At 38.7% G+C, this 144,179-nt stretch overlaps 6 protein-coding genes and 1 long non-coding RNA gene across 12 annotated transcripts in view; 3 read left to right on the plus strand and 4 right to left on the minus strand.

Moving 5' to 3' along the window:
- The first annotated feature begins 1,383 nt into the window (after positions 1–1,383).
- Positions 1,384–23,844, plus strand: LOC125228798 (G1/S-specific cyclin-D3). Its single transcript, XM_048133480.1, has 5 exons — positions 1,384–1,727; positions 4,240–4,461; positions 16,646–16,808; positions 20,870–20,991; positions 21,115–23,844. Exons 1-5 carry the CDS (start codon positions 1,503–1,505, stop codon positions 21,295–21,297), a joined length of 915 nt encoding a protein of 304 aa, XP_047989437.1. The 5' UTR covers positions 1,384–1,502; the 3' UTR covers positions 21,298–23,844.
- Positions 23,845–25,994: 2,150 nt separating this feature from the next.
- On the minus strand, positions 25,995–39,325 carry LOC125228556 (protein lava lamp-like). The gene is made up of 10 exons (XM_048133165.1): positions 39,035–39,325; positions 38,544–38,685; positions 37,509–37,625; positions 36,622–36,779; positions 36,231–36,429; positions 34,966–36,129; positions 34,742–34,849; positions 27,939–34,506; positions 27,482–27,636; positions 25,995–26,631 (listed from the first exon to the last, which is right to left on the minus strand). Exons 1-10 carry the CDS (start codon positions 39,155–39,157, stop codon positions 26,552–26,554), a joined length of 8,814 nt encoding a protein of 2,937 aa, XP_047989122.1. The 5' UTR covers positions 39,158–39,325; the 3' UTR covers positions 25,995–26,551.
- A 303-nt stretch (positions 39,326–39,628) lies between these two features.
- On the plus strand, positions 39,629–41,832 carry LOC125228618 (39S ribosomal protein L28, mitochondrial). The gene is made up of 5 exons (XM_048133267.1): positions 39,629–39,789; positions 39,865–40,132; positions 40,256–40,575; positions 40,767–40,948; positions 41,329–41,832. Exons 1-5 carry the CDS (start codon positions 39,769–39,771, stop codon positions 41,387–41,389), a joined length of 852 nt encoding a protein of 283 aa, XP_047989224.1. The 5' UTR covers positions 39,629–39,768; the 3' UTR covers positions 41,390–41,832.
- A 1,088-nt stretch (positions 41,833–42,920) lies between these two features.
- Positions 42,921–61,434, minus strand: LOC125228617 (probable phosphorylase b kinase regulatory subunit alpha). Of its 6 annotated transcripts, none has more exons than XM_048133261.1 (19): positions 60,926–61,434; positions 59,561–60,549; positions 59,097–59,310; positions 58,575–58,684; positions 58,003–58,150; positions 55,625–55,789; positions 55,233–55,400; positions 54,482–54,611; positions 53,928–54,016; positions 53,446–53,631; positions 50,885–51,141; positions 49,968–50,006; positions 49,251–49,379; positions 48,621–48,759; positions 47,437–47,481; positions 46,536–46,643; positions 45,237–45,355; positions 44,507–44,764; positions 42,921–44,103 (listed from the first exon to the last, which is right to left on the minus strand). In XM_048133261.1, the coding sequence occupies exons 1-19, from the start codon at positions 61,182–61,184 to the stop codon at positions 43,882–43,884; spliced, it is 3,774 nt and encodes a 1,257-aa protein (XP_047989218.1). In that variant the 5' UTR covers positions 61,185–61,434; the 3' UTR covers positions 42,921–43,881. The 6 variants fall into 6 exon arrangements, with proteins under 6 accessions (XP_047989218.1, XP_047989217.1, XP_047989219.1 ...); XM_048133260.1 differs by lacking the exon at positions 58,003–58,150 and adding an exon at positions 57,357–57,504 and having other exon boundaries at positions 60,926–61,433; XM_048133262.1 differs by lacking the exons at positions 49,968–50,006; positions 58,003–58,150 and adding an exon at positions 57,357–57,504 and having other exon boundaries at positions 60,926–61,432.
- Positions 61,435–65,107: 3,673 nt separating this feature from the next.
- On the plus strand, positions 65,108–81,043 carry LOC125228627 (adenylate cyclase type 9). Its single transcript, XM_048133283.1, is given in 10 exon segments — positions 65,108–65,193; positions 65,750–66,108; positions 66,238–66,499; positions 66,502–67,252; positions 69,161–69,415; positions 72,922–73,263; positions 75,188–75,564; positions 77,022–77,035; positions 77,037–77,232; positions 78,638–81,043. Coding segments are annotated over 9 exon segments (4,302 nt in total). The 5' UTR covers positions 65,108–65,193; positions 65,750–65,821; the 3' UTR covers positions 80,456–81,043.
- An 11,459-nt stretch (positions 81,044–92,502) lies between these two features.
- LOC125228484 (gamma-aminobutyric acid receptor alpha-like) overlaps positions 92,503–144,179 on the minus strand; it is a 73,630-nt gene continuing 21,953 nt past the window's right edge. Inside the window, exons 2-12 of the mRNA XM_048133059.1 lie at positions 140,295–140,638; positions 140,060–140,127; positions 138,434–138,654; positions 135,529–135,611; positions 129,877–130,011; positions 119,127–119,254; positions 109,209–109,394; positions 96,364–96,495; positions 95,348–95,519; positions 93,919–94,182; positions 92,503–93,209 (exon numbers count right to left, since the gene is read on the minus strand). Coding sequence (XP_047989016.1) covers positions 94,019–94,182; positions 95,348–95,519; positions 96,364–96,495; positions 109,209–109,394; positions 119,127–119,254; positions 129,877–130,011; positions 135,529–135,611; positions 138,434–138,654; positions 140,060–140,127; positions 140,295–140,638 — 1,633 coding nt within the window. The 3' untranslated portion in view covers positions 92,503–93,209; positions 93,919–94,018. The remainder of the gene's footprint in view (positions 93,210–93,918; positions 94,183–95,347; positions 95,520–96,363; positions 96,496–109,208; positions 109,395–119,126; positions 119,255–129,876; positions 130,012–135,528; positions 135,612–138,433; positions 138,655–140,059; positions 140,128–140,294; positions 140,639–144,179) is intronic.
- On the minus strand, positions 101,716–103,700 carry LOC125228492. Its single transcript, XR_007177291.1, has 5 exons — positions 103,643–103,700; positions 103,242–103,344; positions 102,823–102,943; positions 102,500–102,569; positions 101,716–102,070 (listed from the first exon to the last, which is right to left on the minus strand). It is a non-coding gene; the product is annotated as an uncharacterized LOC125228492 (long non-coding RNA).

The following is a 144,179-nucleotide window of genomic DNA, read 5'->3' on the forward strand; positions in this document are numbered from 1 at the left end:
TAATATTCAACTTCCTCCCCTTGTTGCACAATGTACTATTATCCCTTTCTATCACACCAATACGTCGGAAAGGGACAAACGAACTTTATCGGCCTGATAACTTTAGTGTACGTTTATGAATAAGGAGGTAAGTATCTCTAATTTACCTAACTATAGGTACCTATTTTCTAGCTTTTTTAACATACCGAGTTCGTCTAAGCTAAGTCTGCACTGAACCATGTTTGTAAGCACAGAGTGCGGAAGTGTTGTTTAAAACGTCAAAAATGTGTAAAATAGCACTTTAACATTCTGCGTCTTCCTATCCATTCCATCGCTGCAGTATAACTATATAACTTAGACGAACTCTTAAGTCTAAGGTCTATGTTAAGAATTTCAACAACCTAATTAAAGATTGACCAGAAATATATAAATACGCGCCATGTTGCGGAATTTCATAAGAATCATTTTCTTCATACTAAACTGAACTGACCCCGTATCCTGACAATCCATACTAATATTATAAATGCGAAAGTGTGTGTGTCTGTTTGTTTGTCCGTTTTTCAAAGACAAACGTTCAAAGTGACCAATTGACGAGATTTTTCTAGGAGGGGAAATAGTTTAAGAGATAGAAAGTAACATAGGCTACTTTTAGTCTCTTTTTAACCCCCACTTCCCTTAAGGAGGTGGAATCTTGTATGGAGCATCCGCAATTTTCGAATATAACCCGAGCGAAGCCGGGGGCAAAAGCTAGTAATATATTTCTGGTCAGGCTTTAACTTATTAAAGAAGGCAAATGGCACCGAAATTCGTTATTTTACCGTCAATAGTAAAGTAGGTAGGTACCTACATTAGTTAAAGTGAAAACTCACAACATGCTAAGATTGCTAAACTACTATACTTCAATAAATATCATATGTAAAAGTTTGACATTTAAAATGTCGCTTGTAGTGTAAACTTAGCTCGTCTACCTATACCTTTGTCGTAAGTACTGCTAAGTCGTCAATGTTGCCAATTTTTCATTCGTATGGATAAAATAATCGTACTGCTATGTTTAGGAATTTAGTTTCGACTAATACTTTTGGTTAACATATTTTTTAATTTACGTTTGCTACTAAAAATACAAAATACTACTAAATCTATGTTGTATACTTATGTAAAAAGGTTGACATTCGCTTGTAAATATTTGTATGCTAAGCGTGAATGAGAAATAATAAGTAATCCTCCGAAAGAGCGGGTGGGAAAACAATGTAGGTATTCGATTTGAACAGCAATGAAACGAAGTCGAGTCGAGTCGGGCGGGAGAAACCTGCGTGCGGGCCTCACGGGCCCCGCCCCTGCCCCGCTCCCCGCCGATCATATGTTCGGCGCGCCGGCGCGCAGCGACCGCTCACTGCGACTCGGGCACTCGCCGTCGTCGCAACGTCACGAGCTCCACACAGACGCCCGCGCAGGATCAGCTGTCGCAACTGATACGCACCGCACGGCGAGGCGAAGCCCTGTAATAAGCCGCAGTGCGGTGTGCCATGGAGCTGCTTTGTGCGGAACGCGTGAGCCCGAGCACCGAGGGCGCGGCGCCGGCGCCGGGCCCGCGGGCCGCCGTGCCGGACCCGGTGCTGCTGCGGCGCCGCGTGCTCGACAACCTGCTGCGCACGGAGGAGCGCTACGCCGTCACCGCCAACTACTTCGGGACCGTGCAGACGGAGATCACGCCTCACATGCGCCGCCTCGTCGCCGAGTGGATGTTAGAGGTGAGCGCGACGACCATGCCGCACCCACACCCCGTTCGCCATCTTGTCGCGCTCGCCGGCCACGTGTGTTCCTGGCGGTGCCGGCGGCACCAGTGGCCCTCGTATGCCCTCCCCACTGTCTGCCTCCGGCCGCCGTCTCCGACCTTCGAACCCCCAACTCCTCGTCGGCGATCATGTGTTCTATTTCCAGCTCGGTGACGTTGACATGGTAAAGATATCACGAATGCTCGCAACCGCAAGCTGGCTCGCTTCTGTTGCAAACTAAATTTAGTGAGTTTGTTTACACGATCAGCTGACTATTGTTTTCGTAGATGTGATAGAATCTTATTAGAATATCTTTGAATATATTTCGTCTTTTCTATACGAATTTGTTACGTTTCAGTTTTAATTTAACGTTATATGAATAGATAGGAATTATTAGTGTCGGTAACAAGTGCGCGAGAGGCCCCGCGCGGCGTCGACATTCTATTTGAATAATCAGCTGATTTTGACACGCACGCACACAGCTGACGCCGGCCGGACGCGCTTTTATCATTTACGCGCATTACATAGACATAATTGCTATCTCGCGTACAATACAAGCGCGGGTGAGGTCAGTGGCCTCGTATGACGTGATTTTAGAGCCCTTTTGCATGCTCCAGCGTGCTAGCTAATTACGAATTAAATGTTGGAAGCCCGTCACGGATTAGTTAAAAGAGCCGGTGGTAATTAAGTAGGAAGTGTAGTGTGTGAGGCTGGGAGTCTGACGAGCATAACCAACGAGTCGTTAGTTGGATGGGGAAGGCAGTCAGCTGTGAAGCGGCCACGTGGTGGCGCGGCGCGACGTTGGCGGTGACGTCACGGAGTGCGATGCGCTGCGCCGGCGCCGCCCGCCCGCCCCCCGTCCTCCCCACAATCCGTATATATACATAATACAGGTTATTTTAAATACCAACTTATTTTTAAATAGGTGTATCGTAAATAAACATAAAAACACCCCAATGTCGTTGCTTCTTAATTTTTGACTGGCAACATAAACGAATATAGTTCGTTGGTCGTCGTGGTGTCGATGGAATCTGACGTAAAATTAGGCCAATTTGTATTATTTCGAACGAATAGGTACAGAGGTCAATGACTTTATTATGCGATACCTACCAACTTGCTCCAAAATTGGGCATTGGTAGGTAATTAATATCAGCATGTAACTATGTAGGCAGTAGGCACACGGATTATCAAAATTGGTACTTATCTAAAAAATGGAACATGTTTTAGATACTATTTTTTTAACCTAGGAATTACCTACTTATTTCATCACTTGGACTTCATTCCGATATGCAAGTTTCCAACTTAAATACAGTACATTCCAATACCAACATAATTAACATTTTAATTATAAGGAAAACATGCTCACATCTTTTTTCACCATACCTACATTTAGTTGAGCCTAGGTAGGTTTCCTGTAAGATATCGTCTCGAAAATTAATTCATTTTGAACCTTGAGTGTTCAGTATGTATTGCATTTAAATGCCACCTAGTTTTATTTCCTCGGTTGGAATAAGGCAACTGTATTTCCAAGAATTATGCCCCAAGAAGAATCAGCTGACGATCTCGAGCGTGGGACAGTCGCAGGCAGTCAGCTGTGACACGTATGTAACGTCTCGGTGTCATAGCTCGATACCGCCCGGCATTCGTTAGGCCGAGTCGAGCTCCCGGTCAACCACTGTTTCTTGACCCCTTGCCCATAACATGAGATCTAACATCATATATTTGTTCGGCCGAATCATCGACTTGGCCCTCACTTGGCTAGCAATGGAAATGTCGCCTCCGGACGGACGCCTCACGTTACACCGTGCGAAACTATGCGGGCACGATCCCGGCTCTCATGACACTCGCTTCATTAAACGTGTCATCCGCTTTCGCTTTCCCTGCTTTTCATTTCTCAATCCTCAGTCAATCTTTCCATAAAACCGATTCCCACCGCCCGGGTACACGCTACTTTCCTGTGGGAACTGAATTTAATTGAAATAAATACTTCTACAGTTATTAGATAATGACATCTAATGATATTAGATAATGATTCCGTTTAACAATAAAACTTAATGTTTTTTCTCATAGGAATCTTAGCAGTCACAATAATGAGTTCTACATTGGATGGTTCGGTTTCATTCATAGTTAACACCGATAAGGAGTAGGTGTAGGTATAATATATGTGCGTACATTGTAGGTGAACTGTTTAACTCGATTTTATCGCTGCGCGTATTTCCATTTTAAATATAGGTTATCAGGAATTCCGTATGATAAACAAGAAGCTCGGGTGCGTTGTTACTTCCTTCCAATGAAGTGGCTCGGTAGCCTATAAGTTGCTTATTATTATTTCCTTTGAGACCTTTGTTAGCCATCCTGTCTGTATATTATCTAAGTAGAATAGGGTGGAATTCTCTAATCCAGAGAAAGAAATATATTAATTGCTCAAGAAATATAAAAGATATTTTTTTTTGATATACAGATGTACTAACAACTCCTTTGTTGTCAGGTATGTGAAGACCAAGGATGCCAAGAGGAGGTGTTCCCCCTAGCGGTGTCGTACCTGGACCGCTTCCTGAGCATCTGCCCAGTGGGTAAGAGCCAGGTGCAGCTGTTGGGCACGGCGTGCCTGCTGCTGGCGTCGAAGCTGCGAGAGCCCGGCTCGCGCTGTCTGCCCGCCGATCTGCTCGTCTTCTACACCGCCAATAGCATCACCCTCGCCGACCTATGCGTGAGTCTTTTACTTTTTATCACATGATGGATGTCGAAATAAGTTTATCACTTACCCACTTAAACATCTACGGTAATTTCGCCAGTTACAAAGGTTCAATTCAAATAACCTAACCACAAAATTAAAATTTTGAAAAAACCCCCGACCGCGATTTAGTGACCGACTAACTCAGCTTTCAAACAAAAAAAGACTAAATCTAAATCGGTAAATCCGTTCGGGAGCTGCGATGCCTCAGACAGACACAGACAGACACGTCAAACTTATAACACCCCGTCGTTTTTGCGTCGGGGGTTAAAAACTAGTTTAACGTGTTTTTAGTTAGACTGGCTCGTAATCTATTGATGCGCTTTTCTTGTATCATTCATTACGATGTTCCATTTGCAGTTATTGCTTATTGTATACATAATGAAGTAATGAGAAGACAATTAACTTTCTTCCTCTGTGGAAACAGCTGATCTCGTTAGTCATACGGTGCCGCTTTTTGTCGTGCTTACGCGCACTGATTTGCTCGGACGAGGCAACTAGCACGAGACTTTCGTGTCGCTAGCGTTGTTTTCTCGAGCCATGTACCGTTCGAACATCCGCGAGAGATTCAAAGTAGTGATTTCAGAATGTCCATATTATTTGACTTAAGTAACCAAATTATTGTATCCAAATACATACCTACCTTAGACATTTCGCTTTTCGTGGACCATCGTCAATCGTGGCTAAAATACAAATCTGCCGTTACTGTCATTGTTTTTAAGTTTCAGAGGTCTTAACCTCCGAGATAGGATGACACATGACGTTGTTAAAATTGTCTAGATTATACAATTACTTATAAACAAAAGCTGTTAAACTGTTGTTAGGCTTCTGTCTCATTCTTCAGTTTTATATATATAATTAAGATCTTATATTTCATTTCAAGCTAGATTCCTCAATCGTATACATTGTTTTCTAAACGCATATATTATTGCTTTGAACAGAGGAACATAGGAATTCCGCACAGTCCTCAAATCTTGGCTTGTGTGATCTTTAAATCTCAGAATACATAAACCTAGGATGGTAGCATATTATCTATCAATAATTAATGAATCATATCATGAATCATATCTATGAAAATTCTGGGCTTGTTATACCATTCACTATCTCTAATACTTTTAAGTAGGTAAGTATATACTTACACATTTGTAGGCATGGTAATGTGAGTAAGGTGACCTGGCAAGCAATCAAGGGACGGCCTGATGTTTTATCGTTTATCGCGCGACCATAATAACAATAATAAAGACGTTTATATACAGGTACATTATAAAAGTACACAGGCATGCTTACAAACTAATTGAAAAGGTAAGTGGCTCAGCTAATGTCTGTCCCAGAGGGCCTCGAGACGCAGCGGCCCCAAGGACTGCCAGCAACGGACGCTGTTATTCTGCCACCACCAGATTTATAGCTAGCTAACTAATCACTAACAGTAAAAACATTAACGCCATTTCGGACAGGATAGCATAAACTGAACAAATGCAAGGTGTGTGGAATTAGGTAACATGCTATCGGTGCTGCGCTGCGCTTACTATTTGGGTAGGTTAGGTCTTTCCTAGGTATGAATTTATAGTTAGACGCTCGAATGCTCTTGATGCCACAGCTTTTTCTATTTCCGTTGCGGACATTTTCTCACTACTTACTCCCACGACGAATCAGCATTCAGGAATAGTCAGAATTATACATATACTACATAAAATCGTAGTCTTACCTACAGCTGTATTATACTAGGGAGGTTTATCTAGGCTGAGTTTATCTGTACCTGTAGATTTAGCTTACACCGTTATCATGACTAACACACGATGCACTTGATGTGCACTAAAGTTAAGGCGGTTTTTAAAATGTGTAGGTGGTAATTGTAATTATTAATGATAATTTCTCGAAGTAAACAGACGAACACTGGTGTTACATGAAACCGGTAAGGGGCATTAGAAGGTCAGACATCAGACAGTGTTCGAAACGCCTGCACTACACAGACACACGTACATAGCTGTAGGCTATTGGATATCTAAAGTAAAGCTGTCTTAATAATAATTAATATTCCATGTTAATGTATGCTTAAGGTAGGCACACTGCAAAGGAAATTACAATCAAAGTAGAATTAAGTAGATACTATATGTAGGTATATTTTTGCTTCCAATTTTTATTTTCTTAATAAGTCCTTTTAAATTATAACATCTTTTTAATAATATTGTCTTCGGTTGCCGCGATAGTTACTCATGAAACGAAACTATGGAAACGGATTAAATCCCGTATAATGAATTTAAGTCACCCGTTGACCACGAACGCTGTAAAGTGTTCGAAACGTCGGGATGAATTGTAAATTCATCATACGCAATTTAATCCGTTTCCATAGTTTTATTTCATGATCTTTTAATAAATAACCCTAATTCACCGGAATTCATGAACTGTTTCAACTCTCCTTGACGTCTGTTTCAAATTACCTCGGTATTAGGGGAATTGAAACAAAATGACTTTTATCGTTTAAGTTAATTTTTCGTAAAAGTATTTACACTTACACTTTTATTATTCATCTAATATAAAAGTGAAAGAAATGAGCTGATAAGTTGGTACTAAATAATTATGTACGATTCTACGAATTAGATTTTTGTGTATACGATACAAAATGTCAAAATTGTTTCAACTCCCCTCGGTCTCCCCTACAATGTAGGTAGTGCGAAAAGATTTGCCTTCGTATTGTTTTATTTAATCGTATGGCTATAAACTGGTCGCTTACTAACAAACTATTATCAACTTAAGGACTACAATTTTATATCTAGCTTCTTCACCCAACGGGCTGCGTTCACATCAGGGCTGAGCAAGTCCAGGGAGTGGCCAGTGTATTTCCTCTTTGGGCAGTCATGAATTATGTGATGTATTGTCTGGGCAGAGGCTCCGCAGTCACATGTCGGAGAGTTTCTCCAGCCACACTTAAACATGTACATAAAATAATTATACCTTCTACAAAATGTATAATTCATAATATTAAGGGAAGAGCGGTGCCTCCCAACACAGGCATTTATTTGCTTACCGGGTGGCTCCATCCCCCGTATCATGTAGTATGTACGTTTCACAAATAAATAATTTTTGCTTTTTTTTGATTTTGATTTTGAAACATGTAGTCTCCGCAATGTAGTATTGTTACGGGAACGCACGAGCTTGTCATGCTATCGGTACTGGTGACATGTTTTTGTGAGTGATTCGATAAGTATACAAGTAGGTAATTCAGTTTAATACATGAGTAGGTATTCGGCGGCGGTGCATGCCGCGCGCCACCCGCGGGGCCCCGCCGGCCCGTAGATAATGAGCGAGGAGCGAGGCTCTCTGTCATGCATGGCGACCTGCTTTACCTACAAGTGCACAAAGTGCATTCCGCATGCAACGCTCCACACAATGACGGAAGCGTTACCGGCTTTACGGCATACCTTGACGTGTGAATAGGCACTGAGATTAGACAAACACTTGACAGTTACAACTAGGACAGTTAGGAACGTAAAATTAGTGAACATTTTCACACGCATTTTTTTTTCCTTGTTAGGTCATTAGAGTTGATTACTGTGGAGGGAATACGAGTAATTATGGGTTGCTTTTTGCGCTATTAGTTTAAGAATAATCGATGATGTATGTGGAGTTGCAAGGGTCTCGGAATGCGGCACGAGGGCTGGTAGTCGCTGCCGCCGGTGAGTTCATCGCCTTCAACTAGTATTGTGCGAGCTGTCGGTCTGTAGCGCCACTGTTGTGGCGAGATCTCGAGAAGTGGTCGCGGCGTCGCGCGCACGGCGGACAGTGTCCCCTGTTCTGGGAAGCCGAACGAGCCCCGCGTTTCAATCAGACCAATTACAGACGAAGCACGCCGCATATTTTTTCTCACGCCGCGACCGCCTTGACCTTGCCGAACGCCATATCGCGAAGTGCGGAATCTTGCATGGGAAACGTGACCGTTTAGTTTGGTAATCATCTCCATCTCCATTCTCCATTAAACTATTTTGCTCATTTTTGTCCATACATACCTAAACTAATTACCTATTCATGTGCCGTGCTCTCATGCCACTGCAGGCTTCCGGACAGCTTACCTACATACCTTGATATTTAATTAAGTATCTATAGTAATATACCTCTTAAATATATAGGGTGCATTGGGGTAATTTCGAATTACAGAAATGCCCGGGTTTCTTAAGGGGAATCTTAATATGATGGAAATAATGGTGATTTTTATGTGACTTTCGAAATTAGACGACTTTCGAAATTACCCCCAATGCACCCTAGATACTAACTTAACTTTTAACTGTTTAATTAGCCTATATAACTTATCTGAAATCTTCTCGAGGCTGAGGCGTAGGGTTAGAGCCGGCGTAGCTTTATTTGACGTTCATATGCGCATTGTATTGTAATATGCCTACTTGAAAAATAAATATTTCATTTTCATTTTTAATTTTTTTTTCATTTCGATTTCGCGATAACTTACATTTTTTTCCGTTTGCAATTCCTATCAACAAAGTTTAAAACCGGCGATAAAAACATTTTTGCTAACATTGCGATAAATATAAGATAATATCTTACTGTAGTGAAACTTTACATGTGAACAATATTTACGTAACGTTGGTTGTACGTGTGAAATAATTTTAGCCTTATTATTAAGAAGACGTTTAAGAAAAAGTATCCGTCTCGTAGCAATCTCGTAGCAGATCTACGAAACCCGTAGACGTTCAGACAACCGATTAATAATGATCTACGTTTTTTTTCTTTGAACAGATATTTTTCATGGTGCCATACTCAACTTTTATGAGAATTTGTATTAAATATTATTCCAATCGTACCAGATGTTACTTAAGTGTCTTAATAATCCTGCTACCGTGTAAATTGATTCGATTTTTAACCGTCAGGCCACTATAGTACGAATTTCCACTAGATATTTAATCCCCCGCCTGGCATAGCCTGTCTAGTCTCAGGAGGCGTAACAATCAATCAATCAATCAATCAAAATATTTATTCGTAATAAACTTAAAAACTACACATTATGCATTAAGTATGACTAAAACTACAAATGTACATGGGATGTAACGGCACCGTCTCGCTCAATGCTTAATAAACTAATTTTTGCAACGACCCATTCAAGTGTAACGAATATTAAACACACGCTTTAGTATTGCCAGGAATACTTTATAACTCACTAGGGTATGGAAATGGAAGCCTTCCCCCTGACTGATAAATGATGAGTCTGAAATACTTTGGTAATAAAATTATTACTATTAAGTATGAATGTGATTGTGCTCTGCCTACCCCTTTATGTGATACAGGCGTGATTGTATGTATGTATGTATGTGATTGTGGAAAAGGCAGGCGAATCCGGTTGTTCGCTGACCGAACGAAAGGCAAGCAAAAAGGGTGCATACCTACTTAGGCACTATCGGCCCTGTGCTGCTCACGGCCAGTCCACGAAGACCCCGCTGCCCACCAATATTACAATAAAAAGTGCCTTCCCAAGTCTTAAACCACTCGAGCCTCACAAAGCGACGAATGTAATCTTACCTACTTGGAATGTTCTTACTGTAGATTAGATACATGACGAGGTAACGGCAACTTGTCTCACTCATATGTATATGAATTCCGTGCTACTACGAGTAGGTCTACCGTCAAACACTAGAACATGCCCGTAAACGTTATCGGCGTCGGGTTCCACTTCCGAAGAAATCCGTGCCACGGCGTCCCTTTTATCTTTCTCGGTCGATTCCGATAAACTGCGGTGTTTGTATGGGACCTACTCCTTGCAGTATCGGATTTACAACAACGACTCGATTGGAAACACGTTCCTACAATTGCTAACAGCGCGAATTCGTAATAGAAACTGTAGAAACTATATTGATAAGGAAAAAGCGTTTGAATATGTATGTGCCCGTGCTTGTTCTTGCCTTTACTAACGATGCGTGAACTCAGCAAATGCGGAGAGAGGTAAAGCTCGCGGCTCGAGTTTAAATAAATTGGCTCAAATGTTTGCAGATCTCACGCGAGAACGCCTTTTCCGTTTATACAAAATTCATAGCTTAAACTAAACTGCAAATACTTAGCAAGATATTTTTGAATGCTCTCTCGTATAGTCTTCGCATGTTCCATCGGCTTATTGTTTCCCACGAGTGTACCGAATTGGCTCGCTTGGAGGGCGAGGGAGGCAGGATTGGAACCAGTCGCATTCCATTCGGCGGCCTTCTTGTCTGAGCCTGCGCCCGCGCGCCGGCGCGCCGCTATCTCATCTCGTGCCCTCATGCCTCATGATAAACATACCCATGTATATCATGTGCGTTGGTTTCGACAAATCTCATTTCATAGCTAATATATTTCATTTTCACCAGCTGGTAAAGGCTCTCTTGATTGTCCAAGAAGCTGTATTTTCTCCACATACGGCGGAGAAGTAATCAAATGCTTATTTTGAGTCGGTTCCTTTGTTGGCTGGTAGACTTGTCTTTATGATGATGATTTTAAATGATGAATCTTTTTTTTTTAACATCGAAACATAACACCTACATAAATTTATTAGCGCATAATTATTATGTATGCGTATTTAATAACATCTTGTCAAAATATATTATTAAAAATTAAATAAAAAAAGGGTGAAAAAAACTAAAAGTGCGAGCTTTCAAAAAGTAATAAAATAACTAAATAAGTAGCTCTAGGAATACCTACCTTCCTTCTTACGAAATACCTACTTTCTTCTTCTTAGGAATATCTACCTACCTTCTACCTTCTTACGAAATACGTAAGATGAAAACCTAACTACGAAATTCTTGAACGTAAAAATTTTGGTACTTAAACATAAAATTACTTGAATTCTTAAACACAAGAAATATGACAAAATAAATTATTAATTATTATTCTCTTTATTGATTTCCATTATTAATTAATGGTAAAGTGTTGTCGCGTCGGGGGACCGCTCTCAATATTAGCGCGAGGGCAGACGTCGTTGACGGTTGTGTTTCCGATGCAGTCTTTAGAGTCTTATTTTAAGATTGGGTGTTGAAATTTTTGCTCAGCACTTATCTAGTTTGTTTGGTTGTAAACATATACGTTACTTGTAATTCTAATACTTCCTTTGACATTTTGGTTGTATAGTTACATTGTTCATGTTCAGGTAGTTAGTTTAATGTATGTACCTAGTGAATTTTTTGTTAAACATTTATTAAGTTAGTTTAGCTGTGTAAATATTTAGTTTTTAAGTTTCAAGTTAGACAGGCAAAGAGCGGTCCCCCGACGCGACAACACTTTACCATTAATTAATAATGGAAATCAATAAAGAGAATAATAATTAATAATTTATTTTGTCATATTTCTTGTGTTTAAGAATTCAAGTAATTTTATGTTTAAGTACCAAAATTTTTACGTTCAAGAATTTCGTAGTTAGGTTTTCATCTTACGTATTTCGTAAGAAGGTAGAAGGTAGGTAGATATTCCTAAGAAGAAGAAGGTAGGTATTTCGTAAGAAGGAAGGTAGGTATTCCTAGAGCTACTTATTTAGTTATTTTATTACTTTTTGAAAGCTCGCACTTTTAGTTTTTTTCACCCTTTTTTTATTTAATTTTTAATTTAATTCACCTTTTTTTGTGTCGGGGGTTTTTTAAATTTATAATTTAAGGTTTTTATTTCTTTCTTTTTGTAGGGGCTCTTTCTTTTGTCATATTTCTTGCGTTTTGGAATTCAAGTACCGAATTGTATGTTAAGTACTTACCTACATTTTTTACGTTCAAGATGTTCTAGCATGCGGTAAGTGCATGCTGTTTTTATAAAAATACTAAAGTCACTATAAGCGTGCCGTTCAGATCTGAGGAGTTCCGTTCTGACCAACATCAGGAGTTCCACTGCACCAAATGTCACTGTTCTGGACGTAAGTGCATGCTGTTCTTATAAAAATACCAAAGTCACTATAAGCGTGCCGTTCAAATTTGAGGAGTTCCGTTCTGACCATCATCAGAAGTTCCAGTGCACCAAATGTCACTGTTCTGGACGTAAGGGCATGCTGATCTTATAAAAATACCAAAGTCACTATAAGCGTGCCGTTCAGATTTGAGGAGTTCCGTTCTGACCATCATCAGCAGTTCCACTGCACCAAATGTCACTGTTCCGTAAGTAAATGCATGCCATTCCTTTAAAAACACAAAAATCACCATATGTATGCCTTTCAGATTTGAGAAGTTCTCTCGATTTCTCCAGGATCCCATCATCAGAACTGGGTTCTGAGAAAAATGGGACCAATCTGTATTCATATACTATCAAAAAAAAATTCAAAATCGGTCCAGTAGCGACGGAGATATCGAGGAACAAACATAAAAAATAAAATACAGACGAATTGAGAACCCCTTCCTTTGAGATTTGAGGCGGCGGTTAAAAATCAGCACCGATAGCATGGTCGCGCCAGGCCGTCCTTTTCGCACTTACTAATAGTACGAATATCACAGAATATAATAGTACAAATACTGAAGGCTCACTCCTTTGATGTTCATAAAATGCCGCCATTCTAAATTCTTACCTACATTAATAAACAGACCGCACGCGAGCAGCCGACATAGAATTCTATTGCGCCGCGTGAAGGTCGTCACCAGTGAACGGGCCGCGAAACTCGCGGCCGCCGCCATGTACATGTAGCGCGGCGATAGAATCGCAGAATGAGCCGCCCCTTTAGGCCTAGCACATGATTGCCGCGAGAGTATGTCGCCGCGAGATAGATGAGATGACACGTCTTTGTCGTAATTGTATTAATGACATAAGAACCGGTAGTCTATCTCGCGGTGACATACTCTCGCGGCAATCATGTGCTAACCCTGCTGGTTTTATCATTTATCGCGCGATCATGCTTGCCTCTGTAATCCATAATAAATAAATAAATAAATTTTTTTGTGGCGGCGACCATCTTGGACCGGCGGCCATCACCTACAGCTACATATACATACAATCACGCCTGTGTCCCATGAAGGGGTAGGCAGAGCACATGAAACTACTCAGGTTTCAGTGCCACTGTTGGCAAATAAGGAGTTGAAAGAAAACGAAACTGTGACATTGCAGTGACAGGTTGCCAGCCTCTCGCCTACGCCACAATTTAACCCACATCCCACAGTCGCCTTCTCCCACGGGAAGAAAGGCCCTCACCTACAGCTAATATAAATAAAAACACTCGACTAATTCACCTTTTTTAAACAAAAAAATACACACACACACACACACACACACACACACACACACACACACACACACACACACACACACACACACAGACAGATAGACACGTCAAACTTATAACACCTCATCGTTTTACGTCGAAACACAACTTTCTACGATAATTGGTCAAGTGCGAGTCGGATTTCGACTCTTCCATACAATTTAGTCATGAGCGCCTGATGGAATGTGATAGCAACGATTTCACAAACAAATAGTAGAAGTTTAGTACATTTCGTACTTTCAAGACGTTATATCTCGGAAACGATAAGAGATAGACCAAAATGGACTTCAGATTTGGGCTTTCGGTGGCACAATAGTGCCACACGAATTTTATATTTTCGTATATATAGACATTTTTTTGGACCGATTTGGATAATTTTTTTTTCAAAAAAATCTAACCCGGAGTGTAAAATCTTTATTTTTTGAGCTAGAAGGCTGAAAAAAATAGTATTTAGGTGTTTTTGTAATACATTTCGGGCCGCTGAGAATCAGCCACATACCATTGTAATTTTTTTTTATTAAAAAAAAAACTAATTAAAATTTTGAAAAACCTCCGACATAGTGGACCGATTACCATCAAACATGGCTAAGAACACTCCCGACTAATTCAGCTTTCAAACAAAAAAAACTAAATCAAAATCGGTTCATCCGTTCGAGAGCTACGATGCCACAGACAGACACACACACAGACAAACAGACAGACAGACAGACAGACAGACAGACAGACAGACAGACAGACAGACACGTCAAACTTATAACACCCCGTCGTTTTTGCGTCGGGGGTTAAAAATGGCTGTGTACCTAACGAAAGTACATAAGGTACACAGCATATAAAAATGCCATAAAAACTACATTCATGGTTAAACATCTACCTGTTCTAGTACCTGTTAAATTGGCCTTTTATTGCTCTTTTGTATAATTGAACAATTCGATGCTAAATATGTTCAACGGTAATAAAATTGCTTCGATACCTGTCTGACAAGTTGACATGCGGGCGGCGACCCTGAGTGTAGGAAAAATGAAAATTTTGTGGTGAAGTGAAGCCACTTGCAATGTCTACACATGGACGGTAATGTCGATCATAACCTTTATAATGCACACACTTACACTTGCATGTTATACGACGTACGCTTGCAGGAATCCGCTGATGGCACTAATATTGGATCTTTACGTAAGATTGAATTTGGAATGCGTGTCACGTTGTTTTTCGCTCGTGGTAATTTTACTATGCAGCACTACCAACTGAGCTCTTGATGCTTAAAATTATCATTATTCATTGTGGTAAATTTTCTTTCTATATTGATGGAAGCGACTAAATTCACTACTTTGCCACGGTGCCTGCTACTAGTGGCCTATTCGGAAAATTCCGTAGTTTAGTCTCAGGAGTCACGCGACACCGAGCTCATTGTTCGAATCAAGCTCGCTGCCACACCGTTGGATGAAATTGGATAAAGCATGGGAACCGAGCGAGGAATTTCACAATGACCATCAAAAAGGGGCTTATGTGCTTTGGAAATAGTTATAAATATGGGTCTTTTCGATTTGCCGCTGAAGGATTAAGCGGACCGTCGGCAAGGGCTGTTTGCATAGCTCGCTTTATTGACTGTAACGTTCTCACAAGTACTCGCGCCTTCACGCTTCTCCCGCCTCGCCTGCACTACATCCTCTAATGAACACCCGTCAGGGCTAGCGCGTTTACGACCCGGCATTCCATCAACTCCGGTTTGCCCTAAACTTATGCCAGTATCAGAAATTCAGAATTCGACGTTTAATTATTTGCGAAGATTTATTTACGATCCGCAGAGCCGCTGTTACGAACGGCTGTGCGTTCTGAAATAACAATATGTGTACATACGCGCGTAGAAGCCTCGCCAGCGAACACACGCATAAAGCGCCCCGGTCTGCGGTGTGGTGAATGCTTTATGGGCACATTGTTCCGAAAACCTTATCTGGCTACTCGACGAGAGGCTCAATCTTTCCATTTCGTGGTCGACCCGCATATCGTCCACAGGCACGACCGCCACTTCGTAAAATAGACTCCAACAAAAAAGAAAGAATGAACAAAGACAATCATTTAAAAATATTTAGCGATCTTAGTTTCCAACTTTAGACGAATATATCTACAATGTGTACTTACTGTTCACTCTTCTATCCACTCACAAACATTCTCATTTCGAATTCCTGTGATGAAACTCATTCATTCACAAATCTCTCTATGAAGATCTAATAAGGCCTATGCCGCAGCCCATATCAAACGACTCCCGACTCTAAACCGAGTGGCAGGCGGCCCGCAATTCTCTGCGACTGGAACGCTGTCGAGTACCGCAGCGCCGACCCCGTCGATTGAGTTAAGTAAACATCGAGTATTATCTGTCAACGGCCATGCAGTGCTTACATGTATGCGTGTATGTGTAAACGAAATAATCAAGTTATTCATAATAACTTGAACCATTCAGATAACGAAGCTAGGGGTATCACTAGAATTGTGAAATTTGGGAAGTTTATTATTCAATTAATCTAGATCAAGTCAAAAGCTAAGTCCCTTTCCAAAAAGAGATTTTATAGGGAAAATGTTTATGATTCTTACAATTAATCGAATGTATTAGTCAGTTGAAATAATAGACACAATACAAGTAGGTAGTGTAGGTAGTTGGCTAAGGCTTGAGAGGCAGTGAGTTTTACTTATTAGATGGGACGTAACATAACAAAGCTATTCTACCTACAGCTCGTTCCGGGAAGCCGAGCGAACTCGCTGTGTTTACGATTATGCGACGGATGTGGAAGGAATGCCATATTATTGTTTGAACAGCCATCGCTTTTGGCTTTTTAAGGGATTTATTACTTTTCATTTTAAAATAACTAAGTTTCGGGTTGAAAACTTTAAAGTTACATCGATTAGTGATATTGTGTATTGTGTGATTTTCTCCAACTTGTATATTTATGGTATGGTATTCTTTGTCAACAGAGTTGGGAGTTGCTCGTGTTGTCGAAGCTGAAGTGGGACGTGGCCGGAGTGACGGCGCACGACTTCCTGCCGCTGCTGCTGTCGCGGCTGCCTCTGCGGGGGCTCGTCAACACCACCATGGTGCACCGGCACGCTCAAACCTTCATCGCGCTCGCTGCCAGAGGTGAGTCTCATCTTCAACACCACTTCTAATCCTCTGATCTAGTAACGTGACTCATCGCAATCCAACGAGACCACTTGGAACTACACGGGGCTCGCACGGAATAGAAATTCGAGCCGGACGTCCACGCCTAATTATTGGCATCGGAAGGTTTTGTTTGAAGGCAGACGGTAATTAGCATCGCGCGAGATTACACGTCACGACGCGACGTCTCGCCTCTTAGCCTTTGCCGACACTTAGCGTTACGAGTCACTGAACTATGGGAATTTTGCACTTCTAAGTACCTATCGAATTAAACGCAATATGTATTCATATCTAAGTAGGTACTGAAACTACTGAGTACAATAAGCTTTTGCAAGTTAATTGAGAACAGGTTATGAGGAATTGCAATGTTTCTTTGTCCAATTCGTGAAATACGGTGCTGAGTGAACAAGAGATTTCCTTTGGCAGAATTGATCACAGTTTCTAGCGTAGAACTAAATGGCTGAGGAGTCGTGGAAAGGTATACGAGTACTAGGGAAGGTCTAGTGAAAGGAGTGAATATGGTTCAGGAGACGTAGGAGTTGAAGGGGTTGTTTGTTTGGTGGCGCGCTGAGGCGGGAGACAGGCGGTGTGTGTGGCTCGCGAGTGTGGTGCGCCGGCGCCTCCCACGCCGCTCGCCAGAGCGCATTCCAGCACGCCTCGGGCTCCCCTCCCGCCCCCGCCGCGCCCCTCAGCCCTCATGGGATCATATGTTTTTGTGCAACGGTTTTTGTTGTTCGCCGCCGACGTCGTGTTGTTTTTGTTCAAAAAGTTCACGCTCCGACTCTTTTATTTTACTACCTCATCTCGGGTATCATCTCTTGGACGGTCTCTCTTCTTATAATATAAAGATAAACCTTTGCGCCAAACGATTAAACATTACTCCATGCGGTAAGTACAGTATTCCGTTTACAGAATGATTGCCATAATAAAGTCCCCCGCGGGCGACTCGAGTTGCGGTATGACATTTATGAACGAGGGCCGATGTGAGGAATTTATTTTATAAATTATAATGTCACACCAGTTTTATTATTATGAGAGTGCATCTCGAACAATACAGCTTCCCTCAAGCGGCCTGTCATAATCGCGCGCATAGTTCGCGTTGCCCGGGCGCGGGCGGGCAAGAGCCCGCATTATGTATCATTATTTGAATGGCACAATTTACTCTGGAATCATAACTCGTCTGGATATTAAATTTGTAATGGGTTATTTTAAAGACGCACTCCGATGTGGTGGCGACGAAAGCCTAATTTAATTTTTAAGTTAGGTTTAAAGTACCTAATATAGTTTATAAATTAGGCTGCTAGGCAGTTTAGAATGGATCAAAATACCCATCTGTTTGGTTGGACAGATACCTCTACATATTTTTATGACTTAGCCCGATCTAATTATACCTACTCTTTGGTTCGTCGTTGAAGCGCTATGGGAAACGGCATTTAAGGCGGATGAATTAGATTAGTATGTTGTGGAAGTTATCTACGGGCGGAGCGGGTGGCGGGTGGCCCTGGCGCGCAACGCGGCAGCCGGGGGCCCGCGCGGGTGCTGTTCCGGCGCGGCGCGGCGCGCGCGCTCGCGAGGCAGCGTCGCCGGCGTCGCCGCGCCGTGGCCTCGGCAGAGCGTTCACCTCGCGAATACGAGCGCGAGCCCGCACCTCTTCTATCGCCACATCCATTCCATGTTCAAGGGCAAAACGACGATTATGTCACCGCTGATGGTTCGGCTCGAGCCACTTGCGGTTTCTTGCCGTATTCATATAATTTCCTGGGAACATTAAACTTTGAAATGAATGTTCGACATGAATTCTGAAAGTTAAAATTAAATTAGTTAGGTACGCTTCGGCGAGCAGTTGATTTGATCATAAGCATTCGCTGTGCTACCGACACGTACCTACTTACATACCTCTATACTTAGAGTTGTGTTGATTAGCCATTGTATAAAAGCTCCTCGGGAAACTTCCTCTACGATGCAACGCAAGGCTAATGCGCTACGGCGCTAATAAGGAAGATACGACGTACGACCGGGCATCCGCCGCGTGTGGGTTCCGGCCGTCCGGTCTGACGCGATGCAATAACCATAGTAGGGCACGTAGGATGTCCTAAGCAGGATAATAAGTTTAAACTTAATGTGGCTTGTGCGCAACCGCGTGGATTATGTATGGGTAGGTAGTGATAAGCGGCAGAGATTTGAGCGATTTGGCCTCGTTGTAGGGAACCGGTCGCCGTGCCGGCCGCCGGCGCGGGCGCAGGCGAGGCGGTAGGGCTGTCGCTGTTTGATTAACATCAGATTATGCAAATGCCTCGAGTGAGCGGTCGCTCTCGTTATTTCATTTTTTTCCCTCCGTTTCTGCCTCCCTTTATCTCGGGAATGCCGACATGCAAATTAAAATAAATCTTTTAAATGAGCTGAAAGAGTGTTCGATATCCCTACGGTCGGAATAATGGAGTCTACTTAATGATGAATGGGGCCCTTGAAGGTTCGCGCATTGTGAGCGTCCTCGAGCTTTGGCCATTTGTGGTTCCAGGCGGCTTTCAATACTGATCTTGTGAGGCGTGGGAACGGGTTCATTTAAATTAGGTTCTCATTGTCACCCACATTAACTCTCTAAGACTTGAGACTTATTCAATATCTTAATGATAAGAGTCACAATCTACTCGCACTCGCAGGACCCATATTCTATATAATGTTATGTAACGCCTAAGTAGATTTTTTACTACTTATACGCATTCACAATATGCAAATTACAATTTAATGTTCAGATATAGAGAAGATGATATATATGAACGGTCTATGTTGCGTTGCGTTCGTCCTCCAGTTTCAAATATATAACAGTTTATATCTATATGCTTATATATCTTATAAGCAGTTATTCGTTTAACTAGTCCAGTAAATCAATACTGCAGTAGATGCCTATGACGCATCATCAGATCGGGTAGTACTAAATGTGTCTTAATTTTCAAAGACGAATACTTTAGCCATGATTCAATCGATTTACCTATTCACTGGTTAACCCGCACGATATCTTGTTTAATCAGCCGCTAGGTGTCTGATAATAGGTATTCGCACACCGTGTCAAATCGTCATAGGTATCAAGTTTGTATAATGTAGCGTACATGTTACATGCGATCACTAGAGCACATCGGTAAAGAAACAAGGTATAAATTATAAAACCTTGGCTTGCAAACAAAAACATGTAGACTAAACTTTAATTAGATCGCATTACGTAAGGCACATTAAAGCGGTGGCCAGTTTTATTTGCATTTCACGTCAATTATCACACCGCCGCTCCATAATACTCGAAACGTCCAGACCTAAAATGGCTGAGTATATACGTATAATGGTTTCGCCAAAGTATGTCCGTGAGAAATATTCGAGTGAATCGGTCTCGGGCGAGGCTGTGGAATGTGGCCGAAGGCGGGTGCCGGCTCCTTTGAGCCCTCCGAGAGGGACCGACGACCGCGAGAGGGAGAAAGCGCCATTTCTTCACCGGATGTACCCACGCGCTTGCGCCTGCTTTCATCGAGCCTTCCATTTTCAGGGAGCTAATTAACGGATACGTATTGTGAATTTTTAGACTCACCACTTACCGTTTAATGTTTAGTAAAATTTTATTACAATAATATTAATACATACGATCCCAGAATAGCAGGACCATAGGAATACAAACAGGAATAACTTTAATCTCATACAGGAAAATGTCCGCATCCGGAACATACGGGCACGTTTATTATTGATATGTCCCTTGCTATACCACATGGGACCTACCTATCAAAGCTATGCAATCGTTTAACTAGCTATAATAGTTACTTGATTCAACTGTCGTACGAAACTCAAGTACCTACCTACCTAATCTTACACACTAATAATATAACTAAAATATAAATGGATTGGTTATCGTGAACTGAACACAATGAATCAATAAACTTTTTACTAATTTCAGATTCTTTTGATTTCATTCAGCAGGAATCCTCCCTACTCCTTAAAATTGTTGTATGTGTAAGTTGTTATGACTTGTATGTATTCAATGTTGTGTGTGTTTGTTCCAGATTACGAGTTCACGCTATACTCCGCGAGCACGCTGGCGGCGTGCAGCATCGCCGCGGCGCTGCGCGGGCTCAGCCTGGACGGCCATCTCGCGCGCCTGCACGACCTCACTGGCATCGACTTGGTAAGTTACCACATCCATACGCCTTCCGGACGTAAACTTAAAACTTACCTTTTATTGATGGAGCTTTAGGCTTCCCAAGTAGGTACCTGAAGGAACGCAGTCTAACCATGTCTCTCATTGCAGGATTGCCTACACACCTGCCTCGAACAAATAGAGGAGATGGTGCAACACATGATAGAAGAACGCCCGGCCCCTGGCCCAAACGGGCAGACCAGGGAGGCGGGGGGGTGGACGCCCCCGCCCTCCCAGGACAAGGCGCATAGCAACGCCGCCACCCCCACCGACGTCAGAGACGTCCACTTCTAACTTCATACAGTTCCCTTAAAAGGTGCAAGTACGAAAATACTTTAAACTAAACCTATAGTTATTAGGGTGCATAGTGATCGAGGACTGATACCAAGACTGACAAGCACATGTCTACACGTAGGCACGCGCCTACTTACTATAAGTATAGTACATGTATAGAGTAAGTTAAGCTAAGTGCGCCTGCGAGCTACTCGCTGGCTGGTATCGCCGGCCGTGGGGCGCAGCACTCGGTGTGTTTACTTTTCAAACGCATCTTCCAATTGTAGTAAACATTGTTCTTGAAATTACAATCTACCTCTTATTATTTAAGACAGAATTTCAGTTTCGTCTGGCCGTAAGCTGTATTTGTAAAGCACGGTACACGCTGACTACATTTTCATGGTGTTTATATGGGACCAAAGCATCATTTTGTTTTAAAAATGATCTGATATGTAACATAGAATGACTGTTATGCTTAACCATAATGGTATAGTCGTACATATTTCATATTTGGGTTGATTACGATGAAAACAACTTCCACAGTAAAGTGATTTCCGTAAAGTTGATAAACCTGTTGTATCACGATATCCATCAAATTCTACTTATATCGGGGGAAGGCAATAAAATACGCTTTTATATTTTGTAAAAACTAATGTTACGTTCATTAATTTTATCATATTTATATACTATAGGCACTACACATAAACAAATTCATAGGTGGTTAGTAGTTGATTTGAAGGATACCGTGTGTTGGGGACGTGGATGTCTCGAGGGGAGACGAGCATGAAGGGCTGTATTTTTGTTTCCGCTCTCTCAAAGATTCTCTTAAAGACTAATTCTCTATGTAGGCAAATAAAATATTGTTCCTCTTGTAAGAATAACAGTGATGTTTAGCTTTTAATTAGGTAAGCCGCGGTAGGGCACCAACAACTGTAGGTTTAATGTTAACTTTTAATGTGATAGTGTCGAAAGATGATTGAACTTCGTATCATAGTCACTTCAAGTCATAATATGTAAACTTAGAGGTACTATTTTTGGATAAATTAGAAAAATAGAAAAAAATGTGATTTATTAAAATATCCTTGCTAGAAATTGTAATTTACCTAGTTTAGGTGTGTAATACCTAGGTAGCACATAATGTTTGTTACGTTCCTATGTTAGCAAATGTCAAAAGTCCTATGTAGGTAATGTTATGCATGCAATAGTCGAATTCCACCACTATGTACTTAATATTTCATTACCAAAACTACAATAAGTCATATCCAAGCCCACATTACTAATATTTCATAATTGTGATATTATACCTACCTTGTTATTGACATTAATATTAAGTATTTTAGATTTCAGTTTGTATTTCTATTTCGGGTTATGAGAAATATCTACCTACCTTGTACATATTTGAACGAATGTTCCTGTATTGGACCTGTTCGCTAACTTGGCTTAAAATGTTACTGTTAGTTTTTTCACTTTGGGATCAGCATATTATGTCCACAAAAAGAGTGTTGAGTTTACACATAGCTTGGACATAATTACACTTTAGCATTTAGTTTTGCGAGTTAGCGAACGGAAGAAAAACCTCTCTAAGAAAGCATGTACCCTTTCTCTATTGTCGTTTAAACTACATCTGTGAGAAAGGAAAGAGGAAGACTGACGAAAGGAGATATCCATTGATCAATCTTCCCCTTTCCTTCCACTTCACCAATTTATCATGACCAAATTGAAAAAAAAAATAACCCATTGCCAAACTACAACCTTTGCACTATAGTAAAGAAAATATGTGCTCAGTAGATTAATATAGACTAAGTAAACAATCAGTCCAGTGTCTTCCATGATATTATCGAGGAAGCAGACAGGCTGTCAGCGACGTGGAAGTCGCTGCCAACGATGAGTCTGTTTCTTCACTATTTAGATTCTATATAGATACAGCGGTAATTAGTTAGATTAGGGCATTTATTAATGTAGATATTTTATAGTTATGTAAATTAGTAGATTGTTTTATAAAATTATGCTGTAAGCATGTGGTGCCATAGTAACACTCCTAAAAAGTATTGTATAAAATATTAGCACTTATAATTACTATTACATATTAAATGTACCGGCGATGTCCGCGTTCCGTTATATTCAAGTACGCACTTTAGAATTCAATTTACGTTACATCTATAGGAAGTATTTCAGTTGACATAATTGAAAGTATACATTTTATTATTTAATTTATATCGTGTATAAACAAAGTTATGTGGGAAAATAATACGCATTACATAGATAGTCTTATTGAATGCTTGGAGCTTTGGACTAGCTTCACATATTTTAAGAAATGTAATTACATTGACATGAAATGTAAGAGGAAAATATTTTCCTGATTTTTATTTAAGAGTTTAAGTTCCAAATAAGTTATGTTTTGTATGGAATCGTACAGTTGACGAATAATCGTAATCTTAAAATTATGGCAAATGAGCGCCGAAGTCGTGATTGTAAATTAGTGTAGGTAGTTTGTAATGTCTGAACGTTCTGACTAGGTACCTATACTGAAATGTAAATAAAAACAATAAACATATACAAAAATATAAATTCTGTGTATTTTTTATTCTTATAGAGTTATTCATAAAAGCATAGCAAGCCCTTATAAATAATAATAAACCCTGAACCATGAATATTCGGCTACTGTCTCGGCGCAAGCGGCGAATATTCGGCATCAGATAATTATTAGAGTCAAGTCGGTAAAAAAAGACAATACTTATTTCATAAACAACAGACTCGAAACCTTTACACAATAACATAGGTAATGTAGGTAAATAATCAATATAAATAATCATACAATTTAATCCACATTTTATACGACTGGTAAGTATGCAAACCCTAAGTTTCCGGTTACGTGTTCACCCCAGTTGACTCTTATATTTTTAACTCCCGACGCAAAAACGACGGGAATAAGTTTGACATGTCTGTCTATGGCATCGTAGCTCCCGAACGGATGAACCGATTTAGATTTAGTTTTTTTTTGTCTAAAAGCTGAGTTAGTCGGGAGTGTTCTTAGCCATGTTCATGAAAATCGGTCTAATATGTCGCGGTCGGGGGTTTTTTCAAAATTTTAATTTTGTGGTTAGGTTATAGTAGCATTAATTTGAAGAAACTGCAACTAAGCCTGCCTGCAACCAAGAGTGCAATCGTTGGAGCTTCGTGGCAGCCGATACGCCACTGACTCTGTCGCACATTGGTGATACGAAGAGTCGGACTCTGGGGAAGTAGGCTTCCTACCACCCATATCCCACGTTATGTGGGGTCGGTACAGCTTGTATTACTCTTCCATTCTCCTCTATCTTTCATCATCTCTCTTTCTTTCTTATATCCTCTTTCACACGATCCATCCATCGTTGTTTAGCCCTCCCTCTCCATCCATCAACATTCATCTCTATAATTCTTTTGCCTGTATGTAGCAAAAATAAACCTAAATTCTACTTAAGTGAGATATCACATGGGGTTCATGAAATTCATCCTCTTTGTGTTATCCCGAATTCACCACGGATCATGAGAGCCTGGGGTCCGCTGTGACAACTAATCCCAAGATTTGGCGTAGGCACTAGTTTTACGAAAGCGACTACCATATCTACCGTACCTTCTAACCCAAAAACCTTCCCATGGGGTTCAAGAAAATAATGATATCAAAATAAAAAACGAGTTTAACAATGAATGAAATGCCATTTAATCAAAAAACAAATTTACATTCGTTCATATACAAAGATCCGCATTTGGACCACTGGTTTATATACATATATTATACAGATTCTGAATGTAGTCACAATAATACTTATTGGTTAAATAAACTCCATTCAATGAATGAATATAAATGTTAAGGCTCCTTTTTAAAAGATTACCTGTTGTAAGTATCATTTATAATTAAGTATTTTATCATAAATTTTGATTTGCTAAAACTATGATTAACATGTCAAGTACTATTGGAGTGAATAAAATAAATAAAGATTTATATAAATAGGACACGTCAGTATTTTAAGAATGAAATCTAGCGTTGAAAGATAGAGGAAACTATAATATTTGTGATAGGAATGCATATTGTATTGAAAAATTAATAATTCGTAGTAAAACCGTTCGTCAGTCGTTCGTTCACAAATTCGTGGTAAGAAATAGCCTAAGCCTAGTCATCAACCAATATCGGTTTTTAGAAAGACTGAACCAAACTTGTTGATTTATAGATATCTAAAGTACCTAACAAAGAAAGAACTTGAAGGAAAGAAAATTTGAAAGTCATTTGTGTTGAAGTTTAGTAAACCGTCCCACTTTGTCGCTTACCATAGAGACGACATTTACTTGTATCTTTATAGTGAATACATCTATCAAAGAGTATTTATGGCATGCGACAAAGTGGGACGTTTTACTAAACCTCAACACATTTAGTGATTTGATAGCAAATTGGACATTTCGGTAGAAAATGTTTTGCATCATACTTTCAATGGCATAGTGGTAGCAAAAACAATCTTAACATAAATGCATGTCTAACAATAGTACATTACATCAGAGGCCGGGAAAATGAGGATTTCCGGCCAAGTGGGTATATACGGCCGAGCGAGCGTGCGAGCGAGGCCGGATAGGGATACGAGGCCGGGAATCCGTTTTCACGCCGAGGCATGTATAGTGCTTTTCTCAAACATACAATGAAATAAAAAAAAATGCTCTAAAGGACAATATTTTATAAAAAAAAGTTACTTTGCAGGCCTAGGCCTGAAATCCCTTTACAGTTCTCTCGAGTTGTTGCGCCCAAAAAGCGATACTTCCCAGCCCATTTTAAGGAACGTAAAGACAATATTTCATTGCATGTTTGAGAAAATATAATTATCTATAATTTTCTTAATGTGTGTACTTACAATAAAAGAACACCAATTATTTGAACTGTCGGTTAAATTGGTGTTATAATTAAGGGCATACCACACTTATGAGTTAGAACCGATTCAACCGATCATAGTATATAACTTTTGCATCCCCTTGTTTGGGGTATCACATTATTCTGTTCTGACCCTGCTATTGTTATGATCAAAGAACCAACTTGCTTTTAATACATAAGTGCATCTTCTGTACCTATTAAAAGTAACATGATCTGAAGAATAAAAATTCTAATGAAATCATGTCAGAGAAGCTGTCAGGCACTTAAACTTTTTTTATATTACTAAACTTTGTCACTCGGTATCTCCGGTAAGTGTGGAAGTCCTTAAAGTGTCCTTAGAAATAAAACCGTGTTTTCCCTACGGTGGAAGCATAATCAGACTCACATGTGGACGACTTTTGGCGTGCTCTTGCCTCGGAGCCAATTCAGGAGGACGGTAGAAGTGCTTTGGGAGTCTCGAGCTGAAACGTAGAAATAATTTGATAAGTACCAATATTAATGTTTATAGCCAATTTCTGCGCTGCAAACGAGTCGGGCATGCTATCCATTCTCACAAAGTCACAGGTTCAGGAGGAAGGCTGGCAACACTGGCGGACATGGTGTACTCACAGAGCGTGTGGTGGGCCTGCGTCAGCTGGTGCACGGCTTCAGGAGGAAGGCTGGCAACACTGGCGGACATGGTGTACTCACAGAGCGTGTGGTGCGCCTGCGTCAGCTGGTGCACGGCTTCAGGAGGAAGGCTGGCAACACTGGCGGACATGGTGTACTCACAGAGCGTGTGGTGCGTCTGCGTCAGCTGGTGCACGGCTTCAGGAGGAAGGCTGGCAACGTCGCGACATGTGTCGGACATGGTGTACTCACAGAGCGTGTGGTGCGCCTGCGTCAGCTGGTACACGGCTTCAGGAGGAAGGTTGGCAACGTCGCGACATGTGGCGGACATGGTGTACTCACAGAGCGTGTGGTGCGCCTGCGTCAGCTGGTACACGGCTTCAGGAGGAAGGTTGGCAACGTCGCGACATGTGGCGGACATGGTGTACTCACAGAGCGTGTGATGCGCCTGCGTCAGCTGGTACACGGCTTCAGGAGGAAGGTTGGCAACGTCGCGACATGTGGCGGACATGGTGTACTCACAGAGCGTGTGATGCGCCTGCGTCAGCTGGTACACGGCTTCAGGAGGAAGGCTGGCAACGTCGCGACATGTGGCGGACATGGTGTACTCACAGAGCGTGTGGTGCGCCTGCGTCAGCTGGTACACGGCTTCAGGAGGAAGGTTGGCAACGTCGCGACATGTGGCGGACATGGTGTACTCACAGAGCGTGTGATGCGCCTGCGTCAGCTGGTGCACGGCTTCAGGAGGAAGGTTGGCAACGTCGCGGTGCAGCAGCCGCATGCCGAGCTCCCTCGCCTCGCTCTCGTGCCGCAGCACTACGTCTCGACTGTGCTTCACGCTGCGCAGCTCCGATAACCTGTACACGTTAAATACAAGGACCTCGTAAGAAGAAGCTTTCGCGTCTAGAAATTCTAGTGGATTGAAGTCCAAGCTAAATGATTTCTGAGCTTTACTTGTAAAACTCCCACTTTGTATGATCACTCTTGCACAGTATTATCATTGTCAGACTATTACCAGATCAGTAAAAATTAGAAGTTACGAGGAGACTCAAAAATTTGATGAACCGCACCACCGCTGCGGCCAAAAGTTAAATAGGTGTGTAAACAGCGTAGCGTGGTTTTCGGTTTTAAATATTGAAGAGGTTTCTAAGTGACTTACTTGGCTTGTAACTTTGGTTTCTCTCCATCAGGATCACTTATGCTGCTGCTTCGAGACTGGCCGCGGTGCGTGTCCACAAACTGCTGTTCTTTCTCCACGCTCACACTCGGTTCCGCGGCCGCCTCTATTGAGCTCGTCGACACGTCCAGCCCGGCAGCCACACACTTCAATTTGATCTCCTCACACGAACGAAGGCTGTCCGACAAACGCAGTTGTAGCGTATCTCTCTCTTCTAACAACTGCGTAAGTTCCATCGTCAGCTCCTCGCAACGGACGTCTCTCTGGTGCAACATGTACAACGCCAGATCCAACTCCGCTCTAGGCACCGCATCTAACAGGTCACTACTCACTTCCTCGGCCGCCTGTCCTTCGGACGGAGGCTTAGTATCCGAAGAAAACCTGACGTGTTTTTCTATCTTGCTACTCGACGAACGTAACGCATCTTGAAGACTCGCTATTTCGTCTTTTAAGGTCACTATTTCATACTCTTGATTCTCTAAAACCTCCTGAGTTTCGGAAGCCTTTGTGGAATGTTCTTCTAGAATTTTATTTAAATCTACTATCTGTTTATTTAGATTGGTACATTCTACTATTTTTTCATTCAGTGCCTGAGCTAATTGTGTTTTCTCTGCTTCGGACTCGTTTCGTAATTTATCAAAATCTTGATTGTAATCATGAATTTTTAATCTGAGAGCTGCCAGTTCGGATTCTTTCTCATAGGTTAAGTCTTCCACTTTCTTTTCGTAATCAACTAATATTTTCCTAACGTTTTCAAATTCTTCGTTTCTCTGAGATAATGCAATAGTGTAGTCATGTGTTTTTTGGTATATATCACTGTCTTTCAATTGCAGTTGATTATTCATTTCAATAATTGTAGACTCCGCGTGCTGTAATTTTTCAGTTAATTGTAACAACTGCTGTTTTAGTCCATCATTTGCCTCTTTAGTTACGGCCAAGTCAGTTTCAAGAGATTGAATGACTGGTTTAAATCCGTCCGCGTTTTCTTGATTTCTGCTTATGACTTCTTGTAACTGTTTCTCGTATTCCTCTTGTTGGACTAATAATTTGTTTTCATGCATGTGCTTCTCATCTTCCATTTCCGAGCGTAACATATCTAATTGATTCATTACTTCGGCATATTTATCTTGCAGATTACTTAAATGTTCTTCCTTATCTTTTAATTTATTTTGCAACGAACTCACTTGTTCCATAGTAACTAATTTGTTAGTTTCTTCTTGACTGGACGATTGCACATTGTCTAAAAGTTGTTCATATTTGGCTTCCGAGGCACTCAATTGAGCTCTAAGTTCATGCTCCATGTTCTGGAAATCAGTTTCTCTTTGTGCTAAGTGTTGTTTCCACAGTTCTGCTATCTCGAAACCCCTCTGATCGACGGCCGTTGACACGGAAGAACGCAGCTCGGCTACAGTGGATAATAGCTGATCGTTTTCACTGTTAAGATTTTGAAGCTTATCATGAAGTTCCTTTATTTCCCGCTCATATTCTTGTATTTTATGTATGTATTCGCTGTTTTGGTCATTTTCTGTACTACGAGTTATAAGTTTCTCATTCAACTCATTGATTTCTAGCTCGTTATTCTTTATTTTTAACAAAAGGTTTCCGTTTTCTGTCTCTACATCTGCAAGTTTGACATTGGCTTCTTCTAAACTAGATTGTAAGGCCAATAATTGTTGCTCAAGGTTAGTACATTTCTGATTAAGAGCGGCATTGTCAAACTCGTCAGACTTTAATTTAGCCTGTTGTTCATTTTTATACCAAAGAAGTTTGGCATTGGCTGCTTCTAGTTCAATAATTAACTGGGACGATTTGGACACTGCGTTACTCATATCAGTTTTTAAGGCAAGAACTTCTTCTTCCAACGCATTATTCTTTGTAGTTAACTCTTTTTGATTGTTGGTTGACGAGGATTGCAATTGCTCGTAATCTGATTTAATTGATTCGGCATATTTACTAGTTTCATTAAATTTAAGTTCAACTTCTCCCAATTGCTTCTTTAGTTCTTCAATGTTACGCGATAAGTCGAGATTAGAAGTTTTCATCTCATCTAATTGACTTGCAAGGGTTTTACAATTATTACATGTTGAATGCTGTTCATTCAATTTTTTAGTTAACTCTTCATTCAAACTAGTTTGTTGTAAACTTAATTCTTTGTTTTGTTTGTTTAATTGCTCAATCACCGAATGTAACTCGTCATTTTCTTTTTCAAGTTTTTGTATTTCATCATAAAGATGTACTTGGCTAGCGTCTGTAGCCGCGGTAAAGGGCTTGTGATCTGGGGAATCTTTTGAATCTGCGCCCCACTGCAAAGTTGACATTTTATCATTCGCTTCCTTAAATTTAAATTTCCAAAGTTCTATTTCACTCTCCATTTTTTCTTTCATTTCAATTAACCTTTCATTAGCGTTTTGGATAACATCGTTCTGTTTCTTAATAGCCTCCTTCTCTCTTTTTTCTTTGTTTAATTCAGTACTAATTTCGTCTAATTTCTTCTCAAGATCTTGAATATTTATTCTCAATTCATCTTCGATAGCAGAATCCAAAAATGATGACTGAGATATTTGCTTAGATATTTTAAGTTCATTTGTCAACATTTCGTTGGCAGATTTAAGTTCTTTAAGTTTTTTCATCGCTTTAAGTAGCTTAGTATTGCTTGTTTGAATCTCGGTTTTTAAAGTGTCATTATCTTTCTTAAGTTGCTCCAGTTGTTCCTGCAAGTGGGACAAGCCTGGCGTCACATCTGCTGTTTCTTCTCCTTCTCCTAGGCCCCAACCTTCATCAGAATTGAATGGATCAGACTCTTGTGGGATATCTTCTTCTCCTTTGTAACACAAATAAGCTTTCTTAGCTACAATTTCCGGCTCTATGACTACTCCTGTACCGGTGTGCAAAGGCGCAACTTGTCCTTGTGTATCCTTTGTAAGTTTCTGAGATTTCGTTTTAGGTTTAGGTTCAATTACGGGCACATCAGGAAGAATTTGAGTTTCAAGCGAGGAAACATCGAAAGGTTTGACCTCACCTTTCAAAGGTTCAATAGTTGAGGATATAACCATTCCTTCAGTTTTGGGCACATTTATTTCGAAACACATTTTCTTATTCTCAGCCATTTGTTTGATTTCTTCATCTTTTTGTACGAGCAGTGACTGCAGATGTTCATTATTTTGAGTTAAGGCTTGAGTTTTGTATATAAGTTGGTCTAGTTCCATTGAATTATTCTGTAATTTAATATTTAATTCCGATATATCACTCTCTAATTTGTAAACTACTGCCGCATTGTTGATTTGGAGTGATTGTATTTTGTTGTTAAGATCAAAAATTTCTTGATTTTTATTATTAAGTTCAGAGTTCAATCTATTTATTTCGCTGACATATTGCTCTGTGTAATCCGCAGCTTGAAATTGTTCTTTACTAGTTGAATTTTCTCTTAACTCCTGATTTATTTTGTTTAACTCTTCAATGCTTAGATTTAGCGTATGAATAGTATTCACGTACTCCTGTAATTTGTTGTCTAATTGATTAACATGCTCACAAGTTTTTTCGTATTTCTCGCTCAGTATTTTCTTCTCTTTGATGGCATTTTCAATTTGTGTATTAAACTCTGTTTCTAGTTCTTCGACATCGTGTTTTCTTTGTACTAACAGGGTCTGGTGATCCTGAGAAATACGTTTTAATTGATTTTCGAGCTCACTGATTTGCGTTCTGTATTTTACAGCATCAGACTCTGCAGAATCAGTTTTACTAGCTTTATCGGTTAGTGTATTACAATACTCTTGTATGTCCGATAAGGAAGTTTTCAAACGCAAATTTTCGTCACTTAAATGTTGTAATTTGAATTGTAATTCTTTATTTTCACTTTCGATTTCGTGCAGTTGTTTTTCAACAACTCTATCGTGATCCATTAAGACAGCTAATCTACTCACTAGCTCATCTTCTTGGCTAGTGTATTGCGTGTAAGCTTTATGTTTCTCTTCTAATTGACTGCCAAGCTGATCCGCTTTGCGCTCTAACGAGTGACGCCTATCTTCCATGGTAGATATAGTATCCTCGAGGCGACAAATGCGACTTTTGTATTTGGTTATTTCCGTATCTAGACTTTCTATGTATAAGTCTCTTTCTTGCATTTTAGCTTCATATCCAAACCGAACTTGACTAATCTGTTGCTCTTGAAGATTAAGTGCATTTGTCAACTCTTCTATCTGAATTTGCTTTTGATTTAATTCTGTTTCCAAGCTACCGATTTTAGTAACAAAGTTAGTACTATTTTTTTGTTCTATTTCGTATTCGACCATTTTTTTATTGTAGGCGTCGACTTGATTTTTAAGTGATACATTTTCCTCCAAAACTGCGTCTCGTTCACTGGCCAAGGCGTGAATTGAATGATTCAAGCCAGAAATTTCATTAACAGCATTCGTTAAACGGTCTTGAGTAATTTTTAATTCGCCATGCAAATGTTCAATATGCTTAGCGTTTTGCTGTTCTAAGGCTTGGTTTTGAGTTTTTATTCTAATCAATTCATCTTCAGCATTCATAAGCTTATCTTGCATTAATGGAAGAGACTCTGTTTGAGTTAACATCTCTTCTAGTTTCGCATTCTTCTCTTGAAGTTGTTTTTGAATTTCGCTGAACTCTGTTTCCAAGGCAGCGTATCCTGTGGTCTTCTTCTTGAAATTCACAGCAAACTTTTTCAATTTCTCCATTAGTTCTTTGTTTTTATTTTCCGCTGTTAAGAACTTTTCGTTCAATTCTTCTTTTTCTTGTACTAACTTTTCAAGTTGTGCGTTGATTTCATCGTATTCTTTAGTAAAGTTAGTCGTTGTGTTGTCTTTTTCAGACAAACTGTTGCGTAACTTCTCATTTTCAATAGATTCTTTTCTCAGCTGCAATTTAATTTCATGAATTTCTTCATCTCGTTCTTTGACTTGTTCGGTAACGGAATTCATTTCTTCTACGTGTTTCTGTTGTTGAATTTGCAAGTCTTGAATGAGGGCCTGTTTTTCCGACAATGCACCCTGCATTTTTTGTAATTCTGTGTCGAGTGCCGAATTTTTGGCCTCCATGGTATTTTTTAAATTAAGTAATTGTAATTTTTCCTCTTCAAACATTCTCAATTTATCTTCATATTCAGTTAGTTTTCGCTGGAAAACTGTGATTTGTTTATTTAACGACTTTACTAAATCGGCATTTTGATCTTTTGATTTCTCTTCTTCGAGTAAATCCACAGTTGATTTTAATTTTTGAGAAACATCGTTTAATTTAGTTATCTGATTAATGTATTCTGAAATTTCCTTGTCTTTCTGTTGTAAAGAGTTACTGTAATTTATTATCTGTTTCTCGTAATCTAGTAACATGTTCTCAACTTCATTTATCCTGGCATCGCGAGTGTTTATTGCGGTTGCATATTCTTTCTGTATGTTTTGAAGTTCTAAATGCAACAAATTATTAGCTTCTTGTAATTTTATCAGTTGCTGCTCAGCTTCTGTATCTTTTTTCACGACTCCCAATTCTTCCCTTAATTGTTTGTTTTCTTCTATTAAAGCTTTAATCTTACTTTCATAGGAAGCGTTATTCTGAATGAGTTCATTTTGCTTCTGATGGCGCTCTTCTAACGATAATATTTTCATCTGGCAGTCTCCTATTTCAGCTTCTCTTTCTTTGATCGTATTTTTAAGTTTTAGTATTTCTTTTGTCAACTGTTTAACAGATTTGGTTCTACTAACGGCCTTATCACCAGTTGACTTATCATCATGCTGTGAGTCAGATGCTATTGCTTCAGCAACGTCTTCGATACTAGATGGTTTGGTGGCATCCACGCTGCTTTTAATCGTTTCAGCGCGTTCACGTTTTAGCTCTTCGATTTGACGATTGAGATCTTCAGTTAGTGCCTCAAAATCATTTTTCTGTTTTGTCAAATCATTAATATTAGACTCTAGCCAGCTACACTTTTCAGTCAACTCAACTATAGTATTTTGAAGGGTTTCGTTTTCTGTACTAATATGTCCCATCTTCTCCATGACCTCCTGTCTTTCTTGAGTAAATAGTTCAATTTTTTTATTTAATTCTGCACTTTCTTCAACAAGTTTTTCGATATTTTCATTGCATTCTGGGGTTAACGTCCCTTTGTACTCGTCAGTGCGATCCGGATCTACTTTGCTCTCTGTTAATCCCTTATTATACTGCTCAAGCTCCAGCTTCTCTTGAGTTGTCAGTGATTCAACGATTTCTATGGATTCAGCAGAACTGACCTTTTCTGCACTAAGTTTCTCAAGTTTGTCTGTTAATTCGATGTTTTCTTGGGCATAATGTTGCAACTTGTGATTAAGTTCCTCTTTTTCTTCTTCTAACAACTTAATTGTGTCGTTTAAATGTTCCTTGTCAAGTTTGAGGTTTTCCACCACAAGTTCTAACTCTTTTCGTGAAGCTGTAAGTTCATCTACTTGTTCCTCCAATTGAACAGATTTCATTTCAGAGCTGACTTGTTCACTGTGCAAATGAGACATATCTTCCAATTTGTCTTCCATTTCAGCATTCTTTTGTTGTAAAACGTGTAATTCTATAAAAAAAGTTAAAGTAAGTTACACAAAACGAATAAATATAAGTGTTTGTTGTAATTTATTTATTAAGTACATTCATTCTAGCATAACCGGCTATCCATGCGAGCTCGTGAAAATTTATGGTTATTTATTAATACTAGTAAAATAATACTAGATAGTCATTCACAATGTCTTTTTTACATATAAAGTTTCAACGCAAATAATATAATACATAATTATAAATAAAATAAATACCTTGGACTAAGTCGAATTTTTGCGCTTCTAAAACACTGATAGATTTTAATCTTGTCTCAGCTAGGTTTTCCATTTCCAAAAGTTTCTTGTACACATCAGATTCTGTCACTGTAAAATAAAAAACAACATTTAGGATATATTACAGGTCTATTTACTCTTACTTTATTTAGCTAATTGTATAAAAACATAGTATGTTTAAATTAATAAAAGTAGATTGAACTTACATCGCCCACTATCATAATCCACCAAATGCAACTGTAGATTGCCCTTCTCTTCTTCTAGCTCTGCCACTTTTTGCGTCAATTGGTGCATTTCTTCATTAAGTTTAATTATTTCTGCATTTGAGTCAGATACTTTGCTGAAATTGTCAATAGTTTTCTGCATCTGTTTTAATTTTAACTTGTGGTTTGATTTTACTTTAATCATATTCTTATTAGCAGCTTCAATTTCGCTTGTAAGACTTGCAATCTGATCTTCTGCCTCTTTCAGTTTTGTTTGGAGGTTCTTCACTTCTTCAGAACTCATTTCTTCGTTTTGGCCTTCTATAGAAGGTGCAATCGCCGTAGGATCTGTTGAGCTTCCAACATCAAATGTCACCACAGATTCTTTTCGCTGTTCTTTAGTCGCTTGAAGCTCTTTTAGAGTACTTTCAAATGTAGAATTTGTAGTCTGAAGTTCTGCAATCAGAGCATCTTTTTTCGTTATTTCATATTCTTTCTCCAGAATATCTTTGTTGAGCGACTGGATGACTGTCTCTAGCTTGGAAAGATCAGTTTTGGTAGATTTTTTATCTTCTTTTGATTCAGCTGCTGATTCAGACGAAATGTTACTCCAAGGTGATTTAGATTTAGTAGCTCTACCACCTTTGCGAGTGGGAAGAGGACTTTTGGTGCTTTTGCTTGGGGAACCTGTAGCAGTAGATTTTGTTTCAGGAATATTTTTCAACAAGTTATTTTCTAACTCCTTATTAGTTTGCCTAATTTGTGAATTCAAATTTTCTAAAAACTCTATCTTTTTCATAAGCTCAGTTGTATCCGTTATTTCTAAACTTGCCTTTTCTACTTCAACTATTTCGATTTGGTCAGATGACGACGTTTCTGAGGACATTTGTTCTAATAGCTCAATTTTCTCTTTTAAAGATAAAATTTCCTTGTTTTTGGATTCAAGTTCCTCTATGAGTTTAGACTGGTCAACACTAATTTCAAATCTAGAATTATCTAAGATGGCTTTAGCTTCTTCCAGATGTTTAATTTTATCGTCCTTTTCTTTCAGTTCTTCAGACATCTTATTTTTTTCTTTAATCCATTTACCTTCTATTTCAACAAAATTTTCTTGCATCTTTGACATTTGCTGTCTTGTGTCCTCAAGTATAGCTTGTAATTCTTTTTCTGTAAACAAAAAAAACACATGTCAAACATATGTATGAGTTGTATGACACATAATTGTTATGTTGTAAAATAATTATAATGATAAAATAAAACTATCTTACCTTTTTTGTTAAAACTTTCTGACATAATTACATTTGCTTTGTTTTTGGCTTCAATTATTTGATCTTTTTCATTGATCTTTTCTTGTAAATCTAGGATGGTGTTTTCCATTGACTTCATTTTTACCTGGATTAAAGTCAAAGCATTTTCCTTTTCTTTGATTGTGTTGTGAAGCTGCGTAACATCACTGGTACCTAAACTCTATAAATGAAAATCGTTTAAGTTAGCAAATAAATACACACACTCACTACATTCATCAATTTTGGTATGATAAAACCATATTAAGCATTTGTATATACAAAGAGGATAAAAACATAATATAATACAACATCTACAAAAATTACTACGAGACTATAATAGAGGTAAATAATTAAACTATACAGATGCACTAACCTTTTTGATTTCAAATTTGGACTCCGAAATTGAGTCTTTTCTACTAACTGGTGATTTATACATAGGTTTTTTGCTTATTTCCTTGTATTGCTTTATCCTTTCCATTAGTAATTCCTTCTGTTTCAATGTATTTGCTAAACTTTCACTGATGCCTGGAACTTGAAGAAGAAATATAGATGTTAAACAAAGGTATGTAGATGTAAACAAAATGACCTGCAATATTAGATTGTATTGTATTGCAATATTAGATTGGTTGTGTTGATATTAGGTCTATTAAGGAACTTTAACTTTAACTACTATTGGTTAACTATGGAATAAAAATTAACAATACCATAAAAGATATTTCCAGCTAACAAGTATGAAAGAGAAACACAAACAAATTCGGTCTTAACTTAATCTTACAAAACAATATAATTAGGATCCAATTTGTAGAAATCATGAAAGTTTAAATTAAAACTTATTTTTTTAGTGCACAAATGTCTGCGAGAAATACTACATATTTTTAAATTAAAGGAAAAATTTGAAAATTCACACCTCCGGCAGGACTTAGACCTCAGTACTGGCAATATAGAAGGTCAAAGTTGAATCCTGTCAGAGGTGTCAATGATTCCATTTTTCTTTAATTTAAAAACATGAATGTAGGGAACAAATCAAATTATTTTATTAAATATATTTTTTTGATTTGTTTTTTCAAGTAGTAACACTACTATATATAAATTATAAACTGAAATAGATACCATACACTAAAGAGAAAGCGATCAAGCCCACTGGTGGCGAAGTCGGGCTTCACCCAAATTGAAGCTAACATGAAGTTTAAACATCACAATTCCTGTGGGTGTAACCAGAATGATTCAAAGGAAAGTTTTAAAAAGAAGTTTGTCTCTTACTGTTTAAGGCTTCTTGAACTGAGAGAGTGGTGGATGTGTCGGTGGCCGCGGAGTAACCAGTTCTTTCACTCACGGTGGATGCCATCTCAGACACCGAGTCGTCGAGATCATCATCTTCTGTAATCAAATACATAAAGATAGCATCAGAGAAAAAAAGCTAACAGCATCATGCAAAATTAACGAAAATGCAAATATTATTATTTGTATGTCTTTTGTTTATCTCGGTACCAGGACATTCAGAAGGCGTGCGTGGGGCCGAAGCCAACAGCGCAGAGGCCCTTTAAGACAATTTAATCTGAAAGGTGATGTGACACCAACCAACAATTATCCCTGTATGCACTATAGTGATGTACCCAAGGACAAGCCCCGGTTAGTGTAGGACTATTGCAATGAAAAGAGACAAAATATACTGGGCCTATTGGGTTGAGATGCTAATGTACTAGTACCCGGTCTATGGCACCAGCCTTGGGCTGAAAGAACACAACAAGTGATCGACAGCCCGCCTACCTCCGGCCAGGCGTCCCTACACTACATTCACATCTATGGCACCTGCCTTGGTCATATGTTATATAAAAACATGAAAAAATAGGCAGGCGGTGACTCTCCATATTATAATTATTTATTAATCAGGTAGGCAGTTGTAACAACTGATAGTTGCCTGTATAAAACTATTCTTTCTTAAGATGTGTTCTTTAAATTTGTTAAATAGTTATTCAGTCTGTTCTTAAACTGGTTAAAATTCAGTGCTGAGATCACGTCTTCTGGTAATTTGTTCCATGTTTTGACCACTCTGTAACTGTGAAAATATTTGCGAGGGTTGTTTTTAAACAGTTCAGATATTAGTCAGTACTGGTGGCCTCGCAGATCGGTGTTATTGTTGCTTGTTGTCCCGTAAAAGAAAATTAAAATTTCTTTATATTATTTATAGTTCTGTTTACTGATGCTTTTGATATGGTGTTAAATATGTAACAAACAAATAAAATGTTGCTTGAATATATTAATTTTTGAAAATTGTATTTTATTTATATCACCTACCAAAGGGTCTTCCCAAGAGTTCAGCAGTAGCTTTGCGGTGTTCCTTGATCCGTTTTGACACCAGTACTGCATTTTCTAGGCACTTCTGAGCTCTTTCAAACTTGATCTGTCTCTCAGAGGAAGATGATACTCGCTGTTGTGTCTAAAAGTGTAATTATTTAAGTAATAAATTATAAAAGTAGTATTAAGAGACATACAGTGTTTGTCTGTTCTTATAGCCCTTAGAGGCTCACTAATTATTGCTAATAATCATTGCACAATGCAATGCACATCCAGTGAATAGACTTTTAACAACAAATAGAGAAAGAGAGAAAGAAAGTAACTAAATTTACATGCTTAATCACTAAAAGAATTATGTCTTTGCAATGTGCGTCGTAGTTATTAGGCCAAACATATGGATTGTTTGATTAATGCTTCGCGAAAGATGTTGAAACAAGTTGACGTCAAAAACGTATACATCTCGCTAGCTAAGTAAATGTTACTTGACGTACCTTCACACTTTTTACACTTCCTGCTACACTGGGCACCTCACTGGCTGCTACTGCTATATTGATATCAGGGGCCTCCGGTTGGCCCGTCTCAGGAATGTTATCGACGTTTTTATTGTCAGACATGGTTCACTACGGTCTGCTAACATTAATGAAGGAAATATACAACACAATGCACCGAAGAAATGGAAATCTTTGGGGACACCAGAATGATGTATAAATATGGTAATAACGATAAACAAAATGTAATAATATTTTTGCCACCACCACCACTTGCTATTGCTATTTCTTGAACTGACGTGTCAAATGTTGAAATTACCGATTCAGTGACATCTGTCAATTCGATTCCGGTTTTTTCGGTTCAAATATGTCATTTCCGAATCCTTCTTTATCTAAATATATAATAATTCCAATTTTATAGCATTATTAAGTTATAGTTATTATAATTTGTTATTGTTGAAAGTAATTATATTATTTAGATTAAAAAAACTAATGTTACAAACTAGGCAAAAATTATCCTGAGCGCAGCGTCTTTTTAGCTTCCTCAAATAATATTCTGTCAAATGTCAAGATACACACTATACTAGCTATACCTATCTTTTCCCATACATCACATCATATCTGTCTGGCAAAAAAATCACATTTGAAGGGGCATAAATCCCGCATAAATTGGACCTAGTGATAGTCTCAAATATATGACGATCCTAAATTTTTATTGATATTTTAGGAAAAAATAAATGGCTTCGTCACGCATTCAGGTAACAATTATTTCCGTATTTCATCAGCCTTTCAATGAACTCATTGCCACGATCTATATTCGTATGTTTTTTCAGGCTACTGCGCGGCATTTAGCTAAGACGTTCAAGAAAAAAGGCAGGTTTGATGTTGGAATAGCAGCTGACTTACCTCAAGCATACAAAAAATTTTGGCGTGAATGGAAGGTTTTGAAACCTGCTGCCGTTCATTTCGTCCCTCAGGAGGGCAAATGGAAACGAGATGAGCTAACGGGAGAGACCTTGCCTATCCAAAACGTGGCTATTCCTCTGAAGCATCCTTCGGAAATACATGAGGGTATCTGGGGTGGTGAAGCTGTGATAAAAGGTTGTTATTGTGTTTATGTAATATCACTGTTTGCCAACATTGCTGTCTAAACTACTGCGTAGTTTTTGTTTGCGAGTATTTGACGCGTGATTATTGTTATTCTGAAGCTGTTTCTTTATTTAGGTTTCCAAAAACGGGATCCTCATAAGCGCCGTGTGCCTCACTACTGGGTCCCTGTATTGAAACGTACTGTGGTCAAGTCCGAAGTCCTTAACACTCATCTCTCAGTGACTGTCACTGATCGGACTATTAAACTCATCAATGACCACTATGGATTTGATCACTACCTGCTCAAGACACCGGCCTGTGATCTGGTGTCTATGTTAGCCCTGAAATTGAAAAAGCACATACTAACAGAATTGATGAATGGATGCCCAAGATATGCACATGACCCTGCAAAACAACAGCAAATTTATGAGGAATATAAAACTTACTTGTCTTCTGTAAGTTTTTCTTTGATTTTTAATTTTTAACATTTATGCCGTTACCATTGATTTTGATTCTTGACATAAGTAACAAAATTAGTTCGTAAGATTCAATATAAAAATAAGGGTTGTTAGGTTTCTATATCAAGGATGTTAATTGGCTTCCAATTGATCCAAGCAATATTTTTTAAATGTGGTATACTTTTCAGTACACTCCGGAAGAAATTGACTGGTATGGATTGACCTGGTATGAAGCTCTGTGCAAGGTAGCAAAACAGAAGGAAGCTGCCTCAAGACCTGTGCCCTTGAAGAGTGTGTACAGAAAGAATTTAGTGGAGAAATTAAAAGCAGCCGGTATTGATGGCAGCTCTGCAACGGCAGAGGAAATTTCGTGAGTAGTCTATTCTTCATATTTGTTCTGACATTGCATTCTGGTTAAGCTTGGCTAGCATGTTAAGGGCAAGCAAAAGGACTGGTGGGTATGGGCAACTATCCGGCTGCATACACGACGCACCAGCCTTAATAAGGATACTGAGGGTTCTTAGATCACCTGTCTAGTTTTAACTTAATCATCATGGAGATTAAAACTGAAATACAAACATCTTAAAGGCTGGCAACGCACCTCCAACACTTCTGATGTTTCGGGTGTCCATGGGCGGCAGTGATTGCTTACCATCAGGTGACCTGTCTGCTTGTTCGCCTCCTATCCCATAAAAAAAATATCTTTATCATGTTATCATGTTTTAAAACTAAATAATTACTGTATTTCAGAAACACCACCTCTTGGCTGTCAAAAATGAACTTGTTTGGGAAGAAAGATGAACAAGCATAGTGAACTAAAGTAGTGAAATGATATTTAAAACAAATTGTTATGTAAATGTATCATTTAAAAAATAGATAGGTACATAGTGAAGTTAATAATATAGTTTTTTTTTTTTGCGAAATTTGTTTTTTTAATGAAACCTCATATCACAGGAACAAGTAGTTTATTAATATACATAAATATGGCTCATTTGATATTGATTATATTTAATTAGCATAAAAATAATGTTTACTTATTATACCTACTTAGAATCTATTCACAATGATAATCATGTCTACATCTAAAAAATATGAATTATCAGGCATAACAAAATTGTCTATATTGGCTATCAAAAATATCAATATTAAATACCTATTATTACTCTATGATTTATGTCTTTGAATACTAGTCATCCAATAATGGTGCTACAACACAAATAGGTACATGAAATTCCAATTTGTGACTTGAAAATCAACATCTTGTGTTGTTCTGTGTGTAAAGTGCTGAAGTTTCATCTTAAAAAATGTTTGATATTCACTTCTCATTGAGAGTCAAAGTACACTTATTTAAAAGTCATATATTATATGACCAAAATGATATGCTGACTGTTGCATAATAGTATGTCTGCCAATTTTAATCATGCATTGGGAACTGAATCAAATCCCCATTGAGAATTCATGAGACATCCATACTAATCCATACTATCCATACTAATATTATAAATGCGAAAGTAACTCTGTCTGTCTGTCTGTTACGCTTTCCCGCTTAAACCACGCAACCGATTTTGATGAAATTTGGAACAGACAATCTTTAGACCCTGAGACAGAACATAGGCTACTTTTTATTTCGAAAAAAAGGGATGAAGGGGTTGAAAAAGAGGTTGAAAGTTTGTATGGGATTTCTTAATTTTAAAAGATAAAACCATGAAACTTTATATTTTAGCACTTGATAAGAAATCATTGAACATCTTGATAACGGATAGGGATAGGGATAGGGATAGGGTTTGGGATAGGGATAGGGATAGGGATAGCGATAGGGATAGCGATAGGGATAGCGATAGGGATAGCGATAGGGATAGCGATAGGGATAGCGATAGCGATAGCGATAGCGATAGCGATAGCGATAGCGATAGCGATACGGATACGGATACGGATAATATGGGTATCGTTAGAGGGATACGGATAATCGGTCGGCGGTCTCCTACAATCAATGTGCTCTAAGACGATCGTTGTTTGCTTGCTTGAAGATTACGTTTGCGATAAGTATAAGCAAAATGTAAAAAATTTTAAGGGATAATAGAAAAAAGTACTTTTTACCCACCGATCATAGTGTCGAAATACGGGCTATGTGGGATGTTTATAAAGGTTTCCTCAGCGTATATAGAATTACCTACGCTGTGGTCGATGTGTAATATTTCTACAATCATTGCAAGCAAAAGTATTATGTGCAATCGAAATAATCGCAGATAAATATACCTACAGAGAAACCTAAGGATCCAAATGAAAATCTTAATGAATACTTTTATTACGCGGGCGAAGCCGCGGGTAAAAGCTAGTATTTAATAAGACAATGTAAATAAAACATTCTTACAAAAATATATTCAATAAATGAGTTGGGAATATGTTATCTGTAATAGGATTTTGATTCTCTTTTTCTGGATTTAGCTTATGGCAACAAAAAATCTTAAACTTGTAAGATTTCTTTTTAAATATAAAACATAAGAGTTGTAGGGAGAAACTTAAGCATTTATACCTAATGTTAAAAATTGTGTTGCCACTAATAGCGTTCAGCATAGCAATTTATTATTTAGTAATATTGCAATTGCACCACATGTTTTGAACTTTATTGTTAGGACAATAAGGATATTAATTTATGTTCTAGGAGTTCTACATAATAAGAATAACAACATTATGGAGTGTAGAAGTTTCTAAACTCCATAGTTGAAACGCTTAAATGTCAATTTACGAGCACGAGATGTGACAAGTAGTTACCTATATTCTCGTCCTTCACATATTCGATCAAGGTGGCTACGATACAATATAAAGCATTTCATGAGATATTTGCAGATCGCTCAACGATCGGTTGGCACACTCGACAAACGCGACTTGCGGCACGCGGTCGGCATCGCTTATGTATATAATGGCGCACTCGACAGTCCCGCGACAGGCAGTACCTACATCAACTATATAACGGCCCAGCCACGACATCGGTCTAAGCGCGACAGCGGTGAGCGGCAGCCATACGTGCGAATGAAAATTCCCATCGCTGTGTCTCGCTCCAATGTATGGGCGCCGCTCACCTCTGTCGCGCTTAGACCAATGTCGTGGCTGAGCCGTAATGGCGCACTCGACAGGCGGTCAGTGAGTAGCGCGGCGACGGCGCGTGCCACGTGCCAGATTGGTTATGATGCTGTACAGATGCTGGCACATGCCCGTCGCTCTCAGCTTTCGCGCAGAAGAGTGTCGCATCGCATTTGAAGGTGTAGTGGGCGTCGAATACAGTGTTGGTTATACTGACATCGCCTATGTAATGGCGCACTCGACAGGCTCGTCCCTCGGCAGGCGGTCGGCCAGCAGCGCGGCGACGGCGCGCGCCAGGTAGGTCATGGTGCCGTAGGAGCCGCTGGGCGCCGAGTCGTACAGGTGCTGGCACACGCCCGCCGCGCCGCCGCACAGCAGCGCGCCGCCCAAGCACCCGCCGTCCGACTTCGCGCAGCAGAGGGTCGCGTCGCCGTTGCATCGCATCTGAAGTTAAAATCGGCATTTTGTCAGAACACATGGGTAGGCTGTCAACTTTGTCAGTAAATAACAGACGCGAAATACAAATTTTCTATTGAACGATTAAGGTGACCTAATGAAGAGGCACACTCAAAGGTTAATGACAGATGGCGCCACCCTATTAGTCCGTACGTGAGAGCGAGAAGATGATATGTTTTTTCTCTCTCTCACATATGAATGACAGGCTTTACATCAAGAAAGGTCACGATTCATCTGAAAAAGGAACCTTTCTACCTCAATTTTAGATGGGAACTGCTTTATTGCTCATGAAACATAAAAATGTGTCAACACCATAAGCGATTCCACCATAAGTTACCTTTCGTTGTCATTTTCTCTTAGTTACCAAGTCGGAACAACAAAATATCCTCACCTGGTCTTCCAAAAATATCTGATTAGCCTTGTGCACCAGATGCTCCACCGTAATGGGCCCGCCCAGGTGCCCCACCGCCTTATACTCCACCACGAGGGTCAACACCATAAGCGCTTCCACCACGAGTTGACGGTACTCCGGCTGGGGTATGGAGTTCAGCACCGTTTCTACGGCGAGCGCGAACTTTAATTCGCCGGACGTCATTTCTTGGGTCAGATTCGGTTGCAGCACTTTGCCTTGGATGATGAGACCTTGACACTGGGGAGAGAAATGTTACGTTTAAAACAAGGTTTTGGATACCTTCTAAGATACAGCATTAAGACGATACAGGAGGGGTCAATTCTCCATACAAATGCTCTCGACTATTTCCTCCCTGGTTTTTGAAGATAGAGCAATGATATTTTCAACACATTATTATTATTTTTATCTGTGTCGGACCGTTTTGATTTTTTTGATATTTTGATTTTTAAAGAAGCTAGAGCCAATCAAAATTTTCCAAAAAACGACATTTGATTATGGCGTAAAAAAGGTGTGATACTCAAGATTGGTACCAATTAGCCAAAAAAACTAAACGCTCCGACACAGATTATTTCGTTGTTATTCAGATTCTCAAATTTCGTTCCATTGATTAAGTTTTGAAGGAGGAAACAGTCGAGAGCGGAACCTCGATTTTAAAGAGAATAGTTTCAAACGGGGGGAGAAAGTTTTCATAAAAGTGGTAGTGGTATACCTTTTCGAGCACTCCCCACACTCGTTGATAGAAGTCACTGGGCACGCGGTTGAGCGCGCCGTCCAGCCGGCGCCGGCGCAGCCACTGCCCCTGGCGGTCCGGCTCCGCTATCGGCGCGACTGGAAAATATTGACATGTATTACTTTTTACTTTCAACAAAAAATATGCGTACTCTTTTGACGGTAGATGTCCTAGAATGTGTCCCTAGGAAAGCGGTCCCTTAATAGCGGCCGTTTTCATAAAAATATATTGATGGAGCATGGAGACGTCCGCTATATGACGGCACCGCTCTCCTAGGAAACCGGAGCTTAAGGCGCAAAAAAATGTGGAAGTATTCGCTGATACTGTTGATAACTCGGTTGGTAGAGGACTGGTATTAAAGAGACGCAAGTTCGAATCTCACCAGAAACAGCGAGTTAGACCCACTATTCCTTTCTTCCTAACGAACTGGAAAAATCTTAAAAAAAAAACTTTGAAAAGTGCAAAATAAACACAAGTGCAGTGATATACACGCATCAGCTCGAAGAGCTGCTAGTGTATCATAATAAATAATAATCTTATACTATTAAACGAGCAATTCTTGTATATTTATTTATTTATTTATTTATATATACCGACGATCTCGGAAACCGCTCTAACGATTTCGCTGAAATTTGTTTTGTGGGGGTTTTCGGGGGTGAAAAATCGATCTAGCGTAGCCTTAGATCCCGGAAAACGCGAATTTTCGAGTTTTCATGAGTTTTTCTTTCGCATTTGTAAACGTAAAATATGGTCCTTAATTTCGCCGCGCGCGCATCGATTCCGCTTAGCTCAGTCGCACGAGGTCGGTCTAATGTACGCAGATAGATCGTAGGTGTCAGGGTTTCGAATCCCGGTCAGAAATTAAGTTTTTGTTTTTTGTCTTTTTTTTTTGTTTTTGTATTTATAAGAGTTTTTTTTATCTAAAGACGTGATATATTAAAATAGAACCGAGCGAAGCTCGGTCGCCCAGATTAATAATAAATATCGGTATAGAGGCAGGGGCGGCTCAATCCGCGAGTCTATCGCCGTGCTACAAGTATATGCCGGCGGCCGCGAGTTGCGGCCCATTCAGTGGTGACGACCTTTGCGCGGCGCAATAGAATTCAATGTTGGCTGGTCGCGTGCGGTCCCTTTGTTAATGTAGGTAAGAATTTGGAATGGCGGCATTTTGTGAACATCAAAGGAGTGAGCCTTCTGTAATTGTACTATTATACATATATTCTGTGATAGATGTCAAATATGTGGTCGTTATTACATAGTATACGAGTAGGTACATACTGTCCTCAATGTTGCCCTGCAGCGATTGTCCCGACTCCAAGATTATCTGCGATTTCTTGCCGTACCGGTGCGACTTGTTGCTCACGATTGAGAAGTTTCCACGACCCACTAAAATAAAATAAAAATATAAAGAACTAGTTAGCATTGTTCTGAAAATCAGTTAGGTAAGGGTTAAAACTTGTAATTTTTGTCTGATTATTTTCGTTCTATTCTAAGAAATACTTATTAGATACAATCTAAACAAACAATGGTACGTAACAGATATCACAAATTACATCAATTCCGTTTCTTCTATAAACTAAACATGTTCTAGTTTTATCTGATCTATATTAAAGTATAAGGAGTTGTATCCATGACAGAGGTTTAGTAAGGAATATATAGAATCAACAGTAGAAATGCTAAGCGGGCGATGTGTCAATATGACCTTATAGCATTATACAACAGGTACAAGTTTCTAAACAAATTTGAACGATGTGAAGAATTTTATTGCATTTTGTCAAAGACGGTCGTACATACACTTCAGTCGACCTTAGACTTTTGTACTGAGACCGACAGATCTACATAGCATAACACATTCGTGCGATTTTCTTTATTTAAGACACTTTGGAATCTGGCCAAAAATCGCATAGTATTGATTCACTTTTTTATCGTTCAGTGTTTATTGATATACAAAATACAAGGTACAAACAATGGACCGCTTAGTCACTTCTGCTATTGGCTGCCATAAAAAGAATGAAGCTAAAATGTACATGAAAAGGAACCAATTTCACGTAAAACTGCAACAATGACGTCACAAATACATATACATACACAAACAACGTCGATATCAAAAGTTTTATGACAAAGGGGTTGTACACTCCACATATACAAAAGCAAAATGCTATAGTGCACAAGAACTCGCCTTTACTCTTAGCGAACTTCTCCTTTATTACACACAGAGAATTTGCTGGAAGGGAAATATATATTTGTAGATATGGTACACATACATATACATATAGGAAAGTGGATTATTACTTATGGAGTAAGAATTGTATGGAATTTCCTTTTACCCCATATAACTTTAAGTAGGTGTAATATTAATAAGTTTAGTATTTGAATTGAAATATCATACACGAAAGAAAAAACGACAAGGCCCACTGGTGGCCGAGCCGGAAAACGAACACGAGTCTTCAGCTTATATGGCTAACGTTATTACACCACTAGACCACCCGCCCGCCGTGGTACCCGACGAAATTTCTCTAGTGTATGTTATCTCTGATAAGGCTAGGCGCCTTTTGGCCAACTCTAAGGGCGAGCAATTCGTGCTTGCACCTCCTATATGAATCCTTTACAGGATTACGGTATAGCGAGAGAGATGGTGCTGCCATCAAATCATTTAACACAAATCAAATTATTTGATGGCATTTTTCCCTAGTTGTATAGTATTTGAATTAGGTGTTAGTAAGTAGGTATTAAGTATTATACATAAACCTCTAAAATATTGATAAAAGTCTAATTCCAATTTAATTAATTTTTCTAGGCATGGCAAATAAGCTTACGGTCTGATGGTAAGCAGTGACCGTAGCCTATGAACACCAACTCCAGAGTTCTGCGCATTGGCTCTCTACTTTTGACCACCTATTGCGTTATAAAATACAAGCGAACAGCTACTATTAAAGATTACATACAAAATTACTAATGTTATTATTTCATTATGAAGTAGGTCCCAGAATATTCCCATATAGGCAGATAATCTAAAGTCTCCGCCACACATAAAGCGTTTTGATAGCGTAGCGTTAGCGCGCGCATTCCGCTCGCAATCCGCGTGCATTCCCGCCGGCGTCCGCTGAGTGCAACGCCAGCGTTCGTCCGGCGCACCGCTATCATTGCGCTTCGCTAACGCTCCGCCTACGCTCTCAAAACGTGCATGTGTGGCCGAGCTTAGTACAGTGACCGGCATAAATAAGTGATGCTTTTCGTACCTTGTCGCTTTTAATCGTTTGACAATTTCGTATGACATTTCAAACTCGACGTTAAAGTGACAAGGTACAGAAATCATCACTTATTTATGCCGGTGACTGTACTAACGTTTCTATTGGCACTTACCACTATTGATGGCAAACTCCTTTCCGCTCAAAATATGGTACAGCAAGTTCTTCATTTCGAACGGAGACAGGTTGAGAAGGTGCTCCGAGGCCTCCTCGCCGTCGCACGATAACGTTCTGGATAGTTCTGTGGCCATCACCTTTACACGAGATAGTTTTCAATTAAAAGTGGAACAATTCATTGCCTCGAGCGAGGCGCGACAGTGCTGAATTATCAAGTCCACGGCAACTAGTGAACTGCGATTCCAATACACTCCTCCTAATTTTTGTTAGTTAATAAAGACCCCATTTTACAGTCACTTGTGTTGGCTACCATGAGTTTTTAAGACTTTTCTCGATAGCGTAAATGTAAACAGTGCTTTTAAACGGTTATTTCTAACTAAATATTACACATAATTTCCGTGACGCTATCGAGCAACGCATTAAAAAGTCATGACCAAATTTTGTTCCTACTTTACTGTTACTAACCATGCTATGGAATGTAAAGATTCTGAAATAAATGAGGGTTGAAAATAGTCTGAATTGCTTCGAGAAAAGGATGATACGGCCGTGCCTCTTTTTGCTGGACTTGGCGGGGGCACTACCGTGGCCCCAGATTGATTAATTTACACAAAAAAGGTTCCATAGGTACCTGGATAATCAATCCGACGCGCAGTCTAAGCATCTCCAGAAACAGTTGCGGCTCGGTCCTTATAAACATGGCTAAGTAGACAAGGAGTTCTTGTGTCAGCATCGCTGTACTCTCGTCGTCGCCGTATGCCTGGCAAACAACTTGTTAATGAATATGCATAAAAGAACTATGATGGGAAATGAGGTGTAAAGTCTAAGAATAAAATCATGCACGCGTATGTTCGTAAACTGCGAAGTTTGAGTCAGTAGAACGTGGAAGATTTTTATTAGTTGACATATCCCGCAGTCAAGATTACCCTACGTGCCAGAGCCGTAGCGTTTTTACTAGTAGCTAAAGGCTGAAAGCTTTAGCTAATAAATAATTATCTGCTCTGCCCTGCGATGCATATAAATTACTTGGCCTGCGTCTCGGCATAATAAACATTGGCCCAATGTGGTATAGTTTTATTCAAGAAGATGTGTGCTTTCGTGATCGTAAAAAAAAATACAGTAAACGACTAACGTTTTTGGCCATCGGTAGTCTCAATGAGCGTGACATTGACATGTTTCGGATGCAGAACATTTTGCGTGTCTATATATAAACGTCTAGTTTATAGCATTATTCAATTTATATGTCGAACCTAACTACACAAACCATTATTTTCTTCTGTTCTAAATGATTTCTCTTATAATAAAAAGAAACGAAACTCAAGAGAAAATCTAACTACCAAAAAGTTACCTTCTTGTGTTCGTGATCATTCTTCTCATTGCGAAATGTCTGCGTGTAAAAAACAGTGGAATATTTAAAATACAAAACAATTTATTTTAAAGCACTTTTACATAGGAAAATATGTATTTGTTTACAACTCTTTCCGCTTTTAATATTTAGAGATTAATTACCAATAGCTGATCAAGAAACTTTAGTCATGACACTCGCGACATCTAGTGGTATAATCGGTTAATGGCTACTACATTATAAGAGAAACAATTCTAAAATACGTTATCGCTTATCGTATTTACCCATCGTAGAATTATTTCAAACATTTGGTGGTGTGTCGTCGTTGGTCAACGCGCGCGTTTGGACTCACCAGATTTATGCACAATATGCTGCCTCAGTTCGTTCTTAGGCAGCGGAGCTGTTTATATGTAGTATGTTCGTTATTCGGCGGCATGCCCACGGTGATCTGTTTCTGCCGCACAAGCAGGCCAGTTACTGCCTTGTCAGGTCCTCAACCCCCTTGCCAAGCATACCAGCTGAGCTATACTATACTATATGATTAGAGTTATCAAGTGTATCAGCTGTCTCAGTTCGTTCTCAGGCAGGGGTGCAGTGATAGTGTGCTCATTATTCGGCGGCATGCCGAAGGTCATCTGTTTCTGCCGCACCAGCAGATCAGATACTGCTTTAGCCAGGTCCTCACCCCTCTTGCCAAACATACCAGCCTTGCTACTATATGATCAGACTCACCAAGTGTATCAGCTGTCTCAGCTCGTTCTCAGGCAGTGGAGCAGTGATAGTGTGCTCATTATTCGGCGGCATGCCGACAGTCATCTGTTTCTGCCGCACCAGTAGATCAGATACTGCTTTAGCCAGGTCCTCACCCCTCTTGCCAACAATACCAGCCCAGCTATACTATACTATATGATCAGACTTACCAAGTGTATCAGCTGTCTCAGCTCGTTCTCAGGCAGTGGAGCAGTGATAGTGTGCTCATTATTTGGCGGCATGCCGACGGTGATCTGTTTCTGCCGCACCAGCAGATCAGTTACTGCCTTGGCCAGATCTTCAACCCTCTTGCCAAGCATGCCGGCTGTGTGTCGCACGAGGCCCCATAGCTTCTGCGTGCATGCCTTTTCGTAGAGGGCTTTGAGGAGGTCTTTCACTGTTACTGCTTTGCCATTTTCTGTCATGCCTGAAACAAATTGCATGTATTAGATTTTTAGTTAGTTGTAGATGTGAAGTTAGTCGTGAGAGAAATACAGCAGAGAAAACATGATTAACTTATTTAGTCTTTTGTGGCTAGTTGATAACTATTCAGTTCAGTCTAATAAGCAATATAGTCTATAGGCCCTAGCGCAGACCCATAAAAATCGGCTCAAAATTGACACGTGAAGGTACGCAAAAAATTTATCTTTTGCTGCTTGATTTGGGCATTTAGCCACAAACATTTGACTATAAAAACAGCCCTAAGACATTTAGATCCATCGTGAATAATTTCCTCATATAATCCAGTACCGGTGTTGAAGTCGAGCCCGTGCGTGTCGACCAAGTACTGCAGGATGTCGCCCTGCTCGTCCAGGCTCTCGGTCTCGCGGAGCATCGCCAGCAGCTCGTCGGTCTCTGCTCCCGTACGACACACTCATGTAGCTGTACACATTGCTACTGACCGGTGTTGAAGTCGAGCCCGTGCGTGTCGACCAAGTACTGCAGGATGTCGCCCTGCTCGTCCAGGCTCTCGGTCTCGCGGAGCATCGCCAGCAGCTCGTCGGTCTCTGCTCCCGTACGACACGCTCATGTAACTGTACACATTGCTACTCACCCGAGTTGAAGTCGAGCCCGTGCGTGTCGACCAAGTACTGCAGGATGTCGCCCTGCTCGTCCAGGCTCTCGGTCTCGCGGAGCATCGCCAGCAGCTCGTCGGTCTCTGCTCCGCGTACGACACGCTCATGTAACTGTACACATTGCTACTGACCGGAGTTGAAGTCGAGCCCGTGCGTGTCGACTAAGTACTGCAGGATGTCGCCCTGCTCGTCCAGGCTCTCGGTCTCGCGGAGCATCGCCAGCAGCTCGTCGGTCTCTGCTCCCGTACGACACGCTCATGTAACTGTACACATTGCTACTGACCGGAGTTGAAGTCGAGCCCGTGCGTGTCGACCAAGTACTGCAGGATGTCGCCCTACTCGTCCAGGCTCTCGGTCTCGCGGAGCGTCGCCAGCAGCTCGTCGGTCTCTGCTCCCGTACGACACGCTCATGTAACTGTACACATTGCTACTGACCGGTGTTGAAGTCGAGCCCGTGCGTGTCGACCAAGTACTGCAGGATGTCGCCCTGCTCGTCCAGGCTCTCGGTCTCGCGGAGCATCGCCAGCAGCTCGTCGGTCTCCTGCTCCGCGTACGACACGCTCATGTAACTGTACACATTGCTACTGACCGGAGTTGAAGTCGAGCCCGTGCGTGTCGACCAAGTACTGCAGGATGTCGCCCTGCTCGTCCAGGCTCTCGGTCTCGCGGAGCATCGCCAGCAGCTCGTCGGTCTCTGCTCCCGTACGACACGCTCATGTAACTGTACACATTGCTACTGACCGGAGTTGAAGTCGAGCCCGTGCGTGTCGACCAAGTACTGCAGGATGTCGCCCTGCTCGTCCAGGCTCTTGGTCTCGCGGAGCATCGCCAGCAGCTCGTCGGTCTCCTGCTCCGCGTACGACACGCTCATGTAACTGTACACATTGCTACTGACCGGAGTTGAAGTCGAGCCCGTGCGTGTCGACCAAGTACTGCAGGATGTCGCCCTGCTCGTCCAGGCTCTCGGTCTCGCGGAGCATCGCCAGCAGCTCGTCGGTCTCTGCTCCCGTACGACACGCTCATGTAACTGTACACATTGCTACTGACCGGAGTTGAAGTCGAGCCCGTGCGTGTCGACCAAGTACTGCAGGATGTCGCCCTGCTCGTCCAGGCTCTCGGTCTCGCGGAGCATCGCCAGCAGCTCGTCGGTCTCTGCTCCCGTACGACACGCTCATGTAACTGTACACATTGCTACTGACCGGAGTTGAAGTCGAGCCCGTGCGTGTCGACCAAGAACTGCAGGATGTCGCCCTGCTCGTCCAGGCTCTCGGTCTCGCGGAGCATCGCCAGCAGCTCGTCGGTCTCTGCTCCCGTACGACACGCTCATGTAACTGTACACATTGCTACTGACCGGAGTTGAAGTCGAGCCCGTGCGTGTCGACCAAGAACTGCAGGATGTCGCCCTGCTCGTCCAGGCTCTCGGTCTCGCGGAGCATCGCCAGCAGCTCGTCGGTCTCTGCTCCCGTACGACACGCTCATGTAACTGTACACATTGCTACTCACCGGAGTTGAAGTCGAGCCCGTGCGTGTCGACCAAGTACTGCAGGATGTCGCCCTGCTCGTCCAGGCTCTCGGTCTCGCGGAGCATCGCCAGCAGCTCGTCGGTCTCTGCTCCCGTACGACACGCTCATGTAACTGTACACATTGCTACTGACCGGAGTTGAAGTCGAGCCCGTGCGTGTCGACCAAGTACTGCAGGATGTCGCCCTGCTCGTCCAGGCTCTCGGTCTCGCGGAGCATCGCCAGCAGCTCGTCGGTCTCCTGCTCCGCGTACGACACGCCCTGCGACTCCGATGCGGTACGGTTGCGGACGATCACCGGGATGTTCTTGTTTATGGGTCCTGAAATAGTATTTTAGGTATCAGAAGGATCAAAAAAGGGGAGTATGGGCCCATTTTCAAGTACTAACCAGCTCGACCCGACCTCTCGTCACTCATGCACTTATTTATTAGTGCTTAAAAATGAACAGTTCAAGACCTAGACTCTTCGAAATTTGTCGCGAGAGTGACTAAATCCACGCAAGTTAATCCCTCGTAGCACTCGTACGCTGCCTGTCAAATCTGAACGTTGAAACAGTGACCATGACATGTCTAAATTGTCTAAGCATAGGTCGAAGCAAGAAGGATGTTCCACTAACCTTGTTCTTTGGGTGGAGTGGGTAATTTTTCTTTGACGACTTCCGTTGGTGTGATCGAGCCAACGCCTAATCCAGTAGTAGACGTGCCCCTAGAATAGAAGTCGTATTATTACGTATATGAAGATAGAATGGAACATGATCCATTTCTTGACTTGTGAAGTATTTGGTAATGCCGGGGATAGTAATGCCGCGGATAGTAATGGCTATATTCAGATTCAACTGTCTAAGCAGTCCTTCCTTAGATTCGATAGCGGACACGCGAACATTCCGGCGTGCGAGCAAATGATCGCAGTAGGTAACTCGTTTTCTCACCGAAGCACTGTGTTAACCCACAACAGAGGGATGTGGGCTACCAAGTTTAATGCTTTTTTTGGGTGGACTTTACTTATGAGTGTGACTCGAGATGCGTTTAAGGGCGAGCAATTAGTGCTTGCACCTCCTATATGAATCCTTTGCAGGATTACAATATAGCGAGAGAGATGGCGCTGCCATCTATACAACTAGGGAACAAAACAAATCGAGATGCGTTTGTTGACAGTTGTTGCAAGACATACTTGGTGATAGATTTCCTCCTGGCGTCGTCAGGCGATGGGCTGCGGCCGTAGTGCGGATCCACCTCGAGCCAAGATGACTTTCTCTCAAGCTGCGGGCCCACGTTCTCCCCCTCCATGCCGAGTGTCTCCGCTGGAAGAGTGTTTCAGAATGAGTGCACAGTCTAACAAATAGTTCCGTACACGAGTTTATGAGTTATACAGAAAACAGAATGACAAATAGTTAAATGTCTAATATAATATACCTATATATATTGTATAATGTAAACTGTCGCGCACAAGTCAAATTTTATAATTGTATTTTGTATACCATTTGTAAAATATTTGCATACTGTTTAAAAATCGAAAAAGATACAATTTTCTGTGTAATTTATACCCTTTTTTGATTGTTTGTTTTGTTTGTTTGTTCTGTTTTGACGAGGAGGCAAAATGAAAATTATGTACATTTTCGTGGTGTCTAATCTCTGTTCATACAAATGAATTTTTCAGAAAATTTACCTATGTAATATTCATCAGTCAAGTTTGGGTCAAGAAAACGTCGTCGTGAGGCCTCTGAGGCCTGGTTTCGTCGCTGGGTTGGAAGGTCGCTAGGCAGGCGCAAACAGTGCCTAGAACGTTGCAATTTCGAATGGAACAAAGGCAAAATTGAACCGAGACAAAAATCTGGCGCAACGTTACGAAGAAGATAAGACGTGTCATTTATTTTCCGGTGGGCATAACTTTTGATAATGTTTATTTTAGAAACATAACTCACAGTCCACGTTGATGGAGCGCGTCTTCTTGATGGCCCCACGCACTGACATGCGTCGCTTCAGCATTCGCGGGTTATTCGCGCCTGCTGGTCGCGAAAGGAAGCTCAACTTGGTGCTGAAGGACTTGATTAGGTGCTCTTCCAAGTAGCTCTGCACTTGTGGGTTGAGTTCTACATTTAAAAAAAACACATTAATTAATTATATAGGTTAAAACCTAAACATAAAAGGTCCGGCATACAAGAAAAAAATACCGAGGGATTTACACCATTGTGTGCAACAATAAGTCTAATTTAATTTGTTGTCGTCGAACGAAAGACGTCAAACGAATACATTTATTATCTCTGTGTGTTTGCATTGTATTCGGTTTATGTTAGTAATATTAATAAGTACTTACTGTCTGGATAACCGTCTTCTTGACTTCCCAAGAAACTCAAATTGGTGATCGCAGAAGTACTTAAAAAGTCTCCCAGATTTCCCAAAGTCACTCGGGTACCATTAATATACCCTGACTTCAACTTCTTCATGGTTGTAATCATGGCCATAGGGATTCTACCTTGGTCTGAAATGTAATATATGAATGAATTTTTATTGAACATTATATAAAAATATTTATAGAATATTTGATAAAAAGCTAGAAGCAAGGTAGGGTTAACTTTATACTTGATAGATAATATTGTTTGTAAAATCAATATGGCTGACGACTATATGAGAATAATTTAGGTATACAAATGTGAAATGTACACTGTTTATTCTCATAGTTCAGTGTATAATTTTCCATCATATTTGATAGGAAAATATATTGAAAAATATATGAGACAGCTATAACTGAATATTTTGAACTTTTGAAATACCGTCAGCGTAAGTTATTTCAGATATTGGAGGACACCTTACAACTACAAACTAAGCAAAGGTTGTATACTATGGGCGCTAGGCGACGATGTACATACTTATATAGATAATTACATACTTATATACTCGTACCTACATAGAAAACACCATGTCTCAAGAACAAGTGCACATCGCACAAATAAATGTCCTCCCCGGGATTCGAACCCAGGATCATTGGCATAGCAGACAGGATAGATTGGTTGTTCCTATACCTTTCCATATCCATTACGAATACAGAAGAATACATTTTCACTCTGTTGACGTATCTGGCGGACATTTAACATTTGAGCAATAAACACACCGTGCAGGCATGCAATGTGTTAAATATTGTTGGGATCTATCAAATGCATACAAATATTAAGTACAATGTTATCAATAAGTGATAAAATCAGGGACGGCTATGAGTGTTTATATTAAAGCATACTTTTTTTTTCGAATATAAGCACTTAGGCTCAATTTGTTAGGGGTATAGATAGAGCTTATTGGCCTGGTGACTGTTAAGACTAAAGCAAGAGCGCTAAACGAATAATTTCGTACATTGACCCGGTTGTTCCTATCCCTTTCGCACGAGCATAAAATCTACTGCTGTCCCGTAGTGAGTGACATTAGCCTGCAGTATTGCGTGACACCAATTAAGCACAAAAGCAATAGATACAACCGGGTCAATGTACAAAATAATTATTGTATTTATTGTTTATCGTCAATACTTTATCGCAGAAGAACAGGTCTGCTTAATATAATATCTTAAGTATACATATTTATTGTTCGTATATAGCTTAAGTAATAAAGAAAAGACGCATTCCACAAGGATTTTCGTACAGAAGCTCATCTGTTACTACCAACCTCTATTGTGCGTGCAATAAATAATTATATATTAGATGTTTCGTTAATGATGCCGGCTGTCGATGCCAGTGTGCGATCAATTTTATTATCATAACTCGCCTTAGTGTAAGGCCTCAGTGCACGCTGCACGCCCAGCGTGCAGCGGGGCAGGACGTGCGGCGTGCATGAACAATTGAAGCTCATAGGACGGTGTCAGGTAGAGCGGCATCGTTTTGCGTGTAAGCTAACACGGGAGCGGCAAACACGACCACTAGCCAGGCCTGTTCTACACCCGTCTTGGTACTCTTGGTCTGTGGCTAACAAGTGTCGGACACGTATAATATAGATAGTAACAGTCGAGCTTCTGTACGAAGATCTTCGTGGAAAGCGTCTTTTTATAGCATCTGTTAGTTTACCCAACAAATACTGCGTGGCTAGTAGCGTGATGGTCGGGCGGCCGAGCATCTGCTTCCAGCTCATCCCGAGGAAGGCGACGTTAGCGGTGAACGTGCTGGCGAGCAACGCTGTGTCGCGAGACATGTAGTACTCCTCGTAGTCGAAGTTCTGGACACGCGAGGGTTAAGGATGGTTTGAAGCCTGGCGTCCACTTAGGCGGAATCGAGCGGCGTCGAATCGAGTCCTCATACATTTGAATGCGATTCGACGCGTCGCTAATGGAATGGAATTCGCAGAAGGCGAATTAATGAGACGACACGGCGAGCCTAGTGGAAGTAGTGGACGCCAGGCTTTAGTGTGAAGCGGATCGACTTCATAAACAATTGGTCGTGCTGATCGATCCGAGGGGTCGTTCCACTGTATAGTAGCTAGGTACCTAATACATGTGGACCTCTTCTTTTTTGTTAGTAACATGTTGAATATAGGTATGTAATGGGTTAGTAAAAAAGAATGAAACACTCTTTTTAGCTTAATACAACAAATTAGGGTCCTAATGGAAATTTTTGATAACTAAGGGAATCTATAATATAAACTATTAAAAACAAATAAAAAATATACCAGGGCTCACAGCAAGCGTATCCAAATTAAAATAAACCAAAACGATACCTAAATATGTTTGATTCAAAGTCAAAACAACAAGTGGTCGACCAAGGAGATTTTGCCAAGAAGACTTCAGGAAGTTAATTTCTGCTTTGAGTGTGTCAACCATCAGCTCATAATCGGAAGCAATGTAGAATCGTTTCATGTCAGAAAACTATCGAAATAAATATATAAAAAATTAAATTTTTAGATCAGACTATGAGTCACCTACAGTCTGGCAGTCAGTCTGGCTAAAAAGAGTAGAAATTAAAATGTGGCAACACTAGTGATGTCCCGTTTTCTCATATTTATTGATTTGAAAAGGATGATACTATAATGTTGCCATTTTTTAATTTCTACTCTTTTTAGTCAGACTATGGGATATGGGGTGAATTGTCAGAGGATTGCATAAATGGCGCCTGCGGTTTCGGTATCTATTTTGGTCTATATTTTATTAAATCTTTGAGATGAAAAGTTACATATGGCGCCATCTGTAAAATACTCCAACTGGCTATCCCCATCAGGCAAAGACCGACACTAAAAAAATAAAGATTGTTATTATGTAATATAGAGAGATCAATTGTTAATAGAAAAATTACCTGTGGTGTAAAGGCGAATATCCTATCATTCAACGAGTACAACTTGCTTGTACTGAGTATACCAACATCTCGGGATTTTCTTCCGGACAGTCCAAGTTTTTTATTTCTACCTGGAAATAAAAGTAAAAAGTTTTCTAGCAACTGACTACTGCTACCCTAGGATTGACTGGATCGCTAATGTATAATGACTTACTACAGAAAAATTGATCACATGGATCATTATTGAATATGGACAATATGATAATAGAGAAGTTTCCAGTAGTAAAAAAAAAAAATCTACACACGAAAAAAAGCATCAGATAATTATTAGAAAAACATAGACACTAGTTTTTTTTAAACCCAATTTTTATTTAATGAGTCGGGGAGAAAGCTGTAAAGTAAATCAGTTGATCGTGACGTCACTCGACACAATTTCATATTAACTCCATATTATCAATTTGATTAAATTTGTTTTGACAGTCCTTAACAAGAAGCTGATTTGGCTAGAAGGCAAGTAGCCTATTATGTATTTCAGGAATTTACCTAAATATGTGTAAAGATGACTTAGCACTCTAGCTGGTTGTACTTCAATAGGCGCAACCTCAGCTATCGTCTGTACGTGCAGATCATACTCGATCAACTTGTCCCGAATCTCATTGTCCTCAGCTAAGATAACGATCTGAACTACTACGTCGGGCTTCTTCTCTGAACACAGTCTTCTGTTCAGTGGGTCCAGTTCTCCGACAGCTAGGAAACCCTGCGAACATATACATGTAAAATTATTTTTACATAAATTGAAAATTTTTAAGAAAACATTGCAGTAAGAAATAAATTTAATTAGAAACCAAAATAAATGTCCCCAATGGCCCCTCCTACAATTTACAATCTAATATAGTTTTTGGCTAGTCTATGGCCAAGAGTAAGCCCATTTATAATATAAAAAAAAAACCAAATCTCCACATAACAAACTTCTAATTTTGAAAGTGAAAAAACTCGCTTCCTCTTACCTCTTGCAAGAGCTTTCCCAAAATATATAAAGACTGACCCCAAATAAAAGGACAGCGGCCCAGCGGTATACGCTCCTGGCTCCCGGGTTGGCACAGTTCCAGATTAGCCTTCTCTGCCGGCACCGCATAAAGCTCTGGCACCAGCTTTATCCCATCATCCCCTTTCCTTATCATTATATTTTCTAACTTCTGCATATAATCTGATATATTTTGTTTCTCTCCTTGGAAGCAATAATCCAATATCAAGTAGCAGAAGAATAGAGGCCATTCACATTCTATATTCTCAAACATTCTCAGCTCCCAGGGCTCATAATACAATCTATTAGGATCTTCTCTTGGTGTCTTGTGTCCATCTCTGAGAAATCTTTTACACCCATATTTTCCTTGTAGTTTATTGACTATGGTCTCTCTAGTTTTTGTTATTAACTGTGGGTCGTCAACAGCAAATGCTGGATAGCTTATAATGGAAAGCAATCCAGAATCCAACTCTTTACTATTTGATTCTCTGGGCAACATGGATTGCAATACAGCTTGGCATTTCTGAGCTTCATCAGCCAGTACATGAATGACACTGGAGGGGCCACCTCGGGCTCCAAAGAGGTCTAGCTCATTCATAGCCTCAAGAGCAGCTTTCGCCATGCCAATGGAGCTGGCATTCAATTCTGGCAGCCCATGGTTTGTTTTATCACCTCTCTCCCAGATACCATAGTCAGGAGTGCAATAAGCTGACTCAATATAAAACACTAGGTTCTGAATAAAAGCTACTTCATCCAATGAAAACACAATTTGCAGACCTGATGCTGTCATCTGGGCCAGAATCAAAAGGTAGAGGGAGATGGCATCAACCTGCAAGTGACCCCACTCATTGTCTTTGACCACACTGCGGCCAGTAGTGGATGAATACTTGGCATGCAATGAGTCTAAAGGGTGTTGAGTACTTTTGAATTTCTCAACTTTGTCTTTTTGTTGCATCATGGCCATTAAAAGACCTGTGGACCAAATATTGAAAAGAAAAACAAACTTTAAAATGATCAATTTATTTACTTAAAGTTCACTTATATCTATGTCTAAATATTTGCTTTATAAATACATATAATATGTTGTGAGAGTAGAATTTATGTCTGTTTGTAACGACTAGCATAAAATGAGAACAAATAATGATAAGGAAAATTACTGGCAAAAATTATATTAATAAGAAAATTTTAACTAACTTCATTTTGAGAAAAAGACTTAAAATACATGTGACCAGTTATCCATACTAATATTATAAACATGCTTTTTCACTTCATTTTGAGAAGCATGATAGACTTAAAATACATGTGACCAGTTATAATAATATATTTCATATGCAACAAAGTTACTTACCTCTCATCAACTTAACACAGCTTTGTTCTAGCTCATATGTTTTGGCACGGTCTTCATCTTGATCTGCAATCTTTTTGAAGGCCATAGACAGGCCCCATACCGCCAATATACAGTACAAATTGTCTCTAATCCAGGCATGATCATTGTCTGGGCTTGCAGGAAACAATCCAGTAACTGGCTGTTGATGATCCAAAATCAACTTATGCACTATCCTTTGGTAATAGTCCAGACGAACTCCAGAATTACTACGGGTTCTCATCGTGGACCAGTAAGTCACTAAAGCAGCATTTTCACTAATTTATCGTTTAAAATTATTCTCTGTCTTGTGGTCTATTTTGATTATGTCATTTGAAAGTCGCAATTGTCAAATCAAATGTCAAAGACGTACATTTCACTAAAAGTATTCGAGTTAGTGCTGAAAACGCGGAAGTTATAGTAAAAGCGGAAAATCTGCGGAAAAATTACTGACAGTGACAGTAGTAAGAGTGACACTGACAGTCTGACACTGACACGACACGTCCAGTCGAGCAACAAACAATATAATCTTTACACATTTGATATTGACACGTCCAGTCAAGCAACAAACAAATATGTATTGAGGGCTTGCTCCATATCAAATCACTTGCTCATCCCTCGGCTACAAGCTCTCTCCGCCTTGATACCTGTAAATGCATATTGGTCTCATAAAGATACACCTAGGTTTATATCTAGTTTTCGAAAAATTCAAGACCTGCCTGCCTTACTCTATAGCACAGGTAAAAATGTAATCTTTGAAACCGATTATAACTGTTTAATTTACTCTCCCAAAGTAATTTTAAATTTTAACATTAATAAAAATGACCCCGGAGCCAATGCAAAATTTAACAAAGAATTGGAAAAGTGGGAAGATTTCTTACCAATTTACACAGACGCATCAAAACTGAACAATAATAGCTGTGTGGGAGCAGCAATTTGGATACCCAGATACCGTATCCTTCTATCCTACAAATGCCCTTCACAGGCCTCTGTCTTTACCGGTGAATCAATTGCATTGATGGAGGCTGTGACATATGTAGAGTCTCACAGCATCCCAAAAGTTGTCATTTTCTCTGACGCTAAAAGCTGCTTACAGGCCGTATTGGGCAACCATTTCAAAATGAAAATGTTATCCCCATTCATCCTCAATCTGAAACAAGCATTACACAGATGTCACGAAAAAGGCCTACAGATAACATTAGTCTGGATTCCTGGCCACTGCGGGATAGAAGGTAATGAGGATGCCGATATGTGGGCAAAACAAGCAATCCTCAATGGATCAGACTCACACAGCATGGTTCTCGCATCCGACCTAATGATTAAAGCTCGCCGTGATTTGAGAGATGACTGGCAAAAACTATGGGACGCTTCCAGACGCCATGTTGGAAAACATTACGGAAACATACAGCCAATTATTCCATATAAACCATGGTTCTTCCGCTTCCGTTCCGCTACCAAATGGGCCACGTCTACACTCTGTCGTCTCCGATTAGGTCACGTCTGTACTCCGGTGTTCCTTGCCAAAATTAGGGTTCGGGATAGTTCCCTGTGCGAATGCGGGCTTGACGAAGGAAAAAGCCATAATAAAAAAAAAAAAAAAAAAAAAAAACGTCACGCTTCGTAACTCTGGCAGTAAATTTATTTATGGAAAATACTAAAATCAAAACTTTTTAGCCTAAAGTTTACTGGATTTTTGTTTATCACGATGTTTTACGGTCGTTTAAGCTTTCTTATACTGTTTATTCCTATAGCTATAGGAGTAAATGAAAATGTATCTAAACCCGAAACGACCCACAATACTACAAGCAGTGCACCTAAAAACTTGTTACAAAAAGAAGACAACAGTACGAGGAAAGGAATCACTTTGCCCGTCGAAGGAGGTGGTGACATTATAGTCGCGCAGTTAAATACATCGATTATAAAAGAAAACGACGGTATTTTATTATCTAAAATGCCGTCAGAGGAATTTGGAGGTACTTCGACTAAAACCAAAGGACACGTCGTGGGCAGAACAGGTGCTCCGGTGATGCCAGACTTAAATCAAATTTCAACCAAATCTCCTGTTGATACTCAGAAAAGTATTATTTTAGCTAAATTGAATAAAACAAAAACAGTGCCTCCTCAAACAAAAACTGTGTCTCTCAAACAAAAACAGTGCCTCCTCAAACAAAAACAGTGCCTCCTCAAACAAAAACAGTGCCTCACAAACCCCAAGTTTTAACATATAAAGAAGAAGGTGGCAGTATAATTGTAGAAAAAATGTCTCATCCCGGAATTGGTGATGGGTCATTTAAAACCCAGGCTAACAAGGCAGGCAGCCACCCGGGGATGATAATGCCCATTGTAATTACAATTCTGGTTGTACCTCTGTTTGCCGTGCTGGGCTACATGGCTCTAAAGAGGGGACAAGAAGCTTGGAAGAATAGGCATTACAAAAGGATGGACTTTTTACTTGATGGGATGTATAATGACTAAATTTTAAGAACTTTCAAAAATAAAAACTGCTATGGTTGAAGATATTATCTGGTTGATAAATTCGAAAAGCAATAATTTTGATTCAAACATTTACTACATTGCATAATTTAAATGTCATAGTTATTAAGATAAATGGGTTAAACATTGTTGTTTGCCGATTGTGAATGAAATTAATGTGTTAATTGTTAACAAAGTAATATGATATGGACATGAAGCTGTTATTTTAGTAGATATCATTTGAATTTATTGTGGTGCTTCAGAATGTGCCTTATTGATGATAAATTGAAAGTGGACCGACTAGCTAATATTTTTGTCTGTAGGTGTTAAGTTGCAGACAATATTACTATATTTTGTCTTCCTTTTATGATATTACTAAAGTTGTAATGTGATAGTAGGTAAAATAATCAAGTAGCTACATAATTGGTTGTAATAATTATAATGTTAAATTTTATATAAATGTTAAATATTGTAGTTACCAGAATTTATGGCCAATGTTTTGTAAAATGATGAATTAACAATTAGGTAGATCTTAATCTACTGCTTATAGGGATCCTGCTAATTGAAAGGATATAATTCATGATATATCTATCATAAAAGCATTAGACATAAAAAAAGCAATTCATAAAACTCCCGTAAGATTCAAACATATTTAAAAATATTTTAAGCGGGTTACTCACGTGTTAAGTAACCGAGGATCTTTCTGTGCGGGCTCATACTGCAAGCGCTTGCTCTGTGCCCTGCTACTCTTGAGAAAGATTCTCGGAAACGGATCGAAACATGTCGAACGTTACATCGACTTAACATGTGAGTAACCCGCTTAAATATTTTTAAATACATAATATTGGATATTATGAGCATTAGTTGGGATGGTAATAGGGTTACATGTTAAATATTATGATCTTGAAACAAATTCTGTGATGTTTGAGCAAAAATGATTATATAAGTATGTTAAATATAGTCAGTAGTATATCACAAAATAATTTGTCAGGCAGACCAACTAGCAGATCATCTTTTACTATTGAATACTCCTAAGCCTCTGTGTTCTTGACAATATGATATGCTAATATGTATACATTTGCCCCAGGAAACTTATGCATTTATAGAAGTATTGTTAAGTTTTATGATTATGATTTTCTACTTGCTATTTTAGATTATGTTTGTATCATTTTTTGAGTGGTATTTCTAAAGTCTAAGTACAATCATGTTTTAAGTTTTGTATTAATCAATTCAATCTTGCTTTGTACCAATTTCCCTGTATTTTTTATGTACCATATAATATAACTATGACCGAATATGTCTATTTTGTTGGATACATATACATATATATTTGATAAAAGTCGTTTTTATTTCTTTTCAAATTCTCTTCATGTGCAATAAGAACCTTTTTATCAGAATTTCTGTTGGAATTCTAAGTGAACTTATGGAGAATACCCAGTAACGACTAAGTCTTTGAAGGGAGCTACTGAACTGAAAAAGGTTTGGCTACGGTGACTGCTTACCATCAGGCGGACTGTATGCTTATTTGCCATAGTGTAGTTGCCATGTGGTTCAAATATAAAAATTTAGTGTTAATTGATGAACTTTTTGTAACGCCGAGCATTCTAAACGTTGTCTGAAACAGTGCCGTCAGCAAAAGCAAATGTCAACGTCAGTTCAATAAAGCAGTAGATTTTTGTCTGTGGTTGCAGGCTCTCAGGATTTTCAGCTTTTATAGTAGAGATTTATTTTTCATTGCTGATTTTAATACAGTGAAATGATAGACTGGATTTGAAACGTATGTTAGTTCTATATTTATTAATGCAAAATTCGGTGACATATTTGAGGAGTTTATGTGTAGATTAGTGATAACCTTGATTTTGTGCATTCGAATTGGTGCCTTAACTTTGTTCACAGTGATTTTGTTATTATTATCGAAATAAATACTGAGATAAACTCATTCCCTATAATAGTGTATTCTCCGATTCTATTATTCTCAAATTGATGTAAACGCACAAACGATGAAGTCCAGATTATGCTTTTTCTTATGTTATACAAACAAATCTTGTCAGCTTTTATAATTAGATGCACGAGAGTAATTTAGTTATTATCGGATGTTATGAGTTCTGATGTAAGATGGGCATCACTTACATTTGACATTGAGTACTTTTTCCTCATTGCAATAATCTCACTCTTGTAATAATCAAAAATTGCTAATTACTAATATTGTTATAATATATTTAGGTTTATCCTTTGAAGAGATATTCAGCTTACTAACTAATGTAAGCAATTGTAATTATCTACAGACTTTAGTGACATTTGGTTGCTAGTCTGTTTATATGTGTTATTCTTTTGTAGATTTTAATATGGGCAGGCCCAACTCTGGTATGATTGGAGAATGGATAGCATGAGACACTTACAAAGTACACAATGAGTGCCCCAGGTGGGTGTGTCAACTGCAGTGATGGCTCGGAGAAGTCCGACCTGAAGCATGACGCAGACTGCTCAGAGGGGGAAGATGCTCAAATTAGACTGGCACCCCATGTTCAGGCATACCTCGCTCACAACAGCCCTACAACCAACTGCTGTGGGCTCACCATCCCCATCGCCTTTGAAAGGGCTGCCCCTGGTACATGGTGGAATCCCAGATTTGATTCTGAAATACTAGAAGGCCAATATAGACATAGTTCCTTTAGACAAATAAGATTAAGATTCCGGTAAGTTAACCATATGAATTTTTATTTTGGTGTATATTAATAAAATGCATGGTTACCCATTTCTAAATGTTATAGCTGCAGTTTTTGTAATGTGTCCTTACAATGAATGTTATTTTCTTTTAATTTCAGATTTGCACTTTTATACATTTTGATATTTTCTATATCATGGTTTGTCTACTTTGTGGTCCTGGGTTTGAATGGCATGACAGTGAAATGGCCATTTCTGTGTTCTATATTTGCCGGAGTCCTGTTGATAACATCTGTCATGTTGTATGTCACATTCACAGATGTATACAAGGGGTATACATTCAAGATATCCTTAGTTATGGCCCTGGCGCTGTGCACTCTTAGCCTCTCACTCGTGACGCTCACCACACAGGCGCAGACCCACGGGCTGCCTCCCCGCGCGCTGACATCAGCCAATCAGGACACTTCATCATGTGCATTGAAATCCTGTTGATTATATACACACTTACACCTCTACCACTTTTTGCCTGTGTTATTACTGGAATTTTATATTCAATTGTTTTTGAAGTGTTGAACATTGTGTTGCACCTGACTGAACAGGAATGGCAAGGGCCCGGACTGTTTGTGAGGGTCCTGTTGCAGCTGTGTGTGCACATTATCGGTATCCATATATATTTAATGACATTTGTCAGAATGCGCGGTACATTTATGAAAGTAGGTCAGAGTCTGTTGGTGCGAAGGCAGCTAGAAATGGAGAAGCAATTGAAAGAGAAAATGATACATTCAGTGATGCCTCCGAAACTCGCGAGCTGCCTTATGGAGGAGCAAGTTTTGGAATCAGAGCCTAGTCTGAAGAATCATCACGATCCACTTAACGCGAGGCCTTCTAATCCCGGAGCGGGAGATATTAAGTCACTGTTCCGACCATTTAACATGAGCTGTATGGACAATGTCAGTATTTTATTTGCTGACATTGTCGGTTTTACGAGAATGTCCAGTAACAAAGGTGCTGAAGAGTTAGTGAATATACTGAATGATTTGTTTGAGAAGTTTGACGAGCTGTGTCAGATACACGGGTGCGAGAAGATCTCAACGCTCGGCGACTGTTATTATTGCGTGTCGGGCTGTCCGGAGCCGCGGCCCGACCACGCCACGTGCTGCGTGGAGATGGGGCTAGGTATGTACAATCAGTACAATCACTGACTCGTGACGCACTTGTTTACAATCCAAGGGACCGGCCACATCAGAGCGTCGCGTGTCTCCGGGTGCGCAACGGACGTCTGCGCCACGCCGCTTCAGTGTAATTCAAAAAACGTCTCCTCAGTACATTTTGTATAGGAAGGACGTAAGACGCGCCGCCAAGCGGCGCGGCGCGCGCCACGCCGCCGCCACGCCACCTGGGGCGCGTCTTACGTCCTTCCTATACAAAATGTACTGAGGAGACGTTTTTTGAATTACATTCAGGTGGCGTGGCGCGGACGTCCGTTGCGCGCCCCGAGACACGCAACGCTTAAGTGGGAACGCTGGCCAACAAGGCAGTCATGTCGCTATTATCTTCTAAATTGAAATTTAAAACAAATGATCTACCACGCTAACAAATCTACAATCGTGAATTAGTAATGTTCGATTTCTATAAATGTTTGCACACTTGCACCTATTGTACTACCTTATACCTATTGTTTTGTCAGATTATGCGCAAGCTTGACGCCCTAAAATATAATTCGTGGATATATATATATACAATGGTACGAGGGCTGATTGAAAAGTTCGCGGCTTTTATTTCTCTACGTAGTCCCCGTTAAGGTCTTTGCACTTATTCCATCTGGATTCCAAAGCCATTATACCACTTTAAAAAAAAAATCCTCCAGGCCTTCAAAATAGGTATCCACTTCAGCTTGGACCTCGTCGTTGGTCAAAAATTTCTTACCACCCATGTGTTTTTTTAAGTTTGGAAATAAATGGAAGTCCGATGGTGCCAAATCGGGTGAATAAGGCAGATGCGGCAATAATTCAAACCCGCAATTATGAATTTCTGCCATTGACTTTAGTGACTTATGCACGCGTGCATTGTCCTGGTGGAAAAGAACTTTCTTTGTCAGCACTCCAGGTCTTTTTACTTTCAAAGTCGACGTAAAAGTCGACGTAATCGACGTAAAAGTTCGCAATAATAGTCCTAGTTTATAGTCGTACCTTTTTGGAGATAGTCAACCATTATTACACCCTTTGCGTCCCAGAACACTGATGCCATAACTTTATTTGCCGACAAAATGGCCTTTGCCTTTTTGGGTGGCGGAGATCCAGCACGAACCCACTGTTTTGATTGCTGTTTAGTCTCGGACGTATAGTGGTAAACCCATATCTCATCCATAGTAACATATCTGTCCAAAAAGTCTTGAGGGTCAGCTTCATACAGGTCTAGACAGTCGCGTGAAATTGTTAGACGAGTGATTTTTTGTTCCACTGAAAGGAGCTTTGGAACCCATCTCGCCGACACCTTGGAAAACCCTAATTCGTTAACTATAATGTTTTGAGTTTTTTCATAGGAGATGCCTACGATGTCGGCTATTTCTCTCACTTTTAACCGTCGGTCTTGGATTATCATTTTGCATACAGTTGCCACATTATTTGGATTGGTCGCAGTAGTTGGCCTCCCGGAGCGAGGGTCATCTGCGATACTGACTCGTCCCCGCTTGAATTCAGCTGCCCACTTTTTTACCATCGTATATGATGGACCGGATTGCCCTAATGTACACTGCAAATCTTCATAAATTTGTTTCGCAGTCAATCCTTTTTTATGAAGATAGTTAATTACATCACGTTGCTCCAAATTGTCCATTGTGAAAAAACTGCTTACACGTATTTTTAAATGAGAGGAAAAACTTATTTTAAAATATTGCATTTAATTAAAATTTCGCGGGATGACAACTAAATAATGACAGTTCAAAATGACGGCAGAAAAAAGAAACTAAGTTTTTTTTTTAATGGTCAGGCCGCGAACTTTCCAATCAGCCCTCGTACAGCTTTTTATACCACTCAAACCACTGCCTTTAGGTACCTATAAGTAAATAACGTATAATTTTTTTAGGTATGATAGACGCTATCCAAGAATTCGACCGAGAGCGCGGCGAGGGAATCAACATGAGAGTGGGCGTGCACACAGGAACTGTGCTGTGCGGGATCGTGGGCACCCGGCGCTTCAAGTTCGACGTGTGGAGCAACGATGTGTCCTTCGCCAACAAGATGGAGTCCACCGGCAAGCCTGGACGCGTGCACGTCTCCGAGGAGACCACAAGGTTCCTTGGAGGCTCGTATGTTCTAGAAGAAGGCGAGGAAGTATTCGGTAATTATTGTCTAAATGTTTTTTAATGTCTTCGTGATTTGTTGTGTTAATTATTAGTCGCGTCAAGATAAATACTGGGGACGCTATTGCTATGTCTTGTATGGGAACCCTGCATTTTATGATTAAGCACTGAGACTTGGCACAGTTGTTCATTGGGTGGCCCTGAGTAGATAAAGATCGGGAGGCATCGAGAGCCCCCCTTAATTTAGGAGGGAGGAGGGGGGGAAGGCTGGCGCCTCCGCGCTTCCTTTGAAACCATATTTCTCTAAAACTATACAAAATAGGGCATGCGATATATCATTTTCGGATAAATGAAGGACGAGGAATTCATTTTTGGAACAAAAAAAATGTATTTTAGAACAAAAACACAAAATAAAATGGGAAAATATGAAAACGAGATTTTTTTTATACATATTATTGCACATTTTATGAAAACTGTAATGGTTTTTTCTAAATAAAAAATATTATTTAATAGCTACATTTATCTAGTTTTAGAAAATGTATAATTTGTTATAGAAATATATTATAGGACGAGTGATAAAATAATTAAACGACAAAACACGTGTTTCCGAGCTAGTGAGGGGAAAATACATTTGCACCCGAGTGTAACACAAAACTTTTCCCCTCACTATAGCGAGGAAACTACAACGCAAAAAATGCGTTTATCGCTGCTTCCAGTAGTTCCACAGGTGGTAAATCATCTTTATTACTAGATTCACCTACTTTTATCAATTTTAATGCAGTTAATTTGACTTTATTCAAGGTCAAATTACTTTACCCACTAGTGGATAAAATGCGTTTTTACCCGCTGGTATTAAAGGACAAAACACGTGTTTCCGAGCTAGTGAGGGGAAAAATAATTTACATCGCCCGATGGGGTGATTTGAATGCTCATTTCAATAAGTTTTGTCAATGATTTCAGGTATAATCACTATTTTTAACACACGAAAGCCGTAATCATTGTATTTTATGGCTATTTTAGTGATTAATGTACTTAAAATAAAAAAAATACAAAAATTAAAAAAAAAATTAAATGTGATAACTTTTTTATAACATTATCCTATTTTGTTCTTTCTATACAATATATATCTAAAAGCAATAAATATGAATGAAAAGCCACATTTATGTAGTTTATAAAAATATATAGTTTGTTATATAAATATATTACGAAACGCGAGATAAAAAATAATGAAAGTGATCTTGATGTACGGTACGGGTCAGCTGAGGTCAGGTGAGGTAAAGGTACTCAAAGCTCTCAAAAAAATGTAGTTATTTAGAGTACTTCAAATTAAACAACATACCTACTCCTATATAGTCTGAATTTAACTATTTATATTACATGAAATGATCGATTGATATGATAGGTCAGATATATACATCTGATCCTAATACATCTTGTGAAATAGTAGTTATCTATATGATTTGCATAATTTATGGATAATTCTTACTTGACATATGTATTATTCCAGATCTGCGTCCTGTACTTTGGTTAACGAGTGCCGAAAATAGTTATTAACCAAAAAAGACCGCCAAATTAACAGCATTTCACCGACAAAAGCTGCCTTGCACCATTTTTGTAAGGGTTATAGGTATATCAAGGTGTCCATTTATGGGGTCAACTAAACCCAATTCAAAATTTGCCATTATTTGCTACTTGTGGCTGGACGAAAGTCTGTAACAATTGAGATTTGGGAGCCTACTTGCCCGCAACGTTGCCTGTTGCTGCAGAAACATGCCTCGAAATTGTCGGATGCAGGTGTAATAAAAAACAGTGGCGCGTAAGGTGCAACCGTCAAAAAAAAAGACATATTTTTAAATTAAATGTTCGGAGCTGATGTGCTTATGCAGTGGATGTTGTGATATATACATAATTAAATTCAGACTATTCAGGTTGTTTTATTTGAATAACTCAAAATAGCTACACTTTTTGAGAGCCTTGAGTAGGTACTAGCCCCGATACACATGTTTTCGTCTAGTCAGACCATTTTTTGAGGTTCTCCTTTGTACAAAAGCAATGTCTTAGTTCAAAAATCATTAATGTTTAATGCTGATACGAATCTAGTTTATTTTTTATGGCACTATTGCGCAATAACTAACTATCATTGATACTGAAAGGAAGAATATGACGATTTTTATTTTATCTTTCATGGATTGGTAAAACCGATTTAAGGGGGCCCAAAGGAAGTAACTAAATTCTGCTAGTAAACTAAAAAATCTTCAAGCCTATGCATGCAGAACTGCTTTAGGAGAGGAGAACGTGATTAAGACATTTTTTTTGCAATATAAGTCACATGCAATTTTATTTTACAATCAAAATAAACTATATTATAGGACTTTTACAATTTTCTGTACTGGGTCGTGATATACCTACATGTGTAAACGTTATTAGAATAAGTATATTTCTGTATTACTAGACGAACTCCACTGCATAGCGGGTAGTACCTTTACCTCACCTCATCGAATAATGCAAGCTGACCCGTACATTAAAATTTTCATTTTCATTATTTTTTATCTCGCGTTTCGTAATATATTTATATAACAAACTATATATTTTTATAAACTGTATAAATGTGGCTTTTTATTGATATTTATGGCTTTTAGATATATATTGTGTAGAAAGAACAAAATAGGATAATGTTAAAAAAAATCATCACATTTTTAATATTTTTTTAAATTTTTGTATTTTATTTTATTTTAAGTACATTAATCACTAAAATAGCCATAAACTACAATGGTTACGGCTTTCGTGTGTTAAAAATAGTGATTATACCTGAAATCATTGACAAAACTTATTGAAATGAGCATTCAAATCACCCTATTGGGCGATGTAAATTATTTTTTATCACTCGTCCTATAATATATTTCTATAACAAATTATACATTTTCTAAAACTAGATAAATGTAGCTATTAAATAATATTTTTTATTTAGAAAAAACCATTACAGTTTTCATAAAATGTGCAATAATATGTATAAAAAAAAATCTTGTTTTCAGATTTTCCCATTTTATTTTGTATTTTTGTTCTAAAATACATTTTTTTTGTCCCAAAAATGAATTCCTCGTCCTTCATTTATCCGAAAATGATATATCGCATGCCCTATTTTGTATAGTTTTAGAGAAATATGGTTTCAAAGGAAGCGCGGCGGCGCCAGCCTTCCCCCCTCTTCCCTCCTAAATTAAGGGGGGCTCTCGATGCCTCCCGATCTTTATCTACTCAGGGCCACCCAAGGAACAACCTGTGCCAAGTCTCAGTGCTTAAATCATAAAATGCAGGGTGTTGTGCAATAGCGTCCCCAGTAAAAGTTTTACGATGGCAATGACATTTAACTGGGCTACAATTCTTGAACGTTTTTGACACTAAAAAGTATACACTTTATGCTTTTGAACAGAAAACGTGACTAGCTGTTATTAAAGCAAGTTGCATTGGGCTTCCGTAAAATGTCTTTACAGAATAGGTGTATGTATATATTCTTGACGTGACTACAAACCCTCTTGTATATGTCCAGGTCATAAAACATACTTCATAGAGGGCCGTCAGCTGAGCTCCCCGTACGACCACGAGCAGTGCCTCACCCCCTCCAACCCCGTCAACTTGCGCCTCATCATCTCCCCCGCAGCTTCCCCTCAATCCGTCCTTTCATTCATGCAACCCCCCCGCTCTCCCCAGTCTCCGCAAGGCTTCAACGGCGCTCGAAAATCGGACAACTTTCTATCACCCGCCCCCTTCCAATTTCGTGCTAAAGCTAGTTCACTACCCAGTATATTGGACTCCGATGAATTGGATGAAAAAAGGGAGAAAGGGTTTCAGGAGAGAACCGACAGCTCGTCTAAAAGTCCTACGTCTGTAGGTAAGTCGAAATCGTTGTATAGTATATCTCTTTTCCTTTCTAACATATTTCATTTTCCAAATCCTATAGAGCCTCTAGGCAGTTTTTCTCCGGCAATGGTCGTCTTTAGGATAAATCATAAAATGAATTATGTATTTGTAATCGACATACACATAAAATAATATTACCACAGCGCGGTCTCTCAGAAAAACACAGATTAAATTTCGGAACCGATTCTGTAAATATTGTCCAGTGTCGGCAGTGTCCATATTATGCAGGTATGGTGTGTTTTTCCACGCCGTGTTTCCATATTTTTCCATGTTATAAATTTAAAAGTGCGTATCCGGTAAAACAACAACTTAAGCAGTCCAATTTTTTATAAATCCTGGGAGTTGAAATGACACATGAAGTTTCGAAATGATTCGGCGTGGGAACTCGAGCAGTCTTGGGAAAAGTTAAGGTAGAAATTGTAGCCGGCCAAAGTCATTTTATCAGCACAAGGCCCCGATAAGATATGTTGACTCTCCAAAGGTGATGCTGCAAACATAGTTACAACGAAAAAAACGAGCTCATTTATTTCATTGATAAGCCATGTTTACAAGATTTGAGTAATGGGTGTTAAATATAGAATCAGCAATTTACAACACGATGTTGCCGTTTAGTAAACACTTGCACACACTATCGTAGCGCGTGACACAGAGGTGAAGGACTTCAAACGTTTCCAACCCAAGTCCAGTCGGGCTATTATGCTACAATTCTATCACTTATCCACGTGGATAAGACATCTGTCACTCTCGCACTGACATACTTGCCAGAACGTGACGGATGCTTTATCCACGAAGATAGTGATAAAATTGGAAGCATAATAGGCCTGCAAGGAAGATTATTGCGAATAAACTGCTCGAGATCAACTCTATCGTTACAATTATTATGCCAACAAATTATAGATCCTAAAGCTGAACTAATAAGGTTTCTTTATCATAGTGGATCGCATCTTCACGTTGTCAATGCAATCAAATTGAATTAACATGTGCTTAAAGTCTAATTGAGAGATCAAACAGTTCAGGTGTCAATGAGATTAGCGATCGTTCGATAATTAATTGTTGTAACATGCCGCCGTTACGGGCGTTAGCATGTTTGTTTTACCTGAATGAATAAGGAAAGAGTTTAGGTTTATTTATAAATAAACCTTTAACAAATCAACGTTTTGACCGCATACCTACTTAGCGTAGGTAGGTTTGTCGTTTTGCGGGAAAGTGGTAATTTAAATATTAATAATCTGTCATCGTGGCTAACAAATAAGGCCTGTCCTGCTAATAAATTAAGCGTGGTCAATGGTCATCCATGTCCCTGAAATACCCGACTGCAAACTATGTTCCCGGGGCTATTCCTGACTGCCGCGCAGCGCAGCGCCGCCTAAACTTTAACCAACCAGGGAACATCAAATGAGCTGTAGCTATTATTTGTAGACCCAGAAACATATACTGTCACTTGCATATATCTAGTGGGGGTAACACAAGAGAAGAGAAGTCAACGCGCCTCTAACCTAACCACAAAATTAAAATTTTGAAAAAACCCTCTACCGCGAATTAGCTCACCGATTTTCATGAAACATGACTAAGAACACTCCCGACTAAATCAGCTTTCGAACAAAAAAAACCTAAATCGGTTCATCTGTTCGGGAGCTACGATGCCACAGACAGACACACATACAGACAGACAGGCAGACATACAGACACGTTAAACTTATAACACTCGTTTTTGCGTCGGAGGTTAAAAATATGGATTTTCGTGGGACAATATCTTCATATTATTTGAGAGTTGCCAACTAATCCAACTATCAAACAAGCAAAATATATAATATCCTACATCCCTTACAAGTAGCCGTAGCTACGATACATAGCACGGAGCGAGTGACTACTAACCTTTTATTTCATTCTTTTAGGAAGTTACGGCAAGTACGCAAACAAGTTAAAGAATTGGAGGGTGTCAAAATTCTTAAGAAAACATTCCGATACCCCACTACACTCAATAAAGAAGCAAGAATTCAATGATGCCGACAAAACTCTTCAACTGTTATCGCGCGGGGACGCACCGTCGACCAACGGTTACCAGCAAGTGCCTATAGTGATAGAAGCTCAAGAGACCAAAGCTAGGCCAACTAGTAGCAAACTCAATACGCCTGTGAACCCTGACATGGTGTCGTTTGAGAAGGAGATTATTGATATTCGGTCGTATTTGAGCCAGTCTAGGAGCAACATGTCACCGTTTGCGAGAAGCAGCAGTTACAGATCGCAGTATGGAAGGCCTACTAATATTGATGTAAGTTGGACTTGACAGTAAAACATAACTTTAGCTGCTTATACTCATGGGCATTTTTAGAACTTGGGACCCAAATAGCGTAGTTAACAAAAACCTGAGTTAACAAAAAATAACTTATTGTCAGTTTTGTGACGATAACTAAGCATGAAATTTCAATAAAAATATTGTTTTTGTGTTAATTACATAAAGTTAAAGTGATAATCTACAAAATGAAAAAAAAAGTAAATTTTTTTATGCTTAATTGTCGTCCCAAAACTGACAGCGAGATAATTTTTGTTAACAACTTACGCTAATTAAAGGGACCCAAATTCTGAAAATGCCCCTTTACTAGTGGTGGGAAAACTTTCATTGGGGGCCAAAATATGAAGGAATTTTAGAGGGCCAGATTTACATCTAAAATGCAGTTTTACGACAGCTCTGTTTATGTCACACTATTTAGAAGGACCGGAGGTAGGCCGGATAAAGTCCTTTCGCGAGCCATATCCGGCCTGCGGGCCGTACTTTGCCCACCACTGTTCTACTCATACATATTTATTAACAATTTATTCCTTGTGTACCTACTTGGGTCCTTATCGATATAAAATAATGCATAATATAAGCTTGACCAATTGCTATTATGTTTTTTGCATTGAACTGTTTTTATATCGTCGGTTGGCAACAATAAGTACCTGCCAGTAGTAGCAACAAGCCACGAACCTACATAAACAATTAAGTAGGCACTTTATTCGTAAAACTTAATTAATTTATGCATAGTTATGTTTTATCCTTTTCTCTCAAACACATAAGAAGTCAATACAGCATTTACGAATAACGCTATTAGTGTCTGCCAATGCCAAGCGTTTGTCTCATTCACTACTCTTCCGCCGTTGGTGCATTGAGGCTAGAAAATACGTATTTTTCTTGCCTAATGAACTATGTGTAATACCGGAAAATTGCGATTCGTCATGGCTTTTGTACGACGTTTATTTTCTATTCAAAGTACTAACGAACAAACTGATTGTGATTTGTAATACGCCATAGAACTTTTTCACTGTAAGAGTCATAGTACTTTGTTTGTTTAAATCAATCTACGTCATTTAAATGACGTTTTACAGTGGACTAGAAATGAGTTATTCAGAAGTGGCTAAGCGACTGAGGTGTTGTTCTAAATTACTTGTTGATCAATTATACGTCAATTCACAGCATAGGTATTATAGTTTTATATGTATAAGAAAATATTGAAGTTCCGGCTGGTGGTAACGCCACGCCGATGAGTTCAGGTACAGAGGGCAATCCAGACTTTAGAATAATTCCAACACTTTATTAACTAGAGTGACATGTGTTCATTAGAATTATCCTCAACTTAGGTACCCCAAATTACCACCTAGTCGCGACCATCTCTTACCATTCTAAAAATGATTATTTTATCGTCTGTTATGTAAATGACATTGCTAAGGAAATTATAATTCCTATTCTAGATCCCCGTATGCCGTAGCCACGCAAGGCGAGCTAGTTCCACGCTGTCAGCCTGTGCCCCTCCGCCAGCCGCGCAGCGGGCGAGCTGCGCGCAGTGTAGCGTGCAGCTCAAGCGTCACGCAAGAGGATTCTGTCAGCCTGTGCCCCTCCGTCAACAGCCGCAAGGACAGCGGCATACGCAGCACCAGCCGCCGCTCCAGCATACAGAAGCAGGTACTTCAATTTCAATTTCAATGGCTGACAGGTAGTTATTTCACTTTTAACTGACATGCCGATATTGTCCAACGAACCCTTAACAACGACATTTTTGCGTTAGTAAGTACGTAGTCTAAGTCTTTAGTCCCCTATTTTACATACACAATGTCTGACCTCAGCGCCAATGTTTCTACAAAGTCCAGAAGCTAACGTCATAGAGGAATAAGTAAAGGAAGAATTGCAACTCTCGTCTCAACTCGTCTGCCAAAAATTTAATATTAGAACACTTTACAACTTATATTACAAGCAAAAGGAATTGAAAACAGAATACTGATTCTTATTATTGTAATTAGCTAAAAATAGAATCTATTGACAAGTAGCAGTACTGATAATTTACGCTAGTTGACGCGTGATTGTCGCTAGATATCACTTAATTATGCCTAACTAACCCGCATTTACTGATGTATGGAGTTACAACTCTCCCCTTACTTATTCCTCTATGCTAACGTTGAAGTGTGAAGAACTGGGGAGTTACCATGACGTACTAAAGACGTTCAGTTTAGGTTGAGAGAAAGGGACACAGCTATATCAGTTACATAGCTCCGTCCCTCTCTCAACCTAAACTGAACGGCTTTAGCACGTCATGGTAACCCCCCTGTAGCGATGTAAGCGGCCGATGGCGTTTATAAGAGATAGCATTTGTAGCAATCAGTGCGTTTCAGCATGCGAAAGTTAAACCTTTGACCGCATAAGACGTCATAGAATATGTGGGGCTACAGCACATTAATTAGGTTCACTACAGTCAAAGAGACCGCAAAGTGCTAAGTCAGGAGTACTTTTACTAAAATAGTACACCTTTGAGTGGTAACCTCGGGTTATTTTAATGCTCCATTTTACAGTAGACGTGATAATTCATTAAATTTTTAACACAAGATCATAAACATGTTCAATGCAGCCTACGCATAACCAGATACTAGTAAGATAAACAAAAAAAAGTAATTGTAAATATTTTAGTTTACGGATACGCAATCTGGTATGCTACAACGAACACGAATTGCACTTTAATTACTCTAGAATCTAGAACAACAGAACTCATCTATATTTACAGAACTCATCAATACTTGCCAACAAATGAGCAGAGGATAAAAATTATAGATCTTTAAAATTATTTTATTTATATTGTATTGATATTCATATTTATAATTTAGATTTGTAGAATACCAACCATATTTTTAAGTTTTTTTTTTTGTAATTACGCACTAACAACAATGACCTCAGTTGGGTCTTAAGTTGAAAAAAAAAAGAATTGAATTGCATGGCATGCAGTTTATATATTGTGTATTTCTAGCCTTAAAAAGTAACCCAAATGAAAAGACAAACATGTTAAGAGTTGATACCTAATGTGCTCGAACTTGTCTTGCAGATATTTGCGCTGAACCACACGTCGATCGCGGTGTCGCAGCACGACATGATGCAGCACCGCGTGTCGGGCTACTACACGTCCTCGCAGTCGTCGCTCAACGAGCCCGCGGCGCGCGCGCGCCTGCCGCCGCCGCTCAGCGACCAGCAGGTGCAGTCGCTGCAGAAGCTGCGCAAGCAGTCCGACCTGCAGCTCATCCGCTGCGTGCAGGACAACGCCCGCTCCGGCATCAACTACTTCGTCCAGCCGCCCCTCAACAGGTTCACTCTCTTCTTCAAAGCACCAGAAATAGAAGCACAATATCGCGACAAAGCCCACCGGAGCGACGACTGCGAGGATTTCCCCCCCACTCTTACCACCTCGAGATTCAACACCGCTTTAGACATCCTCGTCTCCGCTATAATCTTCCTGGCCGTCTCCGTTTCCATATTCGTTTTATACCACGCGTGGAGACAGTGGATCGGCTGGTTCGTGATTTTCGCCCTCATAGAGGCTGTAACGATATCCTGCTGCGTCTACCGACACTACTTGAAATGGAAGACGAAAGGGAACCCTCCCGTCACGGACACGATCCGGCGGTCCGTTAAGATATTTAGGAAACTAACCGCTTGGTTTCCGTGGCATTTATCGGGCGGGCTGCTGATCAGTCTGCCGATTCTGGCTATTTTAATAAATTTCTCCTGTGATTACACGACGATGCCTATTCTGAGGGGCGAGCAGTCCTTCTACGTGTATCTGTTGTGCATTAGCATAGTCCATTTCTGTAATTTCACCCAAATGAACTGGCTGGTGAAGAACACGTTGGTGACCGTCTATGCCGGCCTGTTCTTGTTCCTCGCCGTGTTCGGGTGTCACGAAGTTAATACTCAATATTTAGACTCTGATATTATGCGGCCTCCAGTAGTATCCGCTTTTTATAATAACTCATTAAACGCGACCAATGATTACTCCGATGACTGGTTAGAGAACAACAGTACCGACTCAGGCGAAAGCATGATGCATAAGATGCATTTAACGGAGCTTTATTTGGACGTAGTTTTGCTGCTAATGCTGGTATGGTTTCTGAATCGAGAGTTTGAGATCAGCTACCGGCTCAGTTTCTACAGCAACGTCGTGGCCAACCGGGACAAGCAGCGGGTTCAGAACATGCGCAACCAGGCGGACTGGCTGCTGCACAACATCATCCCGCGCCACGTGGCCGACCAGCTCAAGAACACTGCCAAGTATTCCGAGAACCACAAGGACGTCGGTATCATCTTCGCTAGCATAGTCAATTTCAACGAAATGTACGACGAGTCGTACCTGAAGGGAAAGGAATACCTGAGAGTTCTGAACGAGTTAATAGCGGATTTCGACGAGCTGTTGGAGAGACCGGAGTTTCAGCACGTGGAGAAGATCAAAACGATCGGGAGTACATTTATGGCGGCCAGCGGGCTCAATCCGGACTTGAGGCACTCGTCCCGCGGCTCTCACGATCATCTTTACCAGTTGATGGATTTCGCTCTAGAAATGCAGAAAGTCGTAGACAATTTTAATCAAGATTTGCTCGAGTTCGATTTCATTCTTCGAATAGGGTACAACTTTGGGGATGTGACGGCTGGGGTTATAGGTACGACGAAGTTGTACTATGATATCTGGGGCGACGCGGTGAACATCGCGTCGCGGATGGACTCGACGGGCGTGGCGCAGCGCATCCAGCTGGGCGAGGCCTGCATCCCCGCGCTGGCCCCGCTGTACCAGTTCGAGCAGCGCGGCAGCGTCTACGTCAAAGGCAAAGACGACATGAACGTTTATCTCCTGGTCGGAAAGAAGGAACTCTAGGTAAAACAAACTATTTATAATGAAAAGTAGAATCTGTGATTTAATTATATATTTGTTATATTATAACTATACGTAGCTAACGTAATGAGGTTACAGTTTAAGAGATGCTTTTGGGTCATACACAGGTTTAGGAGATTAGTTTCAAATTAGAAATGAGGTTCTTGCCTACATAATTCTCGGGAACTGGAGAAAAATTTTCGTTTTAAACCTGTGTATAACCCGCTTATTTATTGTGTGCATTAAAAAAGTGATATAATGGCTTAAAGAAATACTCCAAATGTATAAAGGCTATTAATTTATTGTTATTTGGCTTAAACCTAACATTCACTATCCTGCTTGTAGTTATGTAATAGCGGAAGATAGCTGGATCTATTAGAGCGAGATGGTATTGTATTGTTATGCTAATTTTACACTGTACCAGGCAAGCAGGATCGTGAGTAGATATAGGTTTTAGTGTGAGTGCGAGTGTGTGACGCGTGTGTGTGGAGTGAAACAAAAATCTCCTTGCCCGCATTCTCTAATCTGTGACCAGTGCTCTAGTCCACTATGAAATTTCATAAAACTGTATATTTGAGTGAATATTATTTACCCATCTTATATGTATTTGACCGTAGTTATTTATGTAATTATTGAGGAATATGAATGATCCTTCCGAAGGGTAGCTAAATGATTTGTACTGTTAAGAATAAAAGTGTTAACTGATCTACGAATGCGTAATACAATGGCAACGAATGGTATGGGTTGTGGGTGAGACTTGGCTGTTAGCCGTGTCGATGTATATCGTACTTAAGCCCAATTTATCATGTTTTTGTAAAATTAACGAGTACGATGTTCCGAACGTAAAGCAAGAGTATCAATTAAAAAGTGTGAATATCGTAGACTCGTCTCGTTTTCTCACACATATTCATTTGAAAGGGACGACACTACGACGTTGCCACTTCTTTCTATTATTTTTTGCCAAGCTGTATTAACGTTTTCCTCTAGCTTACCGAGTAATATTGTAATCATAGTAGCGAATTAAATATCCGTCGATGTACAAGCCTTAGCTTTGGCTCGCCCTGTTTCAAAAGTAGACGCATTTAATGTTCTATACATTAAATAATACTATTCAAGTATAGTGATTAATATATTACAAACAACTAGCACAATTTTACTAATGCATGGTGTTGCTGTTTATTATTGACATAAAGATAAAATTGTATTTACCTGATGTCGGAAGACGATTTGTGTCTTCGTTAATTATTTTTTGTGCGATTGTATATGTCAAATACGAGATGTACTTATACTTATTCATTATCCCGGTAAAGATATTCTAAAGCGAAAATTTTACAAACGCTCTTCTCATTATAGTCTGACAAAAAAAGGATAGAAATTAAAAAGTGGCAACATTGTAATGTGGTCTCTTTCAAATTAATTTGTGCATCTAAACGGGACGACACCAAATTGTTGCCAATTTTTAATATCTTCTCTTTTTTCCAGACCGTACATACCTTGTAAGAATTATTTAAACTTATGAAGAAAGCCTTGACTGTACATTCCACTTGTATTTATGACATTGCCTTCGAATGTCTATTTTCTACTAGTGAAACGAAGAATTTAAAGAAAGGAATTTTTCAGAGGGGACGGTATTTTTACTGAACGTTGGACCAAAACTGGGTTATTAGACGCAATTAGCTCTCTTTAAATCTTACCTCTTCGGTAATATATTTGCTCTTTATACATTACAAATTCGAAGACGTACTGGTATATTTATAAATAGAAACCTTCTTGTGATACGTGAAAATGTATATATGACTATAATGTTTAAGGAAAACATTTTTCTTTATATACATAATAATCCCTACCTTTTCCAGTAAAACAACGTAAAATAAAAGATATAATTTAAACTTTCGTATTACTTACATTTTTTACTGATGTGCCGACGGAAAGTTTCCAAAGTTCAGAAATTTTCACATAGGAAAACTACGGAAACTTTGTATGGACAATTATATGGATGGAAACTTTCCATTTCATAAATTTAAATTCCCTTTATTTTTCGTGAAAGTTTCGTGAATTTTTCAAGAAATTTAAGATATTTTTGGAAAGTTTCCTCAACTTGCACATCACTAATCACTACTTACATTACCTTACCTCTCATAACTCCTCGGGTGCCAGACTGATTTTTGAGTCATAGGAATTTGGATTATATTCTAATTAATCAAATTTCAAATTTGATGGACGTAATCGGCCGGGAGTCGGCCGGCCGACAGACCAAAGGTATTTTTCAAAACTACCTATGTCCACTTAAGGTATTCAATTCACCACCATATCGCTCATATATTAAGGTAGGTAGTCCAGTGGCGGGGCGTGAAAATTTTCGTTGGTAAAGCCGGAGGGGTTTTTGGAATCTGTTTTGTATGGACTTCTACAGATACTAGAGAATTTTAGGGAACCCGTTGGGAATCGAGTTGTATCGACGCTCCGCCACTATAGTAGGTACACAGTTTTGGTATTTTGTCCATATCTATAATTATGTTTCATTTATTTATTTGAATCCAGCAACATGGCTCATACATTAGTGGCAATACGTAATAAAATAACTATAACATTTAAAAATTAACATTAAATAATACAATACCTTGACTGAACTTTGTATAAAACTACGTACGAAATAAACGAGAAAACCCAAATACCCAGGTAGGCCTAGGTAGCTCCAGGTGGCATAGCCAACATACCAATCGTTTGTAACTTTTGTTAGAGTAAAAACACCAGGATACCACTATTAATTATACAGTTTATTGAACGGAATCTCAAATACAAGCTTAGTGACAAATGCTCCCAATGGAAGCTTCCAGTCCGTCTGACGCCCAGTTGACAGCGATGCCTAGGGATGGGGACCAGCGACTAGTGATGTCCTTACATTCGCCCATTCTGACCTTGACCTTTCGTCCCGAAGGTCTCTGCTATCCATGCTGCTACTGATGACTGCCGCAGTCAACGCAGCCGAAGCAGGCCGCGCCTCCAACTGGTGGCGGTAGACTTCATCTGTTCATTTGTTCTTTTCTTTTCTGCAAAGTGAACAAGAACTTTGTATACTCCAGCTATACACTCAGGCCCTGGTCCTTTGAAGTGATTAACTCGAGAACCGTTGGAAACGGCCGGTGTAGTTTAAGACTAACTTACACCAAGATATGTAATTGGCCTCATTTTATAGTCGAATCATAGTAATGACATAACTAAACTCAAGATTGCATGACCAGACTAGCCTAGTACAAGTAAGTCAGGTCATTATTTAACAAATCCACAGCCAGTAAGGCTTTAAAACTATTAAGGTGCGATGGTACGAAAAGTACATGTTTTACCGCCATGATCGATACTATATATTAGTCAAATTAATTATGTAAAATAGATGACATCTAGCGGCGGGCAGGTAATTACTGGTGTACAAAACACCATCTAATATTTGCTTGTAAATAACTTCACCCATCAATACATTTCATTTATTTTCAGGCAAGTATTATGCCATTTATGCCTTAAGTTAAGACTTACGTGAGCGGTGCATTCCAAACTAACCAACCGCTCAATATAATAATGATGATTGGCGTCGTTTAAATAGCAAATACATGGAACAAACTCACAGTTGGCTTCGTCACTGTAGGCTGTGAAGCTCCCCACATGCGCAAGAAGGCGTACAACTCGTGAGAGGTTAACATGACACACCCTATGCGTGATCATAGCCACCTTCCAACACAGCACAAGCTCTTGTTAAGAAGCTCTGTAACATACATGGGAAATACTAAGTTCCTTAATGTAACGAGAACGTGATAATTTTTCCTTGGAACTAAGCCAGTAGGTGATAGAATCAGTACAACACAACTGTCGTTCAAGTAACATGATAAGGTTACGAGAAATTAATTTACAATTGGCATAGTAGGTGCTCTCAATTACAGATCCGGCTTACATAGCCGTTTAATAATTTAGTAATAAACAATGACAATCAAGATATTACAAAATATTGTCATGTAATTTTTTTTTTTTTTTCATGAATATATATTAAGCAGAATACATGGCTGTTCCTTGGCAGGACCTTTAACAACCGCTGATTTTTTTTTTTTTCTATCAACATGATAAAATTAATAAATGGTAATAATCAATGTGTACTAGCCACCAATTTTGCTATAAGACAACACACATTACCATATCAAAGCTTCATACGCAAGCCACGGTGATACGGCTTCTTTCGTGGCTGTCAGCGCAACGACCGCAGAAGTTGGCCCTTCATGACAAGGTTGTCGCGCAGCCTGTAGCATGCATTCGTTCAGCTAGGCATTCCGAACAGTTGCTCTCTCCGCTCTATTGGAAACCGTAATTTCACCAGCGACCTCTGGAAAGTATGCATGTAAGTGACCCTTTCAAGGTAACCTTGAGATCATTACTCTTTAAGGTCATAAAACATGCTTTTGACAAACAAGGTCTCAAGCTAACCTCTTAAGGATATACCTCTTAAGGACTATATAACACATGATGGCATCTCTGAAGACCTTCATCACAAATAACAGAAGCAGAACAATCCTCTTAAGGATAGACTATATAGCACATGATGGCGTCTGTAAGACCTACATCACAAATAACAGAAGCAGACCAATCCTCTTAAGGATAGTCTATATAACACATGATGGCGTCTGTAAGACCTACATCACAGATAACAGAACAGAATTAGCCTCGTAAGGGTAGTCTATATAACATATGATGGCGTCTGTGAAGACCTACATCACAATAACAGAAACAGAACAATCCTCTTAAGGAAAGTCTATGTAACACATGATGGCGTCTATGAAGACCTACATCACAAATAACAGAAACAGAACAATCCTCTTAAGGAAAGCCTATATAACACATGATGGCGTCTCTGAAGACCTTCATCACAAATAACAGAAACAGACCAATCCTCTTAAGGATAGTCTATATAACACATGATGGCGTCTCAGAAGACCTTCATCACAAATAACAGAAACAGAACAATCCTCTTAAGGAAAGTCTATGTAACACATGATGGCGTCTATGAAGACCTACATCACAAATAACAGAAACAGAACAATCCTCTTAAGGAAAGCCTATATAACACATGATGGCGTCTCTGAAGACCTACATCACAAATAACAGAAACAGAACAATCCTCTTAAGGAAAGTCTATGTAACACATGATGGCGTCTCTGAAGACCTTCATCACAAATAACAGAAACAGAACAATCCTCTTAAGGAAAGTCTATGTAACACATGATGGCGTCTCTGAAGACCTTCATCACAAATAACAAAAACAGACCAATCCTCTTAAGGATAGTCTATATAACACATGATGGCGTCTGTAAAGACCTACATCACAAATAACAAAAACAGAACAATCCTCTTAAGGAAAGCCTATATAACACATGATGGCGTCTCTGAAGACCTTCATCACAAATAACAGAAACAGAACAATCCTCTTAAGGAAAGTCTATGTAACACATGATGGCGTCTCTGAAGACCTTCATCACAAATAACAAAAACAGACCAATCCTCTTAAGGATAGTCTATATAACACATGATGGCGTCTGTAAAGACCTACATCACAAATAACAGAAACAGACCAATCCTCTTAAGGATAGTCTATATAACACATGATGGCGTCTGTAAAGACCTACATCACAAATAACAAAAACAGACCAATCCTCTTAAGGATAGTCTATATAACACATGATGGCGTCTGTAAAGACCTACATCACAAATAATAGAAATAGACCAATCCTCTTAAGGATAGTCTATATAACACACGATGTTCCACTTCTTAAAGTCTACATCGCAATTAGAAGTCTTATGCATATGGTCCGCCTCCGACGGCCTACATTGCATATACCAGTAACAGATCTACTTAAAGAAACACACAATAATCAAAGTGCTTAATGTATAACAGATTTAATATCTGTTACAACAGATTTAGTAGCAACCATTATAATTATGATTCACACTTTAAGTGACGGAAATCACTTCTTTTTTTTTTTTTTTTTACTTGTGGATATCACATTAGTTACATTACCGTGGATACCACAAGATTCAGGTACAATGTGCTTATCAGGAAACCCTGTGAACAGAATATATTATTAACATCATGTATAGGCAACACAACTCGGTTCTTAATCCGGCGTGTATATATGCAATGGCAACTTGGTTCTTAATTTGAGAGTAATAGGACAAGCACAACTCGGTTCTCAATCCGGCGTGCATATATGTAATGACAACTCAGTTCTTAAATCTGAGAGTAATAAGACAAAACACAACTCGGTTCTTAATCCGGCGTGCAACTTGTCTTATTTTTCCCGTGCCCCTAAATATGGTAACACGCTTACTATATATACCATTATTAAAATACATTTCAGCCAACCAAAAATAATTTTATGAAACTTGGCTTATTTTTCCCGTGCCCCTAAATAAGGTAACACGTACCATTATTGAAATACCTACAGTCCAGCCAAGCAAGAATAATCATATGGCACTTGGCTTGACTTATCGAGGTTTCACTACATTCAAATAATGTAATATTTTATCTATCATTGTTCACTTACCAAATGGTTCTTGACAAAGGTATTTATATATCATCATCAGGCATGGTGCATAAGCTTATTGATTAAACCATCAGGCTTGCCAGACAATGCTTCAAAAGACACACTAGAGAGGTGCTCCAGCTGTAGGTATATGTGCAGTTTAAAGCACAACATTATCCATATAGCTGCCACCTGCACAACTACATAATTTTGTTAGTTGTGTTAATACTATGCATATGCAAGAATACTTAGTACAGGTTAATGAGTTTTTATAACAAAAATAAAACCGCCTTCAAAAATAAGCGCGTTACAAAACACGGAGAAACTAAAAAGCCAAAAATAATAAACCTTTCAATTCAGATTTCTTATCGTATTGCAATAAGCTAAACATCCAAATTATAAACAAATCAATTATTTTTGTAGTCGGTACCAGACCTGTTCGTCGCCTTGCTATTGCCTGTTTGCCCCACCCAACCATACACAGGCTGGTACCGACTCCAAAAATAATTGATTTGTTTATAATTTGGATGTTTAGCTTATTGCAATACGATAAGAAATCTGAATTGAAAGGTTTATTATTTTTGGCTTTTTAGTTTCTCCGTGTTTTGTAACGCGCTTATTTTTGAAGGCGGTTTTATTTTTTGTTAAAAAGTTTATTTATTTGTTGATTTTTAGTGGTTCCTAGTGATATTATATGTATCAGTCCGAATACATGTACAGTAGTGAAAGAATTATCCTTTAACTCCTAACCATTGAGGAGTTGACCTTCCATCATCAGCTCAGTTGATTTTTAGTGGTTCCTAGTGATATTATATGTATCAGTCCGAATACATGTACAGTAGTGAAAGAATTATCCTTAAACTCCTAACCATTGAGGAGTTGACCTTCCATCATCAGCTCAGTTGATTTTTAGTGGTTCCTAGTGTTATTATATGTATCAGTCCGAATACATGTACAGTAGTGAAAGAATTATCCTTTAACTCCTAACCATTGAGGAGTTGACCTTCCATCATCAGCTCAGTTGATTTTTAGTGGTTCCTAGTGATATTATATGTATCAGTCCGAATACATATACAGTAGTGAAAGAATTATCCTTAAACTCCTAACCATTGAGGAGTTGACCTTCCGTCATCAGCTCAGCCACATAAAATTATTACCATCAGACGTAAATACTGGTGTACCTTTGAAAAATAGACTAAAAACATTACATGTGCCTATAACATTTGAAGAGTTCCCTCGATTTCTCCAGGATTCCATCATCAGACCCTGACTTGGTGCCAATGGGACCATCTCGGGGTTATACCGGTTCGATCAAAAAAAAAATTTTGAAAATCGGTCCACGATTCTCGGAGATATCGAGTAACATACATACAAAAAAATAATAAAAAAAAAAAACATTCAGTCGAATTGAGAACCTCCTCCTTTTTTGAAGTCGGTTAAAAATATCATTATTTTTGATTCTTGCAAAAGTCACAAACATGTAAAATATATATATTCTTGTGAAATCAAGAAGCAATAGAAGTGTACAGTTATTTTTATATTTCAAGGAACAGAACATATTAAAAGTAGACAATACTTGTCAACTTCAAACGTTACCTGTTTGTCATGCTTCGGTTCAGAAACATTCCTTCGCAGTGAAGGGTTAAAATTATTAGAAGCTCCAATTAAGTTATTTACCTCAGATTATTGCACATCTGTTAAAAACTTAACTGATTGGCATGTTTCAAGCCCAATTCCAAATCAAACCGATTTGTTGTAACAGACAAGTATAGCATGTAGACCGTTAAAGTCCATCAGGTCTATAAATATCAAAATCTCTTACCATTAGCTATGACAAATTTTACCAGTGTCATAAATAGTTCAATAGATATCCAGTTTGGTGTTTCCAGCTTTTAGCAAGATTTAACCTCAGGAACTTCTGGAATCATGCCTTATCAATGCAAGTATTTTCAACTTATGGTCAATATTCACCAGGTTACCGGCAGGCAACTACTGTAATCAATACATTAATCTGGAAAGGAATGTAATTAAGGAACTAATTATATCACTGTCAATGCATTAAATGGACACTGGACTATGTCATGATAATAAATGTTCCAAGTGTCTGTCTAGGTAATATATTTGTCTTTGGTTCAATTTAGAACATGATTACATTACATTGATTACATTTCTTGTCAAAAATGTTTGCAATGCTAAACCAACATTATTATAAACAAAACAGCATCAACAATACACTATACTTCAGTGCTATGCCCTTAATTTTAACACACATTATGGTTTTAACAAGATGCATAATTAACCTCATCAACATATTATTATGTTAATATTATTATTATCTCCTCAACATTTTGGATGAATTTGTGCCATGTAATATAGCAATATGTTTCCTCATTTAGAAAAATGCAAGATCATACAGAGTTTATATGCATAAGAATGTCACTAAGACAGATTTCAAAATACAGTCCCCGGTAAAGTGACAAAACTTATGTCACAAAAGAGTTGTCAAAGTTTTCTTATGCTTATTTACTCATCCATTATACTAACCTGTAGTGAATCTAAAATTTACTGTCAGTATACTTACATAAGCCAGATGCAATGGCACAATATTATTGAGTAGGATAAATACCTTATTCCATGTCATTCCGGACAAACTTATTTTTAATATGACAAATAGGGCAAGATAATGATCATCTCTCTTTGTAGATCATTAAACCCATAAAGTCACCTGTTATAAGGAATCATTTAGGTGTAATTTAGATCTAAGTACTTGTATCTTATACTCTGTTTCACTGTGACACTGTGACAATTGTCAATATATCACAAGTAGGTTCAATATGTATTATGTATTCTGAAACATATCTGGAAGCACAAAAACACAACACACAAGTGAGCTAATGATTATTCATTACTGCAGCCCCAGAGCACTGTGTTTGGATCACTTTTACTTCCGATTTCACACTCATTATAATAAAATATTACTCCAAAGTGTGAATATCTCGTAAACTCCAATGGATCTGAAAGTAAACACAAGACACGCCAGCACACGAGGCATGTTCTACCTCTTTGTTGGCACAATTACGGACAAGGATTTGACCACATCCTTTGCCTCTTACACTTTTAACTTTAGTATATGGTGCTAGTGTCTTTACTCGTCGAATCAGATCGACTGGTGTTAATTAAATACTGTTCGACGACAATAAATGGTTACGAGCGCGGCGCGAGAATGGTGACATTGTCAATTTCGGACAAATTACATAGTACGGGCGTATATGGGTACTTAATATCGCGCTTCTGAAACTGTTAGAGTAAAAACACCAGGATACCACTATTAATTATACAGTTTATTGAACGGAATCTCAAATACAAGCTTAGTGACAAATGCTCCCAATGGAAGCTTCCAGTCCGTCTGACGCCCAGTTGACAGCGATGCCTAGGGATGGGGACCAGCGACTAGTGATGTCCTTACACTTTGTTCGCTCAGGGGGCCGATTTCGTATATATACATCACTATGCATTTAAGGGTTAAATTCTACTAACAGAATCGAAAACGAGTGGTCATTACCACTAGTTTTAAAATTACTAGCCGTCCTTCTTCAAAAATAGCATTAAGTACCAGGGTTCGAGGATATATATCAATGGATATATATCAAGATATATATCCGATATATATCAATGAATATAAATATCCGATATATCTCTTTTTTTTTAATAAATATTTCAATACAAAAATGGTTTTGAAAAATGTAACATTGTTAAAAAACTTGTCTTTTGTGTTTGTTACTGTTTTTCTACAAAATTTTATGTTTTTTAGTACATTTTTCCTTATCTAAAGTAGTATTCATAAATAACGCAACAAAAAAATGAAATGCCTTCCATACAAAATTGATATATATCAAAGTTGATATATATCCGATATACCTATATCATAAATATCCGATATTTTGATATTTATTATAAATATCGGATATTTTCGAACCCTGTTAAGTATGTCGTTTTCCACAGACTTTCTAACGGCGAATTCGTGCATTCAAATTTCAAAAATCGATCCCCTGTAGCGTAGCATAAGTCATCTCTTTCTATCACTCTGCCGTATTATTGCGAAACATTGTCGTTTTCGTTCACTTACGGATCGTAATCATTTGGCATGTTGGCTTGGCTGAGTGTTACGTGTTTGTGGCGAAACTGGCGATCGTAGCAGTGTACTGGCCACGGACCCTCTCAAACAGCAGGGCTAGCACATGATTGGTGCGCGATAAACTACTCATCCGTAGTCATTAAAATACAATTTTGTATTTTAATGATCACCTATGTCGCGGCATAAATTAAATATAAGAAGATTATAGGTACTAACCCCCGACCGCGACATAGTGGACCGATTTTTATGAAACATGGCTAAGAACACTCCCTACTAACTCAGCTTTCAAACAAAAAAAAAACTAAATCAAAATCGGTTCACCCGTTCGGGAGCTACGATGACACAGACAGACACGTCAAAATGATAACACCCCGTCGTTTTTGCATCGGGGGTTAAAAATGCGACCGCCTAGTTTTTTTACACGTATTTAGGTACGAGTATGGTATGTCGCGGTGACATACTGTCATGTCAATTATGTGATAGCCCTGCAGTCGGACCACTGACCACTTGACCAGCTCCGGTCTGCAAAAGGGTTCTTTATATTCATCCCGCCGCCAAGTCTTTGAAACAATAGGCGAGACGACTTAAAAAATAATTAGTCCGTCAGTTAGATTATCAAAGAATTTTAGACACGTCTTTTTTCTCGTAAACGAAAAATGACGACAGTACAGGTGCCGTAGCCGAATGGCATTTCTCGGACGCGAAACGAAAACGAAACGCCGCGAAAGGTAGTCTGACTCTGTCGCGCCAATACGCAAGAGCGATAGAGAAAGATATCTACGAGCGTTTTGTGAGCGTTTGTGCCATTCGGCTACGCACCCAGTGCGTTGAAGTTTCGCGTGACGTCACGCCTAGGTACAATTTTTACTTAGAAGTGACGTCACAAGCCCCCACTCCGGAACTTTGATGCTCTATATCTTTGTATTTTTTCATTAATTAGAAAAAGCGAAAAATATGTGTTCAGTAATTTTGGACGCTCTAACTGAGGACTAAACAGAATGCCATTTTTTTATGTAGTCGTCATCCCTAATAGGCCAGCGAAGCCAGTATCCTCTAAAATAAAACAAAAATTCCCACCCGTAAAAAAAGTTTGAAAACCACTTTAAAAAAATAAACATACTTTTTAATAAATGCAGACAAAAGCGTAAGTAGCGTAAGGCCGTTTTCACATTATCCGATCCGATATCGGATGTAGGAAGGATGTAAAATTCAAGATTTATGCGCTTCCAGGTCTTCGTTTATGTAATTAATAGATCATTATTACTAAAAAACGATATAAAACGCAAAAATTGCGGATTTAATGCCGATGGCACTCTCCTACAACAGTTTTTGTCCGAGGCACCATGGAACTGCCGATATCGGCAGGACGCTTCCGACATTTTTTGGCATGCCGGACCCCCCGCCAGTTGTCGGCCGATAATATTTGTTTGTGTGCGTTAACTCATCGGCCAATGTCAACATGAAACATCCACGATAAAGTTAATTGTTTTGCTTTATAAATTTTCGTCTAATAAGTATTCATGGCGCCGAGTTTGAACAACACAGCTGCGGTAATTAAAGAGTTAGCCTGTTTGATCAACCGCTGGATTGTTATTAATTGAGAGTCTTAATGCCTCTCTGTGAATATACTTTTAACGACTTGGCTCTTATTACTACATAAGATAATTCAGTAGTCGAGTTCGTCTACACACTAACTAAAATAAATGAAAACGCGTTTACTTAGTGATCAGATATTTTTGTTTTTGTTTATTCAGATTGGCGATAACTGTCCCGTCTGGACAGACCTTATAGTTTTTCTAAAACTCTCTTGCCTCGCCGGGTACTTGAATTAACTTAAAAAAAAACACTCTATTTTATTACATAATTATTATACTAATCACTACGATTATTACTTATTCTGGTTAACTATCTCTAATAAACATTTGGTCTTAAAAATAAAAATGATCATTAAATCTATGATTAACTTCATTTTATTTTAACTTTTGCTCTTTTCTAGTAATATTAAACTAACATTAGGTACATATTTATTTTTTACACATACATATATCGTTATTTATATGAGTAAGGTGAAATACCCCATAATGGACGGTGATGCCATTATGGACAAAAAAACACAAATCCTTAAAAATAAGTATCTAAAATTAGTTTTTAAAAACTGACGGCTATGTACCATAAACTAGAGTTGTAGAGCTGTTTCATTTTGAAGTTTCAATTAATTCGGTTATTTCTGAAGGATTTGGCGACAAGATAAAATTCATCAGTTTACTGAAAAAAATATCAAGACGAATTCTTAGTACTGTTGCTAAAAGAGTTGAGTTCATGTATAAAATAATAAAAAAATCCATTACTGGAACCAAAAAACTGCCTACCTCCTATGATGGATAAGGAACAATTTACAAAAACCAAAATTTACAAGAAACAATCCTATGTTAAAATAACTCAAACTAATTGTATTTATTGTATATAAAATTGACTCATTGAGTATCAGTTGGCTTTAAAAGTAAAATTTTAAATTTATTTCACTGTCCATAATGGGGGATCCATTACTGGAGAACTGCCGTCCATAATTGGAGAAAAAACACCTAGTTTTAATTTGTTAAGTATGAAGAAACTAATAGGAGTATCCATTCTGCAACACGCTTGAAATGTAAAAGAAGGATAGGACATTCAAGATTTAACACGCCTAGCGGTAGAATTTTTACATTTATGAGTGAAATATCAAAAACAGTCGAAAAATTTTCTTAAACTGTCCATGATTGGGTCCGTTACCTTACTTACTTTTTAAAATCCTAAACTCTAGAAATCTAGACAACCAGAGATTAAAATGGGTATCATGCATTTGTACAGAAAATGTTCACGTGCCGCCGTCCTTTAATGAGACAGCGAGTTCATAGGGTTGTCACTCCAGGCGAAGTCAGAAGCGGAGAAGACATAGACGAGCCAGTAGAAGAGGTTGAGTATCGCAAACGAAGCGGGGAACAGGACGCGCGCGGCGCGGTCGATGTGCGATACGCTGTTGATGTGGCCGCGCATTCCTATGAGAGTAAGAAACAAACGTTTTTTAACGCGATCATCATACTAATGCCGTGGCTAGCGTGGATGACGATGCGACGCGGCGCGACGAAATCAAACCTTCGATCTCTATGGAAGTGTCTTAGGTGAGCAACGTCGATAAACTATGGATGACATGCGATGCGACGCGATGGCGAAGGCGCCGCCCACGCAAGCCACGGTGTTATTGAAGCATAAGTCATACATCTAATGTGGCCTTTGATTTCAAACCGACAGCCACGACGGTCGGTTTCAAAATAATTTATCCACATTTTAACTGAGGCGGTTGGTAAGGGAAGGGTCAGCTACCGCCTTATTAGAGGCTTGTCTACAGTCCTTGGACTTTATAATTTGTTTGTGTATTGTGAAATACATATGTGCTATTAGCAGATTTTGGTTGTCCCCTAATGACAGGATTTTAAGTCCACGAGCTCAGAGCCTTCTGCGTGACAGCTACTTGGTTACGGCAGAGAACCTCTGGAAATATGTGTTTTGTTCCTTGGTGGATCGAACACCTTACCAGCTTCGACCTGTCGCTTCCTCCGGTACAGAGTGAGGCAGTAAAGCAATTGTCGCCAGCGCGGCACGCGTGATTACGTCTGCGTGGTGCGTTCCATGGTCAGGCGGACCATTGGCTCTAGAGTCTTCTGCGTCTGCGGGACTGTTGCTTTGTGGCAGCAGAAATAATCTAGTAAAATTTGGGATGTAGTTGCTTGAAAGTTCTTACCAGCTTCGACCTGCCGCTTCCTCCGATACAGGTCATCCCCGGCGAGACAGTACAGCAGTTGCCGCCAACGCGGCACGCGTGATTCCGTCTGCGTGGTGCGTTCCATGGGGTCAGAGCATCATTGGGTTGGAACCTTCTGCGGGACAGCTGCTTTGTGGCAGCAGAGAGAAATTCTAGTAAGATTTGTGATATATTTGCTTGGAAGACCTACCAGCTTCGACCCGCCGCTTCCTCCGATACAGGTCATACCCAGCGAGGCAGTACAGCAGTTGCCACCAACGCGACACGCGTGATTCCGTTTGCGTGGTGCGTTCCATGGTTAGGCGGACCACGGGTTCGGAACCGTCTGCGGGACTGTTGCTTTGTGGCAGCAGAAAGAATTTCTATTAATATTTGTGATATAGTTGTTTGGAAGTTCTTACCAGCTTCGACCTGCCGCTTCCTCCGATACAGGTCATCCCCGGCAAGGCAGTATAGTAGTTGTCGCCAACGCGGTACGCGTGATTCCGTCTGCGTGGTGCGTTCCATGGTCAAGCGGACCACGGGTTCGGGACCGTCTGCGGGACTGTTGCTTTGTTGCGGCAGGGAGAAACTCTGTAAATATGTGTTTTAGCTTATTTACCTGACTTTTGACGGTACCCTAGCCTAGTTAGGATAAGTAGTGACCCTGTCTACGAAACAAGAGATCACGCAAAATATTACATTAGGACAAACCAACTTCAAAAAATTACGGATGCATTGTATGTAGGTAGATAATAATAGATAGTGGATCATTCCAGCCGACGTAATATGCTTCCAATTTTATCACTTATCTATGTGGTTCAAGAAACCGCCACGCTTTGGCAAGTATGTCAGTGTGAGAGTGCCAGGTGTCTTATCCACGTAGATAAGTTTATAAAATTGGAAGCATAATACGCCGATTTCACTATTTTCTGCGTGAGGCCAAACACAGTGTGATGCAGCGAATTATATTAGAACTGTCTGCATGAATATTATTGTCTGTTCAGAGGAAAATACAGTCAGCGGTAAAAGTTGTATCGCACAATTATTTGGCAAAAATCTTTAGTAACTAAATCGGATTGCTCACATAGTAATAAATAATAAAGTAGTATAAAGAATGAGTATATCAGAGGAAGCCTAAAATTAAGTAGCACCGATTGTTGAAAAAGTAAGAGCGAATCGCATGGTATAGACATGTAATGCGGAGGGATGAAAGGCATGTGACGAGAAAGGTATTACGAATGAATGTGGAAGGTGGTGGAAGTAACGGGAGGGGAAAACCGAAGAAGAGGTGGATGGACTGTGTGAGACATGATATGAAGCTAAAACAAGTTAATGATGAGATGACGAGTGACAGAGATGTATGGAAGAGAAAGACATGATGCGCCGACCCCAAGTGACTGGGATAAGGGCAAGAGAATGATGATGGATTGCTCACATAGTTGGCAGCGGATCTGGCGGAGCTCCGGCGGCGAGCGGCTAGTTGTCGCGCGGCAAATGCGTCGCCCCCGACCTCCTCGATCAGCTCCTCCCATTCCGCGTCGTCTATCACGATCTCGCCAGAGCCCACCTGGCCAGAAAATAGGTATTTAGCCATTTTTAACCGCCTTTCAAATCTCAAAGGAAGGGGTTTTCAATTCGTCTGTATTTTTTTTAAAGTTTGTTCCTCGATATCTCCGTCGTCTGGACCGATCTTGAATTTTTTTTTTGATTGAATGTATATGCATACAGATTGATCCCATTTTTCTCAGAACCCAGTTCTGATGATGGGATCCTGGGAGAAATCGAGGGAACTCCTGTAACAGAACAAGCGTCTAAGACGAGGAAAATGACTCGTTATTACATATAAAACTTACGGTGAATCAACTTATCCTTGACCAACTTTTTGGTGCATATTTCCTTTGGGATTTCATTGGATATTTTGACAAATAATATCTTTGAAGCTTTATCACATGTTTAGTCACGTCTTCACTCATAAAATTCACTGTTATTTGATGCAAAACAGGTTGGAATAACATATTTATCAACAAACTACGTTCACATGGACGGAATACTGACACTGACAGTTGTCAGCTGTGTAGCGTTCCGATATTATGTCTTGATTTCAATCACAGGTCATGAAAGTTGATAATGATTAGTAGTATACTTTCTGGATGTGTTTAATGTAGCATTTAGAAACAAAAATGATATTTTACTGCGTATTTGATCTACAAAACTAACTAAAACCCTTTAACAAAAAAATATCTGCATACCTATACTAACCGCAATACATAACTCTTCGTCGCTAACTAGGTATCAATAAAATTATTCCTATATCACTTTGGAACACGTGCAATCATGCAGGTGTTACTGTTGAGAAGCAAAAGCCTATATGCCAAACTGTCTTGGACATTAATACCTAAGGCATACGGCTTAGTAAACAAAGCAGTTATGATCTTTTTCTTATGCGCGTAATTTAGTTGTTATCCATTGTCCCATGTCTCCGTTAGGTCTCTGGTATGTCTCCAGTCTCCAATATGTATCCAATATGTCTCTGTTAGGTCTCTGTTATGTCTCTGGTATGTCTCTAGTCTCCAATATGTCTCTAGTCCCCATTATGTATCAATATGTATCCAATATGTCTCTGTTATGTCTCTGGTATGTCTCTAGTCTCCAGTATGTCTCTAGTCCCCATTATGTATCCAATATGTATCCAATATGTCTCTGTTAGGTCTCTGTTATGTCTCTGGTATGTCTCCAGTCTCCATTATGTCCCCAGTCGCTGCTATGTCTCTAATAGATACTATAAAAGGGCCGGGGCAGGCCGTCGCAGGTCATTCTTAAAATATCTACAAGACTAACAGTGTCTCTGGCTTTCGTGTGTTACTGGTGAGTGAAGTTGTTCTGCTATTATTTCTCTGTTTGTTTTTACTTGGAAATTATTCTAAGTGATTGTAAACTTTGAAATTGTGTCTCTGTTTGATTGTGCGGGGACAATATCGTCGTACAGTTGAACCTAGACCTGTGGTGGAATTGCTTTACTGTCAGTTGTGGGGTTATTTTAGTGTTCTATTTATAGTGTAGTGTTACATTTAAATTAATGTGTATAGTGAAGTTTTCTGTGCTTTGTTTCATGAGTGCCGTCAAGCAATACAAAGACTGGGTCGATGTATGGCTGGTGCTTGGAGATAAGTCTGTGTTTGGTTTTGTAGGGAGTAATTCTTGCAAAACTAAGCTTGGATTATGGCACGTAAAGGAAGCTTCACTCGTTTGTTTAGTTGGTCAGTAAAATTGAATTTAGTAATTTTCTATGGGGTTATTTTGTGAAAGTTATAAGCCAGATCATTGTTTGTGACAGACTGTTGTCCGGCTAGGCGCTTCTTCCCTTACGGTGTCAAATAAGAGGCGTTTAGGGGTCTTTTTGTTCCAAGTGGAGGGCTTGGACGCTTTTCTATACTTACAAAAGCGTATTTTCTCACCGGTCTCAAAGAGTCCAACTGTTAGATGGAAGTGAGGACTTTCACGATTGACGAAAGACATTAGGAGTAATCCTTGCTCACTGAAGTCGGCAGTATTTGAGGCTGGGGTCCTATATATATTTATATTTATTTACTCGGTGCTCTAGTCCATGCTGGCGTTGGTCGCTGGGGATTTCGGTTGTGATCGATCCACATCTAAGTAAAGTTGATCGCAGCTGGGTCTCTCATGTGGCTGGTACTGGTGTGTCCTAGAATACTGGATATATACACGGATAGGGCGATCTACTCTCTGCTACCCTAGCCCGCGGGCAAGAGCAGAGGGGGGGATCAGAACTCAAGCCTATAGGTTGCCTATCTCAGCTTCGCTGGCTGAACTGTACAGTTCTAGTAGGGATACACTTGTACATATTCTGAACACAAGATCTATGGTAAGTGAGGGTCTGTGTTTCAGATATGTTAGAGTAGGAAAACAATAGGATTAGGGTAGAGTCACACACTATTTCTATGAAAGTAGAGTTCTGTTATGATTGGTCTTAAATTATAATTGGTCAACGTGTATTGTGGAGAAATAATTTAACTACTACTACTTATATGGTTTAAATGGACTTTAAATGTGGTGTTTACTATCTTAAAATATGTGGTAAAACTGGTAATTTATAAAAACTCTTATTACTTAATTTATTTGAGTGAAATTAATAATTGTGGTAGCAATTTCTGATTCTTCATGTAGCATCGAGCCAGTGAGTGTTGCTAACTAGTTTTTCAAGGTAAATTCTATCAAGTTGGTTAGGGAAACAAACTATTCTTTGGAATAAAAAGCATAGGTTTGTTATAGGGCCCAGTGGCATGCGAGCGCCGTCCACTGATGACAAGTCAAAAGCTTCAAGGAGTTACTAGACTTATTTACTTCGTTCTCAGTGGTAGCAACTACTCGGAGCCTTGATGATACACTAGAAGGATCGAGAAGTTATGGTCTATTAGCAGTATTGGGGAAAAGGGGGGATTAGCTAGGGAAAAGAAACAAAACAAAATAAAAAAGGGGTTAGTTCGTAGATAGATAGCCCTTCAGGCTTACTTGCTTAGGATCCTGATAAAGTGGTTTGATCAGGTCAGGGGTCCCATACCGTATCGCAAGCCCTTGCCCAAGCCGGGACCACTAATAAGGCGTAGCGGATGATTACCAAAATATTTTTTAATATTTATTTCATGTATGTTTCACTCACTAACTTTTATTCTAAAATTTCTTCATCACGTCATTAATTTTCTCACATATAACTTTCTAGGCCTAAATCTGATAAAATACTCTTCTATAACACTATATTATTATGCTACAATAACCTTTATTCTTCTTTAAAATATAAATAAATAAAATTTTAAAAATTAGTCAAAAATACAGCTGATACTCATTAAAGGATCTAGGTTATCGCGGTTCTCATCGAAGGGTTCTACTTATTCACGCTAGACGATCACAAGGCCAAATTTAAGGGGTATATTTAAAGGGGGGTTAGCTATAATGTTGGTTAGTCAAGTAAGTAAGTAGATAAGTAAGGTGTGCGGAGGTAAAGTAGTTACATTTGGTGACGTGACCAAGGGATCTAAGATGTGCTCTATAGAACACATCTTGGATACCAAGGTTTACAAATAAATAATAGAAAGTAGCCTTGCCAGGCTACTTTTGGTGCCGAGCAACCAGAATTTTAATAACCTTATTTTATTAGCTTTACCAGGCTACATTTGTTGCTGTGAAGACGAGTGGGTGTGCTGTATTTCTGACTTATTTCATCTCTAAATAAAACTCATATACCTAAAATTTTTATTCATTCGCTATTTCATAAAAACTAAAATAACTTTATCGTTAATAAACACGTCTGTAGTATTTTCTTCCATTGTTTATTATTGCCGCATTCCGAGCGAAGTCATGCATCAGTACAGAACCAATGATATTTTCGTCTTCCTTTGGTACCTGAAACATAAAATAATAAAATTAAAGTAGCGTAGTAAACTAAGACAAAAAAATATTTCTAGGAAATTAGTTCATAGTCGTAGTGGTTAAACATCGTCCCCAATAGGCGATTCGGGTTGCATTGCTACGTAGCAATTGTTGGCATTGGCGCATCTTGACGTTCCCTTGCGCCTGTGCGTAGTACTATTATTTACTCTGTGTCTTAATGTATGTTTTTATGGCTGTTGTATAGGCAGGGCAAGTACTGGAAATACTAGGTACTTATATAGAAAATACCCATGTATCAAAATAATAGGAAGCGCGGAGCTGTAGCACTTTAGAAGAGTTTGCCACCTCGTGACCGGAATTGGAAACATAAGTGTGTACACTATGTACAATAGCAATAGAATTTCATGTTAAAACAAATAGTTCTCTATATGTCTAGTACATTTTCATAGCAGGCTCTGCCATCTTCAGGGCTATTTTGAAAGCTCACATCACGTTTGCACTTCACACCGGAGATCGGATAGCTTCGATGCTGTCTTATATAGTCTATGAACACTCTCTGATGATATACATATTCCTAGCAGACGCTAAATTGACAGAATTTCATTCATAGGCAGGATAACTACAGTCTAGATGTAAGGTTATTTTCCTAAAATAATCCAGGATACCTAAGCCCTAGATTTAAGACCTAGTAATACTAGAAGATAGGCTCTAGTCTAATGCTTATGGGGGCGCGATTATTTATTGTCGCGCAGATGTACAAAATGGTAGGTGGCATTCCGCCATTTTTCTATGAATGCTGAATAACTACACGCATGTGGTACTATGACAGTACCTCCTTCGATGGATGGTTTGTTTGCATTTTAGTTGTCACTCTATAATCTACATATTGGCTTACAGGATTTCATACATCATACAATAATTTGGCAAATTGTTTGTACCAAATATTGTCACTGTAGTGCAGCCATGAGAAGAACAGGTTTCTGTCTGTTAAGATATAGGTATTAATAATATTAGGACTAATTTAAGTTCATTAGCTTATAAGTTGTCATACATTTTCATACTACATCCGTGGTAAACAAGCATATGTCCCGCTTGATGGTAAGCGGTCACCGTAGCCTATGTCTGCCAATTATTTCAATAAATTAAATGCACTGTACGAATTTCAACTTTCTATAGGTATACATTTTTACTGTAGTAATACAAATAAGTATGTATGTATAAATAAGATTTTCAATAGCTCCATATGACATGAGTTCGATACCTCACATGATAAGCTGTAGGCTAGTCTAAAATAGTAAGTGTAAGACCATACAATCATTATGTTCGGTAGATTGTGTACACAGCTTTTATACAATATTACACAAGTCAGGAGTATGCCAACATACTGTACTTCATTACAACCATGTCAAACATATCCTACGAAATATTAGCATTACCAGCATCTGGGAGGTCGTACCTCGCCATACCTTAACTCCATCACTGCTTGCTCATTGTCACAATTGCTCAAATAATTTTATGAAAATTGATTGAAACTTGTAATATTCCTGTTAAGTAGGCATAGATAATAAGCACCATTACTACTATAAAACCATATTTTACTGAGGTTCAGAAATAGTATGAATGTGGTACGCAGTAGGTATGTAAACTTACCTGATATGACCGGGTCCAGTCTGATTGTCGGATTACTTTGTAGTTCAGTAACGTTGAACATGAGCTGGTTGTGCAGATCAGCGAGACTGAAAAGAAATAGTCAGACATTAGAAATGTTCATATATTATAAGAAATAAAAGGGTTTAGTTTTAGAGTGGGGTTCTGCCAAATGGGAACAATATTATTTCACTTATCTACTCACGGGGGCGCGTCGCTTAATTTTTGGAACTAAGACACGCCCATGAGAAATATTGTGTCAGAAAAAACAACGCATACAGCAAAATGTACAAAAGGAAAAAAAAAATATTAAAAAGTTTGAGAACCCCTGCCTAGCAGTTCATATCTACATGAGCTAGGACATAAATGAGTTAGTAATAAGTTTGCTTAACCAATAAAATTAGGATAAATTAATGTAAGTTCAATTTTCACTTCATCGCTTATTGCCATCGCTATACTTCGCCTAAGTTATCTAAATGTAATAATTAGTATGAGCTATTATAAAAAAATAAAAGTACCTTTCGTTTATATGAAGTCAGTAGATATATGGAAGACGGTCCAACTGAAGCATGGCCTCTCGGGTAAAACCTGAAATTGTATATATGAAAAAAAAAATAGTTAAAAAAAGGGTGTATGTATGTTTAAGGAATCTTATTTATAAATACGTATCATTAAGATTGTTTATATTTATCTAGGCCATTCACAGTTAGAAAAAAAAAGGACCTACCATACCCATTTTTCTAAGTAATGTAAACTTTCCTGCCGAGTCGTTTTACTCACTAAGTAGAGTTAATTAAGTTTAAAAAGTAGCTGTTTAGTGGCTATGATTTTTTGTACTTACTTGAGGATAGTGCTAAGTCGGAGTACAGTCCATAAAGGATACACCGGAAAATTCCTCAGTCCACCTGCACATTGCCGACAGCTGGTTGATGTTCTTCAATGATGATAATCCATTTCATATACTGAAAATTGATACATACACTATTTAAACTCATTGTAACACAAATAAAATCTATGCTAAGTCTGGATTTTTAGTCTACATAATTTTATTTAAGTATCCAAAAATACAAAATTAAAGTTTTGACAAGTTTCAATGCCTATTTTTAAATGCCATGACATTCATTTGAGGTCCTACAAATATTGCTTTCCATAATCCAGAGAAAGTTTATATGTTGGTACGGAAACAACGTTACAATTTCCAAGAACAGTTAGGTAGCCTAGATCAAATAAATTAGTCAAAGATATAATTTTAATGCTTACCGTTTAACCAAGGTATGTTCAGTTTCCATAAATATTGTTTTCCATAAAATTTGTGGCGGATGTGTAGAAATATCGGGCATTGTAAATTCCAATTAGATGTTGACTGAAAAATCAAACAACCATATAAACCTCTTTGAAAGTAGCAAATATATTTTGACAGTTAGGACTATTTCACGTACATTTAGAATATTTAAGATCCTCTTAGGCAATGTGAAAGTCAGAAAGTACGAGTAACGTGGGGAAATTTATTATCATTAACTTATCTGACGACAGAACAATGAAATAAGCAACATTTCACCAATATATTCGGTCTAGTCGTTGTAGTTCGCAAGTATGTTCTGCTGGGTTTCGAAAACGACGACTAGTTTGAAAACACATCAAATAATAAAACAAAAGCTTACCTTTCATGCAAAACTGCTTTTGAAGTAGGCAATTAGTTCACTTTATCAATTGAGGCATAGCCCGATAAGACATCCTTTGCATGGGCTGTTTGCTCATTAGATCATGAGTATGAGCACTAAATTCTTCTATTATCTTGATGAGAAACACAACAAAACACATGTCCATTGCATTCACGTTTTTTTTTTCCAACAATAATGTCATGTCAATTTCGTAACCTCACTTTCGCTAACGGAAAATTACATTGCAATTGCAGTTCAGAGTTCAATTTGATAAAACAGGCTCATTTTGTCGACAAAATTATTTAGAAGTAACGCGTGTTTAGGGCAAATAATGTTTTGTTTGCATTTTCTTAGTTTGCTAAATGACAAAATGGCGAATATGGACGGTTCATGACCGGCGTCGGCGCAGAATTGCCTGTCGTATTGTTTAAGCAGATTAAAATAAAGCGAATATTTAAATAATCCTAGTTGTAGATCACGTAATTAATAATGAGCTAAAGAAAACAAAAACGGATCTGCCATTTTTTCGCGAACAAGCGGATTAGCGGTAAGCATGACATAGATTAGAGAAAATAATTTAACCACAGATAACATATATATACGTTTTTCCCCGCCAAAAGGTGTTCTATTGGCGACATTACTCAAACTGTCATTGTTCTTAAGTTGGTATGCTTGATCCTCATACAATTTTGTAGCAGATGAATTATGATTAAGGTGTAACATGTTGTCCAATAGCTTGCGGTTAGTAATTACTTTATAAAATTAAATATAGATGAATGAATGACCCTTTATAAATAAAATGAAATTTTCTTTGCCTTAGAGTCAGGGTAGAGTGGGGTAAAATGGGATAGGTAAACTTTTAAAATTATTATCTAGTTTTTATTTCCATTTTTATTATTTATTTTGATTACTTTTAAAAGCGTTGGCTTTCTGTAAACAATCGAGTGAAAGCGTAATTGAGGAGGAATGAACGAGTGTGTGTGTGTGTGAATAATTTAGAGATGATGAATGTTTATAGATGTAAGAATGTTTTGAATGGGATGAATGACTGAATGATGTGTGTCTTGAATGATTTTTTTTTATGGAATGAGTGGATTGATACGGACAGACAGCGCTGGAAAGTGGTCAAAACTAGTTTGGTCGGAATTTGCGAGAACAAACAAGGGGGGAATTTTGGGAACACATTAGTCATAAAATTCTTATTGGTTAGGTTAAAATCCAATGGATTCGACCCATTTCAAGGGTAGTTTTTTGTGACTACTAACTATACAAGGTAATAAGACCCATACTAAAACCACACACCTCATCTTGAATGGGATGTATTTGACAATCGACATATTTTAGGGCCGATATCGTCTAGTGAGAACGAGGCTCTTTTCAATATTTGTTTCCTTGTTATGTGTTCGAATTTGTGAAGTTTAGTATCATCAAATCATTTCTTCATTTGATCATGATATGGTACCGAGTTGAGGTACATGCTTATGTCATTTAAGGTTTGTTTTATAAAAAAAAAAAAAACACATCCAAACAGATCTTAAGTCAGTATATTTTATTCAAGTATGAGACATGCGCCAAAACATGTGGCTGGAGTGATTAGGTAGAGGAATTGGTTTGAGTTCCGACAATGGAGATTGAAGGCTCTGGACTTATAATGAGAGCTCTAAAGGTTTCTTCGTAATTGCGTGGGAAGTTATTGTGAACTCGTTGAAATTATTACGATAATTATTCCGGTCCAACAGTGTGGATGGAATGAATATTCGCCGCGACCGGGGAACGAGCTAGCAAGAACGGGTTAATAGGACCTATCAGATTCACAACCTGGTATCCCTGGCGATGCGTGGACTCTGAGGAAGGAGTTATCATGGTTCATTGTCGAGATTCTGATGAGCTGATTTCAAAACTGAGTCGCTAGCAGTTGCATAGTATTGGAATACACACCACACGATTAGAAATGGGGGAATATTTCCGACTGATCTAGAGATATTAAACTTTTATTCAATTTATTGCTTCTTTTGCTAAATAAGATTAGATTTTTTTACAAACCACTTTGTATTCTGTAAAATAAATCTAATCTGGGGGCGAGTTGTAACAGAACAAGCGTCTAAGACGAGGAAAATGACTCGTTATTACATATAAAACTTACGGTGAATCAACTTATCCTTGACCAACTTTTTGGTGCATATTTCCTTTGGGATTTCATTGGATATTTTGACAAATAATATCTTTGAAGCTTTATCACATGTTTAGTCACGTCTTCACTCATAAAATTCACTGTTATTTGATGCAAAACAGGTTGGAATAACATATTTATCAACAAACTACGTTCACATGGACGGAATACTGACACTGACAGTTGTCAGCTGTGTAGCGTTCCGATATTATGTCTTGATTTCAATCACAGGTCATGAAAGTTGATAATGATTAGTAGTATACTTTCTGGATGTGTTTAATGTAGCATTTAGAAACAAAAATGATATTTTACTGCGTATTTGATCTACAAAACTAACTAAAACCCTTTAACAAAAAAATATCTGCATACCTATACTAACCGCAATACATAACTCTTCGTCGCTAACTAGGTATCAATAAAATTATTCCTATATCACTTTGGAACACGTGCAATCATGCAGGTGTTACTGTTGAGAAGCAAAAGCCTATATGCCAAACTGTCTTGGACATTAATACCTAAGGCATACGGCTTAGTAAACAAAGCAGTTATGATCTTTTTCTTATGCGCGTAATTTAGTTGTTATCCATTGTCCCATGTCTCCGTTAGGTCTCTGGTATGTCTCCAGTCTCCAATATGTATCCAATATGTCTCTGTTAGGTCTCTGTTATGTCTCTGGTATGTCTCTAGTCTCCAATATGTCTCTAGTCCCCATTATGTATCCAATATGTATCCAATATGTCTCTGTTATGTCTCTGGTATGTCTCTAGTCTCCAGTATGTCTCTAGTCCCCATTATGTATCCAATATGTATCCAATATGTCTCTGTTAGGTCTCTGTTATGTCTCTGGTATGTCTCCAGTCTCCATTATGTCCCCAGTCGCTGCTATGTCTCTAATAGATACTATAAAAGGGCCGGGGCAGGCCGTCGCAGGTCATTCTTAAAATATCTACAAGACTAACAGTGTCTCTGGCTTTCGTGTGTTACTGGTGAGTGAAGTTGTTCTGCTATTATTTCTCTGTTTGTTTTTACTTGGAAATTATTCTAAGTGATTGTAAACTTTGAAATTGTGTCTCTGTTTGATTGTGCGGGGACAATATCGTCGTACAGTTGAACCTAGACCTGTGGTGGAATTGCTTTACTGTCAGTTGTGGGGTTATTTTAGTGTTCTATTTATAGTGTAGTGTTACATTTAAATTAATGTGTATAGTGAAGTTTTCTGTGCTTTGTTTCATGAGTGCCGTCAAGCAATACAAAGACTGGGTCGATGTATGGCTGGTGCTTGGAGATAAGTCTGTGTTTGGTTTTGTAGGGAGTAATTCTTGCAAAACTAAGCTTGGATTATGGCACGTAAAGGAAGCTTCACTCGTTTGTTTAGTTGGTCAGTAAAATTGAATTTAGTAATTTTCTATGGGGTTATTTTGTGAAAGTTATAAGCCAGAGTATTTGAGGCTGGGGTCCTATATATATTTATATTTATTTACTCGGTGCTCTAGTCCATGCTGGCGTTGGTCGCTGGGGATTTCGGTTGTGATCGATCCACATCTAAGTAAAGTTGATCGCAGCTGGGTCTCTCATGTGGCTGGTACTGGTGTGTCCTAGAATACTGGATATATACACGGATAGGGCGATCTACTCTCTGCTACCCTAGCCCGCGGGCAAGAGCAGAGGGGGGGATCAGAACTCAAGCCTATAGGTTGCCTATCTCAGCTTCGCTGGCTGAACTGTACAGTTCTAGTAGGGATACACTTGTACATATTCTGAACACAAGATCTATGGTAAGTGAGGGTCTGTGTTTCAGATATGTTAGAGTAGGGAAAACAATAGGATTAGGGTAGAGTCACACACTATTTCTATGAAAGTAGAGTTCTGTTATGATTGGTCTTAAATTATAATTGGTCAACGTGTATTGTGGAGAAATAATTTAACTACTACTACTTATATGGTTTAAATGGACTTTAAATGTGGTGTTTACTATCTTAAAATATGTGGTAAAACTGGTAATTTATAAAAACTCTTATTACTTAATTTATTTGAGTGAAATTAATAATTGTGGTAGCAATTTCTGATTCTTCATGTAGCATCGAGCCAGTGAGTGTTGCTAACTAGTTTTTCAAGGTAAATTCTATCAAGTTGGTTAGGGAAACAAACTATTCTTTGGAATAAAAAGCATAGGTTTGTTATAGGGCCCAGTGGCATGCGAGCGCCGTCCACTGATGACAAGTCAAAAGCTTCAAGGAGTTACTAGACTTATTTACTTCGTTCTCAGTGGTAGCAACTACTCGGAGCCTTGATGATACATTAGAAGGATCGAGAAGTTATGGTCTATTAGCAGTATTGGGGAAAAGGGGGGATTAGCTAGGGAAAAGAAACAAAACAAAATAAAAAAGGGGTTAGTTCGTAGATAGATAGCCCTTCAGGCTTACTTGCTTAGGATCCTGATAAAGTGGTTTGATCAGGTCAGGGGTCCCATACCGTATCGCAAGCCCTTGCCCAAGCCGGGACCACTAATAAGGCGTAGCGGATGATTACCAAAATATTTTTTAATATTTAACGGTTCTCATCAAATCTGAAAGGCAAATTTAAGGGGTATATTTAAATACATCTGGTGATTTTTGTGTTACACTCCTCAAATCTGAAAGGCATTTTGAAAGGAACAGCATGCATTTACGTACGGAACAGTGACATTTGATGCAGTGGAACTCCTGATGATGGTCAGAATGGAACTCCTCAAATCTGAACGGCACACTTATAGTGACTTTGGTATTTTTATAAGAACAGCATGCACTTACGTCCAGAACAGTGACATTTGGTGCAGTGGAACTGCTGATGTTGGTCAGAACGGAACTCCTCAAATCTAAACAGCACACTTATAGTGACTTTGGTATTTTTATAAGAACAGCATGCACTTACGTCCAGAACAGTGACATTTGGTGCAGTGGAACTGCTGATGAAGAGTGAGCCGCCCCTGGTTAGAGTTCCGTTCTGATAATCATTCTCCGTCACGTGACTAATCAGTACAGATACTTTTTACATTGCACTTAGCTTAGATAGACAAGAAAAACGTATTTATTCACTAAAACATTGTAAATATAAAATAGTATCCTGACAGGTAAGTACTTCAGAATCATCCAGATTTCAAAATTGGTTCAGAAATGACGGAGATATCGAATAACAAACATTAAAAAATATACAGACGAATTGATAACATAATCCAACATTTGAAAGTATTTATCACCGAACCCCAAAGGAAGGCGGTTTTTTTTTCTTAAAAATTATTTACATATAGTTCTATCCAGAATATATTAGGTAAGTACGAGATACCTTTTACACAATCAATAGGAGTTAAGTTATGTTAGTGTGTTAGTGATACAGTTCACGATACTGATGCTTTAATACCTTGGTAAAGTAATGGACGCCGGCAAATTCAAGAAGAGTAGCGATGCAGTAGAAGAAGCTCATAAGTAGAAACCAGTCTAAAGCCGTCGCGTATCGCACTTTGGGCAGGTCAGTGCGGGAGTCCAGACTTATGGTGGACAAGGTCAGCACAGTGGTGATTCCCAAGCCTACGCGATCAGAAGTTGCCTAAAATGCAAAAAAAAGTTTTTATAACAATTTCTAGTTGAGCAATGAGCAGTTTAGATTACTTGAAGTTAACTATGCTTACTTTTTGAGACACATGTCCAATTTTCTAATTAAATTAGCAAGGTTTAGCAAAGATGCAAAGATTTTTCCAAGATTAAAAAAAATAATTTCTTTGTAATAATTAACTAAACCAACGATTCACATTACAGCGGACCGATAAATAGGGTATTTTCCATGACAAATTGATCGATGCGATGATCACATCACAATAATAATCACAAGATGCTTTTGATAGAAAACGAAGCGCTGGCGCGTATGTCATCGTTTAAATTGTTTTTCTACTCCCGAATTGTTATTCGTCATTTACAGTGTCGTGCATAGATCGTTTTGTAGCCCTTTTGTCGCTCTTTTGTAGCTCTTTTGTCGCTCATTTTGAATCTATAAAAGGGTCGGAGGAGCCGACGCGCGTCATTCTTAAAATATCTACAAGACTAACAGTGTCTCTGGCTTTCGTGTGTTACTGGTGAGTGAAGTTGTTCTGCTATTATTTCTCTGTTTGTTTTTACTTGGAAATTATTCTAAGTGATTGTAAACTTTGAAATTGTGTCTCTGTTTGATTGTGCGGGGACAATATCGTCGTACAGTTGAACCTAGACCTGTGGTGGAATTGCTTTACTGTCAGTTGTGGGGTTAATTTAGTGTTCTATTTATAGTGTAGTGTTATATTTAAATTGTTGTGTATAGTGAAGTTTTCCGTGCTTTGTTTCATGAGTGCCGTCAAGCAATACAAAGACTGGGTCGATGTATGGCTGGTGCTTGGAGATAAGTCTGTGTTTGGTTTTGTAGGGAGTAATTCTTGCAAAACTAAGCTTAGATTATAGCACGTAAAGGAAACTTCACTCGTTTGTTTAGTTGGTCAGTAAAATTGAATTTAATAATTTTCTATGGGGTTATTTTGTGAAAGTTATAAGCCAGATCATTGTTTGTGACAGACTGTTGTCCGGCTAGGCGCTTCTTCCCTTACGGTGTCAAATAAGAGGCGTTTAGGGGTCTTTTTGTTCCAAGTGGAGGGCTTGGACGCTTTTATTTACTTACAAAAGCGTATTTTCTCACCGGTCTCAAAGAGTCCAACTGTTAGATGGAAGTGAGGACTTTCACGATTGACGAAAGGCATTAGGAGTAATCCTTGCTCACAGAAGTCGGCAGTATTTGAGGCTGGGGTCCTATATATATATATATTTATTTACTCGGTGTTCTGGTCCATGCTGGCGTTGGTTGTTGGGGATTTCGGTTGTGATCGATCCATATCTAAGTAAAAGATGATCGCAGCTGGGTCTCCCATGTGGCTGGTACTGGTGTGTCCTAGAATACTGGATATATACACGGATAGGGCGATCTACTCTCTGCTACCCTAGCCCGCGGGCAAGAGCAGAGGGGGGGATAAGAACACAAGCCTATAGGTTGCCTATCTCAGCTTCGCTGGCTGAACTGTACAGCTTATGGTAGGGATACACTTGTGCATATTTTGAACACAAGATCTATGGTAAGTGACGGTCTGTGTTTCAGATATGCTAGAATAGGGAAAACGATAGGAATAGGGTAAAGTCACACACTATTTCTATGAAAGTAGAGTTCTGTTATGATTGGTCTTAAATTATAACTGGTCAACGTGTATTGTGGAGAAATAATTTAACTACTACTATTTATATGGGTTAAATGGACTTTAAATGTGGTGTTTACTATCTTAAAATATGTGGTAAAACTGGTAATTTATAAAATCTCTTATTATTTAATTTATTTGAGTGAAATTAATAATTGTGGTAGCAATTTCTGATTTTTCGGTGTGGCTGCGGGACACTTAGTGTTGCTAACTAGTTTTTCAAGGTAAATTCTATCAAATTGGCTAGGGAAACAAACTGTCTTTGGAATAAAAGGATTTGTTTGTTATAGGGCCCAGTGGCATGCGAGCGCCGTCCACTGATGGAAAGTCAAAAGCTTAGAAAAGTTAGTAGACTTGCTTAGTTCTTATAAAAGTTAGCGACTGCTCGGTGTTTCGATAAAACATTAGAAAGATCGAGAAGTTATGGTCTATTAGCAGTATTGGGGAAAAGGGGGGGTTTAGCTAGGGGAAAAGAAACAAAATAAAAGGGGGGGTTAGTTAGTAGATAGATAGCCCTTCTGGCTTGGCATAGGACTCTCAATAAAGCAGTTTGATTGAGATTAAGGATCCTATTCCGCAACGCAAGTTCGTACCCAAGCCAGGATCACTAATAGAGCGTAGCGGTTGTTTTCCAAAATATTTTTTAATATTTATTTCATGTATGTTTCACTCACTAACTTTTATTCTAAAAATTTCTTCATTACGTCATTAACTTTCTCACATATAACTTTCTAGGCCTAAATCTGATAAAATACTCTTCTATAACACTATATTATTATGCTACAATAACCTTTATTCTTCTTTAAAATATAAATAAGTAAAAATTTAAATATTAGTCAAAAATACAGCTGATACTCATTAAAGGATCTGTGTTATTGCGGATCACATCGAAGGGTTCTACTTATTCACGCTAGACGATCACAAGGCCAAATTTACGGGGTATATTTAAAGGGGGGTTAGCTATACTGTTGGTTAGTCAAGTAAGTAAGTAGATAAGTAAGGTGAGCGGAGGTTTAGTTACATTTGGTTCCGTGACCAAGGGATCTAAGATGTGCTCTGTAGAACACATCTTGGATACCAAGGTTTATAAATAAATAATAGGAATTAGCCTTACCAGGCTACATTTGTTGTTGTGAAAATGAGTGGGTGTGCTGTATTTCTTGACTTATTTCATCTCTAAATAAAACTCATATACCTAATATTTTTATTCAATCGCTATTTCATAAAAACAAAAATAACTTTATCGTTAATAAACACGTCTGTAGTATTTTCTTCCATTGTTAATTCTTGCCGCGTTCCGAGCGAAGTCATGCATCAGTATAGAACCAATGATATTTTCGTTTTCCTTTGGTACCTGAAAAATAAAAAAATAAAAATTAAAATAGCGTAGTAAACCTAGACAAAATCTATTTCCAGAAAATTAACTCATAATCGTAGTGGTTGAACTAAACATCGTCCCGATTAGGCCATTTGGTTGCATTGCTACGTAGCAATTGTTGGCATTGGCGCATCTTGACGTTCCCTTGCGGCTGTGCGTAGTACTATTATTTATTCTGTGTCTTAATGTATGTTTTATGGCTGTTGTATAGGCGGGGCTAGTACGTAAAATACTAGGTACTTATAGAAAAATATTCATGTACCTAAAATAAAAGAAGGCGCGGAGCTGTAGTAGTTTAGAAGAGTTTCCCACCTAGTAATCGGAATTGGAAACATAAGTGTGTACACTATGTATAATAGCAATAGAATTTCATGTCAAAACAAATTGTGCTCTATCGGCCTAGTACATTTTCATAGCAGGTTCTGCCATCTTCAGGGCTATTTTGAAAGCTTTACATCACGTTTGCGCTTTACATTGGAGATCGGATAGCTTCGATGCTGTCTTATATAGTCCATGAACACTCTCTGATGTTATGTATGTTCCTGGAAGACGTCTGTTATACAGAAATTCATTCATAGGCAGGATAACTACAGTCTAGATGTAAGGTTATTTTCCTAAAATAATCTAGGATACCTAAGCCCTAGATTTAAGACCTAGTAATACAAGAAGATAGGCTCTAGTCTAATGGCTATGGGGGCGCGATTATTCATTGTCGCGCTGAAGTACAATATTATATGGGGCGTCCCGCCATTTTTCTATGAATACTGAATAGCTACACGCATGTGGTATTATGACAAGTACATCCTTCGATGGATGGTTTGTTTGCATTTCAGTTGTAACTCTATAATCTACATATTGGCTTACAGGATTTCATACATCATACAATAAATTGACAAAGTTTTTATACTGAATATTTTCACTATGAGAACAAATGTCTGTCTGTTAGATTATACGTATTAATCATGTTAGGACTAATTTAGTTCATTAGCTTATAAGTCATCATATATTTTCATATTACATCCGTAGTAAACAAGCATACGTCCCTCTTGATGGTGAGAGGTCACTGTAGCCTATATCTGCCAATTATTTCAATAAATTAAATGCACAGTGCGAATTTCAACTTTCTATAAGTATATATTTTTGCTATAGTACAAACAAGTATGTATGTATGAACAATATTTTCAACTGGTACACATGACATGTTATCTCACTTACGAGGTGCGGTCCAGATGTCTCCGGCCCGACAAATATGGCGGAAGAGTTTAAAAAAAGTATGGATATCATTGTGTTCGTCATTTATTCCACTTTTTGGTGTATAGTTTCTTTAGGTGTCTGTTGGCTTGTAGGTTTTTTTTACGGTGTTTAGTGCTAGGTTAGTGCCCAAACTTTTATCGTGCTTACAGCGAGATGAGTGAAAAACCGTGAGTTCATGAAACTTGAGACCAGCATAGATACCGCGTAGCGAGTTTTTTGAATGCAATTACTACTGTAGATGAAACCATGGTTATGTAAGACGATACTCTGTACAAAAGAAAATTAATGGAGTGACAACGTCATGGTGAAAAGGCGCCTAGAACAACCTCTGTCACAAAATGCACGAAAAAAGATAAAGGCTACGGTATTCTAGGGTTGTCACGAAATTCTAACGATTTACATAAAAGAAGGGTAGAGTGGGGTAAAATGGAATACGTGAATTTTGAAGTTATTAAGTTATTTTATTCTTTATTTTTGATTACTTTTAAGAGCGTTGGCTTTCTGTTGAGATCGAGTGAAAGAGCGAATGAGGAAGTAAGAATGGTTACATTGTGTGTGTGTGTGTGAATAATTTAGAGATGATGAATGTTTATAGATGTAAGAATGTTTTGAATGGGATGAATGACTGAATGATGTGTGTCTTGAATTTTTTTTTATAGAATGAGTGGATTGATATAGACAGACAGCGCTGGAAAGTGGTCAAAACTAGTTTGGTCGGAATTTGCGGGGAATAAACAGCGGGGGGGCTGAGGGAAACACATTAGCCATAAAAAGCTTATCGGTTAGGTTAAAATCCAATGGATTCGACCCATTTCAAGGGTAGTTTTTTGTGGCTACTCACTCTACAAGGTAATAAGACCCACACTGAATCCACACACCTCATCTTGAATGGGATGTATTTGACAATCGACATATTTAAGGGCCGATATCGTCTAGTGAGAACGAGGCTCTTTTCAATATTTGTTTCCTTGTTATGTGATCAAATATGTGAAGTTTAGTATCATCAAATAATTGCTACATTTGATCAAATAATGATATGGTACCGAGTTGAGGTACATGCCTATGTCATTTAAGGTTTGTTTTATAAAAAAAAAAACACATCCAAACAGATCTTAAGTCAGTATATTTTATTCAAGTATGAGACATGCGCCAAAACATGTGGCTGGAGTGATTAGGTAGAGAAATTGGTTTGAGTTCCGACAATGGAGATTGAAGGCTCTGGACTTATAATGAGAGCTCAAAAGGTTTCTTCGTAATTGCGTGGGAAGTTATTGTGAACTCGTTGAAATTATTACGGTAATTATTCCGGTCCAACAGTGTGGATGGAATGAATATTCGCCGCGACCGGGGAACGAGCTAGCAAGAACGGGTTAGTAGGACCTATCAGATTCACAACCTGGTATCCCTGGCGGTGCGTGGACTCTGAGGAAGGAGTTATCATGGTTCATTGTCGAGATTCTGATGAGCTGATTTCAAAACTGAGTCACTAGCAGTTGCATAGTATTGGAATACACACCACACGATTAGAAATGGGGGGATATTTCCGACTGATCTAGAGATATTTTTCTTTTATTCTTTTATTCAATTTTATTGCTTCTTTTGCTAAGTGAGATTGGATTTTTTTACAAACCACTTTGTATTTTATAAAAGAAATCCAATCGGGGGCGAGTTGTAACAGAACAAGCGTCTATGACGAGGAAATTGACTCGTTATTACATATAAAACTTACGGCGAATCAACTTTTCCTTGACCAACTTTTTGGTGCATATTTCCTTTGGGATTTCATTGGATATTTTGACAAATAATATCTTTGAAGCTTTATCACATGTTTAGTCACGTCTTCACTCATAAAATTCACTGTTATTCTATGCAAAACAAGTTGGAAAAACATATTTATCAACAAACTACGTTCACATGGACAGAATACTGACACTGACAGTTGTCAGCTGCGTAGCGTTCCGATATTATGTCTTGATTTCAATCACAGGTCATAAAAGTTCATAATGATTAGTAGTATACTTTCTGGATGTGTTTAATGTAGCATTTAGAAACAAAAATGATATTTTACTGCGTATTTGATCTACAAATCTAATTAAAACCCTTTAACAAAAAAAATATCTGCATACCTATACTAACCGCAATACATAACTCTTCGTCGCTTAACTAGGTATCAATAAAATTATTCCTATATCACTTTGGAACACGTGCAGGCATGCAGATGTTACTATTGAGAAGCAAAAACGTACGTGCTGAGATGTCTTGGACATTAATGCCTAAGGCGTACGACTTAGTAAACAAAACAGTTACGACCTTTTTCTTATAAGTGTAATTTAGCGGCTATCCATTGTTATTTGTCGCCAGTAGCTCTTTTGTCGCTCTTTTGTAGCCCTTTTGTAGCCCTTTTGTAGCTCTTTTGTCGCTCTTTTGTAGCCCTTTTGTCGCTCTTTTGTCGCTCTTTTGTAGCCCTTTTGTAGCCCTTTTGTCGCTCTTTTGTAGCTCTTTTGTCGCTCTTTTGTAGCCAGTCGCTCTTTTGTAGCCCTTTTGTCGCTCTTTTGTAGCCCTTTTGTAGCCCTTTTGTCGCTCTTTTGTAGCTCTTTTGTCGCTCATTTTGAATCTATAAAAGGGTCGGAGGGAGCCGACGCGCGTCATTCTTAAAATATCTACAAGACTAACAGTGTCTCTGGCTTTCGTGTGTTACTGGTGAGTGAAGTTGTTCTGCTATTATTTCTCTGTTTGTTTTTACTTGGAAATTATTCTAAGTGATTGTAAACTTTGAAATTGTGTCTCTGTTTGATTGTGCGGGGACAATATCGTCGTACAGTTGAACCTAGACCTGTGGTGGAATTGCTTTACTGTCAGTTGTGGGGTTAATTTAGTGTTCTATTTATAGTGTAGTGTTATATTTAAATTGTTGTGTATAGTGAAGTTTTCCGTGCTTTGTTTCATGAGTGCCGTCAAGCAATACAAAGACTGGGTCGATGTATGGCTGGTGCTTGGAGATAAGTCTGTGTTTGGTTTTGTAGGGAGTAATTCTTGCAAAACTAAGCTTAGATTATAGCACGTAAAGGAAACTTCACTCGTTTGTTTAGTTGGTCAGTAAAATTGAATTTAATAATTTTCTATGGGGTTATTTTGTGAAAGTTATAAGCCAGATCATTGTTTGTGACAGACTGTTGTCCGGCTAGGCGCTTCTTCCCTTACGGTGTCAAATAAGAGGCGTTTAGGGGTCTTTTTGTTCCAAGTGGAGGGCTTGGACGCTTTTATTTACTTACAAAAGCGTATTTTCTCACCGGTCTCAAAGAGTCCAACTGTTAGATGGAAGTGAGGACTTTCACGATTGACGAAAGGCATTAGGAGTAATCCTTGCTCACAGAAGTCGGCAGTATTTGAGGCTGGGGTCCTATATATATATATATTTATTTACTCGGTGTTCTGGTCCATGCTGGCGTTGGTTGTTGGGGATTTCGGTTGTGATCGATCCATATCTAAGTAAAAGATGATCGCAGCTGGGTCTCCCATGTGGCTGGTACTGGTGTGTCCTAGAATACTGGATATATACACGGATAGGGCGATCTACTCTCTGCTACCCTAGCCCGCGGGCAAGAGCAGAGGGGGATAAGAACACAAGCCTATAGGTTGCCTATCTCAGCTTCGCTGGCTGAACTGTACAGCTTATGGTAGGGATACACTTGTGCATATTTTGAACACAAGATCTATGGTAAGTGACGGTCTGTGTTTCAGATATGCTAGAATAGGGAAAACGATAGGAATAGGGTAAAGTCACACACTATTTCTATGAAAGTAGAGTTCTGTTATGATTGGTCTTAAATTATAACTGGTCAACGTGTATTGTGGAGAAATAATTTAACTACTACTATTTATATGGGTTAAATGGACTTTAAATGTGGTGTTTACTATCTTAAAATATGTGGTAAAACTGGTAATTTATAAAATCTCTTATTATTTAATTTATTTGAGTGAAATTAATAATTGTGGTAGCAATTTCTGATTTTTCGGTGTGGCTGCGGGACACTTAGTGTTGCTAACTAGTTTTTCAAGGTAAATTCTATCAAATTGGCTAGGGAAACAAACTGTCTTTGGAATAAAAGGATTTGTTTGTTATAGGGCCCAGTGGCATGCGAGCGCCGTCCACTGATGGAAAGTCAAAAGCTTAGAAAAGTTAGTAGACTTGCTTAGTTCTTATAAAAGTTAGCGACTGCTCGGTGTTTCGATAAAACATTAGAAAGATCGAGAAGTTATGGTCTATTAGCAGTATTGGGGAACGGGGGGGTTTAGCTAGGGAAAAGAAACAAAATAAAAAAGGGGTTAGTTAGTAGATAGATAGCCCTTCTGGCTTGGCATAGGACTCTCAATAAAGCAGTTTGATTGAGATTAAGGATCCTATTCCGCAACGCAAGTTCGTACCCAAGCCAGGATCACTAATAGAGCGTAGCGGTTGTTTTCCAAAATATTTTTTAATATTTATTTCATGTATGTTTCACTCACTAACTTTTATTCTAAAAATTTCTTCATTACGTCATTAACTTTCTCACATATAACTTTCTAGGCCTAAATCTGATAAAATACTCTTCTATATATTATTATGCTACAATAACCTTTATTCTTCTTTAAAATATAAATAAGTAAAAATTTAAATATTAGTCAAAAATACAGCTGATACTCATTAAAGGATCTGTGTTATTGCGGATCACATCGAAGGGTTCTACTTATTCACGCTAGACGATCACAAGGCCAAATTTACGGGGTATATTTAAAGGGGGGTTAGCTATACTGTTGGTTAGTCAAGTAAGTAAGTAGATAAGTAAGGTGAGCGGAGGTTTAGTTACATCGTTAAAACCCTACATAAGAGATGCCCGCCTCCGCCCGGCGCCCCGCGCACCCACGCCTACGATATAGCTCTTAAAGCATTGTTAGGTAGCCTTTAATGGATATAGCGGGCCGCGGGGCGCCGGGGGTGGCGGCGGCGCGGGGGAGTGCGAGCGACAGGGTGAGTGCAGGATCATTACAGAGGACAAGTCAAAATACAGGGAACAGTGCGAATTTCACGAAAGTTATTCTAGAAAACTATTAAAAAGTAGGTGCATCGTCGTAGAAAAAGTATTGTATGCAACGGTGTTTAACTGAGTCAAAAAATACTCGTGGCGTCTTAATAACAATTTTCGACTTCGCCTCAAAAGACGAGTTGTAACAAACCCACGCCACTCGTCTTTTTTGACCTCCTTTAAACGCCTGTTGCATAAAATACTATTAATTATTTGCTTACGGTTTTGATCCTCATTGAACGCAGAATATTTTTATTATATTACCTACTAGATTCTCACAAATATCTTAACATTGTCAAGGCTTTAGAGCACGTGTTCAAATACTTTTGAGCTCCTCGAAACCTATACAATATATCTGTAAACGACTGTAATCTTACCTCGCGATGTATCCAGAAGGAAACCCAGGACAGGACAACGATGAGAATACATGGCACGTATACTTGAATGAGGAAGTACCCGGTGTGCCGCTGCAGGTTGAACGACACTTGAAGCACGGAAAAATCTCCTAGGAAAAAAAATAATAATTTCAATCAGGCAACAACATATTACATTTATATCTTATAGACTAACCCCCTTATTCATAAACGTACACTAAAGTTATCAAGCCGATAAAGTTCGGTTGTCCCTTTTTATCACACCAATACGTCGGAAAGGGACAAACGAACTTTATCGGCTAGATAACTTTAGAGTACCTACGTTTATAAATAACGGGGTAAATAAGTACATATGAATTTCAAAATAAACTTAAAAAGTAACATTGATAAGGCGAGAAAACGGTGTGGCTCTTAAATTGGAATCGTCTGATCATGATGCGTCAGCTTCGTCAGTTTGCTGCGGAACCTCCGAAAACACCTTTAGGTTAGAATTAGAAGCCAATCCACACCTTTAAGTTTAGGGACGAATTCAGCTTGTTGCGAATGCAACGTTCAAATGAACCTTGGAATCATCTTGGAATAAACCACGGAGACATCGGAGACTATTTTGTCCCTACAAGTATGTAGTTCTGCCTGTGGCCGATAAGTAAACTTAAAAGCTTTGGGTACAGTTTTTTAACGGGTTAGGTATACCAATTTTTGATTCGGTAAAAAAACATTGACCGTCAATTTGAAACTATACAATTCTAGCTAACAATAGTTAGGTGCTAAGGCTGAGTTTAGTGTCACGCGGACCGACCGCGCGGAGCGATCCGCACTGTGTGTAGCCGAATGGCACAAACGCTCACGAAACGAAACGCTCGTAGATATCTATCTCTATCGCTCTTGCGGATTGGCGCGACAAAGCCAGACTGCCTTTCGCGGCATTTCGTTTTCGTTTCGCGTCGCAGAAATGCCATTCGGCTATGGCACCTCGACTAATATCTATTGTTAACTTCAGGAAGCGGTTTAGAGTGGCACGGCTGACAACATCAACTTACAAATTGGTCGCGCCGGTCGCGCGGATTGCTCCGCGCGGACGGTCCGCGTGACACTAAAACCAGCCTAAATAACGTTATACTGTACAGATAATTCAACTGTTCAGCATCAGCCACACTCCCACAGGGGTGTCCCCCTTAACTACCCACTTTTATCTGTCAATCAATTCTTTACGTACGCATGTGAATCCTACGAAGCGTAAAAGCTGATTCTTGTTAAATTCCATGCGGCGTCACCGTTCCCTAAGACATATTTCCATTTGCCTTTGGCAGAAAAACTGAAACATATTTTTATTCGATGGCACTTGAACGTCTATTTCGGGCTTGAATGACACTCGGCGAACAAGTATACATTTGTGATCGAAAAACGATTACCTACATCTTTCCATTTATACTTTGATTTCTTATGAAAGAAAACTGGCTAGGAACGGCAAAACAATAAAGACTGTAGGAAGTGTAGTCTGTATCTTTTGGTACTTAAATAAATGTAAACAAAAACCTACCCTCTAAAGGCTTCTTCAACCAGCCCTTTAGCACAACTTGCCTTGTCGCGCGTGACTCCATACTTGAAGTCGCGCTTGATATATTTACTCGCGCGCGACAAGGCAAGTTGTGCTTAAAGGGGCAGTTGATGGTAAACGAAAACATTACACAATCAAATAAGATTAAAAACAGGTTGTACAGTGACAATTCCGCTTGGTCTTGTATTTGGTTGGTTAGCCCACAATTGTTGTAACTATAGGTGCTTACCCGAAAATGTAAAAAAATATTTGTTTACGTTTTTTAAATACCTAAAAGTACAGTTATATATGAGATGACATCCGGTTATACATTTTCAATATACCTAATATTTTAAAATATCTTTTAAATTTACTCACCTGCAAGGAAAATTTAATTACCAAGAGGCAAAGACATATGTAACTCCGTATAGACAGATAAAGTCTAAAAAAAAACGTACCTCAAAACCATACAGAAATAGGTACGGTGACCTAGATGGCGACTACATACTACATACACCTTTGGGGGACGTTCGGCTAGATGGCGCTAATATTAATAGTTGACATTTTAACACAAATCAAGATAAGAATATGGTCCTAATTGTCAAAACTGAGGTTCAAAAGTTTTAAGCTTGTGAGAGATGGCAAGTTTTAAGCTTTTAAGAGATGGCAGACTGTGATTACACATGTTACTTTGACAGTAACTCTCTACAAAACTAGATCCTCTTTGCAAGAGGTAAGCAGGCAATATTAATTACTTACAAGAAGGGAAATAATACAGGTAAATATCTATATTAAGAAACATAATAAACAAGTGAATCATACATTTCTAGGGTTAGAGTAACAATAAGCTCACAGTAAATAACATAAATCACCTCATACAAATCTCAACCTAAGTGTTTTACTTATATATGTCAAGACGCGCTTGTCGAGTAAAAATAAAAAACGTATTTGAAAGATCAGAGGGCATTAAAGCATCCTTGGGCTGACCCGAGAATATTGATCTGCCAAAGCCAAACAACCCTGGTTGCCTAGTAAAAATGTTAACAAACAATGATAGATAGAGATTACCGTTTCGTTCATACGACGCAAATGGTTCACAACTTGGCTAGGCCATTTAGATAGGATAGGAAACCTTAAACTAACTGTCTTAAACATATTTACATAATTATATAAGAAACTAAGACTAAACTTAAAAGCTAGCTAATGTCTAAAATAGGCCCTTGAGGCATCGTACCAAGGATACTAGCGACATTTTCTCGCTGTATCGCAATGCTGATACGTTGTGCGAGGAAGTCGCCAGCTCTTCGGTCACCAGTTACCTCAACCAGACGCTTTGCGATTTCTGTGAACAACTTGTTCGCGCTAGGACCCCATGGACCTAGAGTTTCTACTGTCTTATATATATATATATATACTTTCATATGTGTGGGTAAATGAATAAAGATTCAGTCTTAGTCTGTTTTCACATTATCCGATACGATACCGGATGTCGGAAGGATTTCAATAGAAAAAAATCCAAGATGGTGCCTGTAATGTATAGGATATCGGTCCGACATCCGATATCGGATCGCATAATGTGAAAACGCACTTAGAACCCGCTTACGAGTGTTATTACTCCTCCGTCTCAACACACATTTTACATGGCGCAGTCGGTAGGATACTTAAATAGGCTACTAGACTCATATCGAATTTGGCATAATAAATAATTGTCTTATGTAGTATTTGACATAAAAAAAAACAATATTTATAGATTTTGGGTATTAAAAGTGTATGATGACTACGTATTTTCGATTAAAAATGTGTGTAATTTTTTATTTATTTTAGCCACCGAAAACGCTGTCAGCGATGTAGTGACGTCATCGAATTCAAACCTTACTGCACGTCAAAATAATCACTGACATATTAAGGTGGCTCGCTTAGGTTACCCGAAAGCTCAGGCTGCGTTAGATGGCGTTAATCTGCAAATTACCAGTCTTATTTTTTTTGTGGAGTCGTACAGGCATTTATATACTTTCAATTATGCTTCGCGAACATTTAATATTAAAATTGACGTATTACAACAAACATTCAACTTCTCATTGTAACGTTAATCCCCTTAATGTAGATAAATTTACTATTTTACACTATTTTTAAGTACCACTCACACATACAAACAGTGTTTTTGTATTCCTTCTAGTCGATAATTTCACGCGGCGACAGCTTGTTTAAATAGCCTTGCGGTAAATACGTGTCATCGCATGATTTGCATGGAAGTACTGGGTTCGAATCCAGGACTTTTTCTCTTTTTTTTTTTAATACTACGTCGGTGGCAAACAAGCATACGGTCCGCCTGATGGAAAGCGGTCACCGTAACCTATGGACGCCTGCAACTCAAAGAGTGTCGCATGCGCGTTGCCGCCCCATTAGAAACTTGTACACTCCCCTTTGCTGCGTGTGCTCAGCAAAAAGGAGTGTACAAGTTCAAAGGAGGGTTTGGGTTGCCGACGACTCAAAGGACAATAGACGGAACAAATTAGTTCCGTAAGTCCTCCCGTCGTCAGCACCCCACACCCTCGTTGAGCTCTGGCAGCCTTACTCACCGGCAGGAACACAACACTATGAGACACTATTTTTTGTTTTATTATTATACATAAATGTATATGTACTCGTACAGTAGTTACTGAGCGTTTTCCACAAAAAAGATTAAAAACCTATTCTCTTACATGGTAATAATTTTTGGGTTCGTCGAACTCAGAATTTCTAACATAATTATCCTAATCTGATATTTTAAAAAATTCCAAAAAAGTATAGATACATTTTAGTTTCTAAACTACGATTCGAATGTTTTTTATTTCTAATTGTTTATTTTCGATGGAGCAAGGGTATTAAAATCGCTTTTGAAATCTTAAATTAGTAAATGAAAATGCAATAGTTAACTGAGTAACGTAATGCTTTAAAAACTCAAGTGGACTTTTTTTACCTAAGGAGTAATTTCGATAAAATATTATATTTAGCGAGGGTATTAAAAGTTGTGTTTTATATCTCAACTTAATAAATAGAAAATCAAAACGACAATAAAAAAATCAATATGTTCTCTAAGATAAAATTGATACCTTCGGCTCTCCATTCTTGCTCGGTCAATAAAAAATACGAAATTTATATCCAAAAAAATACAAAAAGTTTATAGAATCCTGGGAATCGAACGCACCTTCACGGCGTGACAGACGACTGTTCACCAACGACGCCATTACATAACACGCTGTTACCGACGAAATTGGGCTATATATATATAATTATTTAAATATAAATAATAATGCCAAATCCATACTAATATTACAAATGGGAAAGGGTGTGTGTCTGTTTGTTTGTCCGTCTTTCACGGCAAAACCGGAGTGACGAATTGACGTGATTATTTAAGGGGATTTAGTTGAAGGGATGGAGAGTGACATAGGCTACTTTTTGTCTCTTTCTTACGCGAGCGAAGCCGCGGTCAAAAGCTACTTTATTATAAATGGGAAAAGCTGGTTACTCTATAATCTGAAGTGGAAGAATTCGTTGTTTCACCAAAGATAATGTGTGTTTGTTTGTTTGTCCGTCTTTCACGGCCAAACGGAGCGACGGATTGACATGTTTTTTAAGTGGAGATAGTTGAAGGGATGGAGAGTGACATATGCTACTTTTGTCTCTTTCTAACGCAAGCGAAGCCGCGGGCAAAAGCTAGTACAGAACGGGTAGCATGGTCGCGCGATAGACGATAAAATATCAGGCCGTCCCTGTCGCACTATTAGTAAGTGCAATTATAGGGACGGCCAGATGTTTTATCATTTATCGCGCGACCATAATTGCCTGCCTGGACTGGACCAGATTATATTGATGATAATTATTATTTGTAACAATTTAGTTAACATTGTCTTCAGTTACCGCGATAGTTACTCATGAAATAAAAACTATGAAAACGGATTAAATCGCGTATAATGAGTTTAAAATTCATCCCGATGTTTCAAACACTTTACAGCGTTCGTGGTCAACGGGTGACTGAGGAAAAATTATAATGTGCAAAAGCTACCCATATTCTTGTATATAACCATTTAGTTGTTGAAGACAAACATTCACACAACAATAACATAGGTCAACCAGCTCAGTAAATGCAATACTTTACTAATACTATGCCCACAATATGACCTATGTATAAGTATAATGTATTATACCAGACGTGTAATATTTTATTTTATCAACAAAGGCATAATAAAGGATTGTATTGTATTTTTGTATGAAAATAAAAAATAGGAAAGCAATATAGTAATAGTCAAACATTCCATTAAAAAAATAAAAAATACTTAATAAATCCATAAAAGTTCAAATGATTAAAAAAAACTTCGGACTCGAACCCACGATCTTCTGCATCATAGTCGGTCGTTTGACCGAGACGCCATTTCGATTTACATTAGCAGTGTCGAAATACACGATATGTATCTTTGTTGACAAAATGCGTCATTATTTCTGAGTCTGCTTGAGTTAACTAAACCAATATCTTTAAATAATTACTTGTCAAGAGCCAAATGTCACTGATGACAATGTCAACTAAAAATGCGCGAAATATGACGGCTCTGTGTCTGTACACAAAATTTGGCACGCACATTTCCTAAAAAGTCAGAAAATATTGTTTTCGAATAGAATGACCTGATGCATAGATAATCTATAGATTAACATGACTGTGTTGTTTTCGCCTAATTACGTAAAAGTATACTTTAAAAATATTTTTTGCTGTTTTTAAGTCATAATAAAATATGACAATATTTTATTTCGGTTGATTGGACAGTACTTAATCATATAATAAGATAGACTTTGAATAATTTTTAAGAAAAAAAAACCGTCGCCTTTCGGGTTCTGGTGAAAGCTACTTGCGAATGTTGAATTATGTAGAAATGTGTAAGTATTTTTTAAAACTGCTTTTAATGCTTTAATTATTAGATGGCAACACAAATGAAGATACGTATAACGTTAAGGTTTGAGGAGTTTCCTCAATTCCTCATGAATCCGATTATATTATAAGAAATCGAAGCTTGACAAACTTTTACTTGAAAACTCAATATGCTTAACAAACATAACTAAATAAATGTCACTGTTCTGAACTTAAATGCATGCTTTTCTTACAAAAATACCAAAGTCACTATGAGTGTGCCGTTCAGATTTGAGGAGTTCGGTTCTGACTATCATCAGCAGTTCCACTGCACCAAATGTCACTGTTCTGGACGTAAGTGCATGCTGTTCTTATAAAAATACCAAAGTCACTATAAGCGTGCCGTTCAGATTTGAGGAGTTCGGTTCTGACCATCATCAGCAGTTCCACTGTACCAAATGTCACTGTTCTAGACGTAAGCGCATGCTGTTCTTATAAAAATGGCAAAGTCACTATAAGCGTGCCGTTCAGATTTGAAGAGTTTGGTTCTGGCCATCATCAGCAGTTCCACTGCACCAAATGTCACTGTTCTGGACGAAAGTGCATGCTGTTCTTATAAAAATACCAAAGTCACTATAAGCGTGCCGTTCAGATTTGAAGAGTTCCGTTCTGGCCATCATCAGCAGTTCCACTGCACCAAATGTTACTGTTCCGTACCTAACTGCATGCTGTTCCTTTAAAAACACAAAAATCACCATATGTATGCCTTTCAGATTCGAGGAGTTCCCTCGATTTCTCCAGGATCCCATCATCAGAACTGGGTTCTGAGAAAAATGGGACCAATCTGTATGCATATACATTCAATCAAAAAAAAAAATTTTCAAAATCGGTCCAGTAACGAACGACGGAGATATCGAGGAACAAACATAAAAAATAAAAAAAAGTAAAAAAAAACATACCTTAGACGACTTGATAACCGTCCTTCTTGAGAGATATGAGGCGACGGTTAAAGAGGATCAAGTAGCCTATTCATTGAGGTGGGTATAGTGCGCGGCAAAGTTTTAGACCATTAGGCGCGGTGGTGGGGGTAAGTTCACGCATATACACATACGCGCAAAAAATTATCTAATAAGAAAAATCGCTTCTGCGCAGGTCCTGGCCATGATGGTCTTTGGCTGATATTTAATTTAATTTTAAATAACGTGTAGTGACAGTACGTAAATTTACATTTGCCAAAGAAACAAGAAACATTTTCATAAATGCTAATTAGAAAACCAATTTACATTGTGATATTGCGTATGTACCTGTACCTGTGGCCCACTTTGAATACAACATAGATAATACATTTCCAAAAGTACAGCGTAACGTAATATTGTAAAGAAGATGAGAGGAGCAAGCGACATCGATTGCGCACTTAAAATAAATAAGTTGAATTAGGTCGGGATTTTCCTAAAGTGCAGAAAATCACGTTACTCCCCGAGCAGATAAAGCTTGTTTGCGATTAGAGAAAATGAAAGCTGTTAGAGATCCTACGGGGGCTTAACGCCAATATTTATAGAGTTTGGCCAAACCACTCTGCAGCGAATTTTATAGCACAGAGCGTGGAAGAGTTAGCAAAGGAACAAGTGCTTTACATGGATGTCTAGAGGCACACCAGTCCTGATATTTTGTGTTTTCAACTTGGACTCTGACATTAATATTTATTTGGATAAATAAGTCACTTAGATATAAAATACTAGCGTTTGCCCGCGGCTCCGCTCGCGTTAGAAAGAGATAATAAATAGCCTATGGCACTCTCCATCCCTTCAAATATCTCCACCTACAAAATCACGTCAATTCGTCGCTCCGTTTTGCCGTGAAAGACGGACAAACAAACAGACACACACACTTTCCCATTTATAATATTAGTATGAATAACGATTTTTACACATAAGTATATATGTCGGCGGCCGAACGAAGAATCCGCCATATCACTAGATTCCTAGGCATATCGTGAAACCGGTGAAACGACGCCAAATCATGATTTGGCGTAGTAACATTCGCCATATCGATCAAAACTCACCGTTTAACGATTTGCCCAGTGACGTTTAAGCAGATCATGAAATTCCTAGGCATATCATGAAACGCCGTCATTTCGAGATTTCACCAAGTAAAACCCGCCAGTGGCATTTAGGCAGATCATGTGATTCCTAGGCATATCATGATACGCCGCCATATCGTTCAATACATTAGGGTTCCAAAATTGAAGTAAAAAATGCAAAAAAGCATAATAAGTACAATATTAAATTAAAAACTTTGTAGTTAACAAATGAAATGAAAAGAGACTTGTATTATTACCTAATTGGAATAAATATTAAATTAACTTTTTCAATAATTTGACCAGGTCCATAATTATAGATTTAAATTATACAAAAAAAAATTACAAAATTTACAAAACAAGACATGTGTTAGTAATTATAATAATTATAGCTAATAATTAATATTATAGTAATTGGCAAATTAAAGTTGACGAGTAGAAAAAAGCTTCTTTTGCACTTCTATTTGAATAACCACACTATTTTTGGTGATGAAATCATTTAGAGTGGCGCGACATTTTTCACACGGTAAACAAACGCGGCCGCCATCCGTGCCATCGCATAGTTACGCTGCATACGCAGCGCCACCAATGGCTAAGAAAGAAACTATTCTACGAAGTGGCCGCTATAGAGCTAGGAATATCGACGAATGCGTTGCTTTAATCGATCGGCCGTGTTGTTTATCAGGTACATTGTGATATGCCTGGACTACTTTTAGGCATTTCATGATTTGGCGCCGTTTCACGATATGCCTAGGAATCTCGTGATCTGGCGGATTTTACGATCGTCCGCCGACATATACAACTGCAAACGGAATGTCGAAGGCCAGTTAAAAAAAAAGTTTTTAATCCATACTAAAATTATAAATGGGAAAGTGTGTTTCTGTGTGTTTGTCCGTCATTAATGGCAAAACGGAGCGACGAATTGGCGTGATTTCTTAAGTGGAGAAAGTTAAAGAGATGGAGAGTGACATAGGCTACTTTTGTCTCTTTCTAACGCGAGCGAAGCCGCTGGCAAAAGCTAGTTATATTATAAAGGTGAAAGCGATTTTCATACACTCTGTCTTACCTATAAGGTCGAAAAACCTAGAAAATAATCTAGATTACCTAATCATAAGAATGGTCGGAATCGCAAGACGGTATTTATATTTGTATAGGTCACAATTAGGCCGTGTTAATAAAGGGAGTTCGTCATGTTTGCGGCAAACAAAGTTACTTGGGAATAAATGCTACTTCTTTGGCTGACAATTAAGAATATAACGAGGAAACTGTTCTCGACGCCGGCGGACCACAATGATGAATTTGCTATTTATTTGTGCTTACATATTTCTGTTAGGCTTTTTTCATTATGTAAGTTAATATAATGTTCATCACACTTGTACCAGTTACTTGTTACTTCACACGATCGCAGCGAAAGATAAAGTTGTAGTTTACTATTACTAGATTTCAATTTTTTTAACATGTCTTTGAGAAGCACAGATATTACTACTATTACTTCACTACTTCACTGGCTCAGCGACCCAAAAAGGATCTTGGTCTCCGACACAAGAGATTGCCACTCAGCCCTATCCTGCGCCACTTCACGCCAGTTGGGTATACCGAGTGCGGACAGGACTTTCAGGGCTTTTTCGCACCAGCGATATCTGGGACGCCCACGCGGACGTTTTACACATATCCTCTTCTCACACCACGATCCTCTCCCATCCTTTCCAGATGGCCGAGCCAGCGGAGTCGTGTGGCTTTGAGATCGCCAATTATATTAGGCACCGCCATTAGCTCTTCCAGCTCTCTATTTTTCCTACGCCTCCAGATTCCATCTCCCTCTTTGATTGGTCCCAACATCTTCCGCCAGATTTTCCTATTCGCTTGCTCTATTCTTTCTACTGATATTAATTAACTATATTTAAAAATGCCGGTGGTTAAGAGAGATCAGAAAAGGCGGGTGGCGTGGGTAACAATTTGAGGTGAAGCCGATAATTGTCAATAAAGTCGCCACGAGATTTTTTTTGACTCAGTGAAACACCGTTGCAAACAATAGGTTTCTGGAATAAATTATAAATATTATGAATATTCTCAGAGAATCACCCCATACCTTCTCGCCTCGTGAAGGTGAAGTTCGTGTAAGGGAAGCTGATCAGGTCGAACTGCGACAGCGTCATTTCCGGGACGAAGTTGCACTCTGAGAGTTCTGCCACTGGTACACTAGCTGCTGGTTAGAGTAGGCATCTGTTGAAGGAATAAATATTGTAGAATCACCCCGTACCTTCTCGCCTTGTGAAGGTGAAGTTCCGGTAAGGGAAGCTGATCAGGTCGAACTGTGACAGCGTCATTCCCGGGACGAAGTTGACACTCTGAGAGTTCTGCCACTGGTACACTAGCTGCTGGTTGGAGTAGGCATCTGTTGAAGGAATTGTAGATTACATAACTAGGCCAGTAAAGAAAGAAATGTCTCAGATCACAAATAATTGTCGGCCAAGGCGGAGTCGAACGCAAACAAACATGTGACCTGAGTCTTTCTTATTTATTAGGTCACGGTTTATGTACTTTTTTCTGTGCAACAGAGCCAGGAAGCGGTATAACTTCGTTTAGCGCTGGATGCTTGCGGCACATCTCGGACACTGGCGATCAAATATATGAAAGAGGCGCGTTCGTAGCACACATTCTAAGTTCTTGTACAGCCTTATTACATATCGAAAATCTAAATTATCCTAGAGTTGTTGTCCTCACAGACAGCAAAAGTTCCATCCAACATTTATCCCGGTGTGCCTCTGGCGACCATCAGGGTCTCCCGCTAGCTTACAAAATTTTGAAACAAATTATAATATTACAAAGTTCTAGAATATGTTTGAAAATACAGTGGATCCCGTCGCACATCGGGTTGAAGGGGAACGAGGAGGCTGACCGCTTGGCCGCGACGGCTGCTTCTGAGGGGACTAGGTTTGATATTGTGCCGCCTCAGAGGTAGTCGCCCGGTACAGGGGAAAAATGTATGATTACTGGAAGGAATATTTTAATGTAAAGTCCCAAGAGAAGGGCATCTGGTACAGAACCATACAGCGTGAGCCTCCTCGAATCCCCTGGTGGGAAGTTGGCTCATTGAAGCGACTAGATATTGTTCGGGCACACAGACTTCGGTCCGGACACATTATGACATTTCCCACACCAGCCAAAATACTGCTTTGATTTAAATGTTATAATCCTTTTCCGCATAGTAGGTATAGGTACAACGACTAAACAGGCGTCTCAATAGACCTTAGTGGTCCGATTTAAGGTTAATATTCTATTCAAGTTTTTAGGAAAGGTATCTTGTCATCTTGAATCATCACAGCTAGATGAATTTGCATATATTTGCATTCTTTTGAAATCGGATCAAATTATATTTCGGCAACTTTACTTTCATTTAAGTGCAATCAAAAAGGGCCAGGGTTTCTAGCCACACGAACAATGGTTGACGTTCCGTGGCGAACGATAGGCAATTCGCGCGCCAATACAGAATAACAGAGAGAGAAAACTACGAAATGATAACGCTTGGCTAGGAGGCAGTAGCTTATCTTTCGAAGTATTTTTGGTTGCAGCCATGTTAGTAGATTATAGTACAACTAATAAAATCAATTGGTTTAGCTTCTCTTCTGAATACACTTTTCGGTCGTAGAATATTGTAGTGATAAGGCCGATTCTGAGTCAAGAGTTTATTATACAGTAAATCTTGGTTTAGATGCGACCTTGACCGTAAGATAGTGCGATAATCATTGTGCACTTATCTGAAGGTAGGTACATATACTCAATTCTTTGCATCTAGAGATAAGCACACAAATGTTCCATTTGTACAAGCAAAAGCTTACAAAAGCTCGCTCGGTTAGGGTAACAAGGTTAGGGCACAAGCTACGTGCTGAGCACTTTAATGCAACTGAATCGCTTTTGAGTGAGCTTTATTTTGTATACCGCTTTCAAAACGGGCAGCCAATAAAGATTTGTTCTTCTATGGACAAGAATGTTTAGTTCATTGTTGTTTAGATGCGATTTCAATATAATTACCCTTTATGTAATTACCTAAGTACCCTGCTAAGTACTATAAGGTTCTTAGTTAACAAATAGGTATACGTAAAATAGGTATTCCACTTTAATAAAATTGATAACCTCTAGATACATTCGTTAGCTAATTCTTGAAATGAAATGAGAAATGACTGAAATGAGCGACGGCCGGTTTGGCCTAGCGCGTAGTGACTAGGGTGTGCAAACCGGTTAATCGAAAAACCGGTTAACCGAGACTTTTTGGCCTCTGTTAAAAACCGGTTTTTATAGTCTCTAACCGGTTAATAACCGAAACTGTATTTATTTCTCAAAATTTGGAAAATTAAGCATAAAAAGGTTCAAAAATACGTACCTAATTATTTAATGTTTTGTAATAATAAAGATTTATTCATTACTTTTCATTGACACAATTATTATCTGTAATGATTTTATTTTAAAAATTAGTCCCGAGTCTACTACCGAGTATACATTTTATACAATACAGTAGAGTCCGGTTAGTATATTACGACTCCGCATAGACCTAACGTCCAACCTCTTACAACGACATAAGCACAGGTATTCATTTGGTTTTCGTATGTGATAGTATGAAAGTACATCCGTTTATTACGACTCCGATTTTAACGACCAGCCGCTTTTTACGACACATTTTACACAGAATCCATCCATCAAGTCCGGTTGCAACGACGAGCAACAACGTTTTTAGTTTTACTAGTAAATTGAGGAAACAAAACTACTTCCACCCAAGCACGGCCCCCTGTCTTGCCTACAACAAGTAGCAAGATTACATTGTGGCCATGTAACTTTTTGGAGTATTGCTTTTATAACGATTTGTTCGCCTCGGGTCTAATCTTATAAGCTAAATAGAACCCAATTTGTATTTTTCGATTGCGTATAAACTAGCTTTACTTACAAATGATAAGCAAGCACGCATACTAAAAATGACTTTTTCACAATAAAATAAGGTATTAATACTATGATAATAATACCCTGTAAATAAACCTATTGATTGAAATGTTTTAGTAATAGAGATGTAGATATTACTTTTAATTAAAAGAAATGAAATTCGTTTTGTACGACATCCGGTTAGTACGACGTAATATCAGCGGTCCCTTGAGCGTCCTTGTAACCGGAGTCTACCGTATATTTCAAACTATATTTTTTAAAAGAAAGGTAAAATGGAGATCTTGGTTTTCTTACATCAATTGCTTGTATTACTAGGGGCTCTGGGAGCTGAAGACCCTCGCGACATGCCTAGAAAACGCAAAACTGACGAATCACATTCAAACCATACAAGCCTTTTTTTAGCAATTTCCACATTTTACAAAATTTCCAAAAACTGGAAGAAAATGATCTTCATCGTGCAAGTAATACCTGCTACGATATCATCAACATCAGATTTTTTAAAGGTAATGGTAATTATTGCGTAGTACGGCCATTTACTAAAAATCCTCAAAACCGGTTAATAACCGGTTAACCGGTTTTGAAGGAAAAGTCTCGGTTATTAACCGGTTTTTTAAGTTAACCGGTTTTTGCATACCCTAGTAGTGACTCTGCCTGCTAAGCCGCGGTCCTGGGTTCGAATCTCGATATTTGTTCCTGAGACATGGATGTTTTCTATGTATATAAGTATTTGTATATTATATTTGTTAAACATATCTCAATTTGCTCGCGTTGCCTGTCCGGGCAAACAGCTTCGAGCTACAGGCTGTCTGAGAACAGTCCCCCGTCGCATGGCACTTTCAAGAAAGAACCCGCGTGTCATCGGCCCTACTTACTACGAACACTTACCTGCCGGTCTTAGGAATGAGCCATATGACGAAGTATTTAAGCGCAAATTGAGAAACCTTTTGTTAGATAACCCTCTGTACTCTGTAAATGAGTACATGGAATTGAATTTGTGATAGCATGCATTTGATTACACTGACTTCGGATTTTATTTCATTTCTTAATTTTATTGTGTTTTGTGTATTTCTATTTGTAAATGACGATCCTTATTGGGAGAAAATATTCATTTTATTATTTTCAATTTATAATGTAATTTTCGACGATCATGATGAGAAGATAAACATAACTTTGGCATGTAACAAATTTATAGTGTAATTTTTATCATGAAATAAAGAAATCTAATCTAATCTATATATATCATTGTCTGAGTACCCACAATACAAGCCTTCTTGCTTGAACTTACCGTGGGACTCAGTCAATCTGTGTAAAAATGTCCTATATAAAAAAAAATCAAGTCGAAAAAGTCCTTGATAATTTTTAAGAAAAAAAAACCGCCTTCCTTTGGGGTTTTGGTGATAAATACTTTCAAATGTTGGATTATGTTATCAATTCGTCTGTATATTTTTTAATGTTTGTTATTCGATATCTCCGTCATTTCTGAACCAATTTTTAAATTTGGATGATTCTGAAGTACTTACAGATGATAATGATTATCAAAACGGAACTCTAACCAGGGGCGGCTCACTCTTCATCAGCAGTTCCACTGCACCAAATGTCACTGTTCTGGACGTAAGTGCATGCTGTTCTTATAAAAATACCAAAGTCACTATATATGTGCCGTTCAGATTTGAGGAGTTCCGTTCTGACCATCATCAGCAGTTCCACTGCAGCAAATGTCACTGTTCTGGACGTAAGTGTAAGCTGTTCTTATAAAAATACCAAAGTCACTATAAGTGTTCCGTTCCGATTTGAGGAGTTCCATTCTAACCATCATCAGGAGTTCCACTGCACCAAATGTCACTGTTCCATACGTAAATGCATGCTGTTCCTTTAAAAACACAAAAATCACAATATGTATGCCTTTCAGATTTGAGGAGTTCCCTCGATTTCTCCAGGATCCCATCATCAGAACTGGGTTCTGAGAAAAATGGGACCAATCTGTATGTATATACATTCAATCAAAAAAAATAATTTCAAAATCGGTCCAGTAACGACGGAGATAACGAGGAACAAACATAAAAAAAAAAAACAGACGAATTGAGAACCCCTTCCTTTGAGATTTGGAAGGCGGTTATAGTATTTTATGCAACAGGCGTTTAAAGGAGGTCAAAAAAGACGAGTGGCGTGGGTAACAATTTGAGGCGAAGCCGAAAATTGTTATTAAGACGCCACGAGTATTTTTTGACTCAGTTAAACACCGTTGCATACAATACTTTTTCTACGACCATGCACTTAGTTTTTAATAGTTTTCTTGAATAACTTTCGTGAAATTCACACTGCTTCCTGTATTTTGACGCAAAGGTTTGCACTGTCAGCTCGGCTGCCCAGCCTTTCCGCGCACTCGCGCAGTGTCGTTATAACGCGTTGCCATGGTTACAGAGCCAAACAATGCGTTTTCAGTTTTTTCGATACTGCGCGCATGCGCGGAAAGCCGGCGGACGCTGGCTTTGGGGAATAGACCTTTATGTAGGGTTTTAAAGATCTATGCACGACCCTGTAAATGACGAATAACAGTTCGGGAGTAGAAAAAAAAGTGCAATATGATTTATAGGTAATAGCGTAAGGAAATTAGTGGTACCTATTTCAAAAACAAATGACATTGAAAATGGAATTGACAGATAGACTTAAGGTAAATGTTGGCATTTGAGTTACTATCACATTGCTTTATCTTATCAGGACAGAATTTATTTTCTTATTCAGGATTTATATGTTTTAATTATATAAAAGTTATAAAAATGTTATAAATAAGGAGTGGCATGCCCTGCCTGAGTCTGTTTTTCCGCATGAGTACAATCCAGGTTTCTTTAAAGCAAGAGTAAATAGGTATCTCGTAGGTAAGCGTGCTCCACCGTAAACCGCATCATCACTTACCATCAGGTGTAATCGTGGTCAAACGTCTACCAATTCATACTAAAAAAAAATGTAAGTAGGTACTTACAACTACCAAGTATAAGCGGGCAGGACTGGCGATCCATTGGAAAATTTCGAAGCTCCATAGGACATTTAGCTTTAATAGTCAACCTGAAAAAAAAACAAGATTGCTGTTATGGTCGGGGTTATGGTAAGGGAAAATTCATAGGTTTATTGTTCACTTACAATGCATTCATTAATTTTTGAAACAAAAACAATTGTTTATTTGTTAACGGCGTCTCTTTTACGGATTCGTTTTTAAGAAAGGCGCAAAATTAGTTTATATTTCAAATACATTATACCTACGTACCTATTAAATACTTCGTAAGGCCATGCTATACGAGCCTACGAATGGTGCTCCTTCATTGGTGGCAGTGATGTGCCGATGAGAATTTTCTCGTTTCTGAGAATTCCTTTCCGTAGATTTTCTATCTCAAACTTTCTCGAGAACGTTCTCTGACTGGCAAAAATGAGTGCACTATATCTAATCTTTTTAAAGTGGAAAACATACATAATGTTCTTTTCTTCAGTTTACATCCTTTGCTTCAAATGACACGTTTGGGGAACAACACTACCTTTAATTGACGCCAAGTGCGTTTAGTGACGTCGTGTCGCGACTTAGATACACAGTAGAAAACGTTTGACCGGCATTATATGAGATGACTGTCTAATTCATATAAATTGATATCTTTGATCTCAAACCCCAACGCTAGCGCCTACGAGGTAGTGGGCGGTGGACCATTTCGTCTTACCCTAATCAAATGTCGTCTCTCAGGCAACCCATGACCATGAAACACTTTGCCACGGTAATTAACTACCTACGCTTCGTACCAACTGTGCAATATTCTTACGGAGTCTACTAAAACAGGTAAGAACGAGGATGCTTGTTGGAATTAAGTACTGAATTATTTCTAAACCTATTAAACATGTAAAATCGGATAACTCGCGTAAAATTGTCGTTCGCTCCGTAACGAGGAACATTTTCATTGAGCACGCGCGATGCTGATGGTATCCCGACGCAGACTATATTTCTAAACCCTATTAAAATGTAACATTATTACGTTACAAATGATATAACTATACTGAGATATAAAGATTATTAGATATTACCACTTTAGCTACAGTCAATGTCATCAGTAGGTACCTATATCTAATCTACCATTAACATCCGCAGTCGTGCATGTGCACGTTGCCTAATTAACACCACTGAATCGAACCTAACATGTGCTGCAATCCAATATTCGACCAAATCAAGTCCCAAACTGCAGCAGCTATACCTATGCAAAAATTTTATATACAGGTTGATTTACTTGATTTACAAAACCTGGCGAAGAGAACATGAGACAGATTATACAAAATGCTCCATATATCAATAGTACCTACAGATGTCATCTCATATAAGTACAATTAAAAGTTTGTGTCCTTAATATTGTCTTCGATTACCGCGATAGTTACTCATGAAATAAAACTATGGAAACGGATTAAATCGCGTATTTATAATTCATCCCGACGTTTCGAACCTTGGACCTCGTTTGTGTCCTTGTTTGTCCCTGTCATTGGTTGCAATACAATACATATTTTTGATAAACAAATGTATCTAAATTCTACCATAAATTAAATATAACAAGATCATACCATCGGCGCCATCTATGTGTGGTGGAGTGTAAGCGCGGTCTTAGGCGGTCGCATTTTAATGTATGGGATGGTATGATCTTGTTATATTTAATTTATGATTCTACCAACGCAGTTTTATTATACATATAAAAGATTTACAATGTTAAAATTTTCTTTAAAACGACATATCATTTTAAAATAATGTCAGGTTTTACTAGCATTGCTGAAATATTTTACCAATCGTTGAATGCGCCAAGCTCTTAAAAGGGATGTAAACTTTCTTTTTTAAATTAATATTATCCATCACAATTTACGGCCAATGAATAAACTGGGAGGGTAACCAGAGCGCGAGATTTTTCACTCTGCCAATTAAATGGCGAATGCCGACGGACTATGTTTACTCGGCGGGTATGAAATTAATGAGCCCTATTTGAACGACCATTATAGGAAAACGCACCCGTGGTCCTTAAAATCACTCTTTGTTTTGGTAGATTATTTAGATTGGTTTTTATAAGTATGTTGTGATTATTTTTTGATGAATTAATTATAAACAAATTAGAACTAAATTGTCTATTTGTATTTTATCTAGTTACTCGTAGTAGGTGCGTAGGTATCCGGACGCCAGATCCGTTCCAGCATCTTGATGGATAGCGACAGTAAGCGGATGACCCGAGGAACGATACCACTAGTATAATGACTCGTATACAGACCTCATCGAGTACAATATGTCTCCATGCTGACTGATCTTCAACAGCTTGTTAGGCACAGTTATAGTATGCACGTAGGAATGTTTGCCATTGTAGAAATACTTAGGTATCCGGACGCCAGATCCGTTCGAGCATCTTGATGGATAGCGACAGTGAGCGGATGACCCGAGGAACGATACCACTAGTATAATGATTCGTATACAGACCTCATCGAGTACAATATGTCTCCATGCTGACTGATCTTCAACAGCTTGTTAGGCACAGTTATAGTATGCACGTAGGAATGTTTGCCATTGTAGAAATACTTAGGTATCCGGACGCCAGATCCGTTCGAGCATCTTGATGGATAGCGACAGTGAGCGGATGACCCGAGGAACGATACCACTAGTATAATGATTCGTATACAGACCTCATCGAGTACAATATGTCTCCATGCTGACTGATCTTCAACAGCTTGTTAGGCACAGTTATAGTATGCACGTAGGAATGTTTGCCATTGTAGAAATACTTAGGTATCCGGACGCCAGATCCGTTCGAGCATCTTGATGGATAGCGACAGCGAGCGGATGACCCGAGGAACGATAACACTGGTATAATGACTCGTATACAGACCTCATCGAGTACAATATATCTCCATGCTGACTGATCCTCAACAGCTTGTTGGGCACAGTTATAGTATGCACGTAGGAATGTTTGCCGTTGTAGAAGTAGGTATCCGGACGCCAGATCCGTTCGAGCATCTTGATGGATAGCGACAGCGAGCGGATGGGCCCAAGGAACGAGAGTCGGGTGTCGCGCCAGTACTGTCTGAAGTAGCAGTCCATTGAGTAATCCTAGACAGAAAATAATGAACCTAAATTTTCATTAAAAATACATTGGAAAATTAACTACTTTATTGCAACTTGTAAAATATAATTTAAATACAAAGTACTTGAATAGGAATTATGAAATATTTATAAAATAAGTCATTTAAAACAAAATCAGTTGTACGTACACTAAAATCGACATGATATTTGAGAAAACCTAGGTTTCTACCGTTTTTTGTGATGTGTTACTTCATAAATATATAAGTACTTAAGTGTTAAAATATAGAAATGAGCGAAAATTCGCAGACATCATTAAGAGTCTCACTGGAGATAAATTCGAGGTGGGAATTTACTCTCTGAAATAAAGAAATAATATCAATTGTTTACACTTTTATATTTTAGTCCTTTGTTATGTTCAAAAAAGAAGTCAGTATAAATATGAATGCCCTTCAATATGGTGTGGAAAAATACTGCACAATAATAATATTTTCTTACTTATTTTAAGGTTGAGGTACACATTTACTGTTAAATTTTATACTTTAAATGTTACACTTTCCCTTGCACAACGGAGGTATCAAAATCACAGTCAAACTGATATCTTGGTATAACTCTAGTCGATCTAAATACGGGTATCGATTAAGACAGATTTTCATATTTTACAGTAGACTAAGTGCCTATTACATAAGGTCAGCAATCATTCTTCCTTAAATCGATTGATTGATATCGAAAGCAATATCTTGGAATGACTTTTGTTTTAAAGTGGAAAAGTTTATTTTCGATATCAAAAAAAGTTTAGGTACCTACTTGTCGACAGAATTATCTCGTTATTACTAAGTATGTAATGAAATGTTTGCCCGTGACTTCGCTTGATTGCACCCACAGATGTCATATATACCATAGATGAAGCAAACGTATCTACTTAGCGTGTCAAATGAACTCAGTACAATCCACTGAGTTGTCCGATCGAAGCTTGCAGCTTTCGGGCGTCAATTTTCGTAAATTGAAATTAACAAAAACATTAAAAATGCCTCGTTACGTGATATTTAATTGCAACAACACAACAGTTATGAACATTCAGGGTCTGAGACATATTTAAAATCACAGGCAAGTAACAAGTTCAGTACAAAATGTAAATGTAATAGATGAACTTGTTTCTTCCATCCAAATCTAGTTCTGTGGCTGCACCCATTACTTACCTTACTTACCTATCAATATCATCATATCAATAGAGGCCATCTAGGGGATGAATTTTCAAAAATCTTGCAAGAATATTGCTTATACGCCGTTTTAAGCTTTTCGGTGAAAAATTAACACATATGTGACAAATGTATGTATTGTTGTTTATGAGCATATTGATCATTGAACACGAATATGTCGAATATACCTATTACTAATACTACTAGGTACGCGAAAAACGGATGAACGCGCTTACCATATCAAGCTCCGATATTGGGCCCATACTTCTTATCAATATATTGGTTTGCACAACTGTAGGGTAACCTGAAACAATGTAAACAATGAATAAAATGGGAACAAAATTTCGGAAACTAAGAATTTCTATAAAAATATACCTATATCATTAAAATAATCTTTTATATTGTTTTCCTTATTTTACCCATCTTTTAGTTTATTTATTTCAACCCACTGACTTAAAAGTAAAATCATACCTTTTCCATGAGTAGGCAGCTGCGAGTTCTCATAATTCTTCAAAAGGTTCTCGAGCACCAGTGTGATGTTTCTCGAAACCGCGTCGTTGATGCTTCTTTTGTTTTTCCACATATAGCGCGTGTCCATTTCACCGAATGTAACGTTCAAATAATTAGAAAGGATTTTGTCACTGGTGTCCCAGTAATCGCTGTAACCTGGGGCTTCTGGAGTTTTAATGTCAACGCTGGACAAAATGTTGGGAGAGTGTTGCGTCGCCGCCTCGTGGGACTTTGCGGGCAGCGATATTGGAAACGTTCCATTTTTAGTCGTCAAGTAGATCGCTCCTTTTGCGTCAACTTGCGGGCTGCAAAGAAGAATTTTGACGTTATTATATTTCTTAAAATGTTTCCGCGGAGCGCTGCAATGTCAGCCTCGATGAAATTGCGCTCGGCAGCTGAATAGTGATTTTTTGTTTTATTTATAACTGACGCTTCATTGATCGCGTTTCCATTGGACCGTGTAATGAAGATTTTGTTTTTGCAATTACGAGTATATTGAAAGCTCGAGGCTTAAGAGGATATTTGAGGATCGATTTTAAATACAAATATAGTCCTTCCTGGATGTTGACATTATGATTTTTTTCCAGTAATGTAAACATCCAGGGAGAAAATTGCGGACGACGTTTTTATAAAAAACCGGTTTAGTAGCGTCATTTTAATAAAGGTAAATGGAATAATGAATGACTGAGTAGTGTCTGTTTATTTTATTTGTAAGTTAACATTATGTTTAGGTACCTAAGTACATATAAAAACAAAAAGCCGAGAACGGTAAGACCGATTTTAACGATCTCGTATTTTTTGATCGCCTGTTACCTACATAAATTTAATTAATGTTATTGTATAAAATTAAACCATTCACCTCATCGGTTAGTAAAATAACAAAACTTCTAACGAAATACTAAATTATGTCGAGAGCTGTCAGTATCCGCCTGAATCAATTAGAATCGTCTACTGTTTCTTTGGCTATATCCATCAAGTCGTATTTCTTTTTAATTGCTTGAATATAAAGTAAACCCGGACTAGTTGGAGTAATGGTATTTATTCTGGAGTACCTTCGAGACCCTTGGCACGGGGCCCGGCGGTTCTTTGTTTTAGGTTATGTTAAAGAGGGGACGGTACCCGTGGATAAAAATTTATTCATCACTGCCTTTAACCGCGCTGTTGCTACGAAATCTCTGTACAATAGACCCAGATTGTGGTACCCTAACTGATATATTATGCATATTGATGATATCTTAAAGTAATGATGCCGTACGCTTGATTTTTATTATACCTAGTGCTCACCTACTTACACATATCTTGAGGCGATACAATTTCCTGTAAGTGCGAAAAATTTATCCTGTGAGTTGGTAACATTTGCAAAAGACAAGCAGTGTTGGAGCACAACACATGGTAGGAACCCAAACCTTTATTTAATTACCACATTGCAATAATGTCAAGTTCTGGCCCCGTAGCCGAATGGCATTTCTGCGACGCGAAATGAAGTCGAAACGCCACAGAAAGGTAGTCTGGCTCTGTCACGCCAATATTCAAGAGCGATAGAGATAGATAGCTACGAAAGAGATAGTATCGTGAGCGTTTCGTGAGCGTTTGTGCATTCGGCTACGCACACTGGTATGTTTGGCCACTTTGGTCGTCCCTATTCATTTACACTGCCGCGTTCCATGAGCGGCCAAAAATTCAATTACCCGCCTACGGCCTACGGAAAGGGTAGGTAGGGTAAAGGTAGTCTATTTAAAGGCAATACCTACAGCGATATGCAGCGATTGCTACATTAAGATTGCGTTTGATAAAGTTTTATATAAGTGTTAAGTATCCTTGTGTTATTTTTTGGTTTAAGTAATTGTAGTTACTATTCTCCTTTATTGATTTCCTTATTATTATTTATGTTGGTCTTGTTTACTATGTACCTATGTTAAATTAAGTAAGCAGAAAATGTTAAAATGACGTGTAACTCCTGTTATCAATAAATGATTGATTGATTGATTGATTGATATATTTCCTTTCTGTTAGTAACTGATGTAACAGCGATGCCCGATATTTGAATAAAATACTTTAACTTCCAGTTTGGTCTTAATTTCCCGTATGGATTTGTGTTGTGCATAAACTTAGTTCTCTAAACAGATAAGTTTTGCAACAACAAATTGACAAAGACGATAAAAAGGGTGGCCTATAAAATAAATTCAAACTTTGAACGAAATTGAAATGTTCGTAATTATGTCATTAAATAATAAAAAGCTATTTTTTAAAACAATAGCTTAAAAAAATGTTAGATTTTTTATTATCTTAGTTATTTGTGTATTTCAAAACTTATCCAGTGACCTATGTTAAAGGGGGTACGTTAGAGGGGCGTCAGATGCACCGTCGTCCCAATTGCCGATTGACGGGCTCTGATTGCGCCTTCTATGCATGAACTACTTGATTGCTACCCTTTATGACCTAATCCTTGCCATTGATTAAGTAATAATCCGTATTTCGTGTTCATGAAATATGTTTTGAAGACATTCCGATTTTTTTGTTGGATATTAAAAATAAAAAGTTAGAGGGGGGGGGGGACGCACTTTTTTTTCCTTTAGGAGCGATTATTTCCGAAAATATTAATATTATCAAAAAACGATCTCAGTAAACCCTTATTCATTTTTAAATACCTATCCAACAATATATCACACGTTAGGGTTGGAATGAAAAAAAAATATCAGCCCCCACTTTACATGTAGGGGGAGTACCCTAATAAAACATTTTTTTCCATTTTTTATTTTTGCACTTTGTTGGCGTGATTGATATACATATTAGTACCAAATTTCAGCTTTCTAGTGCTTACGGTTACTGAGATTATCCGCGGACGGACGGACGGACGGACGGACGGACAGACAGACATGACATGGCGAAACTATAAGGGTTCCTAGTTGACTACGGAACCCTAAAAATGAAATGAAAGTTCTTTTTCTTGCCGCCCAATGTGCAATGAGATCGGGTTTTATGGAATTTTAACTCCCATGTGAATAAATAAAGTAGCATTTCTTTTGTCTCTAAAATTTTTTGAACAAAAGTAACTCAACTCAATTAAAAATACAATTAAAATCAAAATTCTCTAGCAAATTTTTTGTATGGTAGGCGTTACGAGGGTAATGAAATAAACTGCAGTAATTACCTCCTAACTTAAGGTAACTTGATGATACTGTTTCTTTCGAAAAATATAATTGGTTGGTATAGCATATAACCCAGTGAAAGGAGACCACACGTCTATTAAGCACGTAGGTAACTTACCGAATGGACTTGAAATGAGTTTGCTTATATTAATTTATCATTCGTAGAATCTCATTTTCAAATTGCAAGACCGCGTTATCGCTCTAGGCCTCGTATGTCGAAATGCCTTTGTCTGAAAATAGGGCTGAAAAAGAAAGGCTCTCCATTGTTAACGCCTCGATTGATCTCGTACACGCGACAATTTTAATGAATTAAACATTATAAAGTGACACTTTGACTTTGCCGAGAGAGGCAATTATTATAAGATATTTTGGCGCTTTAGGTATTTGTCCTGTGATCTCAATCATGAGTGTTGCGCTGGGCAGAGCGGTATTGAATTAGTGGCGATAGAGATCTGGGTCTCACAGGCACGAATGAGGAGTGAACTCAAAGAAACGAGATACGCACGAGATATTTGAGCCCTGCGTATGTGCTAAATTGTTATAGATCTGACGTCATGTTACACTAGACTAGACTACAGGGTTATTTCAATAGCGTATTCAACTTGCTAGTCACACTACTAACCTCGCGGAAACTGCCTTCAGCTGCCGACACTGTGTTTAACACTAATGAAAATTATTTCCACTAGTCGCTACTAGT

This window comes from Leguminivora glycinivorella, chromosome 8 (genome assembly GCF_023078275.1).
Source record: "Leguminivora glycinivorella isolate SPB_JAAS2020 chromosome 8, LegGlyc_1.1, whole genome shotgun sequence".
In the NCBI taxonomy this organism is placed as follows: Eukaryota; Metazoa; Arthropoda; class Insecta; order Lepidoptera; family Tortricidae; genus Leguminivora; species Leguminivora glycinivorella.

Excerpts from the sequence above, each read along its gene's own strand:
- LOC125228798 (XM_048133480.1), top strand. The coding sequence starts at position 1,503 with ATGGAGCTGCTTTGTGCGGAACGCGTGAGCCCGAGCACCGAGGGCGCG. Across the intron at positions 1,728-4,239 it reads TCGCCGAGTGGATGTTAGAG|GTATGTGAAGACCAAGGATG; the intron begins GTGAGCGCGACG and ends CTTTGTTGTCAG. Across the intron at positions 20,992-21,114 it reads ACCTCACTGGCATCGACTTG|GATTGCCTACACACCTGCCT; the intron begins GTAAGTTACCAC and ends CTCTCATTGCAG.
- LOC125228556 (XM_048133165.1), bottom strand. The coding sequence starts at position 39,157 with ATGTCTGACAATAAAAACGTCGATAACATTCCTGAGACGGGCCAACCG. Across the intron at positions 37,626-38,543 it reads ACTCTTGGGAAGACCCTTTG|AAGATGATGATCTCGACGAC; the intron begins GTAGGTGATATA and ends ATTTGATTACAG. Across the intron at positions 36,430-36,621 it reads CCAAATTTGAAATCAAAAAG|AGTTTAGGTACCAGTGATGT; the intron begins GTTAGTGCATCT and ends TTTCATTTATAG.
- LOC125228618 (XM_048133267.1), top strand. The coding sequence starts at position 39,769 with ATGGCTTCGTCACGCATTCAG. Across the intron at positions 39,790-39,864 it reads TGGCTTCGTCACGCATTCAG|GCTACTGCGCGGCATTTAGC; the intron begins GTAACAATTATT and ends ATGTTTTTTCAG. Across the intron at positions 40,576-40,766 it reads ATAAAACTTACTTGTCTTCT|TACACTCCGGAAGAAATTGA; the intron begins GTAAGTTTTTCT and ends TATACTTTTCAG.
- LOC125228617 (XM_048133261.1), bottom strand. The coding sequence starts at position 61,184 with ATGAGAACCCGTAGTAATTCTGGAGTTCGTCTGGACTATTACCAAAGG. Across the intron at positions 53,632-53,927 it reads CACTCCACCCAAAGAACAAG|GACCCATAAACAAGAACATC; the intron begins GTTAGTGGAACA and ends ATACTATTTCAG. Across the intron at positions 44,104-44,506 it reads AGATATTTTTGGAAGACCAG|ATGCGATGCAACGGCGACGC; the intron begins GTGAGGATATTT and ends TTTTAACTTCAG.